Source organism: Camelus dromedarius, chromosome 5 (assembly GCF_036321535.1).
Source record: "Camelus dromedarius isolate mCamDro1 chromosome 5, mCamDro1.pat, whole genome shotgun sequence".
Classification (NCBI taxonomy): Eukaryota; Metazoa; Chordata; class Mammalia; order Artiodactyla; family Camelidae; genus Camelus; species Camelus dromedarius.
This window is the reverse complement of record NC_087440.1, coordinates 31,885,527-32,026,372: the sequence shown is the minus strand read 5'-3', so window position 1 is coordinate 32,026,372 and position 140,846 is coordinate 31,885,527. Positions and strand designations below refer to the sequence as shown.

The 140,846-nt window shown below is 48.9% G+C and overlaps 4 protein-coding genes, 1 long non-coding RNA gene and 1 other non-coding gene across 11 annotated transcripts; 4 read left to right on the top strand and 2 right to left on the bottom strand.

Annotated features, from left to right (window-relative positions):
• The first annotated feature begins 29,247 nt into the window (after positions 1–29,247).
• Positions 29,248–29,320, top strand: TRNAD-AUC (transfer RNA aspartic acid (anticodon AUC)). Its single transcript has one exon. It is a non-coding gene; the product is annotated as a tRNA-Asp (tRNA).
• Positions 29,321–37,682: 8,362 nt separating this feature from the next.
• Positions 37,683–42,412, bottom strand: LOC105102406 (uncharacterized). 2 transcript variants are annotated; one of them, XR_838376.3, is made up of 5 exons: positions 42,321–42,412; positions 40,665–40,712; positions 40,480–40,550; positions 39,487–39,611; positions 37,683–38,906 (listed from the first exon to the last, which is right to left on the bottom strand). It is a non-coding gene; the product is annotated as an uncharacterized LOC105102406 (long non-coding RNA). The 2 variants fall into 2 exon arrangements; XR_010380913.1 differs by lacking the exon at positions 40,480–40,550.
• Positions 42,413–84,426: 42,014 nt separating this feature from the next.
• Positions 84,427–94,293, top strand: JPH4 (junctophilin 4). Its single transcript, XM_031453453.2, is given in 7 exon segments — positions 84,427–85,183; positions 85,711–85,888; positions 85,890–86,260; positions 86,985–87,756; positions 90,573–90,691; positions 91,040–91,572; positions 92,506–94,293. Coding segments are annotated over 6 exon segments (1,890 nt in total). The 5' UTR covers positions 84,427–85,183; positions 85,711–85,877; the 3' UTR covers positions 92,590–94,293.
• Positions 94,294–94,394: 101 nt separating this feature from the next.
• Positions 94,395–104,554, top strand: AP1G2 (adaptor related protein complex 1 subunit gamma 2). 2 transcript variants are annotated; one of them, XM_010995748.3, is made up of 22 exons: positions 94,395–94,489; positions 94,911–95,115; positions 95,520–95,644; positions 95,788–95,929; positions 96,058–96,154; positions 96,354–96,430; positions 96,548–96,643; positions 97,071–97,151; positions 97,435–97,533; positions 97,714–97,769; positions 97,915–98,028; positions 98,187–98,327; positions 98,412–98,466; positions 98,547–98,669; positions 101,679–101,768; positions 101,858–101,985; positions 102,252–102,356; positions 102,668–102,791; positions 102,870–103,005; positions 103,685–103,848; positions 104,063–104,161; positions 104,249–104,554. In XM_010995748.3, the coding sequence occupies exons 2-22, from the start codon at positions 94,912–94,914 to the stop codon at positions 104,348–104,350; spliced, it is 2,358 nt and encodes a 785-aa protein (XP_010994050.1). In that variant the 5' UTR covers positions 94,395–94,489; position 94,911; the 3' UTR covers positions 104,351–104,554. The 2 variants fall into 2 exon arrangements, with proteins under 2 accessions (XP_010994050.1, XP_031309312.1); XM_031453452.2 differs by lacking the exons at positions 94,395–94,489; positions 94,911–95,115; positions 95,520–95,644; ... (1 more) ...; positions 96,058–96,154; positions 97,714–97,769 and having other exon boundaries at positions 96,249–96,643.
• THTPA (thiamine triphosphatase) lies at positions 103,431–107,754 on the bottom strand. 2 transcript variants are annotated; one of them, XM_010995749.3, is made up of 4 exons: positions 107,411–107,753; positions 107,120–107,270; positions 106,477–107,028; positions 103,431–105,364 (listed from the first exon to the last, which is right to left on the bottom strand). In XM_010995749.3, the coding sequence occupies exons 3-4, from the start codon at positions 107,021–107,023 to the stop codon at positions 105,219–105,221; spliced, it is 693 nt and encodes a 230-aa protein (XP_010994051.2). In that variant the 5' UTR covers positions 107,024–107,028; positions 107,120–107,270; positions 107,411–107,753; the 3' UTR covers positions 103,431–105,218. The 2 variants fall into 2 exon arrangements, with proteins under 2 accessions (XP_010994051.2, XP_031309314.1); XM_031453454.2 differs by lacking the exon at positions 107,120–107,270 and having other exon boundaries at positions 107,411–107,754.
• A 2,290-nt stretch (positions 107,755–110,044) lies between these two features.
• ZFHX2 (zinc finger homeobox 2) lies at positions 110,045–138,442 on the top strand. Of its 3 annotated transcripts, XM_064485842.1 has the most exons (10): positions 110,045–110,407; positions 125,332–127,427; positions 127,602–128,119; positions 128,674–128,914; positions 130,181–130,255; positions 130,684–130,742; positions 132,390–132,590; positions 132,985–133,111; positions 133,287–136,763; positions 137,025–138,442. In XM_064485842.1, exons 2-10 carry the CDS (start codon positions 125,381–125,383, stop codon positions 137,999–138,001), a joined length of 7,722 nt encoding a protein of 2,573 aa, XP_064341912.1. In that variant the 5' UTR covers positions 110,045–110,407; positions 125,332–125,380; the 3' UTR covers positions 138,002–138,442. The 3 variants fall into 3 exon arrangements, with proteins under 3 accessions (XP_064341912.1, XP_064341913.1, XP_031309311.2); XM_064485843.1 differs by lacking the exon at positions 110,045–110,407 and having other exon boundaries at positions 123,904–127,427; positions 127,692–128,119; XM_031453451.2 differs by lacking the exon at positions 110,045–110,407 and having other exon boundaries at positions 123,904–127,427.
• Positions 138,443–140,846: the final 2,404 nt, after the last annotated feature.

The window sequence follows — 140,846 nt, the reverse complement described above, 5'->3', positions numbered from 1 at the left end:
CCTCCAGTCCTGGTGGTGGACATCAGAGCTTAAGGGTCAGCCAGCCACCACCATGTTCTCCCCAGTGCTGTAGATGGCAACTGGAGGGCACAGGAAGGACAGAGTCCCCACGGTCCTCTGGCTGCCCTGCCCTGCAAGAAAGGAGGACAGAGCTATGGTCTCAGCCCGTGCACTAGTGAACTCTGACCTCTGGCCCTGCTGACCTTGCTGGAGGGCCCACCTCCACCCCTAGTTCCCACCTCCCAGGCTCCTCCTGTCCTCCAGATCTCAGCTCCTGGACTGTGCCACTCCAGACTTGGTGAGAGGAATTGCCATTAAGTCAGCATGTAGAGTCCTGGCTCCTCTGGGGAGACCACCCCTGCCATCTACAGAGATTTTTTTTAAAAAAAAAAACAGTTTGCAAAGCAAACCTGAAAAAATTCAGAGGGTCGGCGCTAGATAGGGTTGTGAAGGGCCAAAGAGAGGCTGTTCTTGGCAGATGTGTGCCTTTGTGGGAAGATGATCCTGCTTGGGGCTGGAGCTGGATCTTCTCACAGAGGACAGAGCCCTGATTCTGCTACAGAGGAGCGAGGGGTGGCTAGTCTCAGAGCTCTGGGTGGCTTGCGGGGCTGGGAAAGCACAGGGCGGCTGGTGTGAGAGCAGCTGGCAGCTGCTGGATCCTCACTACTTGTCTGAAGTCAGTCTTGATGAGTCCTGGAGACACATTATGCACCCAGGTGCCCGGGGTGCCAGCTACAGACAGCCAAGGGCTTGGCAAGTCCCAGCAGGGCTGTTTGCTGGTGGGAGAGGTCCAGCATCTAAGAAGGAAAAAGAAACAGGAAGAGTACCCTGCCGGTGAGGGGAGGGGCTCTTGCTAGACTTCCAGGGCTGTGGAGGATGAATCTACTCACTCTTAGATCCAGCTCAAAACGCTCAGATGCTCCTCCCACTCTACCCCCGGAAATCACCAAGGAACAAAGTTGGAGCAGAAGCAGGAGGAAGCCTGGACTTAAAGAAAAGTTGGGAAGGCAAAGGCTATGTTTACCTATCCTCGACCCAGAGGTAAGAGCTTAGGTTCAAGGTCAAGGAACTGGACTAAAGAGACCCAAGGCCAGATCCCTGCTCTACCATGAACTGACTGACCTTGGGCAAGTCATTTAAGATCTCTAGGTCTCAATTTCCTCATCTGCCATATGGTTTATAAACTCTTCCTGGCGATGTCACAGGAAAGCCACATAGGGACACCGATAGTCTATACTGCCCCCTGGTGTGAGTTTTAAAAAGAACTCTCCTCTGAGCCCAGTCAACCCCACTGCTGCCTGCCTGGCTTGGTGAATGCATGTTAAAGACACCCCCTTCCTCCAGGAGAATAGAGTGCCTTGCCAGGGTGCGTGGCTTAGCAAGCAGAGCATGGACTGGATTTCAGCTCCCATTGTCCCTGGACCTGGTGCCTTTGCACAGGGAACAACCTGTGCAACCAGACAGGGCAGCCCTAAGGTTGTGGGGATTGGATGAGACAAAGACAATGATTTTAAATCAAGAGTGTGATTTTAAATGTGGACCAGGTGTTCAATGTTGCACACTTGGATTTTTTATCACATGGGATCAACATTCACTTCCCTGACACCATGGCCTCTTCTCCGCTGCCCCATTCTGAAGCTCCCCACTCACTGTGTGAGGTGCATAGTGGCAACAAGCACCACAGAGACTCCCCTGTGAGGAGGTGGACAGGTGTGGTGAGGTGAGAGGTGAGCATAGCTGAGAAGCCAGATGCTCCCAGAAAATGGGCTTCTGATGAGGACACAGAACTGAGGTATAAGGAGAAGGAAAAGTGGAGATGGTGCCAAGGTTTCTGGGGAGAAGTGAATACTTGGGGGGATGTGGGACCCAGGAGGGTGCTGACACAGCCTCCCCTGCCTGCTGGGAAAATCCAGGATCCCTGGAACTGGTCCCAGGGGCAGGGTCAATCAGGAGCTGGATCTCTGGAGGACAGAGCTGGGAACCTGGAGTCAGCGTGAGGTCAGTGCAGCCCCAGGGACGGACACTCCCATAGGAGCAAAATGCATTTAGAGTCACCTGAGTTCCAAATCTGGTACTGTTTCTGATTCAGACAAGAAGAGGTGAAAAGCAAAAGGAGGAGAAGCTTGGCTCCAGATGCCCCAAGGGCAGGCAGGGGAGGGGTGGAGGGGGCTTCTTCTGGGCTTTTTGTGAGGGTTTGGCTCTCCGGGTTACACCGCCAGACCCTGTGCCCTGCAGCTGCCCTGCCATTCTCAGAGGACAAGCTCATCAGGGGTGATCCAGGCTTCTTGATGAGTTTGGAATTTGCCGGCCACATTCCCTCCAAATGATCCCTTTCACTGCATTGGCCACATCCCCTGGGGACCAAATAGCCAGCAGTTGTGGGTCAAGAGGCCACCAGGGGACAGATCCTGGCATTTCGAGGACATTCCTTCTACCTGCTCTCCTTGGGATGTTCCACATTAGGCTCCCTCCCCAATTGTCCCCTTGGCGTAGAGGAGAGCAAGGCAGAGTCTCCCGACTTCTGGGCCCTCCCTCCCCTCCCCCGTCCTCCATGGGGGGCAGCAGCTGGCTCAGCAGCACAGCTGGACCTCACATTCACATCCAGCATCTGAAATCAGAACAAGGCGGAGAAGCAGCCACCTCTGCTCCCTGAAGTCCCCTGGGGAGGAGCTGGGGGTGTGCACGCTTCTCCCAGAGTGTCGAGGAGGGATCTGAGGGACCTGCCCCCCCACACACACCAGGAGCACTTGTGAACTCCTCACTGTCAATACTGCACAGACTCTCCTCAGGGCACATCACCCTCCAGAAAACCAGGTCAGTGAAAATAGTAGCAGGGAAAGACATTAGGAAAGCTGGGGGATCAGTGCCTGCTTTAACGAGGAGAGGTGAGACTCGCGCAGTGTAAACACCAGTGCTGTTTCAGGGACAGATGCTGAAATTCGAGTTTCCTATAAGAGCTGGAGGCTGGACAAAGGAGGAAGGGAGAGGAGCTTGGCCAGGAAGGCCAGGAAATGTAAGAACCAAAGAGAGAAAGTGGGGCAGGGTCTGCAAGGAGAGAAAGGAGTGGGTGATCAGCCGAAGAAGATCAGAGGAGGGAGGAGGGAACGACTCACCCTGACCACAAGACCCATCTCTGTCCTCCTGGGACAGGGGTCAGGACTGTGCCCTCAGAGGCAGCAGGAGCCCCTGTAATGCTTGGCGGGTTCCAGCTGAATCAAATTTCTGGGCAGGGGTCCCTTTCCTCAGCTGTGTCTATGGACAGGTGAAGTGTCCCTGGGACAGCCGGACTGAAGGGATCAGAGTGGGTGCCAGTGAGTCCAGACTGTGACAGCCTCAGATTTCTGAGCCAGGAGAGAGGATCCGGCCCTGAGCTGGGTGTGTCTCTGCACATCTGGGGCTTGGAGCAGGGCTGAAGTAGAGACATCTGCAGCACCACTGGCCACCCAGAATGATCCAGTTGTGCTCTACCCAATGGAACTGGAAGCTGTGGCTCCAAGATAAACAGGGACAGCTGGGAACACATCCAGGTGTGTGAGTAGAGGTGAGAAACCAAGAGAACCTCACAGCTCCCTGCTCCCTGGGCCTCACCTTGTCCCCTGCCTGCTCACTGGTCCCCAGGGAGCTCCCCTCCTGGGGGCTGACCGCAGCACTGCCCACCAGGAGGTTGATGCCCCCACAGGACTCGAGAGCTGGGGGGCAGACAGAGGCAGCACAGAGGGTGAGGAAAAGATGAAACTGTGGACCGGAAACCTCCTGACTCCCTCCACAGTCATCTGGGAGGGCTTGGCCGATCCAGATGGATCCTGGAACACTGACCATTTGCTGCCAGCTTCACTGTGGCCTCAACGCTCGATTTCTTTCACCCTAAGACCCTCTGGGAGAAAACTGGTTAGTGCCTAAGTTACAACCCTGCACTTGACCTGAATGAACTCAGAGCTCCCAGTCCTTCTGGGCTCCCCTTTCTCTCTTTATACTTCCAGGCAGACCCCTCTTCTGAGCTTGCCCTTGTTTCTGGAAGTCCCGTAAGCATGGAGTCTCTTCTCTGGAAAACCTATCTGATTCCCACCCTCCTTAAGTCTCTTCAAAAACGCCCTTTTCCCCATGAGCCTCCGTGAGTAGCACCCACTTGCACAGGGACCATGATAGGCTCCTCCACCCGGCACCTCCTGCGCTCCTGTCCACAGAGCCACCCCTGCCGGGGGCATCATCCCAGCTTCATCGGGCTTCGGGCATCGGTTCCCTGCAAGGCCCTGCCAGTTGCAGAGGCACAGTCCTGGTTAAGAATGTGGGTTTTGGAGTGAGGCAGACCTCTGTTCAGAATCATCTCTACCACTTAACCTCTCTAGGTCTGTTTCCCACCATAAAGCTGTTATAACAACATTGAGCGCCTCACATGCTAATGTGATGGGGTGTTGGTATAGGTTTGGCACATAGGAAATAGACCAAATTATGTCAAGGAAAGGAGTATTTTGACTTGAAACCTTCCTTCCCTAGGCTGGGTCTGTGTGTTCTGATCTCTGAACCTGTGACACCCCCATCTGGTGGGCCCTCACCGTGGCCACCAGCCGCTCCTGGTCCTCAGCCTTCCCCACGTGGCACAGGGTGCTGGTCACGCTCAGCCCGTCTGCCTGCAGCACCGCCACCACCAGTCCATGTTCTGCCGACCATCATGTGGGCCCCGTCCTGGGCCAGACACCGGGAGTTGGTGAAGCCGATCCTGCGGCAGAGATAGTTGTCATGGCTTCAGCCCTTCCCCTTCCTTTCTCCTGGGAGCCTGATCATGAGACATAAAATGCCTTCCCCAGCGTCCTAGCCTCCAAATCTGTCTGAGCAGAAAAGAGAAGTTAACTTTGACTAAGTAGATATTACCATATCAAACTTAGAGGCTACAAAGTGTTTTACCATAGAGCGTATGAAGTGTTTTGAAATCCATGTTTTCTGTTTTGCTTTTACCCTTAATATTATATCCTGAGCAGTCTTCATGGCATTAAATAGTATTTAAAAATGTGATTTTCAGAAGATGTATATGCCACCTCATAGACGGTCTACAGTTAATTAACATTTCCTGTTGTTGAATTATTTATGATGTTTTCAGTTTTTCCTTATTATGTATAATACAGCATTCATTCTTGTTGATAAAGCTCTGCTTCTCCACCTGATTACATCTTTAGGCTAAAGGCAGATAAGCAGAATTGCTAGGAGACAGATATGAATATTTCAAAGTCTTAATGCAGCTGTCAAACTGCTTTTCGAAAGTCTGTACAATTTGACCTTCCTGACAACAATGTATAAGGGCCCATTTCCTTCACTATTGGTAAGATGGTTATTTAAGTTTTGCTTGTTTGGGTAATAATGAGTATAGAAATTCAAAGAGAGTAAGCAAACCCAGTATGGTCACGTCTGGGTTATGCAGCCTGGCAAAAGTCATCAGGTTGCCATGGTATTTGGGTTATAAAAGTTCATGACTTCTTTATCTTCTTCAGGAATTATAAACTTTTATCAGTTGAAACATCTGTGATTAAACACATTGTCTTCTAGCATCCATTATTCTTGACAAGAAATCTGATGCCAATCTAATTCTTATTCTTTTTTTATATTACCTACTTTTCTTTCTGCGCAATGAACGAATGAAAAGTTAGATAAATTATAGCGCAGCCATTCAATAGATTATTATGCAGCTTTTCAAAAGAATGAATCATGCATGTATTATTTCCTTGAATGAATGGCCCTTCTATATTATCAAGTGAGAAAAGCAAATTGCAGAGAAATATATACCATTTTTATAAAAACAAACATGAACAACAAAACGCTATATATTTGTAATCATATTTTGTATATGTATTTGAGTATAGAGAAAGGAGCAAAAAGGGAGAAACCAGGCAGTTAGTTTTAGATTCTTTTTTATTTAGGAGAAATGGTGAAGTTATGGGTACTTAAAAATATTATTGCATATTTGTTTAAATTTGAATTTTCTTTACTAGTGGAGATTAGGTATCTTTTCATGTCTATTGATCTTTTATTTGATTATATTCTTCTGTAAATTTTCTATTCATATTTTTCCTATTACTCTATTGGACTATTGGGGGTTTGGGGGAAATCAATTACAGTAATACTTTGTATATTACCCATCATATGTGTTGTACATATTTGCTCCAAGTCTATCATTTGTTTTTGACTTTGTTTATGGTGTATTTTGCTATGCAAAAATGTGAAATTGCTATGGAGCCAAATACATTTATCTTTTCCATTTATCTTTCTCATAAATAAGCTCTGGGTTTCATGTCATGTTTAAGAATATCTCATCCACTTTAAGGTTATGTCTAAACATTATTCTAAATTTTAATGTTGTCTACATTTAGATCTTTAAATTTTATGGGTTATGTATATATAGCCCTCAACACATGAGTCAGAGAGCTGCTGTGAAGATTCTTCAAGTTGCTAATTATGTCTACTGCAATTATCCATTTGGGAACTGTTAGGAATAATGACAGAGTGGGTCTCTGGACCAACTAGACCGACTGTGGGTCACATTTGAGCTCACAGTCCACTGGTCACCTGAGCATCAGAAGCCCCTAATTTAACCAGTGGGAACAGTGATGTTTTGTGTCCCTAGGAATTAGCATCAATTCAGAACTAATGTCTAGTAATCCCTGAAATGTCTGGGTAGTGTCTTTCTCCAATGAACAGTAACCCAGAACATGATCACAAGTACTTTGGGGGAAGAAGATTTATGGTATGTATATGTGGAAATGATGGTATGTATTTTGGGAAATGCAGAGCTATTCTTCAAGGGGATGCAGCGCACACACCCCGCCCCCACAGCAAAGGATCTATATATTGACTTAGATCTGGAAACTGGATAAGAGGTCATGACTCTCCGCTGTGGTAACTTAAGTCAGGTTTTTCACCACTAGGCTTAGAGTTTTGCCTATTATATAGATCAAACAATCCTCTGATAAGATGTTCATCTACTCTGTTCCTATGAACACTGAGATCCATTAGTCCCTGCCAAAATCACCATGAGCCAAGGCATTCTGATTATTGGTATATTCCTGTTGATCTTTACCATAGATACGCTTACGTTGTTTTTGAAAATTAGACAGTAGAAGACATAGGGAGCAGCCACTGCCCCAGGCCTGAAGCAGAGCCCCCAAGGAAGGAAGAAATCTAAAAAAAAAGTCCCTTTCCCCAGGACTTTGACCCAGACATGGTTGAAGAGAGCTTGGCAATGCCTCACTGGATGGGAGAAGTCTGCAGAGGTACCATGCCAAGAATTACTGGAAAGTCACCTTCTGGGGTGCCAGGGGGAGCCCTCTCAGGAAGCTTCTGAGCTTCAGAACTCATTGCAAAGCTGTCAAGGAAGTGCTGGTGGAAACCACACATGCAGAGGTGCCATACTGCCGGATCTCACAGGGAAGACACTTTTGGGGGCCCTGGGAGAAACTGTGGGGTAAAGGGCTGTGCTATGAGAGCCTGCTGGGACAGGAAGAAATACTCCTTCCTCCTCCAGTGGCACTCCAGTGCCCTAGGATGAAGTTTAACAGTATGACAGCTGGCAAAGGGGCAATGTTTCAGCATTTGTAACTGACACAATCAGCCAATGACCTCTATCTCCTTCGATCACTTCATTGTTATGTGGATGGTTTTTGTGCTGCTATACTGTTATCTCAATGACATCTCAAGAGGGACTAAAGACAAACATGTGTCCTCAGCCTGCCATCTTGAACAGGAGGCTTCATTTTTTTCCCTCTTTTTTGTTGAAGTATAGTTGATTTACAATGTTGTGTTAGTTTCTAGTGTACAGCAAAGTGATTCAGTTATACATATTTTTTTCAAATTCATTTCCATTAAGGTTTATTACAAGATATTGAGTATATTTCCCAGTGCTATTAAAGTAGAGTTGGGAAAATACGAAGCACTGATAGCAACATGGTTTTTGAAACTAGGTCGCTTGAATTTTAAGCCCATCACCATTGGCTGAATGGCCAAGTCATTGAGCTTAAAACTCAGGTAGCCTAACTTCAAAAGCCCTGCTTCTGTATCAAATTTCCCTACATCTGAAATGAAAATAATGCTTTCCTGACAACGTGACTGAATTGACTAAGTGATCTAATCGTGTGAAAGGGCCTAGCAGAATGACTGACAGTGGACAGTGTTCAACAAAGCTTGAGGGAGTGAATGGCAATCAGTATGTGATACTTCCCCTTCCCTTCCATCTTCCTGACGGATGTGACTGGAATGGCTGGCAGGCAGTCGACAGACGCCCAAAATTGGTTTTCTTTTTATCATTTTTAAAAAATTATTGAGCATTTAATATGCAGCAAGTGACATGCCAAGCCCTGAGAAGACACAGATAAATAAATCAAGATCTCTTCCCTTAAGGAACTCACATCTAATGGACGAGACTGATAAGTAAATACATATTTCAACAGGGTGTGGTATTGCTATGATAGAGACAAATGTAAGCTGTAATTACAAGATGAAGGAAAGATTACCAACCCAAACGGGGGTGATCTGGAAAATTAACCATAGATTGTATTTGTAAGGATAAATAAGTCAGCAAGATAAAGAAGGATACAGTTTCAAAGCACAGGGGGCATATATGCAAATGCAAAGGGTAGGAGAAAGCACGGCACATTTGGGAAAGTCCGAATATTTAGTTAGGTAAAAACACAGGAAGAGAGTTAAAAGAGAGAAGAATAAAGGTGGAAAGGTAGGGCAAGCAATGGGATTTGTAGCAGAAAAGTGATAGTCTTCAGTTTGCATTTAGAAGAAACATTTTGCCACACTTGGAGAAAGGATAGGAAGCAGATATAGACTCACGGACATAGAAAACAAACTATGGTTACCAAAGGGGAAGAGGAAGGAGAGATAAATTAGGAGTTTGGGATTAACAGATACACACCACTATGTATAAAACAGATGAACAACAAGGACCTACTGTATAGCACAGGGAACTATATTCAATTTTTTGTAATAAGCTATAATGGAAAAGAAAATATATGTATATATATGTATGTGTATGTATAACTGAATCACTTTGCTGTAACCTGAAACTAACATTTTAAATCAACTACACTTCAATAAAAAATGAAATTAATTAAAAAAAGAAATTTAGACATTTCCATAAAGTGCAACAAAGGAAAAAAAAAAAAAAGGAAGAAGAAGAAAAGAAATGAGCCTGGAATTAAGGAGAACATTAGAAAGTTGCAGCAGCAACACCTGAGTGAAAAATTACGAGGGCCTACATCAGGGCCATTACCATCAAGACTCCATTCCCCATGAGATCTAGGGATGGTTGCTCCTGGAGTCGTGCAATGCAGAGCCTAGAGTCCTGGACCCAACGGAGGAAAAAGCAGTACAGGCTTGAGAAACATCATTGTGAAACTGATGAAATATAATTGACAGAATTTGCTGAGAGAGTAAAGAAGAGGAGGAGTCAGTCATGATACTCAGATTTCTAACAAAGGCAAATGCTTGAATGTGGTCCCAGTCACAGCGATTGGAACCCTAGGAGAAGGGCATAGTTGGGCAGATGAACAATGAGATTAGATTTGAGAGAAGCACATCTGAGAAGAGATATCCCGCTGGGCTGTGGATTATATGAGTCAAGATCAAGAGACTTGAGACTAAAGATAAGGATCCTGAAGTGTGTGAGTAGCCACAGATGCTCCGAAAGTGACTGGATCACCCAAGGAGAAGTTGTATAATGAGACCAGAAGAGGGCCAAGAATAAAACACTGAGGAGCAAGTCATTTTAGAGATAAACGCTGGTCTGGAAAATAAATTGAGGAGAAACAAAACAGCAGAAAGAACAAAAACAAAAAGAACCGTGTCTCTTAAAAGGCAGTGGAGGAGAATTTCAAGAAAAAAAAGATGTTATAAACAGCATCAAATCTGAGAACTAGGAAGGTAAAGATTGGAAAGTGTTCATCAGATTTAGAAACCAGAAAGTCAACGGTGAGCAGCGAGAGCAGTTAAGGAGGAGCGCTGGGACGAAGAAGCCAGGTTGCTGTATACATGGAAGATTGACTCTTCAGTTCCTATGTGAGTCAGGCCCCTTTCTGTTGCAACTGTCAGAAACCGATTTCAAACTCACTTAACAAGAATGGGATTTATTGTATCATGTAAATGGAAAGTACAGAATAGAACTGGCTTCTATCACAGTTATTAACAGACCCAGGGACGCTCAGATATTGCTTTCAGAAGATGGTCAGGATCTCCATCTATCTCTACATCTCCTTTTTCTTCTTTCTCCTCTCTCTGCCTCTCAGCTCTGTTTAAAACTGTGCTGGCCTCTTCCTTCAGACAGACTTCTTCCAAGAAGCATGTAGATAGCTACCCTGTTTAAATACTCTCAGAATCATAAAATCAGAAGAATGGGAAAAAATCTTAGCTCCAGTGCAAGAGTTCAGCGAGAAATCTGATTACCATCTTAAGTCATGTGCCCGTTCCTGAACCAATTCCTGTGGCCAGATGAATGGAGGATTCTAATTGCGTAGCATATACGCAGAGGAAGGATGTTTCCCCCAAAGAGAAGATTCTGGATAGAGAAATAATATACATCTACTATAGTCCACACCTTAGCTGTTTAACTTTCCATCTTCCTATACGTACAGAATCAAAAATGTCCCCACCTGATATGATGCAATTATCCTATTTACAAATGAAAATGCACCAGTTCTTGAAGAGAAATAAATGAATGTCATGTCGAGTTATTGCATCCAGCTCCAAATCCAGATCCTTGAAATCTGCGCAGTCCTCTTAGTTTCAAATCTGACTCTTCCTGTCTATACAACATATGACTGATACATTTCACCACTCGTGACATAAAAAAAATGATGGAGGGAAATAGAAAATTTTTTTAATTGAAAAAAGCTATCAGCTGGGAAAGAACAGAAAACAAACAGCAGTCACCAATCCAATGTATGTATTTCTGGGCAGGGATAGGATGGAGTTCTCGTCTTGGCAGAGGAGGGAGTTTACTAGGCAGCCAATATGGCTGCCCTCCGTCCTGCCCTCTCAAAGAACTCTTGGGTCCATGGCTCTCCGTGGACATGCCTGAGAAGGGAATAAAAGAGAGTCATAAAAAAGACCTCTATTAGAGACTGAACTTCTTTCGTAGCCCACTTCCTGCTGGCACAGTTTCTGAGAGTTGGGGGCTGAGTGTCACCTTTGAGGCTGAGGAAACACAGGCTCCCATTTTGTCCAGGCTTGAGGTTTCACTGATAATCAACTCCCCCCACCCCAAAAACTATAAGCTTTAGAACCTTGCAGTTCACATATCTGGACCCCACCCTTGCTGCTCTCTCTCTCTTCTCTGTAAGCCTTGGAACTCTGCCCTCAGCCCCAGGCTTAAACCCAATCTGCCCTTAGCCCCAGGCTTAAATCCACTTGTGAAACAACAGGTGAGGCAGCCCACACGCCAGCCCTGGCAACGGGGGTTCTACTCAGACAGTTCAAGGAGGGAGGGACGTGGGAAGGGCCCAGGGAATCTGGCTTCCCTCGTTTCTCTGGCCTCTCGGGTGTCCCAAGTTTATCTCCCTGTGCAGTTTCCCACCTCCTTGCCTTTTACACTAATTTTGGAAGGGGCGGAGATCCTGGGTTTTGCAATTCTGTGAGACCTGCACGGTTAACAGAGCCTCAGCAATCTTGCCCACAGGCGGAGGGGTTTCTACGTTGCCCCTTTTCTGCTTTCAGCCAGGTCAGCTCAAATCAAAGCTGTCTCTGTTTTGTAAGACCTTACTAAAGGCTGCAAGGAACAGCCAATATTTTCTACCATCCTGGTATTTTTCTACCAAGTTTCCTAAAGCTTCAGCTTCCACAGCCATTCGGTCTGAGACAGTGAAACTGCACAAAAGAAGACTTTAACCGGTTACGTCACCATCACATAACAAGGAGCAGGCTTCTCACTCGGCCAGTTTCACATTTTGGAGTCTCTACCCTTTTAAATCTTGGTTTGTCTCAAGGTTCTTCTTTCTGTCTTATTTTTAGAAACATGCAATAACTCGTAGAGCAATGAAATGGAGAATTTAATTGGGCTTTAAAATTTTAAATCTTTTTCAAGGCTACTAGACAATGATGAACTTGGTAGATAGATTGACCTGTAATTGGGGTCCTACACAGAATGTTAGGTGATGATAAGGACTGGGAAGAAAAATGAAGCCAAAGAAAAGAGTACGGGTAGAGGGGTACAGTTTAAAAGGTTGTCACTAAGAAGGTGACATTTGAAAAAAGACCTGGATGAAATAAGGTTGCAAACCATGCAGGTATCTGGGGGAAAGGTATTCCAAGGAGAAGGAACAGCAAGTACCATTGTCCTAATGTTGGAGCAAACATGGCCTGCCCAAGACACTGCAGAGAGGACAACATGGTTGAAGTGAAGACAGCAGTGGGGAGGCTGGCAGGATACACACAGTGAACAATTTCCTTATTTGGGGGCATGCAGGTTCTTTCCAATATTTTTCTCTTATAAATAATTTTGCACTTAACATTTCATAAATTACTTCTTTAGTAGAGATTCCTATAATTGGAAATCCTGGATTAAATGGAGCCCGGTTCCCCTTTCATAACACCAAGTTGATTTCCGAGAAAGTTGTAGAGTTTCCCTTCCACCAAAAATGTATGAATGCACTGATGTTATCACTCATCACCATTAAGTGTTGACCTTTTAAAATCTTTTGTCAGTTTGACGGGCAAAAATAAGAATGCATTATTGTTTTTATTTATAGTTCTTTGATTACTAATTAAATTGAACTTGCATTGACCTCTATGTCTACTGGCTAGTTAGATTTCCTTGTTATGTACTGTTTTTCACAAATTTTGCCCATTTATCTAGTTAGGCATTAGTAGTTTTCTTAGCAATTTGCACAATCTCTTTGTTAAACTTACTGTCTGAGTTCAGGCTGCCATAACATGTACCATAGATGGGTGGCTTATGAACAACAGACACTTATTTCTCACAGTTCCCAAGGCTGCAAGCCTGAGACCCAGGGGCCAGCATGGTCAGGTTCTGATGAGAACACTCAGGGTTGTAGACTGCTGACTTACTGTCTCCTCACGGGGTGGAAGGAGAGCGAGCCAGCTCACCAACCTCTTCTCTTAGGGCACTAATCCCATCATGAGGGGTCCATCCTCATGACCTAATTACCTCCCCCAGGCCCACCTCCAAATACCATCACACTGGGGATTCGATTTCAACATATGAATTGGGGGATGGGGGGGACAAACCTTTAGTCCATAACACTTATTAAATCCCATTGTCAGTTTTGCTGGATCTCCCAAAGTAATATGCAGAAATAACTCAGGGTCGTGCTTGTTATCACTGCTCCATCACCATGGAAGGGGTTTCCAGCGAGGTGCTGTGGTATGTAAGCACTCAAACTCATCAAAGACCTCTACATTTTGTCTCTCTCTTCTGAGGCCAGAAAAACATCCTATCTCTTTCCTCCAACTGCCCTTGCTGTCACTCAGCTCCTTCCTACAAGTTCCACTCTGTTGTTCAACCCACTGATCCATATTTTACAGCAGTATTCTTCATCATAATGGGATTTTTTTTCTCCACAGTGAGGGTTTTGTGTCTATGTTGATACAAGAGGAAGTCTGCAGAGATGTTGCAACTAGAAACTTTCACTTACTTTTAGAGCTAGTTAAGGCTGGTTGAGGTAAAGGGTCAGTGGAGATCCTGAAAATGCCCAGCAGAGGTCAAAACTTTGCAGCAAAAAGAGGGTAGGAAAGCATAAAGGAGGAGTTTCTTGTCATTGCGATTACCTCACCTAGACATGAAACTTTTCACATACATGTAACCTTAATTTTCCACATTCAGTGATATTTTTCATGTACTACCTTAGACATTTGGTCTAAGCCAACTTTTTAGACAACTTTTTTTTTTAATGGAAGTACTGGGGATTGAACCCAGGACCTTGTGCATGCTGAGCACACACTCTACCATTGAGCTATACGCTCCCCACCTACTTAGACAACTTTTTAAAATGACTTTGTTTAAAAAAAGGTGAGTATTAAAAGGCAGCTACATAATATGAAGGATTTCTGAAAAGCTTTCTTTTTATAAATGAGAGAGAATTTAAACATTTTTCATGTGAAAGGTAAACAAATAGTAGGAAGAGAGAAATTCAGCAGCATAATTAATAAAAATGGTTCTACTGCAAAGTCTAATAGCCTCTCCCTTTTGTTTACCCCCCACATGCAATAAATCAGTCTTAAAGTATGATTTTCAAAAAAATATCATGACTCTCATACAAATATAAAATGAATAGGTGTCAAAATCTTACTCTACTCATTAATTAATGACAGGACCAGTAAGATGTTATTGCCAATTCAAAGGACATTTGAGAAGCTAGGTATTTATAGGAAATTTAGAATAAGATCTGGGGGCTAGACCAAAAACTGATTAATGTCCAACAAGACAATAAACCATAACCTTTGGGATCATCTGTTCTAATAGATAGAAATTATTTGCATCCCCAACAGATGAAAATATACACATTAACCTTTGTTCAGAGATGATAGAAAATCAAGCCCAATGTGGCACTGAAAATATTCTCCCACCTCTTCGGCCAATTGCCAAATTTCAAATGATTTTTCTGACATGGAGTGAAAGCAATGTTGTAAGGGAGGGAGAGGACAGGTAGCTCCAGAAACGAGGGAGCCAAGAAGTCAGAAAAGGGTTCTGGGAACCCACAAAAATTAAGATAAATGATCCCTGTGATCCTGGTGGTCTTCTGGTGGAGGTGCTCACACTCTGGTGAGGAAATGGGGGATGCTAACTAGGAGGGGCTCAAGGCGGAAAGGCAGGCATCTCTAAGTAGACATGCGTATGTGATGGCAAAGGTGGGCTGGATTGGAAGTGGCATTGGGGAACTAGGAGAATGTGGGGCTCTTGAATCCACAAGAAGACAAGTTCCATGATGGCACCTAGAGATAATATATTTCTCGTTCACTCTATTCTGTTTTACATAGAAAATGCCAGACACATGATAGGAGTGCAGAATATTTGTTAAATGATGAACAAATGAATGGCTGAAGTCAAGGGGAAGGTGGAGCATCAGAAAAAGAAAAATCTCCTCCAATCCAGAACTGAGTTTCTTCTATTCATGATACTCCCTGAAATGATCTATTAGATTAATGAGCCTAGGATAAGATCCCTTCAGTCCGAAACATGAACGGCATTGCTGAGACAGAATGAAAGATGGCAGTTCATTCACTTAAAAAATATTTATTAAGCATCCTTTACATACAAAGTGTCCATGGCTATGAACAAGACTAGCAAAGTGACTGGTCTTATGAAACCTACGTTTACGTGAATAAGATGCATAATAAGCAAGCAAACACTCAAGTAAAAATGATACGTTCAACAGTCAAAGGTGCTGTGAACAAAACAAACCAGGATGTGGTCATAGAAAGTGACCAGGGTGGGAGCAACATTACATAGTGTGGTCCAGGGATGGTGTCTCAGAGGAGGTTCTCTGGGATGTGAGACCTGAGAGATAAAAACAAGCAAACCAAAAACCCAAACACGTGTGGGAAGGAGAGCATTTTAGGCAAAAGGAGAAAGTCCCAGCATGTGAAAAGGTGCTGTCTGAGGAACTATAAGAAAGCCAGTGTGACTGGGGTGTGGTGAATGAAGGAGAATGTGGTAGGAGATAGAATCAGAAAGGAAAACAGACACCAGGCTACGTGAGGCTTGAGAGATGAAAGAATTCAGGCTGGACCACTGGGCCATTGTGGCAGAGATTCTCCTCCCTCCAGTCTCCCTGGTGCCCCCTCATTGACCAAACCCAACTGGAAGCCAGAAGTCAAGGGAACCCAGTGAAGCAGCCCCTACGACTCGGTCTCCCAAATGCAGAGTAGAATGGAGAAGGATGGACAGTGCATCTGGAGGGGACGATGGAAAGTTTCCAGCCCAATTCCAATTCCATGGGAAAAGACTGAAGTAAGGGAGGGGGAGGTAAAAGTCTTAGGGTGAGGGACAGATAAAGGAAGGGACTAACCTTGGGGGGTAGTGGGGAGCTTCTAGGTCAAGGGAACTGCTCACGTATCACCAGACAGGAGGGGCCTAGATTAGAAGTTTCCAAACATGCCTATTTCCAAATGAAAAATTGCAAACATCTTGCCTCCCTTCTCACTTCCTGAGCGAGGTTTCCTGTATGATCGTGGACCCCACGACTTCCCACTCCAAGTTTCCCACCAAGCCCCCTGTTGCCCACCAAGGACTCCAAGAGGAGTAGCCGGCCACCACAATGTTCCTGCTGGTGACATAGCTGGCAGCTGAAGAGCACAGGAAGAACTCGATCCCTGCATGTTCCTCGGATTCCCCAAACCTGAAGGGAGAGAGCAGAGGTGAGGTGACAGCCATGCAGTGTGGAGCTCTGCCCTCAGGTCCTGCTGCCCGGACGAGGCCCAACATTGACCCTACAGACAAATACTTCACAGGGTTACAGTCAAATCAGGCTCCAGGGAAGGTCATGGTGGGCTCAGCAAGACCCAGCCCCCGGCCCCAGGACTGTGCTGTCCTCAGACTTCAGCAAGAGGAACAGCCATTACACCAGGAGAAGATCAGGCTCTGTCTGTTCTTTTTTTGTTTGTTTGTCTTTATTTTTGTTTTCGGGGGAGAGGTAATTAGGTTTATTTACTTATTTATTTATTTTGATGGAGGTTAAGGGGATTGAACCCAGGACCTCATGCATCCTTGTGCATTCATACCTCTACCACTGAGCTATACCCTCCCCTGTTGTCTGTTCTTGAAATTGAACTTTCCTTCAAAGTGAGTAGACACAGACCATTAAAGCCCCACCTACCACCATAGATTTCATTAAAGTCAGGTAACACATATGGCAATGTTTTCTCCTGAGGAAAGATGTCAGAGTCAGTGTTAGGCAGAAGGACTCTTGGCAGGGGTAAGGAGCAGAGGGGTGGGTGGGAGGAGCATCTTGGCAGACTGGCGCCTCTGTGGGTGGATGGCCTTGTTCAGGAGAGACGACTGGGGCAAACCCTGGTCTGCTCCCCACTGAGCATAGATTCCATTCTCCTGCAGGAAAGCAAGAGGTTACTGGCCCATAGGCTGCAGGACAGAACCCCTGAGGGATGGGCCTGGGCTGGGGCTCTGACCTCGAGTCTGCAGGTCTCTATGGGCTTCAGGAGCTTGGCTGGGGAAGGAGGTTGTGGGAATCTGTGGCTTATAGCTGGTTGGTCAGAAGCCCAGGTGGCCTGGGACTTGCAACTAGTGTAAGTAGTTGGTAGTTGGAAGTAGAGGGTAGTCTTGTGGGACCGAACCCTTAAACCTGTGGCACCAGACACTAACTAGTTAATACCGCAGCTGAATTGATCTGTGGGATGCCCAGCTGGTGTTGAGGAATTGGTTGGCATGAGAAAGCACAGCAGAGCAGTGAAAAGGAACCAGCTATTGATATGCGCCACAATTTGCATGGATTGGGAGGGAATTATGCTGAGAGAAAAAAGGCAATTCCCAAAGGCTACATACAGTGTTCCACTGATGCAGCATTCTCACAATGACAAAATTACACATGTGGAGAAGAGATTTATAGTTGCCAAGGGTTAGGGATGGGTTTGGGGGAGGCAGATGGATGTGACCATAAATGGTAGCATGAGGGACCTTTGTGGTGATGGAACAATTCTGTCTCTCAATTGTGTGGTGACTATACAAACCCACATACGATAAAATGTCCAAAATTATACAACACGTAAGCACATGTGGAACTGGTGAAATCTGAATGAGGCCTGCAGATTGTAGCAATACCAATTTCCTGGTTTTGATATCGTACTACCATTGTGGAAGCTGTTCCCATCTTCCACATAGGAAATATGAAATATTGGAGGAAGGATACACAGGACCTCTCGGCACTATTTTTGCTACTTTATCTGAACTGAAAATTGTTTCAGACTAAAGGTTTTTAAAGAAATTCACTTAGCTTTGACTTACAGAACAAAACTGGACTTAGATCTAGAGAAGAATAAAACAAATTCATTAATCAGGATTGTTTTTATATTTCTAGAATCACTTTAAAGTCGTTGTTTATTAAAACAGACATCTACTACGTAATTTTGATCCCTGCCTCTTAATAAGGGAGGTTCATCTTTAATCATTAGTCTCTAAAATTTGACTGAGCTGGGAAATAAAGCACAATCTTGGCTGTTGAGATATACCACAACAAAAACAAGTTTCTCCTGGAAGAAATGGCTGATTCTAGGGCTGGAGCTGGGAAAAGACAAGGTGAGCCTGGAGCATACTGTACTGCCAGAAAGTAAACAATTGCTTGGGAAAAAAAAAGAAGAAGAAAGAAAGAAAGAAAGAAAAAGAAAAATGAAAGAAAGGAAGAAAGAAAAAAAGAAAAGAAAAGAGATGGAGGGATGTCAAAAGGACTAGAGAAGCCAAACTGAAAGAACCAAAATTGGAACAAATGAGTAACAAAATAAATCATGTAGCTTTAAATTTTAATCTAGAGCATAAAATAAATATACATGTGTCCATACTGATACCAAAACTGACTGAATAAATAACTAAATGATTGGAGCACCAATCCCCTGCACAGTCAGAAATCTGCGTGTAACTTTTGACTTCCCAAATACTTAACAGAAGCCTTACCGATAACATAAACAATTAACACACATTTTATGTTATATGCTGTATTCTCACAATAAAGTTAGCTAGAGAAGAGAAAATGTTACTAAGAAAATCATAAGGAAGAGAAAATACACTTACATTATCTATATGTATTTATTATTAAAAAATCCACATGTAAGTGGACCTCTGCATTTCAAACTGTGTTGTTCAAGGGTCAACGAATATATATGCAGATACTTGCCCTTGCAAGAGGTGGCGTTTTAATCCCCACTCGCCCACTTTGAGAGCTGGCTGGACTTGGAGTCTTGCTCCCAAAGAATTGCATGTAGGAAGGGAACAATAGTAACTTTAGAGTGGAGAGACCCGGCAGACACTTCCCTAACCAAGTGAGCAAGGTTAGCAACACTGTAGAAGCCATGCCACTCTCATGTACCGCCTGATACGATGACATAAGAAGACCACTTCGCCTCTGTGGTAGCGTCCCCCAAACCCATCATCCCATCTGATGAGAAAACATCAGACAAAACCAAACTGTGGTCCCTTCTACAACATCTTGACCAACGCTCGTTAAAACTGTTAAAGCATGAAAAACAAGACTGAGAAAGTGTCACGGACAGGAGGAGACCCTGGAGACACAAGAATTAAATACAACGTGGTGTCCGGGATTGAAACCTGGAACAGTGAAAGAACATTAGTGGAAAACATGGTGGGATGTGAGTAAAGCAGGTAGATCAGTTGTCACATTGTGTGAGTATGAATTTCTTGGTTTTGATGAATTGCCATTGTTTTATATAAGATGTTAACATTACTAGGGGAGACTGGGCACAGAGTACACAGGAACTCTGTGTACGGTCTCTGCAACTTTCAAGTAAATCTAAAATTATTCCAAAATAAAAAGCTAGTTTTTATACATACCTTCACAGATTTTGAGAAACTGTTTCTTAAGATTTGAATATAGAATTTGGAGATGATTATTAAAGTTGTAAATGGTTAAATCTATTACTATAATTTCACAACTTTAAATTAGCTGTGTATTTAGCGATTTTAGGTAACGTGAAAATTGGGCTGTTCTTGAATTTTCTGAGAGAATATGTCCCAATGGCACTGTGGAAACCTCTAGACACACTTCCAAGCCTGCAGGAGGCACAGGAAGGCTCAGATGGAGCCCTCTCATTCCTCCTCCTCTAGCCCCACAAACGCCCTCCTGGCCTGGGTCTCTAAGGGTGGGGACAATAGGCCCAAAGGTATCTCTGGCACTACCTGATACTTCTGACCACAGCAAGGAATGGGGACTTGACCTGATATCTCTGGGTACCAAAGAAATAAAGAGGCAAGCACTAATAGGGGGGTAGGCACAACTCTGATAAGAACTTGACTCCCAGCCTTAAGACTTTCCATACTCTGGCCCTCCCCATGGTGACCAGTGTGGGTCACTGACCGCTGCTCCCCTGAACCCCAAGGCAACCTGAAGCCTTGCAGAGCAGGAATTGTGCTGAGAAGAGGTGATGTGTCTCCTAGAGGACTCTAGCCCTGCAGTGTCAACAGCCCTCTGTCCCCAGAGGATCCCCTAAAGGAAACAGACATGCCTACCTGGGACCGATGGACTCGGGGGCTTTGGTCTGCTCCTTGTGCAGAAGCCTGTGGCTGCAGCAGGCACGGAGCGCTGCTGAGCACCCTGAGGGCTCTGCTATATAAGAGCTTCAGCGTTTCCTCTTGTCTCTCGGGACACTGGCCTTAAGCTCTCCTGTTCCCTGCCCACCACACTCCCAAGCTCTTTGCTGAGTCATGAAAACATCTAAGCAAGGTGTGATACCCTTAGAGTCACCTGTGCTGTCCCTGAGCAACCCGTTGTAAGACAATGTCCTGCCTCCAAAGCTGCCCCAGCTGAGCTTCTGGTAACAAAAGGTCCTGGAGGAAGACAGGGGTTCACATTCCTGGGAAAGTGCCAGCAGAGGGGCATGGGGTGATGCTTGCAGTAAGAGGGAGAGGAAAAGACATGGTCCTAGGAAAGGGAGAGGACCAGACATGGGCCGTGTGTGTGTGTGTGTGTGTGTGTGTGTGTGTGTGTGTGTGTTTTGTGTGTGTGCATTTCCTGATTCTTAGGAGGCCATCAGTATCTATTTGTCAAATAAATATTTATACATTACACAGGAAAAAGGAGAAGCAGGTATCCAAATGTCCCTTAATGGCCCAGAGAGAGCCTGAGGGAAAGCAGTCACATTTTAAAGAATTGGAGAGCTTATGGCCATGGAGAAATATTTCAGGAGGTTTTTGTCAAATTCAACCCCTTCAAGACCAAGCCACCAGTACCACCTCCTCAGGATGCACATTTGTTGTGATGAATTATATGTTTTTACAAGTGGCATGTTCAGATTTCTGACATCTGTTTGGAAATTCGGCTCATTCTCTGCAGGTGTCCTGACACCGAGAGCCCTGTTATGCAATTTTTAGTGCTCAGAAAAAATGCTTGCAAATTGACAGACTAACACTGAGCAGTGGGATTACATGAGCTTTAAAAATGTGTTTATCTGCTCTCTGAAAATGCTGTCATCCTGTATATGTCATGAACTTTTCCTATTGTGAAATACAGCGAATGAATGGGAAAGAACAGTGTAACATAGCCAACACTCACCTTTCACAAATATTAACATTTTGCCCTACTTGCTTCATCCTTTTTTCAAAACTAAAACATTCCAAATTGAATAGAAAGCCCCTTTTGTGCTTCTCCAAGATCCCACTCCCCTCTCTCCATCCTCCCCAGAGCAGCCACTGTCCCAACGTCCTGTGTGTCCTTCTGGCCCATGTTTTTACATTTTTACTATATATATGTTCATGAATAATAAACGTTGCTTTGCTTATTTTTAAGTTTTACCAAAAGTGGTATCACCATACTGGACCTATCATGGCACAATTTACTGGTTTTCATCAACTTTATGTTTTGGGACTTGAACCACAGCACTTGCAGCTCAATTTCATCCGCTTTCTCTATAAACTACAGCATTCTCGTTGTTTGAACAGAAGCCATTTACTTATCCGTTTTCCTGTTGCTAGACATATGGGTGGTTTTGATTTTTGTCTATTACACATAATACTGCCATCTCCTTGCAACACACATGTGTGAGCTTTTCCATAGAGCTTATATTGGAAGAGGGAAGCTGGGTCAATGGGCGCACGCATTTTGATCTTTACTCTATATCACTGAATTTGTTTTCTGAAGAAGCCGTTGTACCAGTCTGCACTTATATGAGAGCCCCTGTTTCTCCATATCATTCTTGTTTATTTGTTTGGGTTGGGTGACCAGTGTGGGTCACTGACCCCTGCTCCCCTGAACCCCAACGCAACCTGAAGCCTTGCAGAGCAGGAATTGTGCTCTGGAGTGGGGACAGTTTGGTTTATTTATTTATTTATTTAATGGAGGTACTGGGGGATTGAACCCAGGACCTCATGCATGCTAAGCAGGCACTCTACCACTGAGCTATCTCCTCCCCCCTCCACATCGTTCTTAACGCCTGTGCTCTCAGACATTTCCATGTTTGTCATTCTGATAGATGTGAACAAGCATCTCATTTCCCTAATTACCAACGCAGCTGGTCCTCTTTACATGCCTGATGGCCATTCAGAGTTCCTCGTCTGTAAATTGCCTGTTCATTCTCTGTCCACCATTTATTGGATTCTATGAATGGTTTTTTATTGATCTTTAAGGGTTTTTTGCATATTCTGAATGCTAATCCTTTTTGGTAGACTGTTCTCTTTCTCCCTACCTTTTGCGATCATCTGACCTCCAGGTTATCACTCCTCATTCCTTGAAGATTTTAGTACCTGATTCCTTATCTCTCTTTCAGGTACTAGCCTTGCCTTAATTATTAGGGATTTCAATATTCACAAGAGTGAGCTTCTTAGTTCCTGATCCCTCACTCCTAGCGACCCTGTCTTCCCCCTCCCTCAAGCCACCAGCTCCACAGGCACGCCCCAGATCTTGCCATTAGCATTCCCTCCATTATCTCGATGACATGCACCTTGCTCTTTGACTGTTTATCTTTCAGCACACTCCCTCCACAGCCTGACTTCAGTAATTCCGCAGCCATAATGGAACCTGCTATCCTCTGAGCTGACACCCCCCACCTCTTCATGTCCTCACCCCACATTCCATCATTATAGTCACTTCTCTGTAGGTGTAGTTGTTCCCTTGCTCCTCTCTTCCTCCCTTGAAACTCTCTGGGGGAAAAAAGCCCCAACACTGAATAAATATTACATAATATTTAATAATAAATATTACATAATAAAAGAGGAATCCAATTATCAAGAAGATGTAACTATCCTAAATGTGTATGCATCTTAAAACAGAGCTCCAAAATAAATAAAGTGAAAACTGATAGAATTAGAAGGAAAAACAGGAAAATCTGCATGTAGAGTTGAAGACTTCAACAGTCCTCTCTCAGGAACTGATAGAGCAAGTAAATAGAAAATCAGTGAGGATGTGGAAGACCTGAATGCTAACCACCAACGTGACCTAACTGAACGTGGGTAGGACAATCCACACAAGAGCAGAATACCTGTGTTTTCTCCCCAAGCACACATGGAACATTCATCATATTCTGGGCCATAAAACAAATCCTAACAAATTTAACAGAGTTGAAACCATACAAGTATGTTCTTTGGCTTCAATAGGATTAAACTAGAAGTAAATAACAAAGATGTCTGGGAAATCGCTAAACATTTAGAAATTAAACAATGCAGTAGTAAGGACCTATATATCAAAAAAGAAATCACGAGAGAAATTAGAAAATATTTTAATAGAATGAAAATGAAAACACAATAAATCAAAATTTGGGGGATGCAAACAAGCATCATAGTTCTCCTCTCTCTCTCCAGACCTCCCCATCATGTTCTCACTCTCCCACTAAAAAACAGTTTGTATATAAAATAGAATGGTCCACTTCTAGACTAAATTCATCTATAAAACCACCTTGTCCTAGTGCTTTTATTGAGAGGAAGCAGGGAGATAGAATTTGATTATTGATTCTTTTTCTGTAATGATTTTTTTATTTTTTCCAGTTTTCTTGATGCCAAGCAATCTGTTCTCCCACTGATAAAGTTGATCCTACATTTGCACTTTGAGAGGATAACAAGGGGAAGAGGACCCTCCCTGGAATGCAGACCCACTCTGTGGGCACAGCAATCCCCGGCGAGCCTCTATGGGGTGACAAGAGGACAGGGGGACTCCTGCTTTCTCTGGACAACTCAGCCTTGTCAGTGATCCTTTTCCCAATAAAGCCTATTCCGTAAGCAATTCTAGATGATGTGGAATTCACTACAACCTTGACACATGACAGGTGGGCACCAAGGATGGACAGATCTGACCAAATATTATTTGTACAGTCTTTCCTTTTCTTCCTCGGGTTTTCCCAGAGGTTTGTGTATTTCATTAATTATTTTAAAAAGATCAGCTCTAGTTTTGCCAGAGTTCCCTACATTTTTCTTTCCATGAAGATGGAAGGATGGTGGTGGTGGTTTGGCTTGGTGTTATAATTGTTTGATTTGTTTGTTCGTTGGTTTTCAGTCTTCCTCCCACTCTATTCCACCAGCCTCCCAGTTTCCCTTACCAGTGACAACCAATGTTACTAGTTTTTAATGTATCCTTCCAGAAAGGTTTTGTGCATATATGGGCAACTACATACACTGTCCCATTCGTTACGTTTTTCATCTAATAATACATTTTGGAGATCACAATGAATCACTACATATTGAGATTCCTCTTTCTTCTTAACAGTTACAAATAGTATTTGTATTTTACAGATGCTTGCTATAATGTAATCAATCTTTTACTTTTATGCAGTAGTGCAATTAATAACATTTTTTTCATACATCACTTTGCTGTATCTGTCAAATAAATTAGAAGAAATGAAATTGGCAGATCAAAAGGTATCTACTTTTGTTATTTCATTAGATATTGCCAAGTTGTCCTTCACAGATGTTGTGCCGGTTTGCACTGCTGCTTTCAGAGTGTGAGAGGATCTGTTTCATCACACCCTAAACACAGGCAAACCCAGCGTTTAATCAATTTATTGGATCGTTACCATTCTGATAATTTAATAATGATATTTCAGCAGAGTCTGAAACTACGTTCCTTCCATACTAGTGAAATTGAGTATTTCTGTGAACATCCCTTCATTTTCCTGGACCATTTTTTCTCAGAGTACTTGTCTTTTTCTTGTTGATCTGTAGAGGTTCTTCATGCATTAGGAAAATTAGGCCTTAGCCTATATTATGAGCTGCAAATACTTTCCTCTAGTTTGTTATTTGTATTTTACTTGCAAATAAATAAAGCTTTCTTGGTGGACTCTTCCCTATGTAATTACGCATTATCCCTTTTTATTCTCATTAATTATTTATTGTCTTAAATTTTATGTGGTCTGATTTAATATTGCTCCTCCAGCTTTCTTTTGGTTAGTAATTGCCCAGTATATCTTCTCTGTCCTTATATTTACAACCTCTACAATCACTTTTTCCACTCAGCCTCTTATAATCAGCATATAACTGGATTTTATATTCCTTTTAAAATCCAATCTGCTAGTCACTTAATAGATGAGTTTATCCACTTCTCATTTATTGTGATCATCAATAAATTCAGATTTATTTTTACTGTATTTTGTGTTTTCTGTTTATCAACTGTATTAGTTTACTTAAGGCTGCTGTAACAAATTAGTCCAAACTTTAAAAAACAGAAATTTATTTTCTCACAGTCTGGTGGCCAGAAGTCTGAAATCAAGGTGTTGGCAGGGCCAAGTTCCCTCCAGAAACTCTAGGGGAGATTCCATCCCTTGTCTCATCAAGCTCCTGGCAGATCTTGGCATCTCTAGGCTTCTCATGGCATCACCCCAATCCTGCACCTGTCTTCATGTGACCCTGTGTGTCCTTTTCTGTCTTTCTCTTCACACATATCCAGATAATTGAGGATGATCTCATCTAGGGATCCTTAGTTTAATTACACGTGCAAAGACCTTTTTCCAAACAAGGTCACATTCACAAATTGCAGGGATTAGGATATGGGCATATCTTTTGGGGGGCTATCATTCAAGCCACTACACACCATCCTTATTCTTTATTCTTTCTTTTTTTGGGGGCTCCTTTCTTGACTAATGTCAGAATGATAAAGGTTTATCTTTTTACCTCTGCTTGTTCAGAAGCTATGGCTATTTACATTAATTTTGGTAAATGTCCTTAAATTTTAACATACAGATAGCCATAAAATTTTCTAATAAAATCTAATTTTTTCAGTATTTCCATTCTTCACAAAGTAGACCCCAAAATTAGCATACTTTTACTTTCCATGGAATAAGCCCCAACCCAAACTTCTTTATTATTTTGTCTAGAACAGTGATCTCCAAAAATTCCTAAATATCCAATTAATAAACTTTGAGCATACAGCTGCAATGTATGCGTATTCATTTATTTATAGATTACATACATGTATCACTTATCAATATATTATATAAATTATAAAGTATACACAAAAATATAAAAATGAAGAAATAGAATATAAAGATTAAAATTCTAATATTTTCTTTCTGAATGCAAGGAAATCATTTTGCTAACCCCCTGGGGTATGTGCACCCCATTTTGGATACCACTTGCTTAGAAACTTCATTTCACTTTCAAAATAACACATAAAGTATATTAACAAGAAATTTACTGTCAACTCAAAATTACCTTTACCAAAATATTTTACAAAATACAATAATTACCATTGCTTCTTGCTTCCTACATCTTCCTTCTCAGTTTGCCTTCACACAGTAATTAGTCTTCTGGTTTTCCAGTAGACAATATTTGAGTCTTTCAGGTTATTTTCTTTTTCTTTTTCTTTTTTCTTTTTTTTTGGGTCTCTGAACCATAGGGTTGTCTATGTTGTCTTCGAGTTTTAATTTTCAACTATTCATTCTTTTTTCTAATTCTACTTTAAATATAGCAGCGTAATGAAGTGATGAAGTGCTATGGAACCAGACCACTGCTCTGTTTTTGAATCCTTGTTCTGCCAGTGATGCCCTGTGAGAAGTTGGGCAAATTATTTCACCTCAGTTTCCTCACTTGTGTATGATAATAATAATATACCTACTTCACACGATGATTGTGCTGATTAAATTAAATTTAATGGCTTACTGTGTTTAAAGCATCAAAATTTATGTCTGGCACTTATTAAGTGCTTAATAGAGTTAGCTATTTTTATTTCTAATTTTGCTGAATTGAAGTCAGAAAATGTATTTGGTTCTCCCTCTCTCTTTGCTGAGTGGAAAATTTTATTAACATTTTTCTGTGGCTTGATATTATAAAAAATTCTGTGGGCATATTCTTGTATATTTAGTTTTCAGAATAAACAGCTGCAAACAAAACCAAGGCCAGCTCTCCCTCTAAGGACTAGGAAAACTGGACAAAATATTTTTAATGTATTTTAAGGTATCAGAAAGCTGTCAAAGTTAATCTTGGGGATGAATAAGAGAATAGATAAATACAACTTGGAATATATACACAAAATGGAAAATTATACAGCATTAAAATGGAGTAACTAGGTCTGTATGTATCAACACGGATAAATTCAAAAACATTAAGAGAAAAGAACAAGCCACAAAATATTATATGAAGTCTGATATTAATTATGTTAAACATCACACAGTTACTGTGCATTTTCTGTGAGTACAAATATCTGAATTTTAAAAAGTTTAAGTCTGGAAGGAAAAATACTAAGTTCTTCAGTGTGGATAACTTGGCTGTGAGGGAGAGGAGTTGGAATGTTACCAACAGGGATTGAATGTGGACAGATAAGCAAGATGTGGTCTATACATGCAATGGAATGTTATTCAGCCTGAAAAAAGGAAGGAAATTCTGACATAGGTGACGATATGGATGAACCTTGAGGACATTATGCTAATTGAAATAAGCCAGTCACAAAATAATAAACTCTGTAGATTCCACCTATATGAAGTTTTTAGAGGAGTCAAAATCATGGAAACAGAAAGTAGAATGGTGCTTGCCAGGGGCTGGGGGAAGGGGAAAATGGAGAGTTATTGTTTAATAGGTATAGAGTTTCAGATTTACAAGATAAAAAGAGCTACGAATATGGATGATGGTGATGGTTGCACAACATTATGAATATATTTAATAGCACTGAATTGTACACTCAAAAATTAAGATGGTAAATTTTATGTTATGTGTATTATATCATAATTTAAAAATTGGGAAAAAAAGACTTTAGCAGTATCTATAATGTATTAATTTTTTAAAAAACTAAACAATTTTTAAAAGACTAAAATGAACATAGAACAAAACAGGTAATTATATTACACTTAGCTAATCTATAAAGTTCTGTTAGAAGCAGAAAGAGAGCATGACAGAACACACCCTGGTGCGGGGAGCAGGCTCTCCACGGTCATTTCAGGAAGTGAGGACCACAGGGAGGGGCCATCAGAACCTGACATCTGCTTATTAATAACAGCTACATCTATGAGGATTTATTGTGTGCCTTATTTTGTGTATATCCAGGGTAAATGATTTGTCAAAGTGACAAAGGAAGTAAGCAGTGGAGCTATGATTTGTATCCAGATATGTCCAACCCCAGATTCCTAACCACACTGCAACAGTGTGGTTTTCTACTAAGCCGAAGTAATGTCCACACACTTACCATGGCGTTAAGAAGTAATCCAAAGCAATAACTACGGAAGAGTATGTGAGATATCTGTTCATTAACATGACTGTGTCCTTATACCCAGAAAGTTAAGACTTGTAGATGCCTGCCTTCTGAGACTCAAACCAGTAAAAAGTAATCTTTAATGGATGAGAATAGCTAGCTAAAGAATTCACCTTAGGGAACAGATCAAAGTCAGAAGAGACAAGCGCACACAAACTTCGATCAAGATGTCTCGAGTGAAGTTGCATGAAGGCATAATGGATGAGAGCGATTTGGATTTCTAAATGTTTATATTCTTTGATGTGGTGGTACTACTTCTTGGAATCTATACTAAGGGCATAATACTAAATACTTAAAGAGCTTTGTCTATAAACATATTCATCATAAAATGATTTATAATAGTAAAAATGAAAATCAATCTAAATATCTAACACGAGTGAAATGGCTAGGAAAATGAAATCCCCATATGATGGAAACAATGAGCCTCACACACATACACATATACACATATATGAAGATTTTGTTATTGTTAAACAGCGTGCGTCGTTTATGTTGTTACACACGTGTATAAAGACAACACGCAAATTACACAAGGAATTTCAGGCAATGTGCTGTACGGAGCCAGGGTGACCCTCCTGCTAACAAGTACATAGACACAATAAATAATGTATAATGATATTATACATCTGTAGTTGAGGAAGGAAATAGAGGAAATTAATAAAAGGAAATTTTATTATAAAATAGTAAGAATATAATAAATAATAGGAAATTCTCAAGTCCCAGAAAGAAATAGAGAAACCAAAGCCAGCAGGTAAGGAAGATCAAACTAAGGCCATCAGTGGACCTGAAGGTAAGGCTCTTAGGGCCCAGGGTCTGGGGCTTTAACATAGCGATGGAGATGAGGCCTTAGGTCCATGAAAAGCAGGGACTTTGTTTTGACCTGATTCCCTCTAAAACAGGCTGGGGGGGAGGGTATGGCTCAGTGATAGAGCACATGCTTATCATGCACGAGGTCCTGGGTTCAATCCCTAGTACTTCCATTGAATAAATAAACCAATAAAGAAAGAAACAAATAAACCAAAAAAGAAATAAACAAATAAATATCTAATGAACCCCCAAATTTTAAAGTAAAATAAATAAACAAACAGAAGCTAAAGCAAGGATGGAAGAACCAAAATCTTTCTTGATGTTTTAGTCAAGGGTCACCAGAGAAACAGAACCAAAAGGTTGTGATTTACATAGAAGGTGATTTATTTTAAGGAATTGGCATATGCCATTATAGGCTGACAAGTCCACAGTCTGCAGGGTGGCCCAGCAGACTGGAAGCCCAGGGAAAGGTTGATGCTGCATTTTGCTCCAAAGGCGGTCTGCTTCAGAATCCTCTCCTGTTCCAGAAGGTCCCCCTTTATTCACTTCAGACCTTCAACTGATTGGATGAGGCTTATCCACATTAAGGAGGACAGTCTGCTTTCTTCAACGTCCACTGATTTATTTTTGTTTGTTTGTCTTTGGAGTTTTTTTGGGGGGGGGAGGATTCAGTTTATTTGTTTGTTTGTTTGTTTGTTTTAATGGAGATATTGGGGATTGAACCCAGGACCTTGTGCATGCTAAGCACACACTCTACCACTGAGCTATACCCTCCCCCACAAAGTCCACTGATTTAAATGTTAATCTCGTCCACAAAACATCCTCACAAATATATACATATATCTCCTCAGAGAATAATATTTTATCATGTATCTGGGCACCACAGCCCAGCCAGGTTGACACATAAAACTAGCCATTACACTTGGGAAGTGCACACAGAGCACAGCAAGGCTAAGGAAAGGAGAAGGGAAGCAAGGAAATGTGAGGACATGTGAGATGGTACATTGTCCTTCTGGCTGACACTTTATGCTAAGCCTCAGCGATCACAGCAGGTTACTCAGCAGGCATGTCTGGTTGGCATATGGTTCTTCTCCAAACAGGCTGCAAAGAGAAATGACAGTCACAGGAGGGAGGAGGATGGGGAATTTATCTGCCAATCTCCCTCATCCCCTGGTTTCCATTAGTGAAGATTCAGTCCACAGGAAGTTACCTTCCCCACACCTCCAGGTGTTGTCAGGTGGCCCTTTCTGTTGGGGAGAATCAGTGAGTGGGACGTTTCCTCCAATTCTGGAAGTGGTGGGAGGAGCCAGACATTCTGGGTTGGTGGATGTTCAGCCTGGCTGCCTGGTGGCGGTCAAGGTGAAGGACCTACTGCTCCCAGGGAATGTCCTGGTCAGCAGCTGGTAGTGTCAGCAGAGTCCAGCAGGCTGTCAGTGCCAAGGAAATCTGAGGATGACTATAGATTTGAATCAAATATAACCCACCCCTTGCACCATTCAGATCCACTCCTTCTCTCCCATTGTATTGGCTCCCGTACTACGCTGTAGTGACTCCATTTCTTGTGAGTACAAGATGCTCTCACTCCTTCCCCAGGAGGGGCGTATGGGGTCCAATCACTCACAGAGTCCCTTAAGATGGTAGCCAGTGGCAATCGCCTGGAGGAATTCATATGCAAGGATCAGAAACAAGAGTTCTTGCTGTTGTAGCTGGTCCCAGGTCGTATCTGATGTTCCTCATCTCTCGCCTCCACTCCCCATTCTAAACGTCCCTTATCTCCTCACCACATTTACCCTGGTCCAGGTTGATTTCAAGGTGGTGAAACCCAGACCTTCAGGACACTTATTTTTCCTGCCCTTGGTGAGTTGTAGTTGCTGTCATTCCCACGGTTAATACAGGACATAGAAGTACAAAGAGACACCCCAATAAATGCCCTGAGTTCTGGAAATTCTCTTTGCTGCCCCCTTATGTAGAAGTAACTCTTAGTCCCTCAGCCAATCGGGACTAATTACCCACCCAGCACAATAAGCCCCTCTTTGCTTCCTGGTCCACTGTGGCCAGGTAGAAAAGTGGCCCCATGATGTTTGCCACTCCTGATTTGGGGAACCCAGTTCTCACCAAAGGTCACACACTTGTCAGGTGACCCTTTCCCTACAGCTACCTCGTCTGGGTTCCAGTAAGTGTTCCCTGCCCTTGCCCCATCATGATGGGCAGAACAATGGCTCCCAAGGGTGTCCATGCTCTAGTTCCCAGAACCCATGAGTGAATTTGTTTATATGGCAAGGGGAGGATTAAGGTTGTAGATGGGATCAAGGTTGCTAATCATTTGACTTCAAAATAAGGATTATTCAGTGGCCTTTCCTTCTGCCCGGAATGCTCCCCTCGCCAGAGCTGGCTCGCTCTCATCATTTTCACCTCAGCCCCCACATTCCCTGCTCAGAGACCATCCTGGGACCATCCTATGTAATGTGTTCCCCAACCCCAGACACTTCTATGACATTTCCCTGTTGAGAAATACGCCTGAGAGTTTCCAGAATTAAAGGGATACACCAAATATCAAGCGACATAATGAAAGATAAATCCTCGCCTCTGCTGGAGATATCGGAGTGCGATCACAGAACATCAGAGAGAAAGAACGACTTGAAAGAACTTCAAAAGTCCTACCTCAGCAAAAAACAAAAAGGAACCAGAAGGGAAGACTAGAATGCAAGAGGCAGTAGTGGGTCAAAAGAGCGATAAAACACGTTAAAAAATCTAACCCTTGATTGATGGTAAATCGTAAGTATTGAGAGGTTAAAAGCATACAAGAATTAAAATACTACACCACTGTAAGTTAGGAGGAAAGACTGCAGAGGGAAATTAAGGCATTCTGTGTCTTTAGTAAAGGAGAAGGATCACCGTTTTAATTAACTTTTGACTTTTATAGAAAAATATAGTTAGGTATGCGTGTTTTAAAAAGTTTCACCTACCAATTTCTTTCATCAATGCTTTACAGTTTTCAGAGTATAGGTAACCTCCTTGGTTAAGTTTATTTCTAGGTATTTTGTTATTTTTGATGCAATGGAAATGTTTATGCCAGTTACAAAATTCTGATCTTTGAAGTAGAAAAAAATGTGAATGAAAGGCTGCAAATAGCAAAATATCCTTCTTTTTCGTGGGTGAGTTGTATTCCATTACATATATATGCTGCATCTTCTTTATCCATTCATCTATTGATGTGCACTTAGGATGCTTCCATATCTTGGCAATTATAAATAACGTTGTTGTTAAAAGTAGGGTGCATGTATCTTTTTGAATTAATTCTTAATATATGGTTGGCTTTATTCCTTTGATAACTATGTAAGTTTACAAACCTAAAGCTCTAAATGTTCTTAGTAACAGTGAACAGTACATATATGGAAATTTTTAAAAAATATGTGCAGTATATTATGTGTATGTATTTACATGCAATGTACTGTATACGCGCGGTCAAATTGTAACAGTTCTACCTAATAAAACTGGAAAATGAAAAAAAAATTTCACCTAGCCACAAAAATGGATGTAGAAATAGAATCTACTACTTCTGATCAATGAAAGAACCACGAAAATTTCATTAATCCAACAAAAGGGAAGAATGGAGAAAAGAAAAGAAATGGGGAAGAAAACCTTGGTGAAGAAAGAAAGTCCAAACACATGGGTATTGCAAAAAAATGCCAACAAACTAAACTCACCTATTTAAAAATGGGATGTCTCAGACCAGCTTTTTTTTTTTTTTTTAAATCCATCTAAATGCTGTTTGAAGAGGCAAGCCTTAAACGAAGTGCCTCGGAAAGGTTGAAAACAAAGCTCATCAGTTCTTTGGGCTTCAGCTGTGACTTCCATAGGAATGACTTGCATGGAAGCCGCACCAGCACCAGGACCTGCAGTGACGTGTTAACAGGAATAAGCCCACGGTTAGTGAGAAGCAGGGCAGGAAACGTCAATGACCTGTGAAGTGGGTGATTTGGTTCAGATCGTGCTTTCTTTGTTTTTTTTAATTGAACCCAGAACCTCATACATGCCAAGCATGCGCTCTACCACTGAGCTTTCTTTTCTGACCAGAGTGTAGCAACATGAAACGAGTTGCTGAGGATGGACAATTGATGATGGTCTGTAAGGAAAGTGACAAGCACTGGTAAACATCCATGCCCAGCAGCGTGGGAGACAATTTAGCACGGTGGTGAGGACGTGAGCTTCATCTTGTCTGAGTATGAACTTCCTCTTAAGTTTCAGGAATAACTTAGCAAGTTGTTTATCCTCTCCAGGCCTGTTTCTTCACTCATGGAATAAAGACATTGATGCCACCTCTCTGAGTTTGGGGGAAGCCTAAATTAGATGGCAGTGCCTGGACATGGTAAGCCTTTGGTAAACAGCTGCAGTTACTGTTCACTAAGATAGAGACCTGCTACTGCACAGTATTGCCACCCCAGGGGGCACTACCTCAAGGGTCACCTCAGCCCAGGTCCTAGTTCTCAGCCTTATGGTCCAGAAACTCATTTTATTTTCACCTCCAGCGAAACTAATTTGTCCAAATCAAAATAACAAGAAACTACCTGCAAACCTAAACATAATTTATTTAAGCCTAAGTGCCAAGTAGACCATTTCTCCCCAGACTCCAGAAGACATTTCACTTTCTCTCTCCTCTTCCTTCTCCCAGGGAATCAGGTCCATGATGTGGCAGGACCACTGAATTCACAGATTTCTTTAAGGTTCTCCGTAGAGGGGAGTGTGTATCTGCTGTATCTTTGTTTTTGGTGTCTTCCCTTCTGCTCCATGGAAGCTGCCCTCTGTTAGGAAGTGACAGGAAGATGGATGTCTTAAATCTCAACCTGAGCACAACTCCACTCCTGCCTTGTCCCCATTTCTTGCCCTGATCCCCGCAGACAGAGCTCCTTATTTGTGTGCTGGGGGTTGACAGGGAGCAGCTAGAAGAACCTGCTTGAGCCTAATCCCTGCTAGGATTCAGTCTTGTCTGGGCATGCCAGGCCACTTAGGACCTTCTTTTTATAACAGGTTCTATGGCAAGGGCATGAAAGAGTGCTGGGAACTACAGAAGGAAATTAGGAACACAGAAAAAGTTCTGTCTGGAAGATTTATCCTCTAGCCCAGACTCGCTGCAAGGACAGTGCCGGCGTTGTTATCACTGTGACCACAGGGAGACAGACTTCACTCAGTACCGGTACCCAGTGGCCAAGTGCTGCATCGGAAACCTTGGAGGGATTCTCCCGCACAGAACACAACTCCGTGGGTCATGAGTCTATGAGACACAACTTACACTGATCATAATGCACGTGCAGAATGACGTCAACAGGTGTGGTGGCCAGCCTCCAAGATGGGCCCTGCCTCTTGGTATCACACCGCGTCCCCTTCCATATGTGCCATGGTTGATCTGTGTCACCATAGCATATGGCAGGAGCCATGGCATGCCACTTCCAAGCCTCAGCCATAAAGGACCAAGATCGTGGCTTCTCCCTTGCTCCCTGAGATCACTCGCTCAAGGGAAAGCCAGTTGCCTGTCCTGAATAGCCCTGTGGAGAAGGCTACTTGGTGAGAAACTGAGGCTCAGCCACAGTAAGCCAGCTGTCAGGAAGTGGATCCGCCAGCCCCAGCTGAGCCTTCAGATGACTGCTGTCCTGGCCAACTTCTCCACTACAACCTCATGGGAGATCCTGAGCCATCCAGCTAAGCCAGTCCTAGATTCCTGATCCTCAGAAACTGGATGAAATAATAAATGTTTGCTTTCTTAAGCCACTGGAGCAATAGATAATAAAATAACCTTCTCCTGGAACAATTTTAAATAAATGGTGCTCAATGTAGTAAATGCTACTGTGTAAATACAGACAAAACGCTGAATGTATATAATGAAAAGTAAATGTTTAATAATACTAAGATATCACAGTGGGGGGGGGGAGTGTATTATCCAAGAGATATATTGGGAGAATGTAAGAGATTTCTTTGGAGAACGCTGATATTTTCTCACGCCTCCATCTCCAGGGAGAGGACAGAAAACTACTTTCCAACATAGACCTCATATTGAGAGGGGGCTTCCAGGGCACACAGGAGAGCCCGGTGCACATTCTCTACAGGTGGAGGGGATCCTAAACTCCTGCCTAACTCAGGCCTGAGAAAGGTGGCGCTTCCTGTGACCACAGGACAGAGGGCCTGTATTTCCAGGGTTTGTTGGAGGGTTGAGGGTTTTCCATGGAACAAGTGTTTGCCGCTCAGCAGAAGGGAAGCCAGGCTGGAGCCGCCTCCCAAGAAGACCACGTTGGGAGAGAAGAGGCTCTGACTATTGGTGTATTGTAGACAAGTGGATCCAGCCAGGGGTGGGGAACAGAGGAACAGAAGCCAGAAGAGGAGGAGGGGAAGAAGGGAAGGGAAGGAGAGGAAAAGTCTTCTTACCTATGAATAAAATATGAAGTGTTGATTATTATCTTGCTTGGACATTAAAGTTTTTATATTATGAGGGTGTTTGCGCCTATAAGAAGATCCATTATCAAGACTTAATGATTGTTAATATTTCTATATTTGCTTCATCTTTTTTCCTAAGGTGTTTTGGGGTAGACTGCAGACATCTGGGATTTCATATTTCTGGATACTTAAAAAGACTGCTTCTTCAGAGAACAGGAGCATTTTCTTGTATGCCACAGCAATGCTGTCACACCTACTGGGATTAATGGTGATTCTTTGGAGTCCCCTGATTCCTGACACTCATAGAGTTTTCCTAACTGTCTCCTAGATGTCATACACACACACATACACACACATATATATAGACACATACATACATATATATACTTACATATATATATATATATATTTGGTTTGTTCATTCCCAGAAAGATAAACTGGAAACTTGAGGCTGCTATTTGCAACTCACAGTGACACAAGATTGTTCCTAAAGAAAGAGCAGAATTCCATTCAGGAGAGGAGGAATTTTATCTTTGCTAAACAAATCTGAAAGGAGTGACAGAAAACAAGGAGAAAAATGTGTATTTTCATAATTTCAAAAAAAAAAAGAGAGAGAAGTTTGCATTTTGTGAAGGTACAGACATGGCTAGAAAGATGCTCTAATAAGTTTACTCACATCTTTGTAACCCAGATGTTCTGACACTGCACAGGAACCGCATACATTGCTGGTATTTGTGCAAATAAGCACAAGCGCTATGCAGGGTGATGTGGCAGCGTCTATCAGAATTTAAAAAGCATACACTCTTTGATCCAGCAATCTCTTCTCTAGAATTTATTCAGTACATATCTTTGCCATGTGAAATGACTAAGTAAAAGGCTATACCTTGCAGCATTGTTTGCAGAAGATTGGAAACAATCTTCAAAGCCCATGAGTGAAGGATTAGTTATATATAGATAGAGGTATATAAATAAATTAAATTATATATATAATTTTATATATGCCTATATATTTATATACATGTACATTAATATATTAAATTTATATATACCATGTATATATATTTACATGGTATATATTATTATATATTATATATGGTATGTATAACTATATATATTATATATATGGCATAGTGTTCCAGAACAGAAATACTGTAGAATGCTCTAGATCAGCAGAAAGAATGAGGCTATATGTACAGACAGACTGTTAAGTGCAGATGGAGAGGCTCGGTGCATGTGCTGGTATCGTACCACCACTCGCCCTCCTTACCCATCCCCCCCAGCTCTGGCCCCACTCTCTACTGGAGAGTGACCTCTGTAAACTACATCAGCAGATTCTCTTGCCCTCTGGCTCAGGTTGGGTTCAGCCCTTGGGGCGCTGCAGCAAGAGAACAAGGGCAGGAGGAGAGCGAGGAACAGGTATTTTGCCCCCCGCTTCCCGGCTGGGATGCTCCGGCTGGCTGTGCTGCTCGCACTGCGTCACTCTGCACCGTCTTGCTGGCCCTGGTTACTGCACTCTCGCTTGTGCTCTTCTCTGTCCTGCCCACACTTTTGTAAGCAGTCCATTCATTAAATTCAACTCAAATAACTCATGTTATGGGTGTCACCTGCTTCTGTCAGGACTCTGGCTGATACAGTATTTAGCACTTATGTAAAAAAAAATTGTGTTGTAGGGGCCAGGGGGACATGCACTTAAAACATCTCTGGAAAGCTACTCAGAAACTGCTAACAGTGGTGTCTCAAGGAAGGAAACTGGGTGGCTGAGGGGTAGGGAGCAGGAGAAAGGGATATTAAATTTTACTACATACTTTTTTGTTCCTTTTGAATTTTGTACTATATGCATGTATTACTTAAAAAATAATTTTTGTTGGGGGGAATGTATAGCTCAGTTGTACAGTGCTTGCTTAGCATCCATGAGGTCCTCAGTACCTCAATCTTCAGTACCTCCATCTAAAAATAAATAAATAAACTTAATTACCTCCCCCCAAAAAAGTTTTTTTAAGTTAAAAGACAGAAAACAAACAAAACACACACAAAATAATAATTTTTGTGAATTGTTTAGTGAATGAATTTGACACATAATATTGTAAGTGCAAAGTGTACAGTGTGCTACTTTGATACATTTAGATATTGTAATATGATTGCCAATGTAGCACTATTTATCACATTGCATAATTATAGTACCATATTATTGTCTGTATTCATTATACTGTGCATTAGAGAGCTGATTTATTTACTACTTGTTTCAAGTGTATACCCTTAAACATCATCACTTTTACTAGCAAACTCCCATCCCCTGGTCACCACCATTTTACTCTCTGCTTTTTACAGGTTTAACTTTTTTAGACTTCACTTATAAGAGATACCATACAGCACTTGTCTTTTTCTGTCTGACTTATCTTGCTTAGCATAATGTGCTCAAGGTTGATCTATGTTGTCACAAACGGGAGGATATCTTCCTTTCTCACGGTTGAATATCAAAAATAAATTCTAATTTAATTTTTTACGAAAAAAAAAAAAAACTGTAGAGAGATGAGGTACCAAAAGGTTTCCATGCAGCTGTCCCTGCAGCGCCCAGATCCCTCCTTCCTTTCACTGAAGCGGCTGCTTTTCCTGGCAGATACTCCAAGCCACCAACTGAGGAAGGAAGGAAGGAGGGAAAGAAGGGGGAAGAATAAACAGAGTTTTTCCACTATACACTGTAGACAAGAGGTACAATGTTTGAAAAAAAATTAGCGCGTTAATTCTTAGAGCATTTTCTGATGCTCACTGGCAGGCAAGGTGTTCAAGCTAAGGGCAGGAATGTCACAACCCCATCAGCATGTGTCGGCCACACCCTGTCCCTCCCCTGTGGAGGTCAGAGTCACAGTTACCAGGGCAGAGTCTGCTCAGGATGTTTACGAAGGTCCAGTCTTTAATCCCTCTCTGACGTCTTTGCCACCCCACCTACGGACCAGCCTTGGCCTGTTTGAGTCACAGCGACAGAGCAGGGAGTCTGGCCGGGAGGCCCCGCCCACCAGCTCCTCCCCCTCCTCAACCACCGCAGCGCGGGCCCTTTACTTAGCAAGTCTCTATTTTTATCGTGCTCATTATACTGCAGGACTCTTGATTTTCATCTCATTATTGTTGGCGGGGTCATCCGGAGGCTTTGTCACCCAGGAGACAGGAACGAGGCTGCACAGTCAGCTCTTCCCCAGGCGTGGCTAACCCGTCATCCGACAACCACGGTGGGCTGTCCTCTGGTTGCAGGGTGACCACCAGAGCCCATCGGTTGTTCCGGCTTTTCCTCCTTCCAGAGTGTCTGGTTCACTCACAGTTTCCTGCATTGATCCTTCCCTGCTTAAACAAAGAGAGAGAAACCTATCTATATTTAATATATATATATATAATTGATAGAGAAAACAGAACACCCATACAAGTCTTCTGTGTGAATCTTTCAGAGGTGAAAAGTGTCTAGAGGGAACTGACTGCAGTGTTAGAAGGAAATGGAATAGAAACTCTCTTGCCCTAAAGAACATGTGTCACTGCTACTTCCCCAACTAGTGGGGTGCAAGGGCTGTGGCTAGTAGTCCCTAAAGCTCATTTGCATAAAGGCCCCCAGTTCTTTTGCCCCAGACTCCACTGCAGCAACTGGAAACAGATCAGGATCTCAAGGATGTGGCCACAGGGAAAAGAAGGGGACAAGGCACTGCTGTTGGAGGACCTGATCTTGCCTCTGTCCCCAGCACTCTTTCCATCTGAGGGTCCTGGCCCCATCCCTCTCACATTCTGCTCTCCTATAGTGGGGACAGAGGGCCCCAAGTCCTCACACCTGTGCCTTTCCTTGTGCGGCATCTCTATATGAGCTGCTCCTTCTCATCCTGTGAAACCCCAATCTCAAATGTGGTTCTTTAGTGAACATTTCCTGGACCCCTACCTTAAAGCCCTCAGGCAAAGTTAAACTTGCTTTCTTCTGGGGTCCTTTGTTCCAGGATTGTTATGGTTGATTGTCCACTGTCTGACTCTCCCACTGCTTTGGTATCACCAGACTTTGCTGGGTACCTGATGCATAGAACATAACTTAGTTGAATAGTACTGAACCTGGAATGACAATTAGAGACGATTATGTAAAGTGTCTAACAATTGACGGTTTGCCTTGTGCCAGACACTGTGCTGAGAATTTCCCAGGCACTCTCCGCCCTTAATCCTCACCACAACCCAAGAGCTAGGTGCTATTACTCCCCATTCTACAGAGGAAGAGACTGGACAAGGGTAAGTAACACACTCAAGGCCACTCGGGAAGAAATTGATAGAAATTCGACTTCAGTTCAAGTCTGTCTGATTCCACAGCATTTGCTCATTTCTTAAGCTTTTTAAATTCAGAAATACCTGCATGTGGTAAGGACCAAAAAGAACCCGAATTCCATTAAAGGATAAAAAGTAGGCAATCCTCCTACCTAAATCAACAGTCCCATTCCCAGAATCAACCACTGTTGTCATCTTCCGTCTTCCTTCTGAAAGCAGTCTCTGCACACAGCCCTCTATAGCACTGCTCTCACTGCACGTGCAGGAGCATTCTCTACAGATTGTTCTCCACCTTGCTGTTTTTCCCATTTGACTTTTATCATAGAGATTATTCCATTATCTTAGTTACAAACCTATGCCCATTCTTTTTAAGAGATATAGAGAATTGCATAACTGGGTGTACTATAACTTAATTTAATCACTCCATATTGATGGCATTTAGGTTTCCTGTCTTTTGCTGTTGTACATGGGGCTATAAAGTGTATCCTTGCCCATAAGTCTCAACATAAGTTACATTAATTTACATGCAAATCCTTGGTCCTTCTGGAATTTTTGGCATAACAAATGAGGTAGGGATCCAGCACCGATGTTGGTCACTGTACTCTACTATAGCTAAATATCTTACCTGGGACATAGTAGATGCTTGTTAGTGATTACCAGTGACAGCGGTGATGGTGATGATCACAGCCACATCCACTGTAGCATCCACCATCAGGGTGTGAGCATGCAATTAATTCACATTAAGCATTACGGATGGCTACCTGGAGGTCTTCTAACTCTCAGGGTGCCTAAATTCTAACGGTTACTTACCCATCAGAACGAATGAGTTTGCAAAGCCTCCTAAGAGCAGGTTTTGCCCTGGGGAATGGAGAAAGACATCATGTGGATACCGTGATGGGATGCACCAAACAGTGATCACCCAGGGTGAAGGAGCTTCTGCAGACAAACTCTGGGTGAGCTGTATAAGTCATTCCTTGTGGACTGGTTCCAAAGAACCTCTGTTAGCAGATGCAGGCTAACAGGGACAGCCGAGGGCTGGGACAAATGGAGGCGTCTACTTGTTCTAGGTGAGATGATGGGCAAAGAGGCAAGGCCACCACCAGGGGTCAGATCAGAGCTGTCAACACTGAACTGACCCTTTGGTTATATGAGAACATAAAGGGCCTGGGATGGGGCCGTTGGAGGCTTGTGATCTGTGCCTGGTGGGCAGAAGAAGGAGGCTGCCACATGTAAGGTGGGAATCCCTGGGAGATGCAGATGAATAGTTCGGGGTGGGCTTGCCACTTTCCAGATAATAGGTGTATGCAGTGGAAGGACAGAGCAGTGGCTGATCCTCAGCCCTGGACTTGATGGAAATAAGCAAACCCCGTGCTGGGCAGGGGTGGGAGCATCCACAGAGAGTAACTGACCTGTAGGTTGTGTTCCCATGCTGTGTGAGGATGTGGTAATAAGACATCATAATATAGTTAATATCTCCCATAAACCAGGCTGAGGTGTTAATTCATTTAATTCTCATAACAGCCCTGCAAGTTTATCCCCATTTTACATGTGAGAAAACTGAGTAACCCACAGCTTGACCCTCCACAATTGGAGTCATGTAACTTGCATCTATTATCAAAATTTGGTCCTGAGTTTAGTCCTGAAGTTCCCTCTTACAGATCGCCTGCTGTCCCCTAAGATGTGGGCTTCAGAAGGGTAGACCCCAGCAGGATGAGCAGGCCTTGGGGCATGCCTGTGACTTTCCTAAGCCACTCCAGGAACAGGCAGATCTCAGTCCACTCCCCAGCCCTCCAGGGCGAGGCCCATGGTGGAGACATAAGCTCATTCTCTGAAGAACTCAACCATGGAGCAGTAAGAGTCAGCGTACTGGGCTGGGAGTCAGGAAGGCCAGGGCCAGGGGATGGGTAGAGTGGAGAGAGAGCCTGGGAGGAAGGAAGGAGATGGGCATGGCTCCAGTCTCAGCCCTACAAAGTAACCCACCAGAGGCTAAACACAGAAGTCTGGGGAGCCCCCTGTGTCTAGCAGGCTCCAGCAGGAGTCAGGCAAACCCTGGAGACAAGCAGGCAGTGTGTGGCAGTCCTCTGGCCTCACACCACAAACATCTCACCATTGGCCAGATTGGGAGACCCTGGGAATCAGGACTTGCTGGCTCCAAATTGGCAGCAAGTTCTTTGTCTCCATCATCCTGGGAGGGGTGGGGTGATTTCTGCAGAAAGGCACTTATTTAGTTGTGGATCATCTCCTAGGCATGTACTGCTTTCTCCTCCCCGCCCCCACTCCCCACCCAGGGCTAGACAGATCGGCCCTGCTCCGGCTTCGTCCTGTCTCCAGGCACAGATCAGCTGGCCTGGCCGGGGACCAGCAAAACACGGAATCAGAAAAAGAATGAAGCTGATTGCCTTTGGCAGCCCCAAACCTCCACACCGCCAGCCCCAGGCCCACCCATCACACCCATCCCTCACTCACTGCTCACAGAGAGAAGGCAGTGAAGAGTCAAACTGTCCCCTTTCATCAACCACACTTGTGACAATCAATCTCCCCAGGCCTCTCTCCTTGCTTTGGTCTGTGAGGTACTTTGGAGCTGTCCTTCCAACCCCCACAGGTTGTCATGGTGCCTGCTGCTCAGACTCTTCATTGGACAGAGCAGCAGACTGTCTCCATGGCAATAAAAAGAATCTGTGGAGGAAAGGATGTTGGCCTTGGAAATTAACTCATAGGAACACTCCTGGGAAATAAGCTCTTCTTAGTGGGTGAGGAGACATTCCTCTCCTGAAGATGCAGTTCCACTGGCCTGGGAAGCCCAGCGCTCTAACAGCGGTGCCATCATCCCTGTTTACTCTCCAGCCATAGAGGTTACCGATTCTAGATTCCTGGCTGCATCAGTAAAATTGCAGGTCAGGAGAGTATGGTTGAGACACAGAACACCTGCCTTCTCGTCCTCCACAGCAGCATCCCTGCCCACCCGGCTCCTCCTGGTGTCCCTCCCTGCCAGTCTCTCTCCCCATCTGATGGGACCCCAGGGCCTCCCTGCTAAGGTGTAAGCTGATACAGCTGAACACAGTGTCTTCCCTCCCCCCAAAAGCTGTTTGTTATCACAGGACCTTTGATGACAAAACAAGCAGATCTCTACTGGTCCACTACAGTCAGCGGGAGACAATTCTCTGCACTGTGTCTGCATCTGTCTCTTCTATCTTTCATATCATGAATCTTGGCTTTTGCACAGTTTAAGCTCACAGTACAGCAGGGAGGTCTCTAGGGTTCTTTGAAACTCCTAGTCCCTTTCTGAACCGACACTTGCATACCTGGAATCAGGCAGAGCTGGGTCAAGAGGGATAACCTTTTCTACCTCTGCTTCCCAGGCAAGTAGCCTTCCCCCACCTCTGGTCCATAATCCCTTGTCTCTCCCCATCAATACTTGCTTTCCCAGAAGGATCAGAAACCCATTCACACTCGAAGGTGACTAATAACAGATTGAAGTGTGTTCTCTCAGGGAGAGCAGAAGTTAAATTGTAAGGGATGAGGTCCTGTGTGGAATTTCAGAATTTTCAAGGAAGAGTATTTAAAGAGTACAGTTTGGACTTTATTCTTAGGAAGGAAAAGAGAGAAGGGATGTGAATCTTTTTTTTTCTCCGAAGCATTTCTTTACACTTGCTGACTCCCTTGGATGATAAAAGGAGTTTGTTTTGTTTAGTGTTTATCTTTAAAGCCAAAGAATGTGACTTCTCATAGAACCCTGCCACGCTAAATCTAAGTGTGGTGTCACCACAGGGGATTTTACCTTCACTGCCCGATATTACTGTGCCCTTCCCAGCAGCCTGAGAGCACAGCCTTGTACTGACCACATCTAACAGAGCTGCCCACAGTGAGCGTGGCATCTTCTCGACCTGCCTCCTCCTCCTCGCCTCCTCTTAGTGACCCTGGGTTTCTCCTGGGACTTCTCACTTCCTAAAAACAAATCCAAAAAGTCTTTATCAGATACACCTCAGTTCAAGTACCAGCTTTGCCACTTATCTCACTGGGTGATGGTCTTCACTCAAGTTCCTCTGAAAGCAGAACCTAAGACAGGTAAATTTTTTGTGATGTGATTGTTGACCTAAAACAATTAAAAAGAAAAAAACAGCCAGTTATTTTACCAGCAAAAGTGGGTTTATTTCAAAACAGCAAAGAATTACAATTCTGGACAAGCAATCTATAGCTAACCGCAGGCAAGTGCAGACAACAAAGGGGAGGAACTTCTTTTATAAAGGGGAAGAGGGAGCTGGGAAGGGCTGTTATAAACAAAGAGCCCACTGGAGGAAACTGGGAGTTCAAAGTGTAGTGGCTTTTCATTGGCTGAGTTGCAACAGTCTCTCATTGGCTGGGCTGTTGCTGGGCAAGAAGAAATTCTTCCTTCCTGCTGAAGCAGTAAACATCTTGTGGGAGATGCAAATATACCTCTCTTCCTAGCAGGCATACAATTGGTGTGGCATGGTAGGGTGTGAGAGCTCCCCTTTCTGGCCTCTCAATTCTATTTTAAAGGAGATTCCTGCTGACTATACGCCAATAAAAATATATTTTAAAATTGTTTAAATAAAAAATAAATAAAGGAGATTTCTGTTTCTTAATTTTCACATCATCTTGGGGCACAGGAGTGAGGGAGCAGGGTGGGGAAGAGAGACGCAGTCAGTATTGTGAGGTCCCTGCTGTGGGAAACAAGGGTTGGCTCCACATGGACTTACTGAGAAAGTGCAGAATGCCTTCCAGATTTGTCCTCCCATAGGGCTGAAACTGCCACCTACTAGCTCCTGTTCCCCACCATGTTAATCCTGCCCTCTGGACTCCCTGCACATATGACATTCCTGGAGTCAAACACATCACAGGGCAGAAAGCAGATGATTTGCAGTGTGTGTCTGAGGCCAGTCTGAGCTCCCTGGGAACAGACCACCTGTGCTGTGGCCGACATCTCGGGAGGGTCTAGGGGATGTAGCCACGCATAGGCATGTTACTGAGTCTGTCTGGAATCTCAGGTTGTCTACAGATAAAATGGGGCTAAAAACCGCCCTGACTCACAGAACTGTTACAATTTCTAAAAGAAAGAATTCCTAAATAAATAAATAAATAAATAAATAAATAAATAAAAGAATTCCTGAGAAGCACCGAGCGCTGTGCCTGGCCCAGAATAAAGACTCACTAGTGGCCGCTACGATTCTCGTCCTGTAACTGGGGACACTGGGGGCCGCTTCTGTTGTGCCGTGAAGCCCAAGTGTCTGTTCCCTGCCACACCCCCATCTCTTTGGTGGCACCCAGATTGGGGGGGACTGAAAGTCACATACAGGATGGATCCTAAGGGAGCAACCTGAGTTCCAGGTCTGGTAAGCTCTGCCAAGAGTTTTTCCTTTATTTCCCAAAGGAAAGACAAACCTTTGTGGAAGGCATGAGGCAGACAGGGCTGTACCTCCAGAGTGGCCCTGGATTTTTAAAAAGTGGTTTGTCCCTGCCATTTCCAGGAACTCGGGGGCTAAGAAGGAATTCCTAGAAGAAGGAAGAGTTAGACACACCAGACTCACCCTTCAGAAGAGGAATTCATTCATTTATTCAACAGACCTTCGCTGAGAAGTTTCTGTGCGCCAAGCTTCCTTCTAGAGGTGGGAGCTTCAGAGGTGAAAAACCATCCCTGAGCTGTAGGAGAAAAGAGGCAATTCTGGTGATGCCCATGCATGTGATGAGCACTGTGACAGGGCCACCCTGGAGGGTGGGTGCTGGCAAAAGCCTCACCCCACATAGCACTTGGGGAATGTGGGTCCTTCATCCAGCATGAGTAAAGCTCCCAAGGACAGCTGGTGGTTTAAAAAAAAAAAAAAACAGGCTGACAAAGGATGCAGAGGTCAGGATCTGACGGGTTGTACCCCACACAAAGGAGTTTGGCCCTCATCCCGAAACTGATGGAAAGCTGCACCAAAGAGCTTATTCCCTAACCTTCAGTCCATCCCCTCATTGTTGTAAAAGCCGCAACTTCTGCATCAGTGGTGATAATCTGATCTATATTATAAGTAAAAGGAGAACCAAAAGCAACCAATAAACCTCTCTGTCAATAAAATTTTGGCAGCTGCTTAAAACACCACCAGTAACTTAGCCCTTTCTTCCCTTGCCTGTACTTACTGAAAAATGGTCCACATGCTATCCTGGGTCACCTGTGTAATTCCACTGACTGAGACAGTGCATAGATAGCATTGATGTGAAGTCCGAGGTACGATAAAGATTGGGTGGACAGGTGGATGAAAGGAAGGACAAACAGTAGTAAAAATGATAAACAAGATTATCACCTAAATTGATAAATATACTGCCTGTGTGTGCACAGACTGTCTTCGGGAACAATGACTGCCTCTGGGAAAGGGCATCGGATTCTAGGGTCAAGGGTGGAAGGGAGACATAGCTTTCACTTTTCACCCTTTGAAGTACTTCAGTTTGTTACCATGTTCATTTAAAATATTTTGAAAAAACAAATAAACAAAAACAAGTGCTGCCAATACCATCCAGCCAAAAACCACCAGGAACTGAACTGTAGTCAGATAAAACTGGGTTTACTGGGTGGCGGTGACGGAGAACACACGCTGGGGAAGCATGGGGTGTCACGGGAGGAGAACGCTAGGAAGGACTTAGTGTAAGACTGGGCTTGTGCCAGGGGACTTTGAAGAGGATTCAGGAAACAAGGCTTTTCTCTGGATTGGCTACTGGAGTAATTCTATGATTAGACTCAATCGTAAGCATGTTAATTTGTATGTAGAAGGAGAGAAAAAGCAACAAAGTGAAGGCTGTAACTGACGAAGCAGCCGCTGTCACTCCTGTTATTCCAGATGGAGGATCGATGTTCAGTTGTTTTTGTAGTTTGGATAATAATTATTTTTTTTTGTCTGTGTTCAGATATGATTGCGGAGTGATCTTGGTTTTGTCTTTATCCATCAAGTTAACAGAGTGAGCTTGTCTGATGTTGGTGTTTCCCAAAATCGTTTATATTGAACTGAATGCCCTCGCCTAGCTGTGAGGCCAGGCCAGCTCCTCTCAGCACTAAGGCCTGGGTGACTGTGCCAGGTCAGCTCCTGGCTGCCAGGGGCTGCTGTTTTCTTTTTTAGCACCTTTCAGACTAAAGAGTACAGATATTAATTCTTTTTTTCTTTTTTTTTTTTTTTTTTGGCAGGGGAAGTAATTAGGTTTATTTATTTATGTGTTTATTTGTTTATTTTTTAATAGAGGTACTGGGGATTGAACCCAGGCCCTTGTACATACTAAGCACACACTCTACCACTGAGCTACACCCTCCCCGCAAGATATTAATTCAATTAGTTCCTTTTACTATGCTGCCTGAGTAGTATAGAAGTTGAATTAATTTTTTTCAAAATATGGACTCAACATTAAATAAGATCACTAAATAAGATAACTTCAGCAACTTTTTGAGACAGCAGAGTCCTTTGATAGAATATATTCTAAAACCCCAGCTGAGGCAGTGCCCCGAGGATGGCTCACTGGTAGCTGGGGTAGGTGGCCAGGCTCTTTGACCCATCAACACCATGGCGAAGTCACTTGGGCAGAGGTGAACAGCCCCACAGTCTTAATCAGCCTGGGTTATTATAACAAAAAATACCATAAATTGGGTGACTTAACAAGAGAAATTGACTTCTCACAGTTCTGGAGGCTTAAAGTCCAAGATCAGAGTGCCAGCGTGGTCAGGTTCTGGTAAGGCATCCTTCCTGGTTTGCAAATGGCCATCTTCTTCCTGTGTCCTCACATGACAGAGAGAAAGTGAGCTCTCATGTCTCTTTTATAAGAGCACCAGTTCCATCATGAAGGGGTCACCCTCATGACCTCATCTAACCCAATTACCTCCTAAAGGCCCCATCTCCAAATACCATCATTTTGGGGATTAGCGTTCTAACAGATGAATGTTCAAAGGATACAAAATTTCAGTCCACAGCACTCCCTGTCCAAGCCCAGAAGAGCTTCCCCTATGAATGGGGAGTTTGGGATTTGCAGATACTAGCTACCATATATGAAATAAATAAACAACAAGGTCCTGCTGTATAGTTCAGGAAACTACATTCAAAACCTTGTAATAGCCTATAATGAAAAAGAATATGAAAAGGAATATATATATATACAATATATATATACATAACTGAATTACTATGCTGTACACCAGAAATTAACACAACATTGTAAACTGACTATATTTCAATTAAAAGAAGCAGCAGCAGCTCCTGCCCTGGAGAAGAGAACATCTTGGGGATCATCAGTGTAGCAGGTCATGGACCAAAGGAACCCAGCACAGAGCTTCCTCATGACAAGCCCAGGCTGAGGATCAGAAACCTAATTTGGGGACCACTTCTCCTAACGGCCCATCAGAAGGTCAAGTCCCTTCCCTTCCATGAGCCTCAGTTTTCTCATCTGTAAAATGACAGAGGAGAGGAAAGGAGGAGGTAAATCAGACATTTTGTACGATCTTTCCTAGTTCTCTTTTCCTAAATTTTGGGGTACAGCTGCTCCCTAAGCAGGTGATCAGGAGATGTCAACCTCTTTTGGAAAAATCAAGAGACCAGGTGCACTGGAAAGAAACCAGCAAATGTGACAAGAAAAATGCAGCTCCCATGACAAGCAAGTGGCTTGGATTTTAGAAATCCTCAGGGGGCCATACCTCCCGACACCTGCATTGGTTCTTAACCCCCAACAAGTGAAGCAAGGTGGAAGGGACACTGGGTCTCTCCAAAATGTTTGGCATAAAGTTAGCTGATAAACTTCAGGAGGATGGGGAAGAAAAGAAAGGAGTTAGAGGAGAATTCTGGCGATGTCTCCATCTGACGTGAGCTTTTGGTGTCTGTTTTGAAGTTGGGTGGGAGGGGTGAGGTTTCTTTTGCTTGGCGTCCCATACTCCCTGCTTGTGCCTGTTAAAAGGAGCTCTCTTGATGTGGACCGACTGTGCTGTCAATGAGCTGTTTAATTGGCCAAGGGGACCATTTGCCTTAGATGATAAAATCTGACCCAGGGCTTTCAAGAACCAAAATGCCCAGTGCTGTGGTCAGGGTCACTGCTGGATTTCTAAAATCCAACTGTTAATCCCCAGGACCCCACATCTCAGCCCCACACCAGGTCACCAAGGCTCCAGCCTTACCACCAGTGTCTTTTGTCGATTGTCTCCAGAAGCTGGGTCACCAGAAATGGGACAAAAGGCAGCCCTGCCTTCCTCTGTTCCCCTCCCAGGTGCTCACATTCTAAACTGTTCTAATTTTTCTCAGGGAAAAGTAAAGGGAATTTTTAAATTAATATGTAAATTCATGGTATTAAGTGTTGCATTTAAATGATTCTATTTTTGACAAGTAGAACATTCTGTTGTTGAAAGACCCCAGCCCAGCTCTCTCTGTGTGTTGTAATGAGTTTATTAAGACCTTCCTCTCTGATCGTCCTTCCCTGTCTTCTCATCCTTTCAATTCTCTGATCGCTTCTGGAAAACCCATGGGGCAGCCGCGTGGACCACTCAAACCATTAACCATAGATTTGAGATCTGCTGCCCTGAAAGCCTCCAGTGAAAATTTCTGAAGGCTCTTCCTTGGGGGAAGTGGACTAATTGCCATTTGGAGAAGAGGAAAGGTTGTGTTTCTCCCTGGGGCCTCACTAGGGCAATAGTTGAATGTTTTGTCCCTGAAACATATTTAAGACCAAGGACTGTGACTTCCTAGAGACATTCTGGCAGACACTTTAGGTGCCCTAACTCACCCTTCTTGCCTTTATCTTGATTTCTCTCTCTTTTTTTTAATGGAGGTCCTGGATTCAATCCCATGCATGCTAAGCACCCACTCTATCGTTGAGCCATACCCTCCACCGCTATCTTGATTTCTGATGTGGACCCTGACTCCTTACACTGCGGAAAGTGTCTTCCTCTTTGATTGGGAGTGTGGAGGAGTTGATAAACCCCAGGGGCAGCCCCAGATGGATGGGAGATGAAGCACATGGTTACACGCTCCACCTGCCAGCCTTAGGGTTAACACTTCCCATCTGACAGGCACTTCATACTCTCTTTGGGACATCTGAGGGTTGGGGAGTCTGTTGCAAGCAGTGGCACCCTCCCTATGCAGCCCTGTATGAGCTTTCCCTGCTTCCAGATCACTCACCACTCACTCCCTCACTCCTGCTCCCTCACGTCTCCTGTCCGAAAGCCCTTGTCCCTACTTTCAAGAGAAATCAAACTAGGGCAGACCTGCGAAGAGAATTGGGCTGACAGAGCCTGGCCCTCAGTTTGTCATGGAGGGTGGTTGAGAGACAGATGTAGTTTCAAATCTCAGTCTTGCTTTTTACAAGCTGCATGTCTGTACACAAATTAACCTCTCTGGAGCAGAAAGCAATTGGGAAACATCAAATATCGATGATTAAATGATCACAGAGTCATTTAACTTACTAAGATTCATAGGGATCTGTCCTGCACAGGGGACGGCATCTTTTGGCCTTCAAGGGCTAAGCCAACAGAAACTCTAAACTCGAGTCCAGCCACTCATGGCACGTAAAACAGCCCAGCCCAGCCCAGCAGAGCGCCCTCAGCCCTCCACTGCCTCCACACGGTGTCTCATCCCTGCATGTCCGGAAGCCTGAGGGCACACTGTGGCCTGTAGCCTTTCTCCTGAGCACTCCTGTCCTCCAGTCCCAACCTGTTCCTAATCTTTCATTTATTCTGTTAATCAAGTGATGTGTGTTCCATTATTTACTTGGCCAAAGGGACCACTTGCTTTAAACAAAAGGACAGTTCATCTTCCTGGTAAAATCTGCTGCAGAGTCTTCACTGGTGAACTCAGAGGTGCCCAAGCAGAGCCCCATGCAGTACCTATTTTTGTCCTCCCCTCACCCCTTAGAACTCAGCCTCCAGGAAAACTCACATGTTTGACTTTCAGACCAGCTACACTGCCCCAGGCCACTCAGGGACGATGGGTTCTGCTCCAGCGCAGCACAGAGACCCTCCGCCCAAGCACTGCCCATCAAGCTGCCCGCTTGCCCGTGAGCCCTGCCCCACAAGTGGGACCTGAGCAGAAGCAGCCAGAGGCTTCAGCACAGGGGTGAGTGCTGCACTGTGGTGGGACAAGGGAACCCCCTTTTCCCTCTGGGAAAAACAAAAGAGAAAACTGGGCCAGAGGCTTTTGCCCCTTTTTATTTCCAGGGGACCCAACATCCAAACAAGGCTGAGTACCCTAGAGGGTCACAAGACAAAGACCCCCTCAGGCCGGAATGCCATCACTCCTGTTTCTCGTACTCCTCTTTTGTGACCATCCCGGCATGCCCTGGAATTCCCCCTCGCCCTAATACTTCTTCCCAGATCTTTCTTAAGGGATCAGAGATGATGGAGTTAACTTGAAATGTATAGATACAGACACAGTGCTCCTAGGTGGAGTCAGATCTGCCAAGTCCCCTGCACCAGAGTCTGACCCACCCTGAGGACCTCCCTCCCCCACCAGTGGGAGCTACTAGCTAGTTAGTCCCCCTCGCTGCCTTTGACCAGGGCTCTGTTTCCTCCTTCTCTGCAAGCCTTCCAGCACACAATATCTGCAAGCCAGCAGAAACTCTCTGATGTGCCAAACTTGGTGGTTTTTTGGTTTTCACTTATTAGCCCAAGTAAAAGCATCCCAGTACCACCCAAGGGGTGTTGGGAACCAAATAAATACTAAGGTTATTTATTCCAAAGAAGACCTGGGTCTTGTTATCCACAATCCACAGCTGCTGGCTGGACACTTGGCCCAAGGAGGATTTTGGGGGAAAGGGATGGGGAGACCCAAACAGTCTGGCCCTTGTCCTCACGCAACCCGAGCAGCCGCGATCCCTGGAGCCCCTGACTGCTTGTGAGACTGCGAGGGTGTGAGGGTGGCCGGACACAAGGTGTCCTTCTTTCTTCTTTCTCAGAAAGAAGGTGTCCTTCTCTCTGCCCTGCCTTCCCCCCTGCATCCGGGATGCTCCCTCACCCTACAGGGCTCTGGGCAACTTGGAGTCGGGGTGGGCTTTTCCAGATGCTTCTCAACAGAGGAAGGGTCAAGGGCATAAATGGAGTGCACACCCTCCCTCTACACCCCTACATTTTCACCTGCACTCTCCTCCCAGGCCCTTCCCATCCCTGAAGTCTCTCTACCACAGACACACACAGGCACACACACACCCCGCCCCCCAAATCTCCTCTCTACCAATTGCTTTATTGTAAGCAAAATTCTCTTCTCCGCAGGCCTTCCCTGCCTCCCACGCTGGATTCAGAAATGGGGCTTTCCTTCTCGGTGACACCCCTCCCCACTCCTCCCCAGCAAGTCAGTGCCTTCTTTCACTCATGGAGGGCTGCGGCCTCTCTCCTTGGGGGCCCATGTTGTCCCTCTGTCCCACTCTCAGTGTCTTCCCTGCAGGCCTACAGGGCCCTGGCCTGGCTTGTCTGGCCACATCCCTCACTGTTTCTCTCTGCACTCAGCCCCTGCAGAGTGTAGAAGGCCTCGAGGCTGGAGAGCCGATGGCAAGGTTCTGCCCTTCACCTTGGCTATTAAAGGGCCGTGGGACACTCCAGCAAGTCACCTCTTTGGGACTGGCTTTGGCACTGAAGAATTCTGCCCTGCTCTGTCTGTCTGCTTCTTTCCAGCACACCACACTGCCCACCTCCCCCCACCCCAACTGTAAAACCTGCTCGGCGCCAACCAAAGCCTTCAGCCCAGAGACTTTGTGCTTTTGGTTCAGTGGTCAATTCGTCTTCTTCTTTTTTTTTTTTTTTTTATTGAAGGGTAGTTGGTTTACAATGTTTTGTTAGTTTCTGGCATACAGCATAGTGATTCAGTTATATGTATACATATATATTCTTTTTCATTATAGGTTATTACAAGCTATCGAATATAGTTCCCTGTGCTAAACAGTAGGATCTTGTTGTTTATCTATTTTATATATAGTAGTTTGAATCTGCTAATCCCAAATTCCTAATCCGAGGCTTCAGGCATCCCTTTATCCCTTCGTCACTGGGAAGGGTTTCCACTGAGCCCAGCCCAGGCTGGGAAATGAGGGACACACCTTGACCTTCACCACTTTGCTGAAATCTGTCTTGGTCATTCTGAGAACTAGGCAGCTTATGTAGATGTCCTTGGGGGCCAGTTCCAATGCCAGCATCCGGGTGAGGCCCGGCAGGGCTGTCTTACTGATCTTGTAGGTACCCAGCTCCTGGGAAGGGAATCAGGACAGCGATTAAGATGTGGCAGAGTGAACAGAGGGAGCCACTGGGTTTCTCACCTACAGAGGATCACATCCGGCCCAAGCCCAGAGCTCGCTCTCCCTAGCCTGGTCTCAGCAGAAGCTGGATCTGAGGGACTCAGCAGCCACTTGGGCATCAGCTCAGCCCAGGGCAGCAGGAGTCAGGCGGGGGCGTGTCCCAGGCACTATCCCTCTGGGGCTCTGGGGAAACTTCACCCTATCCCCACTAGGAGCACACGGAGCGAGCACCTGCCACATGCGGCGTCCAAGCTGAAATGGAGGAGACCAGGATGACAGCAGCCCTTCTGAGAGGAGACAGACAGACACAGGAGGGGAGAGGAAGACAACTTATCATTGATTGACGTGCTATAATTATTAAAAAGTTATAAACGTTAATGATTATAGTCATTAAATAATGCAATCCTCACAACAGCAAGAGTGGTCCTGTTACTTATCTGCATCTCCCAGCTGAGGAAGCTGAGGCTCAGAAAGGTTTAGTAACACAGCCAGCAAGTGGCAGAGCCAGGATTCCAACCCTGTCCCTCTGACCGTATGTCCATGGTCAGAGCCATTTTACTCTCTGCCTCTCCCCAGGGAAGAGATGAGCAGAAAACCCAGTGCATGGGGAAGGGGGCAGAGTGGGCTTGGCCGAGAGGCACCCAGGGCTGATGGTGAAGGCCTGTCAATGGGTGGCCTCTGAGAAGCAGGTAGGAAAGGAGAAGACAAGAAACGACCATCAGGAACATTTCCTTCTATCCAAGATGGTCCCCAGCCAGTTCCTGAAGGCTGTGTCTGCAAAGAGGAGCCCCTGTGTCCCGAGGGAGATGGTGACCCAAGTCTCTGCCATGAGACCCCTGGGCGCATGTGCAGAGCGCAGTCAGACATGCAGCAACTGGAATGGAGGCAGGGCTCCTGGAGCCTGGGAAGCAAAGAATAAAAAGGGGACTGGGATGGGCTTCTCCTGATGGGGAAAAATTGGGCCAACCCTGTCATGGGATGCTAGTTGTGAAAAGACATGGTCCAGCAGTGAGAGAACTAGAGTGGTGAGAAAGACCAGCCCACAAGGTTAAGGAGCTAAAACACAGCCTCTTCCCAAAGCTAGTGATGTCAAGGCCAAGGAGGGCATGCTTGAGCCCCTGGAACCTCACCCTATCCTGAAACCACTAGAATTGGAAGCTGTAGCTTCACAAAAAGTGAGGCAGGGCAGAGGGAGGGAAGGATGTGCACATCCCAGGGAGACCTTTTCTGTCCTCCACCCCTTCACCCCTCACCCTGATCTGTGCCCCTGTGTTTCCAGACTCAATTCCTGTGCCTCAGTCTCCCCACCTCCCACCAGTCCCCTCCCCGCCCTGCAGCCATACCCTCTCTGCTCCATGAGGGGCAGCAGACTCCACATTCACGGTCAGCATGTGCAATCAGAGCAGGGGCGTGAGGGTGGGTGGAGAGAGACATGGTCAGCCCAGGGCCTGTTCTTACAAGATACATGGAGCCCTAGAATTCGTACAGCAAACCCAGATATATGCAGATCTGAGAGAGTCATCTTCCTTCTGACCCGAGCAAGAGATGTTTCTGACTTGCTAATGATTTAGTAGGCAGGCGAGCTAAGTGACAGGCCTGTGAGCAGAGCCTTGAAAATGTGAATTGTTCAGGACTGAAGTGAAAGAAGGAAAGTGCAGGCCTTTTAAAGCAACTGGACTACAATCTGGTTGTGCAGATAGAAGCTATAAGCAGAGGCCACTAGAAAAAGACATGGTAGAACAGATGGAGGAAAAGTCGGTACTGGGAACAAGGGAGATTTCTCGAAGAATCTTCTGTATCTCTTTGTGCTTTTATTTGTTTATGAGCTTGATTTATCCCAATAGAATTTAAGGCATATTCACAATGCAACAGCATAAAACAAATCAAATACATATTATGTGTGAAGAAATGAAGAATAGGAAAAATAAGTATAGACAAATAAGAAAAAGCCCCAACGTTCATAGCTGCACTACTTACAATAGCCCAGACATGGAAGCAACCTAAGTGTTCAACAGATGACTGGGTAAAGAAAATTTGGTGTATACACACACACACACACACACAGACACACACACACACACACACACACACACACACACAATGGAATATTACACGGCCATAAAAAAGAATGGAATTCTGCCATTTGCAGCAATGTAGATGGACCTGGAGAATATCATGCTTAGTGAAATAAGTCGGACAAAGACCAATACTATATAATATCACTTATATGTGGAATCTAAAAAATAATGCAAGCAATTGTATATGCAGAATAGAAACAGTCTCACAGGTATAGAAAACAAACTAGTGGTTACCAAAGGGAAAAGGGAAAGGGGAGGGGCAAGATAGGGGCATGGGATTAAGAGATACAAACTACTATGTATAAAAAGATAAGTAACAAGGATATGCTGTATATAGCACAGGGAATTACAGCCATTATCTTGTAAAAACCTCTAACAGAGCATAATCTGTACAAACACTGAATCACTATGCCATCCACCTGAAACTAATGTAATATTGTAAATCCTCTACTTAAATAAGAAAAAGAAAAAGAAGAAAAAGCAAGAGCGAGATTGGTGCCCACGGTTCACAGCACGTGGTAAGGACTGAGTAATATTCATTCACAAATATGTGTGCTGGGAGGGCATACATATACTCTAGTTCATTGCAGACTTGGCTCTGAGCTTTCCTGGTCAGCGAAAAGAGGCAGACACTGTAGAGAACCGCCATTCTGTTACAGGCCCTTGCTGATCTCACCTGCAACTAAAACCTGGATCTGGGCTCAGATACAAGGGTCCCTGTCCAGGGCATCTGGGGACAGGGGAGAAGTAAGAGAGGAACTGGCAATGAAAGATGCAGACACTGAGGTGGGGGCTAGGACAGAGCGCCAGCTGGGACTAAAGTGGTACCAGGGATCCCTCCCCGGGGACACTGTCTTTAGTGAGGTCAGCCATGTCCCGCGAGTCTAGGGGATGAGGCTGTCCGCCTGCAACTGACCAGACCTGCCTGTGGTTTTCCTCACTCCTTCACCCACATCCACTCCTCCCCTTGGGTGTGGGCAGGGGAAATGCTTCAACTGAGTGCGGCTGAGGCCCATTTGATGCCAGGTTCCCAGTGTAAGAGGTGTCCTGGATGGCTAAAGGGGTCCCCAATAAGAAAGAATTGAGGGTTAGGCTAAGGGCTTCCTCATCTCTCTCAGCTCAAAACAGAGCCCCATCAGCCCACCAGATGTCTGTCCTAAACTTCACATGTGTCAGTCTGGGCGAGGGGCTGAGACGAGGCCCCTCCTAGACCCAGGAGCCAAACTTGAGCCAACCAAAAGGTGAGTCCCTCCTTTGCTGAAGAAAACTGCCCTATTAGAAAAGAAGGAAGAGTAGCTCTGTGTGCCACCGAGTCCTGAGCTGGGATCCGTGAGTCTGCGGAGGGTGTAGCTGGAGCGTCCTTGGGGAAGGGTTGGTGGAGAGGGGGGGGTGGGGGTGGGCCGGGGAGATGGGAGATTTCCTAGCCAGTTGGAGAGAACAGGGTATGCCCGAGGGAGGTGCTCAAACTGGCCCAAGGACAAGATGAATGAGAAGAAATTCTTCTCCTGGGACACCTGCTGAAAATTGCATTCAAGTGCAAGCAAGAGCACTGGGTAAATTCCACACTCGTTTTGTGACCATTTCATCTCTGAGGTGGTGGTGATGAGATGGGGGGACGATTTCTGTCCAGTGGTGCAGAATTGCTCATGGAGCAGCAAGCCCTTGGAGAATAGGGCAGTGGCGGAGGAGGTAAGGCTATTGGCAAGTGCGCCCATCTTCGGGAGGGAAGATTTCAAACAGTTCCGAGAAGAAGCATCATGACCCCTGAACAGAGACACTAAAAGCGAAAATGACTCGGGAAAGGTAGGAGACTGTCAGCAATGACATCCCAGCTACCGACTCACAAATGATCCTTCGGAGGCATTAAGGAAGCTGGAGAGCCTGCGGAGGCCACAGGGAGCTCAGATTTCAGGTCATCTCTGAGGACGGAGGGAAGGGCACCCAACCAAGGGCAGATTCGAAGGAGGGAACCAGCTGAGGAGGATGTTGGCAGGAGGAAAGCTCTGGCCAGTGCTTGGGACTGAGGGGGATGCTAACAGTAGCAGGAAGAACGTGCCCCCATCGCAGACCATCTGGTCTGTCAGAGGGACGAGGGGACAAAACACGGGAGTGAAGAGAAAGAATCATAAGAGAATAACAAAGCCAGAGGTGGACCTCAAGGCATTTCACAAGGTCTCTCCTGGACCCTTTTGGACCCAGTGGGGGGATAGCTAAGTGGACTGTAGTGGATTTGAACCTCCGAGCACACGGAAAGCTGGTGGGTGGGTCCAGGCCTGACAGGAACAGCAGATTCACCTGAGGGACAGGGAGGAGCCCTCGTCTAGGAAAGGTGGAGGTTCTTAGCATCATGTATGGTCACCAAAGAGGAGCACAACCACCAATATATGTCCCCAACAAAGGCTATGAAAAACACAAACTGTTGGCAGAAAACAGAGACCTTCCTATGCTTGACTCCTACCGAGAGCAGAGCCTTACTCCCACAGCTCTACCCCCAGGGCCTGGGACAGGGCCTGGCACACAGCAAGCCTTCAGTAAGTACTTGCTGAACGAATAAATGCAAAAGGGATGTGAAGAGAAGAGAAAGCAGAAAGAGTGTAGGGACCAGCTTTTAAAGCACACGAGCCAGAAAATAGCGGCACATTCCTGGGGACAAGTGGTCAGAGCCTGCTTGTACAGTAACATCAGGGAAGGGGGAGGGTCTCAGAGGGGGAGCACTTCAGACCCCTCAGCCAACTCCCAGGGGCAGCCTCTCACCTGCTCACTGCTCCCCAGAGTGCTCCCCACCAGGGAGCTGATCACTGCCTTGCACACCAGGAAGTCGATGCCCCCACAGTGCTCCAGGGGACCGGGTGACATGAAGGGCTGGGTGAGTGCGGAGACAGCTCCCAGTCCTCATCCTTCCCCACGTGGCACATGATGCCCATCACGCTCAGCCCATCCCCCTGCAGTACCGCCACCGTCGAGTCCATGCTCTCCTGCTTCCGGCTGCTGACCACCACGTAGGCCCCGCCCTGGACCAGATGCCAGGCGAAGGCGAAGCCGATCTTGCAGTAGAAGTGGAAGGAAGGAGATAGCCTCAGCTCCTCGCCACCATTCTCCTCCCCTCCCAGCCCTGGAAATCCATAAAGGCTACTCTTACAGCCCTGAAGTCCTTCAGTGCAAGTAAGGGTCCCTGTGAGGGGTCAAGACCCACAGGACAATGGGGCACTCACCCATCAGAGGACCCTGTGACCACGATTACCTACTCGATTGGCCAGGGTGCCATTTTGGTCTATCCCACTGCTGCTTAGCGGCACAGAGAGCCCAGCACAGGCCCTGAACAGGCTGCAGGGACTCAGCCACTGCTTGGAGCATGGCGGCCCGTGCCCACTCTGCTTCCTGCTGGACTCGGCCCTGGGGGAAAGAATCAACTTCACTTATGACTGATGCCATCAACGAGCAAGACGGTGGTCTACCCCCATTTCCCCCAAGCAGACAAGGGCAGCAGCAGAGAGTGGGAGAGAACCGGGCTGGTCGGGGGAATTTCAAACAGATGAGCCTCAGGTCAGGGAAACTTTCGTGGAAATTCTTTATTTATAAAACTGGCAAATTATAATGTGAGATCCAACATTCAGTAGACAGGATTATTTTCCCATTCATTTCATAAGCAGGCACTGAGCACCTGCACCGTGTCGGGCACTGGACAGTAGATGCTGGGACCCCTGGTAAACCATGCCCCTCAGCCCCTACCCATGGAGCTCACTCAGTGGAGTGAGGATGCCAGACACTAAACAAATAATTACACCAATTATCAATTTTAATGAACTGCTTCTAGTTGAAAGAGTAGAAATCAACAGAAACTCTTAGTCAAAGCTGGAGGGAACAAAAGCACAACCATTTTAGAAAACTGTTTGGCACTGTCCAGGGCAGTTGAACAGACAGCCCTTTGACTGCATTTTCACAGCCCAGGAGGGCAGCCACATGTGTGTCAAGAGCCTGCACGCGAGTGTTCACAGCAGCATGCTTTGTAATAACCTCAAACTGGAACCAAACCCAAACGTCCATTAATGGTAGAGAAACAAATTGGGTTGCACTTATATAGTAGAATACTATGCAGCAATGAAAATTGATGAACTGAAACTACCCTGAACAACATAAATGAATCTAAAAAAGATACACAAGTTTCAAAAGCAGGCAAAAACAACTCTATGTTGTGTAAGTATGCAAACTGGTGATAAAACTGCAGGGAAAAGCAAGGCAGTGATTCTCACAAAAGTCAGGAAAGTAGGTATTCCTAGGGTAAAACTGGTTATGACTCGGGTGGGGCAAACTGAGGGGCTTCTGGGGTACTGGTATTCCTTTTTATGATTATATGAAATCCATTAAGATCTATATGTTTTGTGCATGCATATATACGTATATATATACTTTTTATGTGTTTGTTATACTTCACAATCAAAATGTTTAAAAAGTAAAGATTATCTGCTCATGATAAATTTTTTAATTCAAGCAGTTCAAAATTAGTTCAAAAGCTAAGTTTCCCAGGTCTCTTCTTGGAGGCAAACTTGCCAGTGTCTCAAATACTTTCTCAGAGATGCTCCGCACAATAGGCTTTGAAACAACAAGCTTTGGTGTATAAACACTTAATCCACAAACGGTTTCCCGAGAGCATCCTGCCTGGTAGTAATGGAAGCAGAAAACCAGTGGGCTCCTTGGGCAGCTCCACTCGCTCCCTGTCTGGGGCCACGGAGCCCTGCAGGGCCTGAGATCAGGGATGCTCAGCTAAGTCAGTACCGTACAGGGGAGCATGGCTCATTCTGCTCAAGTTGGGTGAATCATCACTAGGGAAGTTGCAGATAAATAGGACCTGGAAAGTGAAGGAGGGTCTGACGGGGAAGCAGCGGGATCAGTGATCTAGTCCAGGGGCACAGCCCGAGAGGAGGAACAGAGGGGTGTGAGTGTCCACAGTGTTTGGGAGAAGCAGAGCCACCTCTGTGCCTGGAGAGCAGAGAAGAGGAGATGCTTGGTGAGAAAGTGGACTGAGATTCCAAATGTCTGCACAATGACTCTGCCAGGCTGGGCTGAAGTGAAGCTATCTGAAGGGAGGCTGTGAGGAGCCTGGACTCACCAAGTAGCCCCAAGCCAGGCTGCAGTGTTGAGACCCATGCCCCCAGGATGCCCTCGGGAAGGGAAGGGGTGGGCCGCCCTAGACATGCGCAGGTGTGAAGGCAGGGTGGGGACTGGCATGGGACACTCGGATGAAGACATTTCCCTGTGAACTAGAAATATGTCAGAGACACTTGCCTAGGGGACTCTCTTCCCCCAAACCCCAAACTTCCCAGTTCCACATCAGTGTGAGCCCAGAGGCTCTTGCCTCCGCCAAAGTGAGATTCCCATTTGCTTGCTCGGGAGGCCTGCCCATTCTTGAATAAAGAATCTGATTCACTTCTTGCCGAGGGAGATGGGGAAGGCACGGTTGGAGCAAAGGAGTATAGAGGACACTTAGGGACTTGGGGCGTACTTTTGGGGAGGGGCAGTACCAGGGAGCCAAAAAGAGGCAGTCTTTGGCATCTCTGGGTCCAGGTGCCAACAGATGTGCCCCTTCAGGGCGCTCTGGTGTGGGCTGACTTTGTCTGCAGACCCTCATCAGTTCCAGACCTGCCCTGGCCACTCCATCACCAAGGGACTCCTGGTTACTAAGCAACCCTGCCTTACCTACTGCATCTCCCCTTGTTCCTTAGCAACCCTTGCATAACCCAGTTCCCTGGAGTTAGAGGTTGGTATCTATACATGATAAGTGAATGGGTGCTGCTCATGAATTGTGGAGAAAGTTCAGATTAAATAAATATCAATCTGTATCAATGTTATAATGAAGGTGACCAAAAGCTGCTTTGGGAGGCAGAGCCTTGATTTTCAATTTTTGTCTCTTCTGATACCATATTTCCAAAAACACCCTTTGCAGGTCCTAGGCTGCCTTGCCTTTTCATCCCAGCTGCTTTCACTCTGCTCATTCTCTCTCTCTCTCTCGCTCTCTCTCTCCTTCTCTCTCTCACACGCTCTCTCTCTTTTCTCCAAGGTCATATTTACAGCCTTTCATTCGAGGGGATGAGTGGTTTCGGCTTCTGATGGTCCTACCTTTCTGAAACAGGACACCAGATTCTAAACACTGTTATGACCCCTGGGGGACTCCTGTCCCCTCAGCTGCAAGTACAGATCACCCCATCAACAGCCAGGGGACTCAGTCTCCTTTGCTGGGAGGGCAATAGGGAAAAGAGGACTTGCATTTTGTCGGGACAGGACACCCCCTGCTGGAAGGCTGGAGTTATAGCACCTCTGAGAAGCTGTTTTCATCTCTCAGCAAGTCTGCGGCCTACAGTTCTCACCAAGCCCTGCTGGGGTGGTTTTCAGGAAAGCTGCCCCACTTGTAAGGAAGAGAAGCCCCGGGCTATTGCAGGTGAAGTACAGAGAGACTGGTCAGGCCTCATCTATCTCCTGTGGGTCCCCTTCCCCATTGAGGTCTCCCTAGACCAGGGCCTGAGATTGAGGGAGCCACTTCCCAGGGCCCAGGCTCTGGCTCTCTCTCCCCTCATTCTCACGCACACTTTCCTCTGAAGCAGCCAGCTGGGCCGGAGTCAAATGCAGGTCGAATGCTGTGGCCTCTGAGCCTGGCACTGCCCACTCTGATTCCCCCTCCCATGGTGATCAATTCAGATGCCCAACTGCAGGGGAGGGGAAGCCAAAAGGGCACACCCTCACCCTAGTCCCATCGTGGAGGTGGACGGCCCTCACCGCTGGGTCCAAAGAGAGAAGAGAAGGGAAAAGGAAAAGGAAATAAAGCAAAGACTAAGGAGAGACATGTAATCATTAGAAACACTGAAAATTGGGAAAGAGAGAGACAAGGGAGATGTCAACAGAAGCTGTGTGATCTTGGGCAAGTCTGTTCCCCTCTCTGGCTCCATCAGCTTCTCAGTCAGAAGAGTTGAGTTGGTGGTCCTAAGGGCTCTGACAGCTGCAAGAGCTTTGTTATGAGAATTAGGTAGGAAATCAAGACGGAGCTGCAGGCAGAGCCAAAGGGGAAGAAGCACTGGCACAAAAAGTAAAAAGGGGTGAAGGTGGGCCATTCTAGCATCACTGACCCCAATATAGGCACAGCATCACTCCCTGAGCCGAGGTGGTGCCAGCTCAGCCTCACCTGGCTGTGCTCTTGTCTGTCTAGAGTAAGGGTCAGGGGCCCCTCCACCGCCACGGAGTCTGCAGCTGCGTGCCAGCATGGGAGGGGGCAGCAGGCTGGGTTTCAGGCATTGCTGATTCTATCTGAAAACCTTAAGGATTCGGGGAATTTACAGTCCTAGAATTAAGAAAGGTGGAAACTAGAAAAGGCCTCTCCCACAGCTGGGGAGGAAGCAACTTGGGGACGGGGAGCCTGGGGGAAAGTGCAGAAAGTACTTACTGAGTGATGTTCTGCAGAGCACAGCACAGACCGCTGACCAGCCACCCAGTCCTGTCAGTCCAGCCATCCCCAGACTCTCACACACAGCAGAAACAGACAGACCCATGAGTCCAAGCAGCTCCAGACCCCGCACTATGGAAGGGAGGGGGCAGTTGGCAGGACAGGCAGCCTATAGGCTCAGCTGGAGGGGGACACAGAGCTGAGTACAAAGCCAGCACAAAAAGCGACCATAGACCTCAGTCCTAAAGCCAGTGAAACTGCCCTTCCCTAATGGCTTGGGCCCCTGGCAATATACAGGACTAACGGCTCACCTGGGCCCAAGTATTTGATGAGCACCTGCTTCATGCTAAGCACTGTGTTAAATATTGAGAATATCCAAATAATGAAGGCATAGTCCCCACCCTTAATAAGCTTACAGTCTAATGGAGGAATCAAATTAGTGTAGTGCAGAACACTATTTGTCAGACAGTGAGGCTCAAGGAAGGCCTGGGGTAAGCCACATAGAGACACCTGTGGGATATTTCAGAGGAGGCACCCAGGCAATTGGATCAATGGTTCCAGCACTCCGGAGGGAAAGTTAGCCATCAGAAGAATGATTAGCAAATTGTTGCTCACTGGTAGAAGCAGCCTCATAAAATGGATGAGATATCCCAAGAAGTAGAAAGAGAGGACAGCCAAAATTGGAAATGTGGTGCCAGCCTCTAAGATGGTCCCTGGGATCCCTGGGAGCTGGTGTTCACAGCCTCGTGTAGTCCCCTCCCACATCATACCAGGCTCAGTCGAAGTCATGGTATGTCACTTCTGAGATGAGGAAGTATGAAACCGAGCATTCTGTCTTGGGCTCTCGCTGTCTCTCTCCCTCTCTCTCTCTCTCTCTCTCTCTCTCTCTCTCTCTCAGATCATTCCTGGCTGCCATTCTGAAAGCACCCCTATGGCGAGACCCAGGGGGCAAGGAACTGAGGCCAGCCAACAACACGTTGCTTGGAAAAAGGCCTCTCAGCCCCAGTCCTGAGATGACTGCAGCGCCAGCTGGCAGCGCATCACAGCCTCACCGAACACCCTGAGCCAGAACCCCCAGCTACACTGCTCTCATTCCTGACTCTCAGAACCCATGAGATAATGCATTTTCAAGCTGCTAAGCATGAGGGTAATTTGTTATGCTGTAACAGATAACTAGTACAGGAGCCTTGGAGAAAATTGGCCCACTGAGGAGACAGAGCAGAAAATTCTGACATATAATATTTTTAAAATAATGTAGTCACAATTAAAACATGGCTGAACTACTATATATAAAATAGATAAAACAACAAAGACCTACTGTATAGCATAGGAACTACATTAAATATCTTGTAATAACCGGTAATGGGAAAAGAATCTGAAAAGATTATATATGTATATGTACAGTTGAATCACTTTACTGTACACACAAAAGTAACACAACATTGTAAATCAACTATACTTCAATAAAAAACAAAAACAAACAAAAAACCAGTGTTGTATTGATACAGAACTAACAAATCAAAGAAACAAAAGGGCAAGTTCAGAAAGAGATACAAACACACTTGAGAATTTAATATATGATAAGGGTGGCATTTCGAATCAGTGAGAAATAAGACTGATCAATGAATGATGTTGAGACAACTGGGTAGCTTTCTGGGGAGAAAGAAATTAAATTAGATCTGTGCCTTTCACACCACCCACCAAAACACATTTCAGATGGATCAAAGATTAAAATGTAAAAAATGAAACCATAAAAGTTACAGTAATTCTTTTTATTTCCATATGGAAAAAAATTACCTAAGCCAAGTCAAAAGAAAAGTACAATTTATACAAAGTTCTAGAATAGACAAAACTAATATATAGTGATAGAAATCAGATCAATGGTTGAGTGTAGGGGAACAAAGGAATTTTCTAGGGTGATGGAAATGTTCTATATCTCAATTGGGTTGGTAGATACACAGATATATACATTTGGCAAAACCCTTGGAACTGTACGCTTAAATTGTGTGTGTTTTATTGTAGCCACATCATACTTTAGCACAGTAGAGAGAAAGAAAGAAAGAGAGAGAAAGAAAAAGGAAAACACTGGTAGGTCTGCGTATTTTTTTAAGTATGGTTTATTAAAGATTTCTCCATGCGACTTGTTAGCCCTGGATCCTGATCTACATCCAGTCCCTTTATTCTCCAGGAGTGAGATGCCCAGCCATCACCTGGGCATAGATGATTCTAACATGTAGTCATTTCTCTACAATATATTTTTTCTTATGTTCCAGGATCCATTGTTGGCTTAAGAAAGATAGAAGACTTGCTTCTTCAACTCACAGCTGCACCATCTATGTCTAAAAATACTGAAGAAGATGAAATTGACATATCAGAGTTCTCTGACTAGTGGAAAAGAGGGATAGACTGCAAAGAAACTGCGCCAAACTAAGAAACAAAACATACGGTGAAATCTGCATTTCCCTCAACTATATATACTAATCATTTATCTTATTGTGTCTTATGCAACGGAACACTTTGAATAGTATTATAGCTCTAGGTAAGTGGTGGCATCATTTTGAGACCACTCATTCAGCGCTTAGTGAAAAAGGAATTGCCTATTTTAAAATGTAGATACGCAGAGCTCTTTAAAAGCCAAAAATTGTTTCTTTCAGCTTTTCAAGGTAGAAATGAAAAAGTTACTGAAGCATCGTACAGGATAAGTTATCGCATTGCATTCGCTGGAGACATGCACACAATAGCTGAGCGATAAAGCCTCTTACCTTGACATCACTGAACGCCTGCTGGATGAAAAGTCGTGAAGGAAATCTGAGCACTGCCACTTAACAACAATACAGTCACTCATCAAATTAAAGATTTAGCAGCAGACATGAAGACTGACTTAATCTCTTGTCTGAAGAATTGTACTTTTGCCTCATGAATGAATGAATCAACATACATGGGAGAAACGTGCTGTTTTCTTGTATTCATCTCATGTCAGCATCAAGAAATCATTAAAGATTTTCTTTTATGTGACTCCTTGGCAACAAACAAAAGTGGTAGAGAAATTCTCAGTGTTGACTAACTTTTTTGAATTTCCTGGTTTCTTCTGAAGCAACGGTTTTGATATTTCCACTAATGGTTCAAAAGCAATAGTGGGTAAATCTGCCGGCACTTAGCACAAATGGAGCAGCGGCACCAAACTGTCCAAGGACCCATTAGATTCTTCACTGCACACATTTGCAGTTTAGGGGGGAAAAAAGCCAGTTTCACTTAAGATTATTTTATTAAATCTTGATCCTTGAGAACACATCTTTTTAACATTTTTTATGGAGAAATGGAAAGTATACATGACACATTGCTGTGGCTTACTGAAGAACGATGGTGATCTCAAGAAAAAGCACTTGCGCAGTCATTTGAGATGTGAGCTGAACTGTCTGCTTTCTTCGTGTAACACTGTTTTTACTGGAAAGAATGACTGATAGGCAAACTATGATTATTCATATTTGGGTATTTGGCAGGTATTTTCTCAAACGTGAACAAAGGAGACTGTCACTGCAAGGAAAAAATTGACATTATTTGCTGCCATTCATAAAATTTAAATCTTCCAGCAAAAATTAGAAATGTGGAAAATTTGTATCTGCCATTCCTGACTTTGACAACTGCCTGACACTGTAAGATTTTTCTAGTGAGATCAATGTTGATACTAATAAATGTGATTTTTTTTATATTGGGCAATAACATATGTCAACATTGAGAGGGTATGTATTTCTCACTGAACCAAAATTTTCCAGATGACCAGCGCATGATGTTATAAAAATCACACATGGATGACCGACCCACTCAAAGTACAAGAGAGACCAAAGTAATTTTAATATAACAGAGTAGAAAAAAATTCATTGATATGGTTTCAGATTCCACATTGTAACTAACCTTTAAGAAACTACCAGTTGTCAAGTGTTGGTATAGTATCAAAGAAAAATAGTCACAATTACCTGAGAAAGCTGATTCTCCTCTCTTTCCAACTGCATCCCTGTGAGTTCAGACATGCTTCATCTCCTCCCATCAAAACAGCATCTTGTAGCAGATTAAATGCAGAAGCAGATATGAGATTCCGACTGTCTTCTATTAAGCCAGATGTTAAGATTTGTAAAAATATACAACGATGCTACTTGTCTCACTAATTTTTTTATTTAGAAAATACAGCTATTTTTCATTTAAAATGCTATCCATGAAGAAATGTCTAGTGCAGCCACTATGGAAAACAGTGTGGAAGTTCCTCAAGAAGTTAAAAATAGAGCTACCATATGATCCACCCATTCCACTTCTGGATAAATATCCAAAGGAAACAAAACCATTATCTTGAAGAGATATGTGTACTCTCATGTTCATTGCAGTATTACTTACAATAGCCAAGGTGTGGAAACAACCTGTCTGTCAATGGATAAATGGATCAAGAAAATGTGACACATATGTACATATATCTACACACAATATTTCAGCCTTGAAAAAGAAATACTGCCATTTGCTACGGCATGGATGAACCTGGAGGGCATTATGCTAAGTGAAATTAGCCAAACACAGAAAGATAAATACCGCATGGTATCACTTACATGTGGAATCATTTTTAAAATAGTACTTAACTTTTTTATTGAAGTAGAGTCGATTTACAATGTTGTATTAGTCTCTGGCGCACAGCATAGTGACTCAGTTACACATATATTTTCTTTTTCATATGATGTTTCATTATAGGTTGCTGCAAGATATTGAATATAGTTCCCTGTGTTATACAGTAGGACCTTGTTGTTTATCTACATGTGGAATCTTTTTTTTTTAAATCAAACTCATAGAAATAGAGGGTAAAAAATTCTTTTCCAGAGGCTTGGGGTGGGGGAATAGGGAGAGATGAGTAAAAGGGCACATTTTCAATTATCAGATGAAAATTTCTGAGGATCTAATATATGTATAACATGGTGACTACAGCTGATAACACCACATTGTATAATTAAAATTTGCTAAGAGAGTAGAATTTAAATGTTCTCACCAAAATAAAAAAAAAGGTAATTATGTGAGGTGATGGATGTGTTAATTAACTCCATGGTGGGGGGAATCCTTCCACAACGTACGTGTATATCAAATCATCACACTGTACACTTTAAATATCTTACGTTTCTGTTCATCATTTATAACTCAAAAAAGCTGAAAATGTTATTTATGTGAACATATAACAGATTTATTATTTTTAATGAATAAGTAAGAAAAGTTTATTTTCTCATTGTAATTCCTATTACAGTAAATATTGACAGATATAACTCACAATTACTGAGGACTCTTTGGATTCCTCCTCGAGGGGCCCTGAGACAGAAAAGTTGGAGAACACTGCCTGCTCTGGTTTATTTAACTATTTGCCCTATTGATGGGCATTTAGATTGGCCCCTTTTTTCCCGTAAGCAATGCTGTAATAAGCATTTTTGTACATATCATTTGTGCACAATATAAGAAAATCTTTTTATTCAAGGAAAACATTCTAAATCGGGGGTAATTATTGATTATCAAAGATGGCTCAGATTCATGGACAAGGGGAAAAGGGCAGAGTAACCGTGCCTGACACTGGATGCAGATAAATCAGGAAGTCCTGGGTTTGTCGTTGTCAATAAAAAACATGGTCAGAAAGGTTATGCTGGACCCACTGTGACAAGGGCCACAGAATCAGACACGGTGATGTTCAAACAAGCAACAGAACACACGGTTGGCAGAATGAGAACATTAAGACTCTCAGCACATCAGTTTGCTCATCTGTCAAATGGAGGTGTTGATAGCGCCAGCCCTATTGCAGGGTTGAGTCAGGTAATATCTGTGAAGACCAGGCAGTGTGCTTAGCGCATACCTAGCTTTGATCAGATGTTAATTCCCTTTCCACCTTCTTTTCCTTATGTTCCATGGCCAACCACAATACTTCCGGCCACCCAATGTTGGAGCTGGGAGAATGTCCCATCCCAAACTCACCCTGTGGGCTGTGGTGAATCAGGAAGATGCAGTCTTGCCTTACAAAGGATCAGAGAAAGAAATCTGGTGCCATCGTCCCCAATTTCCATAGGACCCGTGGGAGGTGGGGTAGCTTCCATTTTCACTACAGTGTTAACCTATGTCCCAGCCTGTACCTGCTGCAGACTTCCTGAAGCCACTCCCCATCAGCCTTCCTGCCCTCAGCCTCTCAGATCTGAGAAGCCACTCCGCACCCTGCCAGGTAGAGCAATAACCTTGCTATGGTCCCAGGGGCAGCCAGGGCAGAGAGCCAGGCCCTTGACAGAGCTCCCCTCAGTTTCCCACCACTCTGTTCCTGCCCTAAGGAAAATTACTCAGAGAGCAGGCACCCCACGGCCACCACTTCCAGCCACACCCCCACAGACAAAAGGCTCCAATCCCCTCCTCTAGGAGACTCTACCCTTACTGAAGGTCTACCAGTCCCTGTCTACCCCTGAAAGCCTCCCCAGCTGGGTACAGGTCAGGCTCCTGGAAATTACAGGTCATTAACGAGAAGATTGACAGCGTGTCCTCCAAGGCTGTTTACAAGGTTGTTCCAGAGCCTTTTACCCCCATCCTCCTCTTTCTTGAAGATACAGTCTCCCTGTCAGTCTTAAATATTTTTTCGAAATTATTATTTAACAATAAATTATTTATTTATTTATAAATTATTTGTTTTTCCAAGAATCAGGAAAGTGTTCATTTCACAATGTAATACAAAGAATGTCCCCAGGATTCAGCTCACCTCACCCCTTGCACTCCCTCCCACTTTCCCACTCTGCTGCTCCCTCCTGGGTTCCCAGCGCCAGGTGTGTCCATTAAGTCAGCCTGCCCCTAAAACTCACGCAGTTCACAAAAATTAACTCAAAATGGCACACAGATTTAATGGCAAACATAAAACTACGAAACTTTTAGAAGAAAACAAAGGGCCATCTTCCTTAGCCTGTTAGCATGGTAAATTACACGGATCGATGTTTGACTATTGAATGACCTTGGTCATTCTTGGTTGATTGTGATGTATAAGGGTTTTTATATATTGCTGAATTATATTCGCTAATATTTTGTTAAAGCTTTTGTGTCTATATTTGTGAGGGTTATTGGGCTGTGGTTTTCTTTTTTCTTTTCTTTTTTTTCTTATTGTCTTTGCCTGATTTTAGTATCAAGTTAATACTATCTTCACAAAATGAATTGGGAAGTTTTTTTTTCTCCTGTTTTCTGGAAGAGATTACGTAGAATTGGTCAAATCTATTTAGTATACTCCAAAGAGAACAGAGCTTCTGTCTTCCTTCCTTCCTTTTCTTTCCCAGTGGTTAATGATTATCTTGCGGAAGTGAGCCACTCCCCTAATACAGCGCTCAACTATGTCCTATCTGCTTCTATGGTTCTATAACACTAGTGTAGCTAGTGCTATGTGTCAGAAGCTATTCTAAGCATTATGTAAATATTAATTCTTTTAATTCTCATACAACCATTTGAGGTAGACTCTATGATTATTCCTATTTTACAGATGAGAAAACTGAGGCACAGAGAAATATAGGAACTTCCACAAGGTCACACAGCCAGGAGAGGCATACCTCAGAGATACTGCAGGTTTGGTTCCAGATCACCACAATTAAGTGAACATCACAATAAAGCAAGTTACATGAATTCTTTTGGTGCATATAAAAGTCACATTTACACTATACTATAGTCTATTAAGTGTGCAAGAGCATTATGTCTAAAAGTACAATGTACAGGGGAGCGGGAATTGGATGAAGGCAGTCAAACGATCCAAACTTCCAGTTTTAAGGTAAATAAGTACTAGGGATGTAATGTACAACATGCCACATATAATGAACATTGTGTATGTTATATATGAAAGTTGTTAGAGAGTAAATCCTAGGAGTTCTCATCACAAGGAAATTCTTTTTCTATTTCTTTAATTTTGTATCTATACAAGATGATAATGTTCACTAAACTTAGTGTGGTAGTTATTGCATGATTTTTATAAGTCAAATCATTATGCTGTACACTTGAAACTTATACAGTGCGGCATGCCAGTGCATCTCAATAAAAGTGGAAAATAAAATAAAAATAAAAACTTTTTTAAAAAGTATATACCTTAACTTAAAAATACTTTGTTGTTAAAAATCACTAACCATCACCAGAGCCCTCAGCGAGTCAATCGTTTTGCTTGTGAATCTTGTCTCATTGTTGATGGATGCTGACTGATCAGGGTAGTGGTTGCTGAAGGCTGAGGTGGTCTGGCAGTTTCTTAAAATAAGACAACAATGAAGTTTGCCGCATCGATTGACTTTGTGGATGCGGAAGTTTAAATTTTTTTTATCATTTTCATGAGTCATGAGATATTTTTGTTTTTTCTTTTTTTCAACCATTTAAAACTGTCAAAAAAAAAATTCTTAGCTCACAGGCCACAGAGAAACAGGTGGCAGCCGATGTGGCCCATGGGCTGTAGCTGGCCCTGCTCTGCTGGCCTCCCGATTCTTTAGACCTTCCGAGCAGGAGCTACGCCACACCACCTCGGAGACACCAGCACTGGCCGTGCAGTGCCCACTCCCACAGGCCCACACTCCAGAGTTTTGTGTGTTGTGGTTGGACCAGTGCCTGTGGTTCTTATGATTGCAAGATGCCCTTCAACAACAACCATCAAAAACCTTTGAAAGAAATAGAGCTTTATTGCTGACAAGACCTGATAATTACACAGCACACCTGGGGCCACACAGCAAAGTCATGGGGAGAGAGAGAACACGCGCCCAGGGTTCTGCTTTCATTGGGGTGGGGAGGTGAGGGTCTAGGGTCTCTTTATTGATGAATTTAAAACATAAGAGGAAGAATTAAAGCTCAGGAAGAGAGAAAAAGAAAGGAAGGAAACAAACAAGTGGCCCAAATGGCCAGTTATCTAAATCGACCAGGATCTCGAAAACAAAGGAGGCTCATGGTGGGGGCAGTGGCACATACTGGCTTTAAAAAAAAAAAAAAGGAGGAGAATGAGGAGAAGAAGGAGAAGAAGAAGAAAGGAAAGCCAAAGGATGCGGACACCACAGCCAGTCCGCATCCCCTTCCAAGTTCTGAGCCCTGGGAGGCTGCTCCTCTGAGCCCAGAGGTTCCGGCGACACCATGTCTGCTCTCTATTCATCCAGGCCTGGGGTACCACGCTCCCTGTAGTTACCAGATCTGGTCACCACAACGCCTCTGTTTGCTCTTCCAACCCTCCAAAGCTGGAGTACCCTGTTCCAGGTACACCCACCCTCTGCTTGGAATGCCTTGCATAGAATTGTTTCCCCGGCTGGACCGAGACTGACACAGATATCCTTCCATGCTAGGGGTGGAAACAGGAAAAAGCAGCTGAAAAAAGAAGAGTCAGAGAAGTAGGAGGCAAACCAGGAGCATCTTGAAACTGAGGGAAGAGATTCAGGAAGAAGGGCGTGGTCAGCGGAGGAAGCCTAAGAAGAGGCTGATGATCAGAAGATCAGAAGCAGCCTGAGACCTTCCAGAAGCAGCCCCTGGGGCTGGTGGGGTGTGGAGCGAGCCTCCTTGGGTGAGTTTTTGAAGGGCGGCAGGCGCCGTGAGGGCAGGGTCTGCTGTGGCACTTGGGCCCCTGACCCACGCAGGGGAGAAGAACAGAGACAGTTGTGCATGTCAGGACTGTTGAGCTCCTCCACCTGGGCAAACACCCGGGACTCATGGAGTAGTCACCTTCCCTCCTCCAGTAACCCACCCAGACTGCGCCCTCCCCGTCCTGCTTCTGGCAACGCCTGGCTAAGGATCCCTTTTCTGCAGATGGCCTCATGATGGAGTCTGCCCTCATGGGTAGGGAAGTGCGGGCTGATTACCTACCACCGGCCACCTCCTCGGTCCCTGCAGAGGGCTGACCAGAGCATGACAGCCAGGGACACCCTGCAGGAGTTGTCACTGTGGGTGCAGGGGGCTGCGGATGTACTCAGAATCTTCATGACTTATTAATGAATTCAGTAAATGTTTATTCAGTACCTCTTGGGTGCCGGATGCTGCTCTAGGTACTGGGGATAGATAACAGCAGTGAGTAAGAACAGTCTATGCCTTCAAGCTTACATTCTTTTTTTTTTTTTTCTTAAGTGGAGGTACTGAAAATTAAACCCAGGACCTCGTACATATTAAGCATGTGCTCTGTCACTGAGCTATACCCCCCACCCACCTTCAAGAAGCTTATATTTATGTGGGAGGAGGCAGTTAATCAACAAGGAAACATACCAGGGCAGATGCTGGCAAGCGCTCTGAAAAAAAGCAAGGTAAGGGGGCCAGGGGTACGGGAGGGGGCGCTTGTTTCACACACGGCCGGGCCAGGGAAGGCCTCAGGGAATGCGAAACATGTGCAGAGGGCTAAAAGGAGTGGGAGAGTGAAGAATGTTCCAGACAGTCAGAAACACCAAGGTGGAGGCAGGAGGTGGCAGGGTGTTTGATGTAGTTCAGGGACCGGCAAGGAGACCAGTGTAGCTAGAGTGGACAGACTGAGGGAAAGGATAGGAATGAAGTCAGGCTTCCAGGCCATAATGGGGACTTTAGCTGTTGCTCTGAGGTTTGAGCAGAGAAGTGCCACATCCGATTTTCACTCTGAAAGGCTTAGTGTGACAACTGGGTGGAGAAGAGACCACAGGAGGGCCAAGATGATGCCTCCGTTCTTAGAAAAATGTTGCTATCAATTGGAATAGAAAGTCAAACCCCACATATACAGCCTGGTGTTCAACTGGTTAGGTATAATAATAATAGAAGAAAAGCTGTAGGTCAGAGTTGGCTACACCCTGAACATGAATTTGTAGTGTCATGCCATGGGACAAACCCAGAAGCCAGATAACCCTGGACTATGTTGATAGGTATCTGACACACAAAGATGCGGACACTGACTCTGTGCCATATTTGGCACATACAAGGCCCCCTGCCTCACAGTTGCCTTATGTTTGCAGTGATTTTCCCCTGCCCTGCAGCCCTGGCTGCATGCACATAGGCCTGCTCCCTCCACAAGTGTTTTCCCTTCTCTTCTGTGTCTTTTATACTGTCATTCATTTAGCAACTAGCATGTGTAAAACTTAACGAAAAGTGCCATGGGAGAATCTCTGATAAGAACTTGAAGCTTGAGTCTTTTGTTACTTGCACTTGGAGGCTGTCTGCTGTTGGCCCATATCTCTCCTGTGAGCCCTTTCTGGTTTATCCTTTTCCTGAGGACTTCTCTCCACCTCTCACAGCTGCATGCTTGGTGGATTTCCTACTTACAAAGCTCTGTGGGGCAAGGTTCTTCTCTCCAGCCAATATTCACTTCAGATCAGGACCGCTAACCTAGTCTCTACCTGTACCCAAGTGAGGACAGTCGGGCCAGGACTGGGCAGATGTGTGGGGGTGGTCAAGGGGCTTCAACACATCGCCCCTCACCTCCAAGTGAGACAAGTGGGACCTGAGACCCTTTGCTGCAGTGCTTGCACCTGGACAAATGTCTCCTGGACATCAGAATACAAAGAACTTCTAAGGGACTAAAAATAACTGCATGCACAGTTGGGGCAAATTATGAACAAGATACAAAAAGATCTAAAACCCAACGGCCACTTCTGAGGTGCCAGGAGCAAAAGCAGAGTACTGCGCATGATCGCTGCACACAGCACCACCTAGGGGGTGGGCAGACCACCTCAGCCACCCCTCCCGCCTGCCGCCTGGACCTGCCTCCTACCCTCACCCCTTTTAAGGGACCAGCCCGCCCCCACCTCAGGGAGCGAGCAAGGGCACCTGTCACTTGCTTTCACTCCTTCGTGCTGCAGCACGAGTCCTAATAAAGCCTTGTCTGAATTTCTCATCTGGCCTTTCATCAATTTCTACTGATTTAGGAGGCAAATAACCCTGGTCAGTACCACAGGCAGGGGCCTTTTTTCCTGGCAAGCTAAGGGCCTACATGGTCAGAGCAAGGCCCAAGCTTGAGGCGCCCACAGCCAATCCCTGTCCCCTTGTCAGGAAGGTGATGGAGGAGAGAGTCCCTATATAGCCTTGGATCTGGAAGGAATGAAACTTTGAAGCAGGAGACTGGGTGGCTGAATCAGGCAGTGGACTTGAGTCAGTTCCTGCTCTGCAGAGAGGTTCCTTCTCCTGAGCTTCGAGATGCCAGCCTTGGGACTTCCCGAGGTGTCTGTGGCTCTGTGTCCAGCCTCCTGCTTCAGAGCCCCAGGTAGGGCTCTGGGGACTGGACGCAAGCAGTCAAAGGCTCTGAGAACAGCACTTGGCTGGGGATGAGGCTCCTGGCCCAGAGCACTGCATGTGGCTCCATGACCTCCAACTACTTAGAGCAAGAGGAAATGGACGAGGGGAGGCCAGGTCTGAGAATCACTGGACTAGTCCTGGTGGCACACAGGTTCTCTCCTAGACTGTGTGATTTAATTCTCTTAACCTGGAAGGCATGATGCTGCCCCATTCAACAGATGAGAAAACTGAGTCTCAGAGAGATGATACAACCTTCCCAAAGACTCAGACCCCCAAGTCTGCCCAAACAGCCACGCTACTGGGGAAGAGCCCTGCAGCCTAGTCAGGGGCCATGCAGAGCCTGTGGACAAGCTCAGGTTTAACGCCAAAGAAGTCCTGTCTGTGGTAAAGAAAAGATGGGTCACTGGAAAGTGGAATGTCAAGTGCCTTGACCCCTCTCTTCAGGGGCCACAGGCCTTCTGCCCTTCCCACCCTAAGCCTCTCAGATCCCAAACTCATCTGATAATGGTATTACTTATCATTAAGTGCATTCCAAAGGAAGGGTGCACCTGATGCAGCTGGGGCTCCCAAAGGCCTTTCTCCCACAATAGCTAGAGGCTTTTCCTAGCCTCTTGTGCTTCATGAGCCTTCTGTGTCCCCCTCCTGCCAACATTTCCTCTCCTTTTTGCAACAGATTCCCACGCTGGAGCCTAGCAGAAGGAACAGTCCCCTCCCACCATAGTTCCACAGAGCCCCCACACCCCCGCCTTCCTTCTCTCTGCCTGCCTCCTCCTCTCCAGGGTGGTGATTTGACTGGATTCGCCTGAGCTCTGAATTTCAGAACAAATCCAGATGACCAAGCTCTGGTAGCCCAGTGGGACCTGGGAAGGGGCGAGCAGCCCTTGGGGCCATGTGACAGCCTTAGGCCTTTTTTTGTTGTTTTTTTTTTTAAATTTAATGGAGGTGAGGGATTGAACGCAGGACCTCTTTGCATATGAGGCGTGTGCTCTTGCTGAGCTATTTCCCTCCCAGCCTTCTGGCTCTGACTGCTCCTAGTCCGGCTCTGCTTAGCACCGGAATGCGGCCCCTGTGCTCTGGGGCCTAGGGCTTGGGCACAGCCACAAACAATACCACAAAAGAAACTCCAGAGCTGCCCTAGGAGCCCGGTCCCACGTTCTGCTTGGAGAGCCAGCCAGAACCTGGTGAGACTGTTACGGACAGAGCTGTTCAAAGGTAAAGCTCGTGGAGACAAAAGCCCGGAAATCAAATCTTAACCCAGTTTAAAGACAGAGGGCCTGGGGTGTCACAGACCAAACCGAAACTGTCAGAGTTGTTCAGGGCTCTCCTGGGTAGGGTTTGGGGCCTAGTCCACTGCCGCCAACACTTAAACCTCCTTCCTGTCCATAGCCTGAGGTCACCACTGTCACTAGTATCTGAAGGCCAGAAATAGAAATGAGTCACCTGGCCTTCTAATGTGCTTAATCTAATGCTTGATTTATAGAAGATGAAACAGTGGCCTTTTGCAGTGGGAGCCTTACTAGGCACGTTGTTCCCGCATGATGCTTTCTGCTATGCAACAGGGTCAAGTTTGTCTCTCACTCCTGCCCCAAGACTTTGCTCTGGCAGGGGAGGGACACTGGGATCACCACTAAATACTAGTGCGGTGAAAGTCAACTTATTCTCCATTTCCTGTAGCTTATCAGCACAGGGACACAGTGGTGGATGAGTTGAAAGAAGCCCAGCTCCATGGATGGGATCACGACCTTAGACACATCCTCCGGGTGATGAACTATTCAGGGCAGCTCCTGCCCCAGCATAATCAGAGTGCTCACTCAGGTAGCAGGGGGCCTGCCAAGATCCCCATGAGCAGGTCAGCACCAGAGAGGTCGAGCTATCAGGGACCCTGGGGAAGGGTCCTCAGTCACTATGTGGTCTGGAGCATGAAGCCACAAGGACAGACTGGGAGGGACATGCCAAGGAGTCCCGGAGCAACACGATCACAGCAATGCCAGCCACCATAGAGCCTGGAAGACAAGCTAGAAAATGACCACCATCACTGCCCCCATCTGCTGAGCAGGACCAGGACAGCTCCCAGAACTGAGGGCAGAGGAGAGGGTGGAATGGTGCTGTTAGGCAGATATTCCCCACAGGTGTCAGAGCCACAAGGAAAAACAGCTGGGAGGCTGGGACAGGTCTTTGCAGATGCAGAGAAAACTATGGATGTGATTAAGGTGATTAGAAAGAGGCTGACTGCCTTCCTAACCCAGTTCATCCCCCACCAAGGGCATAGTTCAGGGGAATCTTCCTGGAAAAGCTTATAATGAGGCAGTGTGTGCAGTGGCTAAAAAACAGGCTTTACACTGTGGAAAACAGTATAGAGTTTCCTTAAAAAAACTAAAAATAGACTTACCATATGATCCAGCAATCCCACTCCTGGGCATATATCCAGAGGGAAGTCAAATTCGAAAAGTTACATGCACCCCAATGTTCACAGCAGCACTATTTACAATAGCCAAGATGTGGAAGCGACCTAAATGCCCATGGACAAATGAATGGATAACGAAGATGTGGTATATATATATATAGTGGGATATCATTCAGCCATAAAAAAGAATGAAATATTGCCATTTGCAGCAACAAGGATGGACCTAGAGATTATCATACTAAGTGAAGTAAATCAGAGAAAGAGAAATATTATATCACTTATATGTGGAATCTGAAAAATGATACAACTGAATTTATTTACAAAATAGAAACACATTCATATAGAAAGCAAACTTATGGTTACCAGGAGGGGGAGTGGGTGGAGGTATAAATTGGGAGTTCAGGAAATGCAAATACAAGCTACTATATATAAAACAGATAAACAACAAGGTCCTAGTATATAGCACAGGAAACCACATTCAGTATCTTGTAGTAACCTATAATGAAAAAGAATATACATACATGTATACCTGAATCACTATGCTGTACACCAGAAACTAACACATTGAAAACCAACTACACTTCATTTAAAAAAAAAACAAAAAACCCCACAGAGGGGAGGGTATAGCTCAAGTGGGAGAGCTCATGCTTAGCATGCATGAGGTCCTGGGTTCAATCCCCAGTACCTCCACTGAAAAACCAAATAGATAAATAAACCTAATTACCTCCCCTCTACAAAAAAACAAAAACAAAAAGCTCCCCCACCCCAAAGGCTTTAGAGACCAGAGGAACTGTTCTAAAGCCATGCCTCTACACTTAGTAGCCGGATGGCCTACCTAGGGCAGTGGTCCTCAAAGTGTACTCCTTGGTCCATCAGCCTTATTTGCAAATTCTTGGGCCCCACTCCAGCTTTCTAGACCCCACTCTGTTGGCGAGGGCCAAGCCCCTGGGTGATTCTGCTGCATGCCAAAGTTTGGGAGCCTCTAATCTAGGACAGAGTCACCACCTCTCTAATGCTCAGTATTCTCATCTATAAAGTAGGGATAATGGTGCCTCCCTCACAGGGCTATTGTGAGGATTCAATAAAACACTGCAAATACAGAACTTAGCACAGAACTTGCTACACAATAAGCCTTCAGCGAACGTCAATTATGAGTACTGTCATCTCCCACCTAGTCTGCAAAACACAAAGACTCCAGGGCCTAGTGTTGCCCTCTTTCTGAGCTACCTAGTCAGTGTCATTTGTAAAGCGCACCAGTGCTAACAGGAAGATACCTAGTGCACCTCCCTTGGTGAGGGGGGTCGCCATGTATCAAGGGAGGGAGGGGTGCTGGGAAGTGCCCTGGTCCCGGCCTCAGCTCCGGAGCCACCAGCTGTGTGCAGCTGTCAGCTGTGAAGCTCCCCTCTGTATCTCCCACACCATGGAATGGGGGCCACGCTGGCTGCTCAGTCCTCACTGAGGGGTGAAATTGACCTCAGCCTCTCCGTGTCTCACATCATGATCAGCCTGCGCCACCACCACCTATTCCAGGGTTGTTGCAAAGTTACGGATCCAATCACAGACTGGACAGGGAAATATGCTTGGGCAGAGACGTTGTTAGGGGAAGTGTGGGTAGGGGGGCTAACCTCACAGTGTGAATGCCCTTGCTCTCCCACATAACTCTTGTGCAAGGGCAAATTCTGGTCTCTATGGTTACCAAGAGCAGCCTTGCCCAGGAGTTCCAGAGCGTAAATAGCAGGAGCTGAGCCCGTGGTTGGTTGCAGGTCTGGACCGAGACCCTGCACAAGGGCAAGGGAGGAAAGGGTGGGACATCTTTCCCATGGCTCCAAGGGGAGAAGGGAAGCCTCTTTACCTGGAAGTGAATTTCACAGAGACAAATATCTCCCTGCATTCACTTCTGGCACATGGAGTTTTGAACAGCTGTTCCCATCTTTCTTGGAAGATGTCACTTTTAAAAGATTTTTTTCAGTTTTTCTATTTTCATCAGAGAGAGTCAACTAGATGTTCATCTGTCTTTAATACATGCTAATTTCCCTCTTAATAAGGAAATTCTGCGAGAAGTAGCAGTTGCAGCTGCAGGAGGTGAAATTCCACCCTAGAAAATAAGATGGGGGAGCCACTGAGTCCAGAGTGAACGTCAGAAACAAAGTCGCCTAAAGAGGAATGCCCTGCATTCACACGTGTACAGTAATTGTGGTTTGTCCAGCTATCCCCTGCTCCTCGTGCAGTGGCCGAAAGGGGACGTGGGTAATGATCATGATTTGCTGTATCTTCAGGTTATCTTTATGTACAAACATGAGCCATTATTATGGGGTAAAATGGGGTACTAGTGTGGGATTTAGGAATGCTCTGCATTTTTTTCCTTCATTTCTGATGTGCTGGATGACTCTGGCACTGACTCAGCCTCTCCAAGCCCCCAGCTCCTCTTTCTGCAGTAGGGCCAGCCTGGACTTCTCTGAGAACCTTGGGGGTCCTAACCCCAACTCCCATCCACACGTGCACAGGGTCTAGGACTTAGAGCAAGTTGTGATGAAATAAGACACAGAGCAGGGCCCTCGTGGAAAGTAACCTGGCTGGTTTCTCTACCTCTTGAGCATCTTACCCCTGCTGCCACCCATGGCTCCAAGACTAGTGGTCTGGGTGATCCCAGACCTTCCTTCCCCTGACCCTCTGCTCCCCGCAATGATCACTAAAAAGCACACAAACATGTGCTCTTCAGTGTGAGGCAGGGTGTCTCAGTGTGCACCCAAATCTAATTCAGCCTCATCTCCTCGTCCTCTCCCCACCCCACCCCAGGGGAAATTCAGGCTCTTTCTCTCAGCTCCACTGGGTGATGTAGAAGGCCCAATGCCTGAGCATAACCCCCAAGACCACCCTTCTTTCCAACACCAGGCTGCCCCCTCCACAGCCTAGGAAGCAAATGGGCTTAGGAGGGAGGAGGGGGGGCCGGAAGATGCTGGACTCTGAGGGGTGTGGGTGCCCCTTTCAGAATCTCATGAGAGCTATTCTCCTCTCCCCAGAGGGAAAAAATGGATATCCACGTGCCATTTGCCCATTTTCAGAGCGTTCACAGTCCCCAAGGCCCGTCCTTGGGTCCCTCAGTCCACAGACCTTGGGTTAAAAACCCTTGTCCAGAGAGAGTCCAGTCCCACAGAGAGTCTAGAGAAAGGAGCGGAACCGAGTTCTCAAACACCCTTTCCCTTCTCAGCAAGCCCAAACGGGGAGCAGTGAGAGGCAGGGGTGGTCAGACAAGGAAGGACACCCATCCAGAACATTCTGGAATCATGATCCAATGAGCAGAGGGAAGCTGTGTGTCTCGCCAGCAGTGGACAAACAGGAAATGCAGTATCTGGCCCCTGGCCATTCGTACCCTGGCTCCCACCATGGGGATCTCTGGCCCCATCCTGACCCCTGGTGGCTGCCCGTGGGATGAGGCAGGAGAGTTTTCCAAGCTCCTTCCTGCCCTGGGGGCGAGCAGGGAGGTTGGGGGGCACAACTGGAAGATGAACCCCCAATCCCAGAAGCCCCAACTAGGGTCCCCAGGATGTACCAGCATGTTTCTAGGGTTCGGAGGGTTCACTCTTCTGCAGCTACCAGGTGCCTTGTCACTATAAGCCTGGCAATCAATCAAACAAGTGTGTATGTAAAAAGCACTTTTCACCTGTCAGGTTGACAGAAGGGGTGGGGATGTGTATGTGGGTGTGTGTGAGTGTGACAACTGAAGGTCAGTAAGGTCAGGGTGCAATAGCTCTCATGCACCAGCGCTCTCATGCACAGTTGTTGAGAGTATAAGTTTTGTACAACTTTTCTGGAAGTGATTCTAGCAAAATAAATCCAAAAATCTTACAAAGTGTTTTTAGCTTCTGACCTCATAATTCTGAGTCTGTTAATAATGTTAAGAATCCAACTTCAAGAAATCAATAGACTGAAATAACATGATACCTGGGTGAAATGAGTAGCAGAAGAGAAAACAAGATTAGCCAAAAGTGATCATTGCTGAAGTTGGGGGATGGGTACACGGGAGTTCTTCATTCTATTTTTTGTCTACTTGGATATATGTTTGAAATTTTCTGTGATAAAACAGTTCTAAAAGAAAGCATCAGCAACGCAAAGATTTGTATAGAAGATGTTAATTTTTAATTCCCAAAACTGTGCAAATAGCATAAAAGTGCTATGCTAGAATGGTTAAATTATGTATCCAAACAGTGGAGTATTATGCAGCCATTAAAAATTCAAGGATGTTTTGATGACATGAAAAATGTTTACAGTGTAATGCAAAGCAAATAAATAGGATACAAAATTATATATACAGCATTTAACTAATTACATTAAATAAAAATGCATAGAAGAGAAGACAGTATGAAAATACACTCGTGTTTGTTATGCAGTGAGATTACATTCTTGATATTGTGCTTTATTTTCCTATTTCTATAATGAGTATGTTTTACTTTTATAAAAAGCCCCCCCAAAAAATTGCATTTGTTACAATAATTGGGGAGTCTCATATAGATTCAACTCCAAGGGCTGCCATAAATTAGCTGTGCACCATTGAGCAAATTAACCTCTGGGTCCTAGCTTCCTTACCTATAGAACTGGCATGATGCCACCTATTTTTCAAGCCCCATTTACTGGGCATTTACTGTGTACTAGGCACTGGGCCAGGTGGTTTTGTCTTTCTATATAATCATACATGATACTCATACAAGATCATTTCAATCCTCACAATAAACTAGGGGGGAGGTTAGGGTTTCCCATCTTAGAGGTACACAAACTGCAGCTCAGAAAAGTTAAGGAATGTGCTAGGTTTACCCAGCTAGCAAGCAGTAGAGCCAGGACTCAGACAGAGGTCCGTCCCTCTTTGCAAGCCCAGTTCTTGGCCTCCAGCCTGGGCTGCTCCCAGCTAATGGTTTTGTTGTGTGGATTGGATGAAGTCATGCAGGTAGAGGACCACCCACAGGGCAACTCCAAGCCCAGAGCTGCTTCACTTCATGTTGGTTCCCTTTTCTTTGACCCCCAAACACTGGTAAATTATGGCAGAACAAATCAGTGCATCCTCTGGGAAAAAAAAAAAAGCGTCTTCACCCTAAAAGAAAGGATGATAGGACCTGTAGGGGTGGGCCAGAGAGGGGTTGAAGACTGCCTCTTTCGGGGCAATATGAGAGGCTAGGACTGTGAGCACCCCAGAAGTTCCATGGTAATTCTGCCAGTGACTTATGGGTTACATCAGACCTACATCTTTATTTGCAGCTTAGAATTCAGCAGTGAGTCACCTCGCCAAAGAGCATCACTCCCCACCTTCCACTTACCCTGCTACCCTTCCTCCCTAAAGAACAGGGCACAAGTCTCCACACAAAGCAAATATTGGAGAAATAAGGCCTGAACTTCCAGGAGTGAGTGATGTGACGCAGCTGGACCTGCCCCAGAACGCCCTTCTGGCTTCATCTTAAATGCCTCTTTCCTAGGGGAGCCCACCGAAGTTCGGTTCCGTCCCTACGTCCTGTTTCTACCCCTCAAACCTGTCGTAACACTAACTACTCTAGAATTGCTTCTTAGTTGTTTGTCTTTTTCTCTTAGATGTGAAGCTCGGTGAGAGAAGGCACCACAGTGTTTACTGCTGTAGCTGTAGCCCCTGGCAGTGTGCCGGGGACCCAGTAAACCTCGTAAATGTCCGCTGAATGGAGAAGGGAAGGAAGGGAGGGAGGGAGGAGATTTCCACCACTTGTCTTGCCCCAAGCAGGCCCACAGTTGCCCTGTTCCATGCTAAGCACTTAGAAGATGTGGTCCCTTTGAGGGCAGGGGTAGAGCTCAGTGATATTGTGCTTAGCATGCATGAGATCCCCAGTACCTCCAATTAAAAAAGAAAAAAAGTGGCCCCAACCCTAAAGGCTTAAAATTTACAGGTCTCTCCAATCTCATATCCCCCTTTAGAAAAGCAAAGTACAAGGGAGATTTGTTTATTCCAAACCTCATGCTCTTTATTTTACCACCGTATTCAAAATGGAGCTCCTGAGTTTAAGGGAGGTTCCCAAGTACAAGGAATCCTGGGAGGAATTACAGGGTTCAAAAGGTCTGAAGTCTGTTCTAATCCTAGCTCTACCACCACTGCCGGGTGACCTAAGGTGGGTGACCTCAGGTGAGTAACCGCCCCCTCCCCCTCCCCCACCCCGGGCCTCCATTCTCATCTCTGTGAAATAAGGTGGACCAGACCTTGTATGAAAAAAGCAATAGAGTGCATTTGGCTATTTACCCTGTTGTGTGTAATTGGACAGTGTCCTCTTTCCTAAGTGCTTAGGGGCTGGGTAGATGCAGCATCTAAGTAAACTGAGGGGCGGGAAAGACAGTCTGTGCCTACTTTTGTCTGTAAACAGAAAGGGCCGGGATGAGCTGCCCCTCCCCTCCAGTGAACGGTCAGGGATGGGTGGAAGGCTGAAGGGAATTATTATTGCCACAGTAAGGGCACCCCCACCTCAGTGTGTCTTTGCCTCTAGGTTTGCAAAAGAGAAAACCCAAAGCCCCAGGATCTTTATGGCACCAACAAGCATCACCCCCTGTGCCCCATTCAAAAACAATACACCCCTTCTTGCCAGCCCTCCCCCCTTCAAGGGACGTCCCAGAGAGAAACAGTCGGTGGGGGCAGAGGATGGCAAAGCCTGGGAAAGCACAGTGGGGCCAGGCTTCCAGGCAGGGATCATTTCGAGCTTGCTCGGAAAGCACAAGTGGGGAGCCTCCTGGTCCCCTGCAGCAGTTTCCTAGGGAGGACAGTGGACTTGGTGGATACAGGCATCCATGCCCCACGGCTTCCTGGCTTCAGTCCAAGCAGCTGGCAAGTCCATCCATCTCCCCAGCGCCCCACAAATACCACTTCCGGCCCCCCAGCCCCTGCTTGGGCTCTTCTTGCCTAGATGTCTCTGCCCAAGTCCGTCCTCCGTATGGAGAGCTTTCTCCCTCCCTTCACAACCCTTATTTCACTCTGTCTCCATATCTATTTCTTCTCCTTGTCCTCTGCCCCTGCTTCTCTCCTCCTTGCCATCCCTCACAAGCCCCAGAATGGGTCTCCCTCCCTTTCTCCCTCTCCGACAATATCTCCCCCACACACACACCCCCACCCCTGCCTTAGCTCTCACCCCTGCACCTCTTTCTTTGTATTCCTCTCGCCCTCTCTCGGCCTCACCAGCATCTCTCCTCCCCCAGCTGGCTTCGGCGTCCCCCAGCCTCCCCATCTTCAGCTCAGTCTCCTCCCCCTGGCTCCTCTCCCTTCCCCTCAGCCTCACCCCACTCCCTGCCCGCATCCCAGGGTTTCTTTCCACCCTGGGGGTCTCCGTGCCTCTCATTCTCCTCTCTACTCTCCTCCTCCCTCATCCCAGGTTTAGCAGGCATCCATCCTTTTCTGCCCAGACATCCCCACCCCCCAACGCTACCATCGCCACTGTCTCTTCTTCCTCGTCTCCTCCGCTCCCCACCCTCTCCTCTCCTCTCTTCTCTTCTCCCTGCCCCTTTAAATCTGCCTGGCCCAGCCTCCCCCGTGATGCTGGGATGGAGCAAACATTGATTTGTGCTGGGATGGAATCAGAATTTTGATTTTTTTTCCTCTCCCAACCATAAGAAGAAAAAAATAATAAAAACACCCCCTCTTGATAGCCCCCTCTCTCTTCCTATCCAGCTCCCAGCTCCTCTTCCCTGCCTCCGTCCAAGGAAGATTTTTTTCCACTGCACTATTCTCATCTCCCCCTACCCCTGCCACTACCTTGCGCCCCCCACCCCCACCCCCACACACACACTCCACCGCCTGCTTCTCCAGCGGGGGAGAGAGGGGACTCTCTCCTGCGGCTCCCCCCACCTTGGCTCTCTGGGTTGGAGCAGTCTCTCCGGAAGGGGAGGGGGCTCGGCTTGTCTGGGCGAGGTGGGAGTGGAGGTATCCAGCCATGGATGCAGTGCCTGGGAGGCAGCCTGAGCCCCAGCCCACATGGTGAGTAACCTGCCCTCTCCCTTCCGCCTGTCTGCCCATCCCCACCCTCGCCTTTCCCCTGCAGAGCCTCCCCCATCCCCATCCTTTCCCCCACCGAACCCTTTGCCCACCTTGCTCCCATCTCCCCTCTACGTTTTCAACCCCCCCCCCCCTCCAACCCTTGCCAGGGAAACCAAAGGACCAGGGCAGAGGGGTCCTGACAGCAGCCAGGGAAGCGGGTGGCCTACTCTTCTAAGGACCCCCCAAACTGCCATCCACACTCGACACTTTGGGGTTCCAGGTTGGAGAAGTGGGACTCCCGCTTGGGGTTAGAATCCCAAGCCCTGGGAGGGGCTCTTTACAAGAATGGAGGGTGGGGGAGCCCCGTGCCTCCGAAGCTTAGGAGCTGCTAGAAGATGCTGCTGAAGGGTGGCGGGGGTGGGAGGGGGTTGGGGGGCGGTGTTGATGCCCTGGAGCCACTGGGCCAGGGAGCGGCGGGCAAAGAGGAGGGGCCTCGCTCGCCACTTCCCCCCCCTCTTTCTCCGCAGCCACTCAGGATGAGGGTCCGGCCCTGCAAGCCCGCGCTGGGCACCCCCCTCCCGGCCCCGGTCTAACTGCCCCCGCCCCCAGGCCTCGCCCGGCTCCCAGGCCCCCAGCCGGCTCTCCAGCCCCAGGATGCGCTGAGCCACCGGGGGGCTAAGGCCGCGCCAACTACATGCATGTCCCCCGGGGGCAAGTTCGACTTTGACGACGGGGGCTGCTACGTGGGGGGCTGGGAGGCGGGGCGGGCACATGGCTACGGCGTGTGCACGGGGCCCGGCGCCCAGGGTGAGTACAGCGGCTGCTGGGCGCACGGCTTCGAGTCACTGGGCGTCTTCACGGGGCCCGGCGGACACAGCTACCAGGGCCACTGGCAGCAGGGCAAGCGCGAAGGGCTGGGCGTGGAGCGCAAGAGCCGCTGGACGTACCGCGGCGAGTGGCTGGGCGGGCTGAAGGGGCGCAGCGGCGTGTGGGAGAGCGTGTCCGGCCTGCGCTACGCGGGGCTCTGGAAGGACGGCTTCCAGGACGGCTACGGCACCGAGACCTACTCCGACGGAGGTGCGGGGGCCCTGCCCACTACTGTCTGTCTGCTCGTCCGCGTGCGCCTCCCCGCTGGCCTGCCCCGCGTGTGCCTTCCCCAGCCATACGCCTCCCGCGCCCCGCAGTTATCCTACACGTCTTCCCCATCGATATGCTTGCGCCCCATTCCCATCTTTCCGCCTTCTCCTCTCATCATCACGCGCGCCTTCCTCATTTGTCTGTCCCCTGCCTGCTTTTCCCTCTCCCCAGTCTGCCTGCCCTCACGCCCTGCCATCTACCTGATCCTCACACACTCCGTCTGCCTGTCCCACACACGTCCCCTCTCCACCTGCCGGTCCCTAACACCTCTGCTCTGCTTGTCCCCTCACACTTCCCCAGTCAGCTGGCCCCTCATAGTTCTTTTTGCTTGTCACATGCCATCTATACACCCCCATCAAACTGTCCCTCACACCCTCTGGACTGTCTGTCCTTCACACACCCCAACCTGCCCGGCCCTCCCCCTTTCCCCTGTCTACCTGCACGGCTCAGATCCGCTGATCTGCTGCCTGCCTGTCTTCCCTCTGTTCTAACCCATCTCTGACCCAACCTGGCCTGTCCCCACTCCTAGTGCCTTTCCCTGACCTCCACACCAATTGCCCCCTCCTCTCCCGCCCGACACTTAGGCTTGCGGGGGTGCCTGGGGCCTGGAGTGCAAGGAGCGGCGAGTCCTGACTCTTTCTCCCGGCTCCTGCCCCTCCCGCAGGCACCTACCAGGGCCAGTGGCAGGCGGGGAAGCGCCACGGCTACGGCGTGCGCCAGAGTGTGCCCTACCATCAGGCGGCGCTGCTGCGCTCGCCCCGCCGCACCTCCCTGGACTCCGGCCACAGCGACCCCCCGACGCCGCCCCCGCCCCTGCCCCTGCCCGGCGACGAGGGAGGCAGCCCGGCCTCCGGCTCCCGGGGCGGCTTCGTGCTGGCCGGGCCCGGGGACGCGGACGGCGCGTCCACCCGAAAGCGCACCCCGGCGGCGGGCGGGTTCTTCCGCCGCTCGCTGCTGCTCAGCGGGCTCCGGGCGGGCGGGCGCCGCAGCTCCTTGAGCAGCAAGCGGGGCTCCCTGCGCAGCGAGGTGAGCAGCGAAGTAGGCAGCACAGGACCCCCGGGCTCCGAGGCCAGCGGGCCCCCGGCCCCAGCGCCTCCCGCCCTCATTGAGGGCTCGGCCACTGAGGTGTACGCGGGCGAATGGCGCGCCGACCGGCGCAGCGGCTACGGCGTGAGCCAGCGCTCCAACGGGCTGCGCTACGAGGGCGAGTGGCTGGGCAACCGGCGGCACGGCTACGGGCGCACCACCCGCCCCGACGGCTCCCGCGAGGAGGGCAAGTACAAGCGCAACCGGTTGGTGCACGGGGGGCGCGTGCGCAGCCTCCTCCCTCTGGCCCTTCGGCGGGGCAAAGTCAAGGAGAAAGTGGACAGGGCTGTCGAGGGCGCCCGTCGAGCTGTGAGTGCCGCCCGTCAGCGTCAGGAGATCGCCGCTGCCAGGTGTGCACCCGGTGAAGAGGCCAAATTGGGGTTAAGGGGAGAAGGTACCCTGGGGACAGGGAAGGGGGGCGGTGCCCAGAGGAGGACCAAGACCCCAGGCCTAGGGCCTGGTGGGGAAGGGCAGGCTTAGCGCAAGGCAGTTGTAGCCCTGGGTATTTGGGATGTTTATATCTGAAGCTACAGGTGGACGTGGGTGTAAACTGTGGGTGGCTGGGTATTTGAGGGAAGCCCTGTTAGACTGTAAGTGTGTCTCAGTGTCTTTTGTGGAGATGTGTGTCATTGTTGTGTGTGGGAGTAGCAATAAAAGCGCTGCTTTGTGCCGGCCCAGGAAACCTGTTCAAACTCAGACATGTCCCTAGTCTTCCTCTTCTTGCCGCTGATCCAGTCTCCAGGACAGGGAGTGTGCATTCCTAACCACATCCCAGCCTGCCCACAGTCTCATGTCATTTCAGCCTGAGGCCCTGGGGAGGTCCAGTTTGTACAGTGATCTACCACCTGGAAAGACAGTTCCTATCAGCTTTGTCTCCTCTGCCTCCCTTTGCCCAACTGATAAAGGTTTGAGGGGAGGAAGCTTGCCTGTAAATGCAATTTTCTCTGTAAATCAGATTACATTTCCATGCATCAGGAACCTTGTTATCTAAAGCAGCACTGTCCAGTATGAATATAATGCAAGCCAAAAACAGAATTTTGATTCTTCTAGTAGCCATATTGAAAAAAAAAATGAAGAAACAGATGAGATGAATTTAAGTAATATATTTTCATTTAAACCAATATATCCAAAATATTATCTTTTCAACCTAAAATATAATTAAGGAGATATTTTACATTCCCCCTACTTTTTAAGCCAAGTCTTTGAAATCTAGCCTGTATTTTATACATACAGTACATCATTCAATTTTGACTAGCCACATTTTAAGGGCTTAATAGCCGTATATGGCTTGTAACTAAAGAAAGCCAAAAATCCATTTGTAATGAGATTCACAGGCCCCTGATTTACACAATTTATGCATGGGAATTTTTCTACATTGGATTTTCTTCAAAGAGGAGGGCACAGTTGAAGAATCTTGTTTGAATTTGAGAGTGTTTCAGAGGATCAAAGGTCAAGATATATCCAAATATGCTTCAGAGAGTTTGTATAATGGGTGACAAGGGGTTTGTGTGTGTGTATTTGTGTGTGTGTATTTGTGTGTGTGTATGCATGAACAGATCATATTCAGAGGAGATGCTTGAACCAGAAAATATCTATTTGTAGATATATCTGAGTGTCTGAGTGGTTAGAGTCCAGGGCCCTAAGCCAGGGAAGGGGGAGGGCAGAACACCAGGGAGCACTTTAGGCTAGATGAGGAGTGGGCATGTGCAGGAAAAACCGATCTCAGTAGTCAGGAGGATCAGGCAGTGGGAGGAGGCTGGTTGGTCTCCCCAGCAACAGGCCTGGCAAACCTGATTGGCTGCTGGCTGCCATGGAAACAGCAGAGCCTCAGCAGCAGGTGCCTCTGCCAGGTAGCCTGAGCCTGGCCTGATGCCTGAGCACAGACTGGGTCTACTGACTGGGCCTTGATCATCCATACCCTTCAAACTCAAAAATGCAAGCCAGCCCTTTCAATGTTGCAATTTCTTGGCAGCCAATAGAACTCACAAAACTATGATCTTCGTCCACTGCCCTAAACCCTGAATGCACTAAGACAGAAGAGCCAGGTTATCAGAGAGCACTCAAACTGGCTCTAAAGGTCCTTGACCCACTAGGTTTGAGGGGAAGAGGCTGACCCTATTTCCCAAGGTGTATAAGGAGGAAGTGGACCTAAAGCTACAGGGGACACCATCACCCTTCTCCCTACCCCCACATCCAGACTGTCTTCCTAGGCCAAATAAAATAGGCCCAGGGCCAGAGGGAGCCAGGAGTCTTGCTTGATCCATTCAAGCCCATGGCAATCTGATTACCTCTACCTCTGATCCTTTATGCCCCACCTTCAGTCAGAATTACAGAACTAATGTAATAATTACAAGGCATCTATGATTAACAGCAAAGGGTAAAAGGGAAGGGAAAATTGAGAATGCACCTGACATCAGAGGGAGAACTGGGAAACAACAGAGGGGAAAGGATTCATAATGCTTCAAGGTTACCTGTAACTAAGGAGCAGGGCGGGATGGAAGGGGGACTTAGAACTCACCCAGAAGGTATAATCACAATGGTGAAAAAGCATGCACATTAGCAGGGGGAGGAAACTGATAGTAGCAGAAAGGGGAGATCCACCTTATTCCAGGTCTAGCGCTCAAAAAGGAGGAGGGGTCAGGGGGCAGTAGCAGTGACCAGGGGCAGGGAGAACAATTTGATAACAGAAATGGCTGAAGAAAAGCAAGATGGGAAATTCTCGTAATAGGAGGTACCAACACAGCAAAGAGGCATAGCTTGTGAGCACCAAGCAGGTGTAGCTGCAGAGAGATGTGCTAAGAGAGTGAAGCCTGATTTGTCACTGGGAGGGAGCAGGACAGGACCAGAATAACACAGTTGAGGGCAGCGGGGAGGGCCTGGCCCCTGCAGCTGGAGGAAGGGAAGTGTTACTACAGGACAGAATGGTGGAAAGGGTGCAAGAGGAGCAGGAGGGTGTGATGAGAGCAGGCACAGCCCAGGTCTAGGAGAGGAAACAGAAGGCCAGCTGCCCTGCCAGGCTGGGGAAGGGGAGGGGAGCAGCTGGCAGAGTGTGAGCAAGGGTGAGGACTCCAGAGATGAGCTCAGATCTGGAGGATGTGATGTGGTGGGGACATGGGCCCAAGGGCTGGAGCAGGTCTGTTAAGATCCTGTCCCTGGAACCCGACAGGGCAGCAGACGCCCTTCTAAAGGCAGTGGCAGCCAGCAGCGTCGCCGAGAAGGCTGTGGAGGCAGCTCGAATGGCCAAACTGATAGCCCAAGACCTGCAACCCATGTTGGAGGCCCCAGGTGAGGCACGGGCAGCCTGGGGCAGTGAAGGGCTGGGGGTGGCTCCTGGGGAGCTGGAGGGGCTCAGGCATGGGGAAAGGGGAAGAGAATCCCTGAAGGGGACTGGGGATGGGAAAAGCCAGGGTATGAGTGTCTAAGGGGACAAGGGTGGGGGCCAGGCCCAGTTATTTGGGAAGTGGAAGTGGGAATTTATGAAATAAGGTACTAAGGACTAGGGGATTGGGATCTGACAATGAGAGCTATAAACCTGGGGATACCAGAGTCCTGGGAGGTCCTGAGAGATGAGGATAAAGCTGTAGCTTTTGCAGCCAGTTAGGCCTCTCTGATTCTCAGCTGTCCCTGCCCCAGGCCGCAGACCCAGGCAGGACTCAGAAGGTTCCGACACAGAGCCCTTGGATGAGGACAGCCCTGGGGTGTACGAGAATGGACTGACCCCCTCAGAAGGCTCCCCAGAACTGCCCAGCAGTCCTGTGTCCTCCCGCCAACCCTGGCGACTCCCTGCCTGCCGGAGCCCACTGCCTTCTAGAGGGGACCGGGGTCCCTTCTCCAGCCCCAAAGCTTGGCCTGAGGAGTGGGGGGGGCCCGGTGAACAGGCAGAGGAACTAGCTGGCTATGAGGCCGAGGATGAGGCTGGGCTGCAGGGGCCAGAGCCCAGAGATGGCTCCCCGCTCCTCGGAGGCTGCAGTGACAGTTCCGGGAGTCTTCGAGAGGAGGAGGGGGAGGATGAAGAACCCTTGCCTCCGCCGAGGACCCCAGGAGGCTCAGAACCAGAGCCCATGACCTCCCCAGTCCTGAGGGGCCTGTCTTCGAGGAGTCCGGAAGCTGGGTGCCTGGTGGAAGAGGTTGAGGAGCCTGCCGCAACCGAAAGGCCCGCCCAGCCGGTGAGAGAGACCCTCCCTCCCCTGGTGCCCTCTGGGACTCTGCTCTTTCCTAGCCCCTCTTCTCAAAGCCTGGCCTCTCATCCTGTCCAGACCTCTCTCTAATCCCCTGAGGGGCTTTGATTAACACTCAGCTTCCTCTCTGCCTGCCCAGTCTTAGACCATATCCCCTCTCAAAAAAATAGAGAACTTGCAAGCTGGAAAAAACCTTAAAGACCTTCATGTCCAACTCCCTCATTTGACACATGTGGGAACTGAGGCCCAGAGCACTTAAAAAGTAACTCACCAAGGTTACAAACTAATAATTAACAATAGAGCTAGAACATCTTTCCCTGTTCTCCTTTCATATCATTTCCAGCTCCCAGTTTCCTACTCCACCCCCAACCCACCTCCACACTTTCTCTCTTTGGTGCCCAGAAATAAAAAGGGAAAAGCTTGTTCCCTCCCTACCCTGACTCTCCCTCCCTCTCCTGGGAAGAAGGGAAATAGAGAAGAAGGCAGAAAACAGGGAGGGGCGGAGTTTCCCCCAAACCCTCGACTCTGATTGGACTCCAGGCCTTCTCCTGTTTCCTAGCAACCACATCCTCACCCCTTCATCCCTCTCTGCTTCACTGCAGTAAAGGCGGCTGCTGCCAACGTCTGCTACTAAGGCCAGGCACCTTCTGCCTGGGCCACGTGCTGGAGGAAGGGGATGGGAGGGGAGGGAGGAGGGAGAAAGGGCTGACTTGAGCGCACCAGAGAGAAGGCAGGGCTCTGCCTGGGAGCAGAGTGGTGTTTTGCAATCCAAAGCAAAGACTGGAGATTTCCCTGCTCTGGCCTCTAAGGAGAGGTGCCTGGGACGCTTCCACTTTGCCACCTCAGTCAGGGCAGGAAGTTGGGATACGTTGCTGGAACTGGTCCTCAGGCACTGAGATTGCATTTTCTGCATCTCTCTAGGGAGCTGCCAACCCGCTGGTGGTGGGAGCCGTGGCCCTCCTGGACCTCAGCCTGGCGTTCCTGTTCTCCCAGCTCCTCACCTGAGGCTCCTTCCTGGCCTAGTTCTGGCTTCGGTCGCTGCCTCTTCACTCCTCTGACCTGCCTTTTTCTCTTTTCCTACTCCTGGTTGTTTTTTCTCCTATCTTTCTTTCTCTTCTCCCTTTGCTTTGTTTTCTGCCCCCCTCGGTTTCTATCTCTTGCTTTCTCTTTCCCTTCCTCCTTTCAGATTCTCTCATTTCCTCTGGCTTCTTCTCTGTCGTCCTCATTCCCGTCCCCATCCACCCCTTCTCTCTCTAGATTGTTTACATACGAAGGGCTTTTCTCGCTCAGAGTCTCTTCTCTGAGACACACAATTCTAAGTCAGACCATTGCCCCCTCCCCACCTTTTCTTTAGACCTGAACTTTGATGAGGGTGGGGGTTTGGTGTCCTGAGGAGTCTCCTGGAAGCTGAGTGAAAAGGAAGAAGAAAATTGAGAGGGGTATACTATATACTGGAGAAGACTATACTGGGCAAGGCACTGGCCGAGCTGCTGTGACTCCCTGACCCAAGGGGCCTGGTATCCCTCTTGAGGCCTCGTGGAAAAGCTGGAGAGGGTGCAGCCTCCATCTCTGACTCTGGAGGATCCTATCTCACCTCCAAGCACTGAGCTAGGGTCTTGCCTAACTCCATCCTTCCCTGAAGGAAATAAGGGGAATGAAAAATCCAAGTGCTCCCAGAATCTTCTCCCTCTTTCTTTCCTCAATAGCCAGCCCCTCATCCCACCCCCTAGGGTGGCACGGCATGTCAAGAGCAATGTGTAAAGGAAAGAAAATGTCCCATGTGGCCAAGCCCACCCCCGACCTCTCCAACCCTTCTCTCTCCCCCTAAAAGTTTATTTGGTTGGTCTGGACTCACTTGTGGCCTTTGATTAAATTTCTAAGGGGCCTGAAGAAGACATTTCTACTGCAGAGGGTTAGAAGCAGCTGAGCAAGGACCTCACTCCCCAACTCTGGCAGTGGGGGTGGGGGGAGGCAATTCTGGAGACTGAACAAAGTAATAGGAACTTACAGGGCTGAAGAAGTTGTTTAGTAGTCTCTAAATGGATTACATCCCTTGCCCGATCATATCGGAATCTTGTGAAATGGGAAAACAACAGAAGGAGGGGATCAAAGGAAGCCAATCTCTCATACACTTTCCAGGCAGGGCAGAGGTGTGAGTCAACCAGGGGTGTGAGGTGGGTGGAGAGCCCTGTTTGAGGTGGTGACTGATCCCCGGTACTAGCTTTTCCCCTGGGGGCAGGAAGCCCTAGGAAGGAGGGGACTGTCTGGTCCCCAGAGGATCTTTCCTCCCTCCCCTGCATGAGGCAAAGGCAAGCTGCCTGCCAACCCCCTCCCTCAAGGAATGGCCTTGCCTGGGAATGCCCACCACATACAACCTCTTCTTTTTTCTAGTCAAACTGTTTGCTCCTTGGCCTGCCTCCCTCCTTCCTCCCCTCTCAACCTTTACTTCTGATTTCTATTTCATGGAATTTGGGATTGAAGATAAACTACAACAGTGCCGCCAACACCAAGTCTTGCAGGAAAAAAATACAAAGAAATTAAACAAAAAAAAAATATATTAATAAAAAAGTTCAAAAAAGGGGGGGGAATTGTCCTCTCCTTTGGGGTGCGATGGCTTCAAACCCAAGCTCTCTGAGGCTCTCCGGGTGGAGGAGCCCTCTTGAGGACCCCCAGGCCTGTTATATACAATCTCGCCGCCCCTAAGTAGTTAAGAGCTTCTCCTAAACTCCAAAGCCCAGAGGCCTGAGCTCAGAGGATTCAAGACTGCTCAGCAGGACGGCCCAGGAGGGGCGGGGTCTCGTGATGGGGGCGGGGAAAGGGAAGAACCAGACCAAGGACAAACCCCCGACGGGGCTTGTACCAGGAAGCGCCGGGGGGAGAGGAGCGGAGTTGAGACTGGAGCCAGGTAAGGCAGACGTTAAGGCTGGCGTCCTGCTGTGGGGAAGATGAGGCCGCCGAGTTGTGAACGGGGGTAGGGGGGTTGGAATTCCGCAGAAGAAATCGCGCAAAGCCCTAAGAGGAAGGGAATGGCTGAACTAGGGATGGGAAACCAGGTGGAGGCGACCGGGTGGTGAATAAATAGGCGGGGTTCTGGCGCATGCTCTGTAGCAATGGGCCGCCGGGTGGGGCACAGACGCATGCGTAGTAGGGATCTCCTCTGGCGATGTGCAGTGGCACAGTTTGGAGACCCACGTGGGGAAATGTAAATGTAGGCTAAATGTTAGGGTAGCTGTGGGACCCAAGCCCTCAGGATCTTGGTACAGGGCAACCCTGGGCTGCCGGCCAGAGGGTTAAAGCTCTCTCCGTTCCCGGGCTCTGCCCCTCAGGATGGTGGCAACCTCGTTGAAACTTCGAGAACTAATCCAGGAGATTCGTGAGGCCAAGACCCAGGCCCAGGAGCGGGAGGTGATCCAAAAAGAGTGCGCCCACATCCGGGCCTCCTTCCGCGATGGGGACCCTCTGCACAGGCACTGCCAGCTGGCCAAACTTCTCTACGTCCACATGTTAGGCTACCCCGCCCACTTTGGACAGGTACTGGGCAGGGACACCTCCCTTCTGAGTTTGATGAGAGAAGCTGGTGGCGCACGGTTTCAGACCCCCTCACCTGTTTGTGCCCCGATTTCTTTATTCTACAAAGTTCCTGAGTCCTCAAAGAGTGCACCACAGACCTTCCCCATTACACCACCTGGTCATCGGTTGGACTGACCCTTCACTCTCTGGCCAGCGCCATTCAGGGCACCTCCCCCTCCTTCCATCCTCCTGTTTCCTTGAAACTACCCACTGATTGAATCTCCTAAACCTCTCTTGTTGAAGGGAGGGTGATGGGATATGCTGCCCCAACGGGTTAATCTGGTGTTAAGGAGAAAGAAAGAAAAGGGATGTTAGTGCCTCCAGTTTCACCCCTGCCCCTTCCTGGTCTGCCCCCTTCCCTATAGATGGAGTGCCTGAAACTGATCGCCTCCCCCAGGTTCACAGACAAGAGGGTGGGCTACCTGGGGGCCATGCTTCTACTGGATGAGAGGCAGGATGCCCACCTGCTCATTACGAACAGCATCAAGAAGTGAGAGGGTTCTGGGAAGCACTTGGAATCAGGGAGATGGGAGAGTGGGGAACTGGGAAATCCCAGGGGGTTGCCTGCTGTAGGTACTGGGAAGGACTGGGTCTCTCAGAAGCTTGACTGACCAACTACCCAAAACTCTGCAGTGACCTGAGCCAGGGGATTCAGGCCGTACAAGGTCTGGCCCTGTGCACTCTAAGCACCATGGGCTCTGCTGAGATGTGTCGGGACCTGGCCAATGAAGTGGAGAAACTGCTCCTGCAGCCCAGCCCCTATGTGCGCAAGAAGGTGAGATAGCAAGACTTGAGGCACTTGCCTCTCCAGAAGCTGTCCCCTCTCTGCCACATGGTGGAGGTTGGGAAGGTCCATCCTAGCAGACCGACCCCAGCACCCTCTGAGTCCCCTGACCTTTGCAGGCTGTTCTGACTGCAGTACACATGATCCGGAAGGTCCCTGAGCTCTCCAACATCTTCCTCCCACCCTGTGCCCAACTGCTGCAGGAACGCCACCACGGTATGGTCACAGGGCTCCTCATCCCCTGTCTGAGCTCTGGCTATGGACAGAAGAGAAAAACGGGACGGAAACGTCAGCTCCTAGGAGAAGGGTAGCATGTGCGCACTAGCACACGCAGCCGTGCACATACGCATGCGCGCAGTAGACTCCTGTGCCCGGCGCACCATTCACCTCCCCCCTCCACCCCGCCTTACCTCAGGCATCCTGCTGGGCACCATCACGCTGATCACGGAACTCTGTGAACGAAGCCCTGCGGCCCTCAAGCACTTTCGAAAGGTGGGCTGGTAAAGGGACGGCCCCGGAACAGACAGAGGGGGACAGTGGGGTTGGGATAGGGCTGAAGGTTGAAAGGATTAGGAAGAAGGCCCAGATCCGGCTGTGCCCTCCCTCCAGGTGGTGCCCCAGCTGGTGCAGATCCTACGGACTCTGGTGACGACGACATACTCCACAGAACACAGCATTTCTGGAGTCAGCGACCCCTTTCTGCAGGTGGGCTGACCCTTCCCTGCCGTATCCCTGGAACAAAAAGCTAAGTAAGCCCATGGCCCGTGGTCACCTCCCAGGGAATGCTTTGGCTTAGTCAGTGTCTTGGGCAGGAGGGTGGCAGGTATGGACTTCCCAGGCCATCCCAGAACCAGTATGGGGAGGAGGATGCCCTAAGGTCAAAAAATCCACTTTGGTACCAGTTTACTTTAAAAGCCTGTCCCCAAATCTCCTGGCCTCACACACCTCTGATCCCCTCTCGCAGGGCCCAAAGGACCAGTGGAGGTGGGGGAGGGGCAGGGAGTCTCTAGAGAATCAGCTGAACCCCTCACAACGTTCTCAATGCTGGATTTTTCTCCTCTGCTCTGTGACTCCTTACCCTAAGAACCATCCCACCACCACCACCACCTTTCAGCCTTTAACCCAATTTCAGGTCCAGATACTTCGTTTGCTTCGGATTTTGGGCCGGAACCACGAGGAGAGCAGTGAGATCATGAATGACTTGCTGGCCCAGGTAGGGGCGGGGGCGCTTGTTAGGTGTGTTGCTCTGTGATCCCACCAGCCCTGGGCATCCTTCACATGCCCGCTCACCATGCGGTGGCCATAAGATCTCATCTTCATTTCCCCCTAGACCATGATCTCCCTGAAGACAGGGACACATTCTGTCTCAGTGCAATAGCTGCTAGTACATAGTCGGGCCTCAGGGAACTTAGATGGTTGAGGGATGACATGGTAGACACTTTCCAGAGACCTGAGCAGAGGACAGACCCCCTGCATCTTCTCTCCTACCCACACAGGTAGCCACAAACACAGATACCAGCCGAAATGCAGGCAATGCGGTCCTGTTTGAGACAGTGTTCACCATCATGGACATCCGCTCTGCAGCCGGCCTGCGGGTACCATCCCATATGCCCCTCCCCCTGGGGCTCCTCCCACCCGCCCCAGACAGACGGACAGGTCCTTTTCATTGGTTTCTTCTCCCCACCCCTGTCACCCTGTGCCATGCAGTCCCCAGTCCTGAATGAGCGGGTTGCTCCTCCCCTGACTGTCCCCAGCCTCTGCTCTGCCTCTTGTAGGTTCTAGCTGTCAACATTCTTGGCCGCTTCCTGCTCAACAGTGACAGGAACATTAGGTAATAGGCCCAGATGTCTGGGGGGCTATGCCCTCCTTCCAGAGTCCCCCAATTCACCTGCCTCTGATTCCTATACCCAGGGCAGGATGGGGCGGGGAGGGGGCTGACAGCCACAGCGTGACAGGGCCTCTCCTACTTGGGCCAGGTACGTAGCGCTGACATCCTTGCTGCGGCTGGTGCAGTCGGACCACAGTGCTGTGCAGCGGCACCGGCCCACCGTGGTGGAATGTCTGCGGGAACCTGACGCCTCCCTCAGCCGGTGAGCAGAGCCAAGGGCCTGGGGGCCAAGACCCAGACCAGCTCAGAGCAGCTGGAGAAAGGGGCCTAAGGAGACAGGTGCTTTGGGAAGAGGGGGCCTGAGACATGTCATGGCGGGAACCCAGGCTACCTCGTATCAGCACCTGTCTCTCCTGCCAGGCGGGCCCTGGAATTGAGCCTGGCTCTGGTGAACAGTGCCAACGTACGAGCCATGACACAAGAGTTACAGGGCTTTCTGGAGTCCTGCCCCCCTGATCTACGAGCTGACTGTGCCTCGGGCATTCTGCTGGCGGCAGACAGGTAAGGGGACAGGTGCCCAGGAGGCAGAGAGGGTGGAGTCTGAGGAGGGTCAGCACCAGGACTGAAGAGCCATATGTCCCCTAGGTTTGCCCCAACCAAGCGGTGGCACATAGACACCATCTTGCGTGTGCTGACGACGGTGAGGCAGGGCCTGGGCCGAGAGCTGGGTGGGAGCAGGCAGGGTTCACCACCCTGACACGGCCATGTTCACCCCTCCAGGCGGGCACCTATGTACGGGATGACGCGGTAGCCAACCTGACTCAGCTGATCGGGGGCGCCCAGGAGCTCCACGCCTACTCTGTGCGCCGCCTCTACAGCGCCCTGGCCGAGGACATCTCCCAGGTACTGCTCCCACCACCAGCCTGGGGCTGCCCGACCCTCCCAGCCCTTCCTGGGCCACCTATTCCCTACACCTGATTCCCAACTATTTTTCTCTCAGGGTCACGGCTCTTTACTTAGTGGAGGAGAGACTCAAGGACAGAGTCCTGTTTGTAGTTAGAACTTCTGGACTTCTGTCTGGCACTGATACCTGCTGTCTGTGCAACCACAGATGACTCACTTAACTTTCTTCACACTAGGTGTACTCAGCATTCTGCTCTGCCTACCTCCTGGAGCTGTCTTGATCACATAAGATAGACAAAAGCTCTTTCTGCTTGTATTAGGTTTTATTATTACCTTGAATGCTGAGTGAATTCACAGATGCCAGCCAGTATCTATAGCCCCCTTTCCATATTACTTAAGTAGGGTGAGCAGGAACCACCCACCCTTCCTCAACGGAGGGACCCCCTCACTTCTCCATCCTCACTGCACCTCTTGTGGTTAGGCCATGTGGTTTTGTTTTGGGTTTTGGGGGGGGGGGTTGCCTTACTTTTTTTTTTCAGCTTAAAAAATTTTTTTTTCATGTATTTTTTTATTGGAGTATAGTTGGTTTACAATGTTGTCTTAATTTCTGGCGTATAGCATAGTGATTCAGTTATACATATGTATATATTCTTTTTCATACTCTTTTTTGGCATTTTTTTAGCTTGCTTTTGTTTTTTATTACAGTAAAATATTATATATTTATTACAGAAAAATGCAAAAATACTGGAAAGCAAATACACCAAAAAAGTAAAATAAAACTACTTACAATTCCACCACCACCACCCAAAGATAACCCTGTGAACATTGTAGGGTACAGCCTTCCAGACATTTTTTGTGTGTATACTTATTCTTTTTTTCTTTCTTTCTTTTTCATTTTAAAATTTTCATATATGTACTGTTGATTGTTTCTAAGAACAGGTTAGAGCTTTGGCTTTTTTTTTTTTGGTAATTCATAGCTTTTTTATTTTTTTTTTAACTTTTTTTATTGAGTAATAGTCATTTTACAATGTTGTTAGAGCTTTAGCTTTTTAAACTTACATAGTTATCAAGGGAATAAAGCCAACCGACAAAGAATCAACAGAATGAAGTAATCCAATCATAAAGGACAGTCAGATATGCTTATACATATTCAGAAAATCAATCATCCAAGTTATAAATAAGTAGTTCATTTGTGTCTTTTTTTTTAGATTCCACATATAAGCGATATCATATAGCATTTTTCTTTCTCTTTCTGGCTTACTTCACTTAGAATGACGATCTCCAGGTCCATCCATGTTGCTGCAAATGGCATTATTTTATTCTTTTCTTTTTGTTTTTTCATTAAAGTATAGTCAGTTTACAATGTTGTGTCAATTTCTGGTGTACAGCACAATGCTTTGGTCATACATGAATATACATATATTCATTTTCATATTCTTTTTCACTGTAAGCTACTACAAGATATCAAATATAGTTCCCTGTGCTATACAGTATAACCTTGTTTATCTATTTTATATATACCAGTCAGTATCTGCAAATCTCAAACTCCCAATTTATCCCTTCCCACCCTCTTCCCCACTGATAACCGTAAGTTTCTTTTCTATGTCTGTGAGTCTGTTTCTGTTTCTGTTTTGTAAATACGTTCATTTGTCTGTTGTTGTTTTTTTTAGATTCCACATATGAATGATATTTGGTATTTTTCTTTCTCTTTCTTGCTTACTTCACTTATATTCCATTGTGTATGTATGTGTGTGTGTGTATGTATGTGTGTATGTATGTATATATATATATATATATATATATATATATATATATATATATATATATATATATATATATATCACTTCTTTATCCAGTCAACTGTTGATGAATATTTGGGTTGTTTACATGTTTTGGCTATTGTAAATAGTGCTACTATGAACATTGGGGTGCATGTGTCTTTTTAAATTATTAACTTTTTTTGGGTATATGCCCAGGAGTGGGATTGCTGGATCATAAAGTAAGTCTATTTTTACTTTTTTAAGGAGCTGCCATACTGTCCTCCATAGTGGCTGCACCAATTTACATTCCCACCAACAGTGTAGAAGGGTTCCTTTTCTCCACACCCTCTCTAGCGCTTATCATTTGTAGTCTTTTTAATGATGGCCATTCTGGCTTGGGTGAGATGATATCTCATTGTAGTTTTGATTTGCATTTCCCTAAGAATTAGTGATGTTGAGCATCTTTTCATGTGTTTGTTGGCCATCTGTATGTCTTCTTCAGAGAGATGTGTATTTAGTCTTCTGCCCATTTTTTGATTGGGTTGCCTGTTTTTTGGTATTAAGGTATATGAGCTATTTGTATAATTTTGAACTTCTTTGCATTACTTTCTGAATTTTATTCTAGTGTTTTTTTTAAGTTGAAATATAGTTGATTTATAATATTGTGTTAGTTTCAGGTATATAGCAAAGTGATTCAGTTATTTTTTTTTTCAGATTAGTTTCCATTATAGGTTATTACAAAATATTGAATATAGTTCCCTGTGCTCTACAGTAAATTCTTCTTGCTTATCTTTTTTATGTATAGTAAAGTTTATCTGTTAATCTGATACTCCTAATTTATCCCTCTCACTCTTCCCCCTTTTGTAACCATAAGGTTGTTTTCTAAATCTCTTCTATTTCTGTTTTGTATATAGACTCATTAGTATCATTTTTTAGATTCCACGTGTAAGTGATACCATATAATATTTGTCTTTCTCTGAATGACCTCACTAAGAGAATGTCTAGGTCCATCCTAGGCCATGTAGTTCTGATGCTTGGCCACCAGAGGGCAGAGGAAGCCCAGGAGCCAGGACAGAGCCACGAGCAAATTAACAAAACTGCTCTTGTAATTGCTCCCTGTGGCAAGGCCCTTCCCTCTCCCCACCCTTCCAAACCCCATCATCTCTGCACTGCCTAAAGGGATGTCACAGGATCTGGAAGAGAGGAGGGTACCCAGACTCTGGCCCAGCATGTTTCTCATCCCTTGCAGCAACCGCTGGTGCAGGTGGCAGCCTGGTGCATCGGGGAATACGGGGACCTCCTGCTGGAGGGGAGCTGTGAGGAAACGGAGCCCCTTCAGGTGGGTCCTGCTTTGGGAGTCCACTGAGGAGGGTCAGGTCAGGGGAGGCAGGGCTGGCCCCAGGGTCACTCCTTGTGTGCCCCTGGAAGGTGGAGGAAGAGGAGGTGTTGGCACTGCTGGAAAGGGTGCTGCAGTCCCATATGTCCCTGCCGGCCACCCGAGGATACGCCCTCACGGCCCTCATGAAGCTCAGCACCCGGCTGCATGGGGACAACAAGTGAGAATGGGTCCCAGCCCCTCCCACAGAGCCTCTTCTTGGTGCCTCCGGTGAGAGATGCCCCTTCCAGTTTCTGACCTCTCTGGGCCCACAGTTTGATTGCCCGCCCACCCCAGCCCACTTCCCAAGTCCTTAGGTTCTTCTTTTTGAGACAAGTATTGTGGGTATCTTCCTGCCCTGTGGGGACCCTTCCTTCTCTGCCGCATCCTGGAGGTGAAGGGCCGGGCAGACTGCCGTCCCCACTCACATGGCTCCCTGTGGCCCAGCCGCATCCGCCAGGTGGTGTCCATCTACGGGAGCTGCCAGGACGTGGAGCTGCAGCAGCGGGCGGTGGAGTACAACACTCTCTTCCGGAAGTACGACCACATGAGGTGCGAGCGCCACTCTGCCACGGTGGGGACCCAAACCCTTGCCCGTTCCCCAGTGTCCCTTTCTGGGTCCGAGAGCCTCATCCTCACCTGTGTCCTTCCTCATCCACAGTCAGAGCCTCCCACCCACAGTTCATTGAAGCTAAGTGGGCTTCCCACCCTCCTTGTTTGTCTGAAATCCAGCAACAGTGTGCCATCCTAGGAAATCGGAGGGGCACTTCTGACCCTCCATGTTCTTGCCCCTCTTCCCTCACACCTCTTCTGAAAAGCCCAGGGTCTCCCCAGGGGGTGACACCTGCATTCTGTCCTCTCAGGGCTGCCATCCTAGAAAAGATGCCTCTTGTGGAGCGAGGTGGCCCTCAGGGTGATGAGGAAGCAAAGGAAAGCAAAGCAGCAGCCCGGCTTTTGGAAACAGCTGCTGTCCCCACAGAGCCCCAGGTGAGGAGGCAGGAGCCCCAGGGACGAGCATGGTCCAGCTTCCATACCCAACCCTGACCCTTCTGCCCTTTCCCCCAGGCCTCAAAGCTCTTGGATCTGTTAGATCTCCTGGATGGCCCTTCTGGGGATGCTCAGCACCCTCCCCCTCTGGACCCCACCCCAGGAGGCGCTTTAGTACACCTCCTTGACCTTCCCTGTGCTCCCCCACCCGCGGGTAAGCCTCAGCAAAGGGGAGACATCTTAAAGAAGGGGTGGTGGAAATGGGCTGCTTCCCTTTCTAAGCCAAGGACTGAGGTTTGGGTACGATCTTTCCTGCTGTGTCCCCATCACATCCCTGTCTTAGTACAAGGGTTCATTAGATCATGCCAGTCTCCTCCTGGACACCCTTCAGTATCTTGCTTTGTTCCATACTTCTTTCCTGGCTTCTGGCCCTGCTTCCTCCCTGCCCACCTCATGTGCTCTCTCACTACCTGTTCCACTGGCCCCTCCCAACTCCTCAGGCCCTTGGTGTTCATATCCTTTTCACGTGGAAAGTTCTTTCCTCAGCACATCAGACAACTGGCTCATTCTCTCTTCAGGTCTCAGCGGAAATGTTGGCTGCCTTCCCCCACCACTCCTGTTTAAGTTAGTTGCTCCCAGTTATTCTGACAATAGTTTATTTCCTTCCAAGTACCAATTACAGTCCCTGGTTATCTTGTTTTCTGGTGTATTGCTTCTCTCCCCCCACTAGACTATAAGCCCCAGCAGGGACCTCAACTTCTTGTCCACTCTGTCACTAACATCTCAAGCAGTGCCCTGCACCCAGCGGGTACTCATTTAATTTTTACTGAATGCATGAATAAACTCATTCTCTTCAGCCTACACACTGAGCTAATTCTCTTCCCCAACTCTAGCTCCCATCCCAAATCTCAGAGTGTTTGAGCGCAAAGGACTGCAGCTGAATCTGTCTTTCGTTCGACCCCCTGAGACTCCTGCTTTGCTGTTGATCACTGTCACTGCGACCAACGACTCAGGGGGTGATGTCACCCACTTCATCTGCCAGGCTGCTGTGCCCAAGGTTTGTAGAAGACCAGGATTAAGAGATGCCCTGGGTACTCCAGGAGAAAAAGCCACTACATGGAGGAGGTGGGTGGGGGAGAGGAGATGAGAAGGGAGTGATGTGCAGAGGTGGGCGCTTGGGGAGTTATGGGAAGTGGCTCTAAAACTTTTGGGTGTGGAGGGGTTGCCTGAGCCCAGCCTGCCTTACTATGCTCTGTCCAACCTCTGTTCAGAGTTTCCAGCTGCAGCTACAGGCCCCCAGTGGAGACACAGTTCCAGCTCAGGGTGGCCTTCCGATGACCCAGCTCCTCAGAATCCTCAATCCTAATAAGGTGAGCTGCAGGAGCCCCTTGAGGCTAAGACCCAGGGAAGGGCGGAGTCATTGGTGCTGACCCTGGTCTCCGCTCTCCTATTCCTAGGCCCCCTTGCGGCTGAAGCTGCGCCTCACTTACAACCACTTTGGCCAGTCGGTGCAGGAAATCTTTGAGGTGAACAACTTGCCTGTGGAGACGTGGCAGTAACTCATCTTCCACTCACAACCTGAAATCCTCCTGTGTCCCCAAACCCTGGGGGCCCCAACTACTTGGAGCCAATGCTGGAGGGTGACCAGCAGGTGGCGCTCTGGTCCTGTGCTTGCCACTGCAAAAACTGGGGGCTGCCCCCTAACCCCACAAATAATGAAATCCCAACAAAGTCCCAATAAAGCTATAGGGGGGAAAGCCATATTTGAGGTAGAAAACGTACGTGACTAACAGCCAGGGGAAAGCCTGCTTACACAGGAAGTATGTACCTTGCCATGAGGGTTTTCTTTTTTACCACTCTCCGGGTTGGGGAGCCAGTCTGCCCCCAGATTTCCACAGGAGACACTGTACCCTCTGGGCCAGAGCAGGGCACAGTGGCAACATCAAACCAGAACTCCTAGATTTCTAACAGAGATTCCCACCCATTTCCCCAACCTGCTGCTATTCCCCCAACCCTGGGGCAGGGAAATCCCTGCTGCCTCGCCTCATCTCTAACTCAGCTGTAAGGCGGTTTAGGAGCCGCTGGCAGAATCAATGGCATCGACCAAGGGAGGGGGGTGGCAAGGGATTTTCCTGTGCTTAACTACTGATCACGGCTAAGTGGAAATCCTATAAACACGAGCGGAAATCAATGGAGGCTGCTTAGCGGCCAGGGGAGAGGGGCGGCCCACAGATTGCATCTGACGGATGAGGGAGAGGAGGCAGCCAGGGAGGGCTCCAGGAAGGACAGCTGAGGGTAGGGTGAAGGAACAGGCGGAGCTGGAGAAGGGCGTCACTGTGGGAAGGGAAGCCAGAGAAGAAGCACAGTGAGCCCAGGAAGGACCTTCATTAGACCCAGAGCTCTCGTCCCCACTGAGGAAGTGACACCCTAGCCCAGTCTCATGTCCGGATCTTTAGTCCCCTGTGGCTTCTCTCTGGAGCCATACACTTCGAGCAGGCGCTGATAGTCCTGAGGCCGGAAGTGCTGTAGGTACACAATCAGCTTGGCAGGTGCAGTCTCCTGTGCTGGTACACCTAAAGGCAAAAGGAGAATGAGGCGAGAACCAGACAGCCACAAATGCTTTGACTCTCCCTGCCCATGCAGCTGGACCCCAGAGTTGTTTCCAAGGCAGCACTGGGATTCTGAATGCCATCCAACCAGCTTCTCTTACCCACCAGCCCACTCCCCGACTGGCCTGGGCAAGTGGGGACTAAAAGGGCCACTTCAAGCAGGAGTGGACCGCGGAAGCCAAGCCTGCGCTTCTCCTCCAGCACGGAGAAGTGGTGGAGAGGCACTGGGGCACCATGAAGACAGAAGGTGCCTCAACAGCGACTCATTTCAGTGAGTGACTGCTCCTGCTCCCCAATCGAGATTACAGCCCATCAAGGCAGGCCAAAGCTCATTAGCTTGGTAATGAAGCGCATGCAGAGATGCACAAAGAGAGAGACACCAAGGGAGTGTAGAAAGAAGAGAAAGCAGCTACAGTCATGGGGTGGGATTCCCAGAGAATTCTAGCCTCTGTGGCGTGGAGTCACGATAAGCCAGTGTCTGATTGCTAGTGCCTGGCAGCATGCTGGGCAGATAGCAGGGAGCTGGCTGTATGTCTGCTGAGGAGGCAAGAACAGCATTCCAGGGCTGTAAGGATGCACAGCCCTACACTCGTGTGGATGAACTGTCTACAAGGGAGCTAAGCCTGGAAACAGAAAATCAAATCTGCCAACACCTGTCCCACCGTCTACCATATAAACAAAACATTCTTGCCCTTTACTCAGGCCAGCAGGACAAATTAAATGAGGATTTGGTTGTGAAAATGAGAGGACAGGAGTTGAGGGGAAGGAAGGATGGAGGGAAAGATTGAAGAGAGAGCTGACAAATGGAACTGAAGGACATCTGGAGTGGTTAGAGGTGTAAAAACTAAATGACTGGGGTAGATTAGGGACACATGGAAGGGTTCAATCCAGGTTAGACAGCTATTGCAAAAGAGGAAACCAGATTTGATTGAGCCCTAAGCAAACTGAGTCCTCTAGAAAATTGCTAAAAATAATTCCCCTTACAGAAATAGACTCAAGACCCTCCCCACCAACTGGTCCAGTGGGTACGTCCAGAACAGGAACAAGGGAAGCACAGAAGGGCCTGTGTCCCTCACCGAGCATGCTGCTGAGGCTGTGGATCTTCTTTAGAGCGGTTGGGACTTCAGCCTCTTTGTGCACCAGGGCCTCTACCTCACCCACAGCGTAGCCAAAGTCGGCTGTATCCAGGTCCACCCTGAGCGGTGGCTCCTCTTCATCAGCTCCAGATAGCACCAGTTTCCAGGCACTCCGCTTAGTCACAAAACTAGCTACTTCTTGAAGCCCCAGCGGGCCCAGCGTGGCAGCCACACCTCCAGCCCCCAGGACCTCAGCTCCCAGTACCTCACAGAGCTGGGCCACAATTGCAGGCTCAGCTGTGAGTTCCATGTACTCAGTGTGGGGGCCGGAGACACTTGTTGCTCCGGGACATTTGAACTCCCATCCACTACCCTCTCGCTGCCGCAGCCAGTGGTCAGCCCGCATGAGGCTCAGCTCAGGGGTGTCATAGTAGCTGTCTCGGAAAGTGACCCGGTGCTCCAGGACGGCCCCCAACTCCTGCAGCCTCTCCTCTGTGCCAGGCCCGGGAATGAACTTTCGCTCCACTTCAATCAGGCCCTGGGCCATGCTCCCTGCAATCAGTCAATCAACAAACATTGGCTGAGCTCCCAAAGACACCCTTCCCGCCCCCGCGCCCACACCAGAAGAACTTAAGAGGCGTACACAGTCACAGTGCACTCTGTTGGGAGCCCTTTCTTCCTGCCTCTGTGATGGATGGCCTGTGTGTCTCTGATGTTTCGAAGCTCAACAACAGTGACGGGTCTCCAGTTAGACTCCTTCCAGTGCTGCTGATGTCCTGAATCCAAAGGACTTCCTAGAAAGCAGGCCGTGTAGCAGGTGTCCCTTCAACGCGCCCCCTCAATACCTTGCTACCCCGGGAGGCCGGTGGATCACTGTCAGGGATAACCCCGCCCAGCCCCCCATAGCCCTGGCCCGCGGAACTTCGGGTCTCACCTCAAAGCCCAAGGGTCTCCCTCTCGCGGGACCTGGAAAACGGGGAAGGAACCCACGCCACGCCCGCGAGGAATGCTGGGAGATGTCCCTGGCCCGGACCTCGGCCCGGCTCTCTGTGCATCCAGGAGGACCCAGCACGAGCGGCCATGTTAGGCCCGATGTGGCAGTGTCGAGGACAGGCCGGCGCCTGAGAGGCCGGCTAGGTTATCGGGGGCCGCGACCTCCGCGGTGGACCTGGAACGAGGCCGCCCCGCTGTGATTTGCTCCTCATCCCCAACCCTCCCGGCTCCTGGTGGGCGGCCCGGGTCTCAGGCCGCAGGCTAAGCCCGGCACCCTGGGGGGTCCAGGTGCATGATGGGAGATGTAGTTCCAAAGGGAAGCTTTGCTTTCTCGCCCCACCCGTCGCTATGGTGACAGGAAAGCTGTGATTAACGCCGGCGGGACTTCTAAAGTTGAGCTGGGGCGGATGGAAAAGGAACTGAGGCCCCAGTCCTGTCTCCAACCCCCTTAATGCGTAGGAAGATGGGCCTGGAATACAAGCCACTCACTCAGACACTGTCCAGCAGATATTTTTTTGACTATTACGGTGGCTCAGTAAGTGCAGGCTGATGGCAATGGGCTGGAGGAAAAAAAAGAAAGAGAAGGATAACTGAGACCAGTTTAGCTACTCTGAAGTTTTAGAGGGGATTTAATACATCCCCACAAATGTTAAGGGTAAGGATGGATGGGAGACTTTCTGTGAGAAGAAAGTGGTATTTTGGATGGAAACTAAAGACACGATGGGATTTCAACAGTTGGAGACCCAGATGGAGACAGGAACAGCATGAGCAAAGGACCAGAAGCTGGAGAGCACCTGAGAGTGTGTAAGAGGAAAGAGATGAAGCTTGAAATACAGTTGAGGAGCAAGTTGGAAAAGGCCTTGAGTGCCAGACTGAGGCGTTTGTCACTGAGTTTCCAGTGGCCTCTGAGCAGGCTTTGTCAGGAATAGAAATATTTATGTTCATTTAAAATACAGGAAGACATGAGAATGACCCTTTGCTTTGGAAACAAAATAAAGAAAACTTCTCTTTACTCTCTCCAAGGACTATGATTACCTAGATGGCATCAACTGTAAGTCTGCCTCTTTTGGTAAGGTAGCTTGCTGAAGAGCAGTGGCTCTTGTCAACTGCTGGGCTCCCTCCTTTTATGGATGAAAATTGCTCAGTTCTCAACGCCTGTTCTCTCCCGGGTATGTCTGGAAACAGGTGACCTGTAGGAAGTACTGTGGAGAGGACACTGGTTTACAGACATGGCATCTTGAACTTGGATCTCTTGGCTGCATGCTTCCCCCCACCCCCATCTCATGACAAGCACCAATAGGCAGGGAGGAGAGGGACACCAGCCCCTAACTCCTTTCACTGGCCTGCTTTTCATCTGCCCTTTGCTTTTCAGTTTTGTTGCCTAAGGGAAGAAGACAATCTCTTCCCTGAGTTAAAAGGTCCAGTTTGGTGGGGCAGAGGCAGCAGTTTAAGTACAAGGAAAGCCCAGACTCCAAAGCTAGACTGACCTGGAGTTGACTCTCATTTTCACTTGATTGGTGTTTGGCATTGGGCAAGCTACTCCACCTCCGTGAATCTCTGTTTTCTCTTTGGTAAAACGTGGACTGCTTCAGTTAAGAGTGAGGATTCCATGACAAACTGTCACATCATAAATTTTAAAATGTTTGGGGTTTTTTCTTTTTTCCTGTGAAGTACAGGATTTTTTTTTCTTTTTTTTTTCTTTTAAGAGAAGCGGTCTAATGTGGGCTCTGGAGTCAGACCATCAAGGTTTGAATCCTGGCAGGGTCATTTATTGGCCGTGTGACTTTAGGCCAGTTAATTAACTTGTTTGTGCCCTGGTTTCCTCAACTGTAAAATGGGACTGTAAAATAGTTGTGAGGATTAAATAAGTTAATATATGTAAACGTGCTTGGAACTGTCCCTATATACTCTATAAATTTTAGCAATTACTGTTACTAGATTACAGGAGGGCTTGTGAGCTGATAAACTGAAGATAAGGATGGGGAACTAGAACCTTCTCCTCCCCCCACCCAACTTTGGGGACTATGTGACCACGTGGAAGAAACAGAAGCTCCTAGAGATCAGAGTAATTGCTGTGGAAGAGAAGGTTCTAGTATTGGAAGGGAGGGTAGCATAAGGCAAGAAGCATGTGAAAAAAAGAGAGGCCTTGATGACTCCGGGAAGCTGGTAGAAGCCAAGGCTTGTTCTAGAGCTGATTTAAAACAAAATAACAAAACATATGTATGATTTCTGTAGGCAGAAGAAAGAGGAAGCGAAGACGGCAAAGTGTTTAAAAGAGCCTTTCCTCTTTGCAGGCACCGGCTTGGACCTGGTGCCAAAGTCGAGCAGGTGGCCGGACAGGGGACCGCCTTCACTCCGGCCTTGGGTCCCACCCAAGGTCCAACAGGCAGGCGGACACCAAGCTCTAGGGCCGGCGGGCGGGGGCGGGGGCGGACGGACTACAACTCCCAGCATACTCCGCGGCGGGCGGGCCGCTGCACCTGCTCAGTGGGGCCGCCCCGGGCGCCTGGGTATTGATTATTCCATTGTGTGGGACGCCTCGGCTCCAGCCAGTGAATGAGGCGGAGGAGTGAGGGCGAGGAGGAGGAGGAGGAGGGCGAGGAGGAGGAGGAGGAGGAGGAGGAGGCGGCAGGGAGCGAGCGAGAGTGCCCAGGGTGAATCAATGGAAACCCCCTCACGAAGCCGGGAAAACACTTCAGCCGCAGCCAAATAGCATTGATTATTTTCCTTCACTTCCCTCACCGCCGTGAATTTATTTATTTATTTTTTCCATCTCCGTCCCTGACGCCCCGGAGTGAGCGCTGGAGGGAGGGAGGAGGAGGGGAAAAAAGGAATCAACACATCGGAGAAGTCCCTTCCAAGAGCCACCCCCTCCCCTCCCCGCCTCGCGCTGCTCGGCGGCCGCGGTTCGACTCCCGTCCCTGCTTCCAGCTGAGGTGTAAGTGCATCGATTTCCGATGCTGCTGGGTTGGTTTTTTTCTCCTCTCCCTCTCTCTCTTCTTCCTTTCCTTGCTCTTTGGAAGCTTGAGACGGAGGGGAGAGGAGGCGCTCGGAGACTGCCGCTGGAGGGCACGGAGAGGGACGGGAAGGGGCTGGGGGAGGGGACCTGGACGGATAGACGGACAGATCGAGAGCCTGAGGAGAAGGAGGGACAGAGGTGTGGGTGGGAGGGAGAGGGCCTGCGAGCGGGAATGGGGAAAAGAGTGATGCTGGGGTAGAGGTAGAGACGGGGAAAGGAAAGGCATCGAGGCTGGACCAGGAGCTAGCCGGACAGACGGAGGGTTACGAGAGCCTAGACGGACCGCGCCGAGCTGTGCGGGAAGCGGGGGTCCCGGAGGGAAGGGGAGGCCGGGTGAGTGCCGGGGCTCTGAGCTGTCAGCCAGGAGGGGCCTGGGTCTCGGCGGCCCCCCGCCGGCCGCAGGATGAGGGAGGAACCGCGGCTAGCCGGCGGGCTGATGGATGGGCAAGCGCGCTGGGGGGTTGGGGGTAGGGGTGGGAGGGGACGTGGATATCCTTAATCTTCGACCGTAGGTTTTGCCTGAAGTTGAGTTGTTTGTTGGGTTGGTTTTGTTTTTTGTTTTGTTTTTTTTGTTTTTTTTTTTTGCTTGTTTTCTGTTTTGGGTTTTTTTGTTTTGTTTTTTGAAAGGTGCCAGTAGGTGAAGGGGAGGCCAGTGCTCCTACTCAAGGTGCAGTGTGCCTCTCCTGGCTCCCCAACTCCCCATCCGCTCTAGTCTGCCGCTCTCTCTGAATGGCCCTATCGCTGAACACTCGACCACGCGTCTTGCTGCGCCTGTTGCCCCGCTGATCTCTGCCATGTGTCCCTATCTCTTGATTTTGCCGTTCTTCACCTCATTCATTCTCCCCACCCATTCATGTCCGGGTCTGTCTGTGTGTCACTGTCTCCGGATGTGACTTCCTCTCCGAGTGATCCTCTCACTGTGTGTCCCTGTCACTATGTGTCACACCTTGCTGCCTGACTGTTCTAGCCACCGAGGACTCCATGCCCTTTCCCTCAGGGTCTGAATAGATATCTCTGACCTTTTCAGGCTGCTTTGGAGTTTGCTTATCAGTCATGACTAATGGTTCTGGTAGTCACTGGTCAGGGGCCTGGAAGAGTGGAGGGATGGAGCAGATGTGTCTCCCCCAGGGTCTCGAGTACCCTTTCAGCATGACCAGGACGGCCTCCTCTTCCATCTTCACCCAGGAAGCTTTGGAACTTTCTAGCATTGTTGACCATCCCCTTTGCCATGTGCCTGTGTCCCCCATCAGGCCCTCACCTCTGGTCTCCTGAGTAATCATCTGCCTCTCCAGGAGATTCCCACCACAAACCTCTTCCTTGCCGACTTGATTTTCCTCCCTTCCCTCACTTTACTATTATGTATTTTTTTATTTCCCCACTTTGTTTCACACCCTTTAGTTCCCCCATCCCTGTCTCCCATGATCTCCTTGGCCTATTCTTCACCTTTCTTTCCATCATCTGTCCTCTTCCTACCTTTTCTCCTTGGTCACCCTAAGTTTCTTGTATTCCTTATCTTCTCACCCAGCATTTTAACCCCAGCAGCAGAAGATACCAGAAGGGCTGGGAGAGGTGGGGAGTATGCTTTGTGAAGGCACATTATTAACAGGCCAAGAAATCCATGTAGTAGGTTTCCAGGGCATATCACCCCTTCATCAGTCAGGGCCATTATGTTCATTCACTGCCAGCTTGGATTTTGTAAGGGGATGTTCTCTGGGACTCTGAGCTCCACCCTGCTCAGTTGCCCCTTATCTTTCAGTTCATCTAGACATCAGTGGCTTTTTCTTTACTTTCTAATTCATCTTCCTCCTGGGTCCCTACTCTTATCATACTTGGATTCAGCACGATTTTTTACCAGGCAGTTTTCATTAGTGTGACAGAGGCTAGTTTATGCAAAGGACCAGGTTCATTGAACCTAAAGAATGGGAAAGATGGATAAAGAGTCTGGAGAGTTTACCTTGTTTTAAGCCCATCATGGTTTTTCTAGGCTTTGGGAGCTTGAAGGGTGAAAGGAGGAGGTAGATATGGGCAGGGAAGATTTCAGAGGTGAAGAGTGACAAAAAGATAGGGGAGGCTGGGTGCAGTAAAGGCATGACGTGAGGAATGTGCGAAGGCAGGAAAGAAAATCCATGCGGAATGCTGGGCAGGGGAGGAACCGAGGGGTGATTAATGAAAAATTGGGAGAGTGAAATAAAACACGAGTTAATAGTGCTACAGAAGGAAAGAGGGAGAGAAAGGATAGAATCTTTCTAAAGAGGAAGGTCAGCGGAACGAGCAATGTGAAATGAGTCCAGTGGTAAAATGGGGGAAGGGAGGAACTGAAGAAGATGAGGTGAGAAAAGAGTGTAGTACAAAGAAGGGAAATGGAAGGGAAGGGAAGGAGTGCTGAGGCAGATCAGAGCCGCACAGAGCCTGGTGGGGGGAAAGAGGAGAGCTGGAGGTATCAAAGGAAACAAATGCTTCTGGTGTGAGAAGGACACAGTGTGACAGATGCAAAGGGAACGCCGCAGGAGGGGCAATTTGGAAAAAGGGCAGAGCAGAAACACCACTGGGCGAAGCCCCAAAAGAGAGGGATGCCAAAGGAGAGGGAGAGAACACGCAGGGATATCTGGTGAAGAGAAAGAGAGATCTGGCTCATTTCATTGGCCAAATCCCTCACTACCCCACTGAAGGCCTTTGCATTTCCTTCCCAAGCCAGGGGGACATGAGCAAAGAGACAACAAAGTAGAATTCCCATATACTTTAGCTGATAGGAACTTGAATCTTTCCAGCCCCCTGAGAACCAAAGACCTCCAGCCTCTGATGTCATAAATTGCTGCTGTTGCCTTGGCAACCTGACAGGGTTCCTCCCTCCATGATGTCAGAGCAGCCGGTGTTACCTTAAGACCCACAGAGGAACAACTCGCTGCTTTGCTGGATAAGCGGATGGGGCTGGGGCCAGAGTCAAAGCTGTAGGATTCCTGGGTCTCGTAGCTTGACCTGGCCTCCCTGAAGCTGTTCTTAGCTCAGAGTGAAGTCTGGTTTGTGAGTGCTTGAGGTTCCCTAGAGTCTGCAGGAGCAAGAGGAAGGGACCTCAGGAAACAGACAGCTTTGAGGATGGGATGGTAGGACGGAAAAGCAGTCAGAGAAGGAAGAGAGCTGGAAATGGCAGTGACAGAATGCGAAAGAAGGGCTTTGTGAGCAGGGAGGAGAGTTACTGAAAATGCAAGATGAACCTCGCTTTGGGCTTAAGAATGGAGACGGAAGCTGGAAATGCAGAATAGAGGGGATCGGAGCTGTGTGAGAGTATAAACGGAAGCAGGGATAGAGAAAAGGGAAGGAACTGTGGAATCTGGCTGTGGAAGAAGGGGGAAAAAAAAAGGACTCTGAGAAAAGCTGCCGGGTGAGAGACCCAGGGTTAGACCTGATGGCCACATGAGCAGCGGCTGCATCTGTCTAGTTTCCGAGTGTTTTCTAGCACCTTGCACAGTGTCTGTCACACAGAGGATGCTTCATATCTATTGACCAGATGTCGAATTAATAGGGAGAGGCTAAGGAAAAGAGTTGCCCACCTTCCTGTCACCCCACCCCTCAGGCCTAAGTCTGCCTAAGTGGGTGAGTTGGGAAGGCAGACCCTGGAGGAAGGGGCCGGAGGGGAGTTAACTGAGCAACTGTGAGATCTGAGGCGGAGAGAGGAGAGACTGGGTTAGGGGCACACTTGGAGGCAGCTAGGGCTGACTCTCGGGACAGATCTGGGAAGTCTTGGCAGAGATAATGGGAGAAAACATGAATGAACAGTCTGAGGAACCCAAGAGGAAGATACAGAGGAGGGTAGAAAACAGGAGGTGGTTTCCAGAAAAGGTTGAGAGGTGTTTCCAAAGATGGAGTTGGCAGATTTGAATTGCAAGTAGCACCCCTACCCCACCCCATTCCCGACCATGAAACCACAATTGAATCTGCCATATATGTGTACACACACACACACACACATACACACACACACAATGGTCACAAGGAGTTCATAAATCAATACCAGGCCCATCATAAACACAGGCCCATCCTAAGCACCTTGTCCAAACCCAGGCAATTACAAGCATTGGCCAAGTGAGCCAAAAGGCAAGAGGAGGCACAGATTTGGGTGTGAGAAATGCTGTGAGGGATGGCCTTGCATTCTGACTGCTAGAGTCTAGGGGAAAAGAGGAAGAGGCAGGGGATGCAAAGCTCATCAGAACTCTGAATGAGATCTGCAGACACACACTTCTGCACACACCAGAGAGAGGTCTAAATACAGAAGCCATAGAGGAGAAAGATGCACCCAATCGGCAATCGTAACTTAACCTATTCCTATGGTGAAGAGTCAGAAAGACTCTGAATGGATCTTTGAATCTAGGAAAGAAGCCCTGGAAGAGAGGGGGTGAGTTGGGAGCGCTGGGGGAGAGTCACGCTAATAAGAGAGGCCAGGGCAGCTGGAGAAGGGGCTGGTGGGCGGGGGCCTGCGGGGAGGACAGTGGCAGCTGGATGCACTGTCAGCCGCAGCCATGGACTTGGGCAGCTCATATTTTGCAGCCGGCGACAGGCTGTCGACACGGCGGTCTTTACCTCACCGTTAGAAACTCATTTCATTGATTTTTCCATCTTTCTTCTCTGGCTTCTCAGTCATCCCACCACTCACTTTTCCAGAGCCCCTTGCCTCTCTGCGGAAAGCCCCAGGGGACCGCCTGCCCACCCCTCCTCCACCCCAGGCTGGTGAGACAGGGTGAAGGATTTAGAGGGGCCTTTCAGCACCCTGAGGTCATCTCATTGGCTGTTAGTGTCCCCCTTCTTGTAGACACTTGTGCAGAACCCAGAGCCTCTGTGTCCAGTTGTTTACGGTGCCCAGTTAAGGGATGGCAGGGCTGAGATCCATCTGCTCTCCTGTCACCAAGCTGGACGACTATGGTGGGCTGCAGACACCTGGAGGAAGACATCTTTTTCTAATTCCTCCCAAGACAGCTCAGCACCCCATAAAAAAATCTCTCTTTCAAAGTCAAATGAGAAAACAGGCCCTGCCTCTGTATTTGGGCAGGAATGTGGGACTATACTGAAGCTAAGCTTCCAGCCTTGGAATCACAGCAGGGCCACCCCCCTGGAACAGTGCTGGCCCAGGGGCCGGTGCGGTTAGAGGCCATAAGTAGCAGGAGCTCTCTGTGGAGAGAAGAGAGCGGACCTGTGCAGTCTGGTCCTGTGCGACATGTTGATGTGCAGAGCCGGTGGGGCAGGGTGGGTGAAGAAATGTGGGCTTCATGTGTGGACATTTCCCTGGTGCCTCCTCCAGCCACAGCCAACTACCCCCAGCCTCTCCCCCTGGGGCCGGGATTGGGCTAAAGGTCAGGAGTCAATTGCCAGTCATTTGGCTTCTCAGTGAAGGAGGGCAGGGGGTGGGACGGCAGTGTTAGATTGTGTTTCCCTGAGGAACTGATGGGGTAAATGCCATTTCCATCCTCAGATTTTTTTTAATTGAAATATAGTCAGTTTACAGTGTTGTTAGTTTCTGGTATACAGCATAGTGATTCAGTTATGAATATAAATATATTCCTTTTCAGATTCTATAAATGTATTCCTTTTTAGATTCTTTTTCATTATAGGCTATTACAAGGTATTGAATATAGTTCCCTGTGCTCTACAGTAGGACCTTGTTTATCTATCTTATATGTAGTAGTTAGCATCTGCAAATCCCAAACTCCCATTTTATCCCCCCACCCCCACATCCTCACATTTTTCATTCCTTGTTGTCTGTGACCCCCTACTCTCTTAGTCTCAAGCCCAAAGCCCTCTGGCTCATCCTCTTTTTTTCTCTGGTCTTGGGAAGGCTGTTTCTCTGGGGCCCAGTGTGTCTTGGGTCTCGAGTGTCAGAATCTAAATTCTGCTGCTTCCTTCGATTCGTGGGCCGGTCGCCCCCATCACAGCTGTCTTCCTTTCCATCCTGCCATTTCCGTGTTCTGAATCACTTTTCCGGCTTGAGCCACAAACTCCTTCTCCCATCCCCAGCTTCATCAGGCTACGTGGTTTTCAAAACCTTGAGATAAGTCCGGGTGCTTTAGGGAAAGGCGTGTGCTTGAGGTTTAGGAAGAGGGAAGGCTAGAGAAGGCCAAGACACGGGTTCAGGATGGATAGGGCAGGGAGGAGCGGGAGAAGCGGAAACAGGCTGTATAGGACGAGGAGGGAGTCAAAGGTACACACCATGTGACTTCCAGCAGGAGAGGAGGCCACAATTTAAATGAAAAAGGAAAGAGGGCGGTAGGCTGAGGTTGCGGGGACTAAGCAACGGAAGAGAAGAGAAAAACCGGGAGCCTGACCCCCTGCAGAGAAATGAAGGCCACAGGAGGGGGGAGTCAGAGTGGTTCGAGAGGCTTAAGGTGGAAAAGGCTGGCCGCCGGCTCAGCCTCCGCGTCAGTCCTGAGTTCAAGCCGTGCCGGCTTTGACCCTTGTGGGAGGAACTGAAGTGGCAAATTAACGACGATAATGAAGTCACTGCTCCTTGTTTGTCTTTGCTGGTTTCCCCTTGAGATTTGTCCTCTGGCCAGACGGGGCACCGTGGGGGAGGGGAGGGCCAGCAGCAGGGAAGGGCGGGGGAGGGGGCGGAGAGGAGGACGGGGAGATGGAGACGTGGGGACAGGCGGACCCGGGGAAGGAAGAGGGAGGGTGATGAGTAAAGGGAAGAGGAAGGCAGGAATGGAGGAGTGGAGGGAAGGCTGACGACGGAAGAGGAGGGCAGGGGAGTGGGGCGCGGAAAGACGGGAAGGGAAAAGAACAATGGGGAACGGGAGAGGGAAGCCTGGAAGGAGGAGCAGAGGACCGGGAGGGAGAGGAGTGGTGGCACGGGGAAATGGCGAGCCGGAGGGGAAGGACGTGGCGGGGGCTGCGGGAGGTGCAGCTGGCGGGGCCGGGGGCGGGGCCTCATCTCCATCTCTAATGGCTGTGAAATGAGGTTAGCTCCATTAGAGGCGGTGAGAGTGTAACGAGATCACACTCATTAGGGCTGGGCCATCCCAGTAATTACCACCACCCCAAACACGCCCGCGCCAGCCAGGCCACCGTGCACAAACAGGCACGCGGCAGCACACCCGCACAGGACACCCCGCCGTTAAACGGAAAGCCCGGGGCCCCCGCCGGCATAACCCAGAGCCTCGGGGAGACTTGGTCGGGGGGCCGAGAGCGAGCCCCTTCACCAGCTCCGAAGAGGTGCTGGGACTGGGCTACACCCAGGCCCTCAGCCACACACACAATCATAAAGCAATAAACGCACACGTACACTCCAACTTGGGGAAAAAGACACGTGCAGCAATTATCATTTCCCTTTATTGATCACAAAGTGCCAGTCTCAATGAGGATCGTCTCATTGGGCACAACTCCATGAGGAACTATTCCCTTTCTATTTATTGAAGAAACAAGCTTTAAGCAACCCACCCGAGGACATTTACATAATAGGCAATAGAACTAGAATTTGATTCCAGGTCTGTCTGACCTTAAAGGCTATCTTTTTATTTAAAAAAAAAAAAACCGTACCTTTTCCCCCTGAAGTTCATATGCTATTATGCCTTTTCTGTTTGTTTGTTTGTTTGTTTGTTTGTTTGCTTGGGGTTTATTTATTTAAATGGAGACACTGGGGATTGACCCCAGGACCTTATGAATGTTCAGCCTGCACTCTACGACTGAACTATACCCTCTCCCTCACATGCTATTATGAATACACATGTGTAGACTTTCAACTTTCAGAGAGGTTATCACAAATGAATACTCATATCATCAGTCAAATAACTCAATCTGTGATATCTATCTCCACCCTACTCCCACCCACCAAACATACACACACACACACACACACACACACACCACACCCAGACTGGCCAGAACACCTGCACAGACTGCAGTATGAATAGCGCCCCCTGGAGTTGTGCAAAGCAGTGGCCTGTGCCGGCCCATCTTATCCTAAGAAACAAACCAACTGGGAGAAGGCCATCTAACACCTTCAAGCTTAAAGGAGAGCATGACAGCACAGATGCTCAAGGTAACACACATAAGGGCAGAGTAACACACTCAGACTTAAAGGATCTCATTCAAAATGCTTACCAGCCAGAGTTGAGAAGCTTACAAATTAGCTCCAGCGGAGTGCTGAGGTCAGGCTCCCTGAGGCCAATCTCGACTCTGCTTTCCAAATGTGAGACCTTAAAAATTACTTAACTCATCTAAGTCTGTTTCCATGTTTGTAAAATGGGAATGAGTAGCTGAATCGATTTCATCGGGTTGTAGTGGAGAATTCGGTGATTTAATGCTTCCAGAGGGCTCAGCACAGTGCCTGGCACATGGTAAACATTTAAAGATATTCTTCTTATTATTATTTCTTATTGTTTTAATAGTATTTAAATGGAGTCATTACTATCACAAGGATTCATGCAGAATCAAAGAGCCAGAAGGATTTATTTATATAAACAACCACTTAGCATGATATCCTTCCAAATTAATTCTAGAAGAATTGCATGTAATTCTTTCCAAGCTCAGTGCAGTGAGGTCAAAGGTCTTCTACAAAGATCCCCCATGCCAGATGGGATCCTGAATCTAAATTCAAGGGCACAACTCCCTGTTCCTCATACCCCAATGCTCATACAGAAGAAGGATTTAGAGCCTATTCGTGTGGTCATCTAAGCCTGGGTCTCTCCAGTAATCTACAAGATCACATAGCTCTACACCGTCGTCCTAGCACTTGTGGCATCATCGAGGGAGATGCACTGGCAAGAGGCTCCATCCCTCTCCTGGACATCCTCTTCTCTAGCTGCAGCACATCTCAACAAAGCCAGGCAAATATGGATGGATGCTTATCACTGGGTGTAGTTTTAATCCACAGCTTCCCTTTTAGCCCTGTCAACTCCCTCCCCACCTGTCTTCTTCCTCTCAGCCTCTCCTTCCTCCTCACACCCCACCCAGTTCCCTCCTGCCCACCTTAAGCATCTCTTAAAGTGGAAGACATAGTCTCTTTGCTCCATCCCTCTCACTGGGGACAGGCCACCTGCCCAATCTGCTGCCAAAGCTGGGAGGCATCAAGGAGATTCAGTATTTGCATATGCAGATCAAGCCCCAGCTCCCTGCCCACTCCCTTCCTCTCCCTCTCCCTCTCCCTTCTTCAGTCTTACCCTCTCTGACACTCTTTTTCCTGCCTGTCTCATTCCCTGCCATTCTCATTTTCTCTCTTTTGGACAAAATTTCTCTTATACAAAGTAAGCACTCCTTCGATACTTGGTTTGGGGGAAGAGTTCTAGGAAAACTAGGTAGAATTCAAATGGAGGAATAGTAGTACTTTTGTTTGTTGTTTTCTTTTGAAATATAGGTGAGATTTAGAGACAGAGAAAGTAATCATTTTAATGCAGGGAGAGGCCATAATAGTTTTGATCCAAGTGTGAGCCTGGGCAAAACTTCAGCCTCTGCGCCGGGATACTGGGGTGTCTCTAGGCTCAGCCATCAAGAGGGCCTGGTGAGAAATGAACTCTGCTGCTGGGCAGACTAGATTTAAACACTGCCCCCAAAGAATCTGCCCTCAGTTGAAAAGGGCAGAGATGAGAGGATGAGTCCAGTCGAGAAGGGGCGAAGCAGAAGGAAAGAGGCAGCCTACTTGCACACATCTTGTCTTGCCCTGCTCTGCAGGAGAGAGCCAAGATAAGGAAAGGCACTGACCTGATGGATACCAGTGTGGGCCTTTCTCGCATGTTACCCGTACTAGTCTTCACGACAGCCGGGTTAGGACAGCAACGTGGAGCTGTGTGATCTTGAAGGTGCACTGGAGAGACCCAGGCTTAGATGACCACACGAAGCCAGCTCTGAACCCTTCTGTATGAGCATAGGGAGTGAGGGACAGGGAGTTCCCAGGTAAGGAAACAAGACTCAATGAGTAACTTACCAAGGTTGCACAGCTGGTGAGTGGGGGACCTGGGGTGGGTCTGAACCCGGGTCTGCGAGAATCCATAGCCCATGTTCTTCCACTGCCTGAGAAAAGAAATCTCGTCTGGTTAGAGTATTTGCTATGGAACCAACTGATCCCCTAATGTGGGCACACACACTCCATCTTTCCTGCTTCTCTTCCCCTCCTCTCTGCTGCTGCCTCTTGAAAGCAACAGGTTGCAACAAACAAGGAGAGAAAGGCAGGGCAAAGTGAGTGTGGAAGAGGGCAGGCTGGAGGCGGGGGTTTCAGAGAGGAGAAAGTGAAAAGAAAAGGTCCCCAAAATGGGCTCCAAGGAAAGATAATAGATGGAACTATTGGAAAAGTGAAAGGTAAAACTGTCTGGAGGGCTCTGACGTGGAAATTACTGTATGCAAATTGTAAGCAAACGTGACAGTGCCCTCTGGCTGACTTTGCTGGGAAAGCCTGTGCCATGTCCTTGGGTTTGGAGAAAAGAAGGGAGAGCAGCGGGTTTTGTTTTTGTTTTAAGGAGGGGGAGCCAGGAGGAGAAAACCAGTCTGTCTCCTTGCAGACCTGTCCTCACCTTGGTTGTTCCCTCTGCAACCACTAGGGGGCAGTCGCGTCACTTTCCCGCTCCAGCTCTGCCAGAGGTGGGAGGGGGCTCTAGCCTAGGGGAGTCCTGGTCTTGGTGGGGCTCCAGCTCCAGAGAGAGGGCCCCTGGCCAGCTCTGCCTCCATCCTGCTGGCCAACCTGTCCTACTGGACAGCCTAGTGTCCCCTCCATGAGGCACGTGTTCTCTCCTTCCTCAGGCCTCACTTCTTTGGTCCTTCCTTTGCCCTGGTCCTTTTGGCTCCTGTAATTCTCTGGGTTCTTAACTCTCACTGTGTTTTGACTTGTGTGGTCTCAGAGCCTGCCTTGGCAGCTTTCCACTTCACATCCATGCCTTTCTGTCCAACTCATAACGTCTTTCTCAGTAGCTTTCTGGGTCCGACTGTCTGTCCTGAAGCCTCCTGGTTCCCTGGCTTCTTCCTGTTCTCAGTATTGTGTATCTGTCCCCAGACCAGGAAGTGCAATATTCAGAAGCAGGAATTCTCGTCCAGATATTTACAGGGTGCCTTTCTGTCCACGTCCCGTGGAAGAATATTGCAGTTCAGAGATTTTGTTGACGGGGTAACAAAGCTGAAATTTGTTTCAGTAGCACTGCCGTCCTTTCCTTCTCACCTTGAGGGATAACCAGGGACCTGGGTCTGGACAGAGGAAGAGAACAATACCAAAAAGATCTATTTCCCCACAGCTTTCTCACCATCTTCCCCTCTCTCAGCCTGGGAGGGAAGGAAGCATTAGGGAGGGAGGTGAGATGAAGGGGCAGCAGGGAGCCCTGGAGACTGAGGGCCATTTTGGAGCTGGAAGATTCATCTCAGGGGATGACTACACCCTCAGAACTCTCCACCCTCCCTTGGCTCCAGGCCTGCCTCCTCCCATCCCCCTCGGTGGCAGCAGCCTTGTAATTTAAAGCTCTCTCTGTCGCCTCTAATGTGATCCTCTCGTTTTATTGACTCTCTCTGCCGTCTGTGGCGCCCCTTCCCATCAATCTCCGTTCTAATCACACCGCCGCCACTGCCTGCTGTCTCCCCTAAACCCTCTCCTCATGGGCCCCAGCCCTCGCCTCCACCCAGGTCGTTCCTTTCAACTGTCCCCCCAACCTGATCAGCCCTCTTCCTCCTCCCCTCCTCCATGCACGGGAATGTCAGGACCTTTGAGGGCTCGCCTTCTCCCTTTCCCCACATCTAAGATGTGCCCAGAGGGAGAAGAGATGCCCTGAAGGAAAGCCTGGAACGGAAAGGAGGAATGGCAGGGGGCTGAGGGAAAACAAGACTCTTGGCCTGGGGGTGGTGTTGGGGGTGGCTTTTAGGCCTGTCTCCTGGTTCTGTATAGTCTACAGGAAGAGGTGAGAACTGAGTTCAAGGTAGGAAGGGCAAAGAAACGGACCCAGAGAGTCAGAGAGGGATAGAAGAAAAGATTGAGGCTGAGGAGAATGGAAGGAGGGGAGAAAAGTGAAAAAAAAAAATTGCTGCAGTTAAAGGTTTGTAATAAATAGTGGGTGATGGGAGAAGCACGGGGAAGAAAGGTGGGGGAGGGGAGTTGGCGGGGGGGGGGGAGATACGCACTGAGGCAGAGATAAATTTGCAATTGAAATTCTTTCCTGTAGAGGAGGAGGGGGAGGTGAGGAGGTGCGGAAGAGATTTGCAATTTTAAACAGCTGCAAGACCTTTCCTCCCTCCACCAATCCGAGTCTCACCCACCAGCTAGCCCAAAGCTAATAAGCTCCTTGGGTTTCTAGCTTGGAATCAGTTTTGACTTTTTCCAGTCCTGGGAAGTAGAAGCTTTGGAGAGAGGATTTGGGGCTTAGGTCTTCCTAGCCCTCCTCTGAAGTGTGATTTTTAGAGTTGTGAGTCGGGAGCCAGGGAGAAGTTGCTGATGGATGTGAGGTGGGCCAGTGGGGAGGCGAGCACCCATCGGGATCAGCCCTCAGCATCAGGGCCCGGGCGGGGCTGCTCTGGCTGGGTCTCGGTTCATCCTACCAGGTGAGCCCCCATTATGGGGATGACCGTGGAATGTCGGACCCTCACAATTCGGCACACTTAGCCCCTCTTCCCCCCACCCACCAAGGATTCCGTGGGAGGAATACTTTTATCCCGCTACTTCAGGGCTTCTGATTTCTGGTTAGCTAAGATAACTCCCCAACATCTAATTCCTTTACTTCCCTTTGAGTCCTGCACCCCCCCACCCCAGCCCCACCACCCTTTGCCCAGGTGCTGATTTGCGTTTTCATTAGCATGCGGATCCAGCCCCATGCAGAGCTCCTTAATGGCTCCCACTTCGACTTCACGCCTGGCTGGCCCCCCAGGAGGAGGAGGGAAGTGGGAATGGGAGCCTGCAGGCTGAATGGGGCCAGACCGAGGACCCATTATAAAACAAGGGATCTGAAGGTGAGGGCCAGGCCACACCACTTCCCAGAAGCACGCCAACCTGAGCGCTAAGGGTTCAACCATTAGATATCTGCTGATATTAAGAACTGAAGAGGAGGTAGGCCACTTGGGACACTGAGAAGTATGGGATGGTGAGGCGTGGGGAATTGGTGAGTTTGAGTGGGGAACCAAGATGAAAAGGTTGGGAGCAGCGTCAGAGGGTTGGTAATTCCAGCCAGCTGGAGGGAGCTCAGGAATCCTGATTTCTAGACCTTTGGAGGCTCATTTTGCCTGTCCTGTGTCTGAGGGGCAGTCCAGGTGGATGGAGGAACCCAGGCCACAGCTTTGGGGTCTAGCTCTGTGCCCCTCCAGGCCTTTTCTAGTTTCACCACCTGGGAGCTGTGTGACAATCAGCAGTTCATTCAGCATCTCTGCTTCTTGGCTGCCTCACCTATAAAATAAGGTTATTGTAAGATTAAATGAGATAATTGATTAAAGCATTTCACAGCACCGGGACCATGGTATATGTACCTTAATAGCTATTAGTAATATTATTGGTTTTTTTTTTAATCTCTGGTGGGGAGGAGGCAGCTAATCTCGTATAAGCCACTGTCTCAGTTGGCCAGGAAGTTCCCACCTGTGACCAGAGATGGATCTGGAAGGCACCCGAGAGTAGCATGATGCCTGCAGGCCAAAGGAAATTCACTGTGGCCTCTGGCAAGAGGACCTTGATTTAGGGAAATTATCCCTTCACAGTGAGGGTCTTTCCCAGAGTTCATTCATCCAACAGACATGTGTGGCAGGCATCTTTCTCGGTACTAATGAGAAAACAACTAATAAAGCAGACTTTCTGCTCTCATTGGAACTTACCTCCTAGAAGGGAGAAATAAGGAAACGGGAAATACCAGGCAGTGATAAATCTCTGAAGAAAATACCCCCTGAGCTTTGTAAGCCTCGAAAGAGAGGGAAGGCCTCTTGAAAGAGGTACTGTTTAAGCAGACACCTGAATGACCAGGAGCTGCCAGGCAGAAGTCTGGAGGAAGGGCATTCCAGGCAGAGTCAACAGCTCAGGCAAGCCGCTAGGGTGGGAATGACCTTGGTGTGTTTGAGGAACAAAAAAGGCCAGGGGGCTGGAGCTAGCCTGCCAGGTGGGGTGGAGAGTATTAAAGATGTGTGGGAAGCAGGCAGGTGCCAGACCAGAAGGGCCTCTTTGTAGATCAGGGAGCGGAGTTTGGGTTTTATTCACATTGCACTGAGAAATCATTAACGGGTTCTAAGCAGAATATAGTATGATTTACATTTTGAAAGGTGATTCTTTATGATGCCCGAAATTCGCTTTTAAACAATACAGGAAAAGGGGAAGTGGTGAGGATACAGATGAAACAAGATTGACCATGAGTTTGGGGACTGTTGAAGCTGTGTGATAAGTAACAAAGGGGTTCCTTATATTGTTGGGTCTACTTTTATGTATGTTTGGCATTTTTCATAATTGAGAATTAAATGCAAGATCATTCTGGGTGGACAGAGGGGCAGTAGTAGAAACAGAGGCCAACGTGGAGTCCGTTGCACTAGTTCAGGAGAGAGATGGTAATGGTTTGGGCCGCGGCTGTGCCGGTGGAGATGAGAATAAACAGAGGGGTGAGATGCTCGCTTGAGAAGTTGCTGTCGAATTGCCTATGGGTGGGGGCAAAAGGAAACCTGGGTTTTTAGACTCAGCAACCAGATCAATGGTGGTACCAAATTTTGAGACAGAAGATGGGGAAGAGCAAGTTCAGAGGAGAAATAGAGTTCTGATTTTGGACGTGTTAAGTTTGAAGTCTGTTAGACACTAAGGAAGCTTCAAGTTGGCAAATGGGTACTTGGATCAGGTGCTCAGGAGAAGAGGGACTGGAGTATCCAGAGAATCAACTTCCTGACCGGGTATCTCCCCTGCCACCTCACAGCGCCGGTCTCTCCGTGTTTCCCCGTAGGGTCCTGGCTGTCACGCTGAAATGAACCCCCAGCTCTCCTCCGTCTGCCATGGCCACCCTTAACGCATCCTTGACCGCCAGCACCGCCCCGTCCCCTGGGCACAATGCCCCGTCCCCGCCTCCGGACACCTCCTCCCCCAGCACCCCCTCTGATCCTGTCACCAAAGATCCCCCTGCTGCTCCCTCCACCTCTGAGAGCATGAGGTCCTCAGAGCCAGGGGGGCAGCCCCTGGAGTCAGGCTGTGGCCTCATCCCACCAAAGGAGATAGGGGAGCCCCAAGAAGAGCCTGGCTGTGGGGGCTTCCCATCGAAGGACCTGGGGGTGGAAGAGGACAAGGAGCAGGAGGAGGAAGGAGGAGGGCTCCCTCCTGTGGACCTCAGCGACCACTTATTCTTCACAGCTGGCGGTGAGGCCTGCCTAGTGGCCAAGCTGTCCCTGCCAGGTGGCAGTGAACTCCTATTACCAAAGGGCTTCCCCTGGGGTGAGGCAGGCGTCAAGGAAGAGCCCAGCCCACCCCTCCTTGCCCACCCACCCCGTGCACACCTCACTGCCCTTCACATCCAACATGGCTTTGACCCAATCCAAGGCTTTAGCTCTTCTGACCAAATTCTGTCCCACGATACCTCAGCGCCATCTCTGGCCACTTGTGAGGGAAGGGATGGAGCCTTCTGGAGCTACCAGCTGGCTCCACACCCACCTGGAGATCCCAAAGATGGCCCCATGGGGAGCAGGGGAGGAGACCCCAGGGCACTCTTCTGGCTCTGCCTCCTGTGCCGCCTGGGTTTCAGCAGGCCCCAGGCCTTTGTGGGTCACATGCAGTCTCATGCGGTGACGCTAACCCCCACTCAACACCAGGGCCTGCTGGGCAACCCAGCCGTGCTCCAGGAGGGGGGTGAGGGCTACGTGGCCCTCCTAAGCTTTCTGGAACCAAAAGCGCCTGCTCACCCCCCTTTAGAAATACCCCTTAACAACAGTGGCACCGGGAACATAGAGGCGAATGCAGCCCAGACCGAGGATGGTCCCCCTGAGGCAGAAGCCCAGGCCCCTGTCCTGCCCGTGGAAGAAGTCATGGCCCTCAGCCCACCCTCCCCTCCAACAACCCCGGCCACCTGGGACCCCAGCCCAACCCAAGCCAAAGAATCGCCAACGGCGGCAGGCGAGGCAGGGCCAGATTGGTTCCCTGAGGGACAAGAAGAGGATGGGGGGCTCTGCCCCCCTCTCAACCAAAGCTCACCCACCTCCAAGGAGGGGGGCACTCTCCCTGCCCCTGTGGGCTCCCCCGAAGACCCCAGTGACCCACCCCAGCCCTATCGCCTAGCTGACGACTATACCCCTGCCCCGGCAACCTTCCAGGGCCTCAGTCTGTCCAGCCACATGTCTCTGCTACACTCACGCAACTCCTGCAAGACGCTCAAGTGTCCCAAGTGCAACTGGCACTACAAGTACCAGCAGACCCTGGACGTGCACATGCGGGAGAAGCACCCCGAAAGCAACAGCCACTGCAGCTACTGCAGCGCCGGGGGGGCCCACCCCCGCCTCGCCCGGGGAGAGAGCTACAACTGCGGCTACAAGCCCTACCGCTGCGACGTCTGCAACTACTCCACCACCACCAAGGGCAACCTCAGCATCCACATGCAGTCCGACAAGCACCTGGCCAACCTGCAGGGCTTCCAGGCGGGGCCCGGCGGGCAGGGGAGCCCCCCAGAGGCAGCGCTCCCGCCCTCCGCGGGGGACAAGGAGCCCAAGACCAAATCGTCCTGGCAGTGCAAGGTGTGCAGCTACGAGACCAACATCTCCCGCAACCTGCGCATCCACATGACCTCAGAGAAGCACATGCAGAATGTCCTCATGCTGCACCAGGGGCTGCCGCTGGGGCTGCCGCCGGGGCTGGTGGGGCCAGGCCCCCCTCCCCAAGCTGGGGCTGCGCCCACCACCCCCCCGGAACTCTTTCAGTATTTCGGACCGCAGGCCATAGGGCAGCCTCAGGCTTCCTTGCCTGGCCCCGGACTGAGGCCAGACAAGCCCCTGGAAGCACAGCTGCTTCTCAATGGCTTCCACCACCTCGGAGCGCCTGCCCGCAAGTTCCCCACACCTGGTAAGTTAGTTCCCTGGGCGCTCTTCCCTTCCCCAGAGCCAGACTCGCTTCCCTGCTTCCTCCCAAGGGCCAGACCCGCCCCACCTTAGGTCACTCCAGCTCCGTCAACACCCACCCCGCATGTTCCCACAGAGCAAGCCAACCTGGGGCCACTAATCTGTCTCTGTCCCATAGCCCCTGGCAGCTCCTCCCCGGACGCCCACCTGCCTCCAAGTCAGCTCCTAGGCTCCTTGTCTGACGGGCTGCCCACCTCGCCACCCCCAGATGATAGCCCATCCCTGAAGGTGTTCCGCTGCCTCGTGTGCCAGGCCTTCAGCACAGACAGCCTGGAGCTGCTGCTCTACCACTGCAGCCTGGGCCGGAGCCTCCCGGAGGCTGAGTGGAAGGAGGTGGCCGGCGACACCCATCGCTGCAAGCTCTGCTGCTATGGCACCCAGCTCAAGGCCAACTTCCAGCTCCACCTGAAGACCGACAAACATGCTCAGAAGTACCAGCTGGCGGCCCACCTGAGGGAGGGGGGTGGGGCCATTGGCACCCCCTCCCCAGTGCCCCTGGGAGATGGGGCTCACTATGGGTCTGTCCCCCACCTGCACCTGCGCTGCAACATCTGTGACTTTGAGTCCAACAGCAAGGAGAAGATGCAGCTGCATGCTCGGGGCGCAGCCCATGAAGAAAACAGCCACATCTATAAGGTGAGAGTGGAGTCAGAAGGATCTGAGATTTGAAGGGCCCAGCACAGAGCCTCTGGGGGAGAGGAAAGAAAAAGGAGATGGGGGGTGGAGCCCGGAGATGCAGAGTGGGAAAGTGATGTGAAAACTCAGGCGGGTGGAGTTGGAGGAAAAAGGCAAGCCCACTGGGGTGAAAACTATTTGGAGAAAGATGTGGGGAAAGAGACCAAAGGATGGTGACTGCGAACAAGTGGCTCTAGTACTTTATTCAGCTTTTCTGGTGTTTGGGGCTAAGGGGAGGGTTCTGTGTCTGCTCGGTCCATCTTGTCACCAGAAGTTCAAGAGGATGGACCCAGATTCCATTCACGTACCAGGAGGGAGTCCAGGACTGTTAGGAGGAAGAGGAGATGGGGAGAAGAGGCAGTAACCCTCAGGTGGCCAGAGGAAGGAAAAGGAGGGCTCAAGAGGGAGGAAGGGATGCTGGCTGTCAGGCTCCCCTGGGGGAGGCAAAGGAGTCCCCTGAGATCTGAGGGTGGCTATCCCTTCTGGACCTGAGCACCCTCTTTCCTTGCTTCCAGTTTCTGCTGGAGATGGAAGGGGCAGCGGCCGGGGCGGAGCTGGGGCTGTTCCGCTGCCTGCTGTGTGCCTGGGAGACACCTTCCCGCCTGGCGGTGCTGCAGCACCTGCACGCACCGGCCCACCGTGATGCCCAGGCCCAGCGGCGTCTGCAGCTGCTGCAGAGCGGCCTCACGGCCGACGAGGGGCTCTCGGCTCTTCAGGGCATCCTGAGCTTCAGCCATGGGCAGCTCCAGACTCCCGGTGAGGAAGAGGGGACTGGAGAGGGAGGGGAGCCAGGGTGGGAGCTGGGGGCGGAGGAGAAAGCGGCCCCTGATGGAGAAATGGGTCTGTGCGCCATCCAGAGCAAGTGGAAAGGCACAGTGAAGGGATGCTCAAACCGATTTCAGGGCCATCGGGGCAGCCGAGTGAAGTGGGGAACAAGAGGCTGTTGGATGGAGGGGACAGAGAAGAGCAGGGATTTTCCCAGGTGGAGAAATCGCGAACAGGAAGGGAGGTGATTCTGAGTAGTGATGCGTAGTGACCGCTGTGCTGGCAGTGCTGGGGGTCGGGGGGTGGCAGGAGCCAGTCAGGAAGGAGAGAGAAGGGAGAGAACCCAGAAAAATAGAAACCGCTTCGTGCTGGGCCAAAACCTACCAGGAGATGAGAGCTGTGGGCATGACCCGGAGGCAGCAGGATGGGAAGCCCTTGATGAGCTCCCCAGCCTCTTCCTGTCTCCTAGGAGGTCTTCAGCCCGAAGGCTGGGCTTAGGGACCCCTTAGGCAGTTGAGGTTGTACCAGCAGAGACCTGGAACAGCCTGCCAGGCACCACTGATCGAGAGGGTGCAAAAGAGCCCAGAAAGGGGCTGTCAGGTGGGCACAGGCATCTGGGCTTGACAGAGGCTAGCAGTGGGTGAGGGTGAGGGCCCGGGCAGCAGGAACCCGGAACAGGCAGCATTGACTGGTGCTAATTGAATTGCCAATACGCTGGCTGGAGTTAAGTGCCGGAGGGGCCCAGATCAATAGCTAACGATCCTGGCGCAGGGCTGAATGGAGTTAAGGAACTTTAACACTTTAATTAGGCCGCCACCGAAAATAAATTCCTACACATCTGTCAATTCTTGCTTGAGTGGTAATCTCCTCTCCTAGCGAGACCCACCACCTCCTGCTCGCCTCAGCTGCCCCCACTCAATTCCATGTTCCCTCTTCGGTGCCCCTCACTCGACATTTCTGGGCTCCCTGCTTCCAGGATTAGTCAAGACAGGAAGCTGAGTTTGGTCTTGTCCAGTTTCTGTCGCCTACTGCTGGACCTGTCATCTTTCAATGACGGGGGCTAGACTCACAGAGATGATTTCTTAGGCCCTCTCGGTTCTCACACTGTGATTTCTTTTTGGCGGATTTTGTCCTCTCCTGCCTGTGGATTCATCTCTGCATTTTTTTCCTTTCTGCCTGGCTACTTCCTCTACCCTGTTGTCCTCCTTTCCCTGGTACTTCATCCTTTCAACCTGACTTTCTTCTCATCCTCCACAGGGAAGGTTCCCATCACCCCCTCAGCTGAGCCACCCACCCCTGAGAAAGATGCCCAGAATAAGACTGAACAGTTGGGTGAGTTGCTTTTCTGGTCTGTTTTTCTTCCATCCCTTACCCCTCCCCACCCCCGCAATCCTCATACATTTTGAGATGCTCACAGGACCTTGTGGGGATCCAGATATCCAGCAAGGTCTTCTGTGCAGGAGCTAAAGTGATCAAAAGAAGGGGTTCATCAGGGAAGGGGGGCAGAGCCACAGAAAGCTGGGTGCTTCTGGCCTCTCTGAAGACCCAGACCTGTCCGTCCTGCTCACCTGGGGTCAGCCCTGCGGAGCCTCCTCTCCCTGTACTGAGAACAATCCCCTACTTTCCTGCCCTTTCTCCTGAGCCCACCCTCTACCTTGGAGGCACTCTACTACAAATCAGGTCAGCTTAAGGGCCAGGGGTCTGTGAAAGGAAGAGGGAGGGCTGTTAAAGAGTTTTTAAATCTCTCCCTTTATCTCCAGCTTCTGAAGAAGCAGAGAACAAGACCGGCCCTCCTGGAGACAGTGCCAACCAGACCACGGTCAGAACTGGGGTAACTGGGACGACCTGCTGGGGAGGGGATCTGACTTTACTGAGATCTGCTCACCTTCTAAAGGCTGCATTTGTAATTAGTAGAACTTTAAAGAGATTTCAGACCAAAGGTAGACCTAGATTTGTCACACCTGTGACTTCTGTCACTCCAAACACATTTCAGAAATGGCACCTAGGCCTAGTTATAGATGTGAGCACCAGCAGAGCTGGCCCTGTTGAGGGGAGCACAGAGGGAGGTGACAGGAAGGTGAAAGTTTGACAGAGAGGTGGAGAGAGAAACTATATGGAGGGGAAGAAAGATTAGAAGTAGGGGGAGGGAGGGAGGAAAGAAAAGAAATGAAAAGAGAAAGGCAAAAACAAAACACTAGCTGCTGCCCGGCTCTTTATTCCTTCCTGTTGGGAGCAGAAAGATGAGATGTGGAATTTCATCTCCTACAGAGAGCCCCGACCCAGGGTGGAACTGTCCTGGCACCTTCTTTCTGAGGGGAAAGGAACTGACCCAGATGGTCCACCCTGACAGCTAGCTCTGCCAAAAGGTCTCAGCATCTTCAGGACTCGGGCCTCTGCCTGACCCAGGGATGGCCTAAGAGGCGTGTAGCTCTGTGGCCTGAAAGTGCTGATTCTGAGGGGATTCCCTGCCCCTGGCCTTGAGATGCCACCCTGCGCCTCACTGCTCTCCTAACTGGTCTGCAGTGTGTGTTGTTCTTGCAATAAGCAGGGTTGCTGCATTACTGCCAACTGCTGCGGCAATGCCTTCTGTCCTCAGCTGCCCTTCTTCCTAACTCCTCTTCCGTCCAACAGACCTTTGCCAGGCATCCGCTCTTAGGGCTCGGTGCATTGAGTGTCTGGATCCCTTTCCTTTATGGCCATCCCCTCCCTGACACTCGGGCCCGGACCAGTGGCACAGGCGACGGGAGAGGACGTGAGCCTGGGAGACAGAAGTGCAGGCTGGAGGTCAGACAGTCAGGTGACTGAGGCGGAAGCACAGGCCTCCCCCACTCCCCAAGCTTCCCAGCTCCACCCTCTGGAGGTATGGGCGGGAATGCGCCAACAGAGCCAGGCCAGGATTTTCCTGGGCCACTGGGGGAGCTGTGGTGTTTGTTTACATTAAAACGGGAAGGAAAAAAAAGAAGGAAAAGTAAGTGGGAGCTGCTGAGCCTCTGAGGGAGAATGAGCCGGCTTCTGGGAGGACAGGTAGGGAGGGCCCACTTCATGAGGCGCTCCGTTCAGGGACTCTGGAGAGGCAGAGTGGGCAGGGACTTGGGAGCCTCTGGGTCCAGGAAGTGCCGGAGGGAAGGGGAGCTGTTTCATGGAGAAGATATGGGCAGGGTGGGGGCAGGTAAGAAAACTAAATTGGGGGAGGGCCATCCTGTGGGCTGGAGAACCGAGCAGGGCAGCAGAGGCAGGGAAGAGAGTGGCCAGGCTGGAGGAAGAGGGCAGGGCAAAGAAGGAAAGCAAGGTGGCAGCCCAGCCGCGGCCTTTGTCCCAGTCTGAGGGAAGCGAGGGAGGAGCCTGCTTTCAGGACAGGGGCTCGCCCCTCCTACGTGGGGAGTGGTGTGTCCCGGAACCCAAGCGCTGAGTGATGGAGGGGTCCCACCCTTCCCTGACACCTCCTGCACTGCCCATGTGCCCCCAGGTGTTCTGCTGTCCGTACTGCAGTTTCCTGAGCCCAGAGTCCGACCAGGTGAGGGCTCACGCCCTCTCCCAGCATGCAGTGCAGCCCAAGTACCGCTGCCCGCTGTGCCAGGAGCAGCTGGTGGGCCGGCCCGCCCTCCACTTCCACCTCAGCCACCTGCACAACGTGGTGCCCGAGTGTGTTGAGAAGCTGCTGCTTGTGGTGAGTACAGGCTGGGGGCTGACCTGGGCCGAGGGGAGGCAGAGATGATGGTGTCTATCTAGGCAGCTGTGTGTTGTGGGGAGGGGGTGGGGAGGGCAGTGGCTCTGCACTGATTTGAAGGGGGAGTTTCGGGCTGGAGGGAACCTCAGAGCTGCAGCCTCTGAGGAAGCGCTACTGGGCCCGGAGAAGAGCTGTTCCACTGCAGGCGTGGCTGCCATACAGAGGTGGCAGCCAAGGCCCTCTCCTCTGTGGCGAAAGCAGGAATTAGGTGGGAGGTTTGTCCAAAGAGGGGACGGGAGCCCCGGAAGGGGGCTTGGCACAGACACAGGTGCAGAGCAGGGGGTCGGAGTGGCCTCAGGCAGAGGGGAAGGCACTAGGATTTCTTCCATTGCAGGCCACAACTGTAGAGATGACCTTGACAACCAAAGTGCTGCCCGGGCCCACTCTCAGCCTTCAGGGTGATGGCCCTGAGCCTCCTGCTCCTGGGCCAGAGCCCATGCCCAGCAGAAACCAAGCAGTAGGTAAGGAAGGGGATGGCCGACCTCCCAAGGTGGCAGGAAAAGGGCACCTGGGCTCCTCAGACCAAGAAGGTCTGAAGACAACGGAGGCAAGGATGAATTGCCCTAGGTATCGAGTGGGTGGGGTCAGACTTAGAAAAGGTTCCCCTCTCATTGCTCCCCCTTCTCTCTCCCCTAGAAGGCCCTCACCTGACCCCGGAAGCCAGTCCCGATCCTCTTCCTGAGCCTCCCCCGCCCTCAGCCGAGGGCCCCGACAAGCCCACAGGAAGCCCTGACCAGCCCCCTTCTCCAGCCCCATCTCCAGCCCCTCGGACTGAGGCCCAAGCTGACGAAGTGGCTCCTCTACCCACCATGGCTGAGGAGGAAGAGGGGGCTGGCGGGGAGCCCCGCCCAGCAGAGCCAGCTCCGGCTGACTCTCGCCACCCTCTGACCTATCGGAAGACCACCAACTTTGCCCTGGACAAGTTTCTTGACCCTGCCCGGCCCTATAAGTGCACTGTGTGTAAGGAGTCCTTCACGCAGAAGAACATCCTCCTGGTCCATTATAACTCGGTCTCCCACCTGCACAAAATGAAGAAGGCTGCCATTGACCCCTCCAGCCCTGCCCGGGGAGAAGCCGGCACCGCACCCACCACCGCCGGGGCCACAGACAAGCCCTTTAAGTGCACAGTCTGCCGGGTCTCCTACAACCAGAGCTCCACCCTGGAGATCCACATGCGCTCCGTCCTGCACCAGACTCGCTCGAGGGGAGCCAAGACTGACACCAAGGCTGAGGGGCCAGAGCGTGGCCCGGAAGAGCCCAAGGAAGGCGAGACTGAGGGGGAGGTGGGCACTGAGAAGAAGGGCCCTGACCCTGGGGGCTTCATGTCTGGATTACCCTTCCTATCCCCTCCTCCACCTCCCTTGGACCTGCACCGATTCCCAGCCCCCCTCTTCACTCCACCGGTCCTGCCCCCCTTCCCTCTGGTGCCCGAGTCACTGCTGAAGCTCCAGCAGCAGCAGCTGCTCCTGCCCTTCTACCTCCATGACCTCAAGGTAGGGCCCAAGCTGGCACTGGCTGGGCCTGCGCCCCTACTGTCCCTGCCGGCTGCCGCCCCTCCACCCCCACCCCCGCCCCCTAAGGCCGAGCTGGCTGAACGAGAGTGGGAGAGGCCCCCCATGACCGAAGAAGGGAGTGAGGCAGCACCCACCTCACCCCCTCACCCCATGCCCAATGAGGCAGCCCGCACCGCAGCCAAAGCCCTTCTGGAAAATTTCGGGTTTGAGCTGGTAATCCAGTACAATGAAGGGAAGCAGGCTGTGCCCCCTCCCCCAACCCCACCCCCACCAGAGGCCCTGGGGGGTGGGGACAAGCTGGCCTGCGGGGCCTGTGGGAAACTCTTCTCCAATATGCTCATCCTCAAGACGCATGAGGAGCACGTGCACCGCCGCTTTCTGCCCTTCGAGGCCCTGAGCCGTTACGCTGCTCAGTTTCGAAAGAGCTATGATAGCCTCTACCCACCCCCTGATGAGTCCCCCAAACCTCCTGATGGGTCTCTGGACTCACCTGCTCCCCAGCTGGGCCCACACTTCCTGGTCCCAGATCCTGAGGCTGGGGGGACCCGTCCCTCTGAGGAGCGAAGCCGGGCAGGAGGACGCTGGCCCCCAGAGGAGGAAGAAAGCTCCAGAGGGAATCTTCCTCCCCTAGTGCCTGCAGGCCGCCGCTTCTCCAGAACCAAGTTCACTGAGTTCCAGACCCAAGCCCTGCAGTCTTTCTTTGAGACCAGTGCCTACCCCAAGGATGGAGAGGTGGAGCGGCTTGCAAGTCTCCTGGGCCTGGCTAGCCGCGTGGTGGTAGTGTGGTTCCAGAATGCCCGCCAGAAAGCTCGCAAAAACGCCAGTGAGGGTGGGCCCATGCCAAGCGGAGGTGGCCCTGGGGGAGCCTCTGGCTGCAGGCGCTGCCATGCCACCTTCTCCTGCGTTTTTGACTTGGTGCGGCACCTCAAGAAGTGCTATGATGACCAGCCTCCTGAAGAGGAGGAAGAGGAGGCAGAGAGAGGGGAAGAGGAGGAAGAGGTGGAGGAGGAAGACACAGAGGAGGAACAGGGCCTGGAACCCCCAGCAAAGCCGGAGGGCCCACTGCCAGAACCTACAGACAGGGAAGAGCTGAGCCAAGCAGAGGCCACAAAGCCAGGAGGCAAAGAGCCTGAAGGGAGGGCCCCTCCCTCGCCTTCCCCAGTCCATAACTGTGACCAGTGCGCTGTGTCCTTCCCCAGCCAGGACCTCCTGACCAGTCACCGCCGACTCCATTTCCTGCCATCCGTGCAGCCCAGCGCTGCCCCCCACCTCCTAGACCTTCCCCTGCTGGTGTTTGGGGAGCGAAACCCCCTGGCGGCAGGCACTCCACCAGTGCCGGGGCCACCCCTCAAACGGAAGCACGAGGACGGCAGCCTGTCCCCCACGGGCAGTGAAGCCGGGGGTGGGGGGGAGGGCGAGCCCCCCAGGGACAAGCGCCTGCGCACCACCATCCTGCCCGAACAGCTGGAGATCCTGTACCGCTGGTACATGCAGGACTCCAACCCCACGCGCAAGATGCTGGACTGCATCTCCGAGGAGGTGGGACTCAAGAAGCGAGTGGTGCAGGTCTGGTTCCAAAACACCAGGGCCCGGGAGAGGAAAGGCCAGTTTCGAAGCACCCCTGGGGGAGTGCCCAATCCTGCAGCCAAGCCCCCCATCACACCCAGCCCTGCACCCTTCCCCAAGTTCAACCTCCTGCTGGGCAAGGTGGATGATGGGGCTGGAAGGGAGGCCCCAAAGAGGGAAGCACCTGCTTTCCCCTACCCCACAGTCACCCCTGCTGCCGGGCCCCTGCCTTTCCTACCACCTGGGAAAGAGGCCACCACCCTGACACCAGAACCACCTTTACCTCTCCCACCTCCCCCACCACCCAGTGAGGATGAGGGTCCAGAGGAACCATCTAAAGCTTCTCCAGAGACTGAGGCTTGCAGTCCATCTGCAGGGGATCTAAGTGATTCGTCAGCGTCTAGCCTGGCTGAACCAGAGTCCCCTGGGGCTGGAGGGACCAGTGGGGGTCCAGGAGGAGGGGCCGGGATTCCAGATGGAATGGGGCAGCGGCGCTACAGGACCCAGATGAGCAGCCTGCAGTTGAAGATAATGAAAGCCTGCTACGAAGCCTACCGCACCCCCACCATGCAGGAGTGTGAGGTGCTGGGGGAGGAGATCGGGCTGCCCAAGAGAGTCATCCAGGTCTGGTTCCAGAATGCTCGTGCCAAGGAAAAGAAGGCCAAACTGCAGGGGGCAGCAGCTGGGGGGGCTGGGGGCAGCAGTGAGGGCCCCTTAGGAGTCCAGCGCACCGACTGCCCCTACTGTGACGTCAAGTATGATTTCTATGTCTCCTGCCGAGGCCATCTTTTCTCCCGCCAGCACTTGGCCAAGCTCAAGGAGGCCGTCCGAGCCCAGCTGAAGAGTGAGAGCAAGAGCTATGACCTGGCCCCAGCACCCGAGGCACCTCCAGCTCCCAAGGCTCCACCTGCCACCACACCTGCCTCTGTGCCCCTTGGGACTGCCCCAGCTCTGCCTCGCCTGGCCCCGGTCCTCCTGTCTGGTCCAGCTCTGGCCCAGCCCCCGCTGGGCAGCTTAGCTCCTTTCAGTTCAGGTGAGTGGGAGGTTGGGAGGAGTCGGACTTCAGAGGGCATCTCCCTCTAACGACTCGCCTTTCACTTTTCTTCTTGACTCCGCCTATCTCCAGTCCTCTCCCTGGCCTCCCTTTGTTTTGGTTCATGGGGGAGGGGGGGAGGGGTGGCAGCATGGAACCTAGGTGGTGGGAATGCGGAATGTCTGGCTGGAGGTGGCCTACAGCAGGAAAAGTGATGGTATCACAAAGTGGCTAATCATTCAACACTCCTCATCTTCCTAGGCCCTGCAGCCTCCTCAGGCCTCCTTGGCCTCGCCACTTCAGTCCTGCCTGCTACCACAGTGGTCCAGACTGCTGGCCCCGGCTGCCCCTTACCTCAGAGACCTATGCCTGACCAAACCAACACCACCGCAGGCGCCAGTGACCCTGCCCCAGGCCTGCCTACTGAACCCTCTGGGGACAAGGTCTCTGGTGAGCGAAAGCCAGTTGCAGCCCACACCAGCTCCTCCACTGATGCCCTCAAGAACCTCAAAGCATTGAAGGCCACTGTCCCAGCCCTGTTAGGGGGCCAATTCTTGCCCTTCCCGTTGCCCCCTGCAGGGGGGGCCACACCGCCAGCTGTCTTTAGCCCCCAGTTACAGGGGGCCTACTTCCAGCAGCTCTATGGCATGAAGAAGGGGCTGTTTCCCATGAACCCCGTGATACCTCAGACCCTCATTGGACTGCTCCCCAACGCCCTCCTCCAGCCACCGCCCCAGCCCCCAGAGCCCACGGCCACAGCACCTCCAAAGCCGCCTGAACTGCCAGCTCCAGGGGAGGGCGAGGCCGGGGAGGCCGACGAGCTGCTGACGGGCAGCACCGGCATCTCCACCGTGGATGTGACCCACCGCTACCTGTGCCGCCAGTGCAAGATGGCATTCGACGGGGAGGCCTCGGCCACTGCTCACCAGAGATCCTTCTGCTTCTTTGGGCGGGGCTCTGGGGGCTCCGTGCCCCCCCCACTGCGGGTGCCCATCTGCACCTACCACTGCCTGGCATGTGAGGTGCTGCTGAGTGGGCGCGAAGCCCTGGCCTCGCACCTGCGCTCCTCGGCCCACAGGCGCAAGGCGGCCCCGCCCCCAGGGGGCCCACCTGTCACCGCCACCAATGCCACCACTGCCGCCACGGCTGCTGTGGCTTTTGCCAAAGAGGAAGCAAGATTACCTCACACGGACTCCAACCCAAAAACTACTACTACCTCTACACTTCTAGCTTTATAAACAGATAAACCAAGATTCAGGGGAAGGGAAGGCCTCTGGCTCCTCTTACCCCAAGGGGTGTTGGGTGGGAGCTCAAATCCCTCACCCCGCCCCTGGCTCCGCCCACCTCATGGGAATCTTTCCATTCCCACCCTCAGTGGGCTTCACACACCCCACCTCCAGCAGAGGCCTGCCTCCTCCCCCACCCCCACAGACACACTGATCCTACGCAAATCCTCACCCTTCCTCACGGGCACACACACCCACCTTGCCATCCTGATTGCTCATTCAGGCTGCCCTGCCCACCAGACATAAAAACTGCCCTGGGTTTCATCTTCCTACAACCTCTTTCCTACTGAATTCCCAGTCATCCCTCCAACTCCTATAAACCTGCAAATACATGTTATCCCATGCAGTTCCACTGACTGAGAAAACACCAAAAAAATAAATAAATAAATAAAAGAGAGAGAGAAGAAGAAAGGAAAAAGAAAACCCAAGACTAAGAAGGGGGAAGGAAAATAAACTTCTGCCACTCCCCCTTCTTCCTACCTGCTCCCGCTCTGTCTAGAGCACCATACAGCTCACAGACTCCAAATACCCAGTTGGCTCCCAAGGTTGGAGCCTGAGATGGGCAGGGAGCCCACAAAACTCTAACCAAACTGGAGGATGGCGGGGAGAAGTGCTCCCAGCTCACTCTCCTCACACCCTTCCCTCCTCACCCTCTCCTCCCCTGACAGGGGAACCCCTGTGGCCTGGACTCTAGGGGAAGCTGCCGCCAGGAACCCCTCTGCCAACCCCCACCCTGCACCCTGGGAACTGCAGTAACTTATTCTCAAAGGCTTTAAACACAGAGATCCTCTCAGCAGCCGTGGGCCTGCCCCTTGTCCCAGCCCTGCCACGTGGGGGTCCAGCCTCCGGGACCGGCGCTGCCCACCAACGGCAAATCCAAAGTTCTTTAAAAAAAAAAAAAAAACTGAAACACACACAACCAAAAAAAAAAAAACAAAAACAAACAACCGAGAGCGAGCACGCAGGAGAGAGAGATGGAGAGACCAGAGGAATGAACTAATGAAAAACAAACTTGGAAAATACAGAAAAGAAAAAAAAAAAGCCTGAAAACTCTCCCATCAAACAAGTGGTTTTTTTCCTGTTTGTGTCACTCCCCACCCCACCCCATTTTAAGGGTCTCTCTGAACCACCTTGTCTCTGGAAGATCAAATAGCTGTAAGTCCTTGCCTGGGTACAGTGGTCCTCGAGACTGACAGCAGTGCAGCCAGGCCTGGCCTCAGAGGCAGGAGCTGGTAATGGGGAAAAGAGCCCGGAGGCTGGGGAGAGACATGTCCTTGCCCCCTGATTTGAGTCTTAATCAGGGCAGGTAAGGCAGGTAACATCCCCTCTTTCTCAGCTGTGGGTTAGAAAAGTCACTGTAAATTGGTCTCAGGAGGAAAGGGGTGGACTGGACGGGGCAGTTTGGTTTCTGCATCTTGAGTTTGCTCCCCTTTCACGCAGCTGCCACAGTCTCAGTCAATTTCACAAACCTCCTATTCCCTTCCTGGTGCCCCCTTCAGATTTCTGGCACTTCTTGAACCTTTTGGCCTTTATGGGCACCCTTATTCCCCTTCTGTGTTCTTCCTGCGCCACCCCATCCCCTGCCCCTGCTTCCTCCAGCCTGGCCCACCTCCGGGAAGGACTCCCAAAATGAGTCAGGGCCCCTCTGTGGGGGTCTAGAACTGATGACAGCTGAGGGGATGGGGAGGACAAGGAGATGACCAAAGCACAAGGTGAAGCTTTGACACAGTGATATCACCAAGGGAACCAACAGATGAGGAATCAGGGATCCTACAAGAGGGATCCCCACCTCTAACCAAATTGTTTCTGGAGGCATCAAGTGGTAACTCTGGCAACCCCTAAGCCCAACTAAAGTGGCACGGGGTGGAGAAGCAGGTTTTTCAGCAAAGAAGAGCCTGCAAAAATCCCTCAGTCCTCCAGGCAGTTTCTCCTAACACCCTTGCCGCAACCTCTCCCCTTCCTGCGTAGTCTTCTTCTAAACTCTCTCCCTTCAGATCACTCACAGAGATTCAGCCGCCCTGGGATTTAGGTTTCCTGGTCTGTCTCTGCTCTGTGAACATGATAAGACTGAAGCAGTGGCTCATGTGCAGAAAAGATGGGAGGGGAGAGGAGGGAGGGAAAATTCAGTCCCCAGCCCTATTTGTCCTGTGAATCTCACTTCTGGTCCCGTTCATTTCTAAAATGAAAAAGCTCCAAATCTAGCAAATCGGGGGTGGGGTGGATTAGTTACTCTGATGATGCCAAAAATGCCAGTTACGAATGCAGGCAAGGAGTGAAACTGCCCGACCGTGGTCTTGTCCTTGCTGCCACCTTCCTGCACCCCTTCAGCATCTCTCTTGCACCCCTCCCTCCCTATCCTTTTCTCTCTCCTGTTGAAATTCTGTGTATAAAACTATTTTCTTAGCAGCATGTGTATGAGGAAAGAAGCTTTTTCACTCTGCTTTCTGGGAATGTGATTTGTGTATAAAAGTTGAAACCAAAACAAACAAAAAAGAAATAGGAGAAAAGAGGAAACGTTTTAAAGAAAACCTTGGCAAACACCCAGCGTGGGATGATTAGAGGCGTGGTGCTATGCATTTGAGGGATTTACAGCCAGGGTAGGTTGGCTTTAGTTCAAACTATGCATATTTTCACCAAGAGTTAATAGAGCCAGAAATCCCTCCTCTTGACCTTCAATGTGGTATCTTACACCCAGATACCCTGGCCTGGACACCATGTGCAGTCACTGTTGTGGACAGGAGCTGCCTAAGCAGCTGTCCTTCCCAGGAACCCTGTAATCTGGGGGACAAAAGATCCT

Excerpts from the sequence above, each read along its gene's own strand:
- THTPA (XM_031453454.2), bottom strand. The coding sequence starts at position 107,023 with ATGGCCCAGGGCCTGATTGAAGTGGAGCGAAAGTTCATTCCCGGGCCT. Across the intron at positions 105,365-106,476 it reads CAGCCTCAGCAGCATGCTCG|GTGTACCAGCACAGGAGACT; the intron begins GTGAGGGACACA and ends TTTTGCCTTTAG.
- ZFHX2 (XM_064485842.1), top strand. The coding sequence starts at position 125,381 with ATGGCCACCCTTAACGCATCCTTGACCGCCAGCACCGCCCCGTCCCCT. Across the intron at positions 128,120-128,673 it reads AAAACAGCCACATCTATAAG|TTTCTGCTGGAGATGGAAGG; the intron begins GTGAGAGTGGAG and ends CCTTGCTTCCAG. Across the intron at positions 130,256-130,683 it reads GAATAAGACTGAACAGTTGG|CTTCTGAAGAAGCAGAGAAC; the intron begins GTGAGTTGCTTT and ends CTTTATCTCCAG.
- AP1G2 (XM_010995748.3), top strand. The coding sequence starts at position 94,912 with ATGGTGGCAACCTCGTTGAAACTTCGAGAACTAATCCAGGAGATTCGT. Across the intron at positions 97,770-97,914 it reads AACAGTGACAGGAACATTAG|GTACGTAGCGCTGACATCCT; the intron begins GTAATAGGCCCA and ends TACTTGGGCCAG. Across the intron at positions 101,769-101,857 it reads AGGAAACGGAGCCCCTTCAG|GTGGAGGAAGAGGAGGTGTT; the intron begins GTGGGTCCTGCT and ends TGCCCCTGGAAG.